The sequence below is a fragment of the Eptatretus burgeri genome, chromosome 8, assembly GCF_056783735.1.
Source record: "Eptatretus burgeri isolate ZD-2024b chromosome 8, Ebu_testis_v1, whole genome shotgun sequence".
Taxonomy (NCBI): domain Eukaryota; kingdom Metazoa; phylum Chordata; class Myxini; order Myxiniformes; family Myxinidae; genus Eptatretus; species Eptatretus burgeri.
This window is the reverse complement of record NC_140968.1, coordinates 75,057,339-75,201,517: the sequence shown is the minus strand read 5'-3', so window position 1 is coordinate 75,201,517 and position 144,179 is coordinate 75,057,339. Positions and strand designations below refer to the sequence as shown.

The 144,179-nt window shown below is 44.2% G+C and overlaps 3 protein-coding genes across 8 annotated transcripts; 2 read left to right on the top strand and 1 right to left on the bottom strand.

The window, feature by feature from the left end:
• Nucleotides 1–39,637: 39,637 nt before the first annotated feature.
• LOC147022072 (melanocortin receptor 5-like) lies at nt 39,638–51,955 on the top strand. 2 transcript variants are annotated; one of them, XM_085892650.1, is made up of 2 exons: nt 39,638–39,976; nt 40,242–51,955. In XM_085892650.1, the coding sequence occupies exon 2, from the start codon at nt 45,191–45,193 to the stop codon at nt 46,193–46,195; it is 1,005 nt and encodes a 334-aa protein (XP_085748776.1). In that variant the 5' UTR covers nt 39,638–39,976; nt 40,242–45,190; the 3' UTR covers nt 46,196–51,955. The 2 variants fall into 2 exon arrangements, with proteins under 2 accessions (XP_085748776.1, XP_085748775.1); XM_085892649.1 differs by having other exon boundaries at nt 39,638–40,478; nt 44,796–51,955.
• An 8,974-nt stretch (nt 51,956–60,929) lies between these two features.
• LOC147022071 (PRELI domain containing protein 3B-like) lies at nt 60,930–71,840 on the bottom strand. Its single transcript, XM_085892647.1, has 6 exons — nt 71,597–71,840; nt 66,682–66,850; nt 65,773–65,862; nt 65,245–65,315; nt 64,819–64,921; nt 60,930–63,680 (listed from the first exon to the last, which is right to left on the bottom strand). Exons 1-6 carry the CDS (start codon nt 71,626–71,628, stop codon nt 63,543–63,545), a joined length of 603 nt encoding a protein of 200 aa, XP_085748773.1. The 5' UTR covers nt 71,629–71,840; the 3' UTR covers nt 60,930–63,542.
• On the top strand, nt 71,156–138,843 carry AFG3L2 (AFG3 like matrix AAA peptidase subunit 2). 5 transcript variants are annotated; one of them, XM_085892643.1, is made up of 19 exons: nt 85,518–85,538; nt 94,623–94,736; nt 94,961–95,054; nt 99,038–99,091; nt 104,835–105,046; nt 111,967–112,119; nt 117,886–117,960; nt 119,478–119,602; nt 119,724–119,997; nt 120,122–120,259; nt 124,348–124,501; nt 124,640–124,747; nt 124,964–125,089; nt 135,131–135,241; nt 135,382–135,497; nt 135,658–135,858; nt 137,648–137,842; nt 137,972–138,209; nt 138,507–138,843. In XM_085892643.1, exons 1-18 carry the CDS (start codon nt 85,536–85,538, stop codon nt 138,200–138,202), a joined length of 2,484 nt encoding a protein of 827 aa, XP_085748769.1. In that variant the 5' UTR covers nt 85,518–85,535; the 3' UTR covers nt 138,203–138,209; nt 138,507–138,843. The 5 variants fall into 5 exon arrangements, with proteins under 5 accessions (XP_085748772.1, XP_085748769.1, XP_085748768.1 ...); XM_085892646.1 differs by lacking the exon at nt 85,518–85,538 and adding an exon at nt 71,156–71,174 and having other exon boundaries at nt 137,972–138,843; XM_085892642.1 differs by having other exon boundaries at nt 137,972–138,843.
• Nucleotides 138,844–144,179: the final 5,336 nt, after the last annotated feature.

The window sequence follows — 144,179 nt, the reverse complement described above, 5'->3', positions numbered from 1 at the left end:
TGCAAGCTCTGAAACAGCTGGGAAAAGACTGCAGCTTCCGGGCCGTAAGCGCCGAGGAACACCGAAAGGAAGCCACACGGGAGGCATTCATCCAAGGACTCAGATCAGCCCACATACGGCAATGCTTACTAGAGAAAGCGCAACCCACTCTTGACAAGGTAGTCGATCAGGCTCGAGCGATGGATATGGCTCAGCAGCAATCTGAGTCATTTGGGACACCGATGCTGCTAATGAACGCTGCTACGATGGGAACCCAAGGAACCCCACTGGCACAGACACAGCCAGACATGAGGGATGGAGAAACACCCGAGGAGCCGGATACCCAGACCACGTCAAACTCCTCAGCTGCTACTCCGGTTGGTAAATGCTTCTTTTGTGGGTTCGTGGTGGTCTCCTCACGAACGTTGTGCTCGTGGTGCTCCGTGATTTGTGCGCAGACGTAATTCTGGGTCATAATGTCCTCAAGCAGCACACGAGCGTCGAAATACCCTTTGGAGGAAGCAAACCTCGTCTAATTTTAAATGCTTTGACCACCGCCGAGGTAACGTCCCCCCAGCTGTTCGCTAACTTGTCGCCGGTCTGCAAACCGATAGCGATCAAATCGCGGCGATATACCACTGCTGACATGAATTTCATCACTTCAGAAACCAAGCGATTACTGGAAGAAGGAATTATAGAACCGAGCGATTCGCCATGGCGCGCACAGGTGTTAGTAACCAGCAGTCTGAACCATAAGAAACGAATGGTTGTCGATTATTCCCAAACGGTCAATCGCTTTACCCAACTCGATGCCTACCCCCTGCCGCGCATAGACGAGATGGTCGAACGCGTGGCCAATTATAAGGTATTCAGCACCATCGACTTGCGAAGCGCCTATCATCAAATTCCCATCCGAGAGGAAGACAAACCTTACACCGCATTCCAGGCAGGTAGGCGCCTCTTCCAATTCAGGAGGATTCCATTCGGTGTCATGAATGGAGTAGCTTGCTTCCAACGGGTTATGGACGACATCATCTCAGATGAAAACCTCAAAGACACTTTTGTTTACGTGGACAATGTCACAGTGTGCGGTAGGGATCAGGGGGAACATGATATGAATCTGGACAGATTCTTGAGCATTGCTAGAAAATATAATCTGACTCTCAACTACGAGAAATGCGTATTCTCGGCAAGGTCAATTGACCTTCTCGGCTACACGATAGCCGACGGCACGATTAAGCCTGACCCTGAACGATTGCGCCCACTTCGTGAGCTACCCCCACCTCAGGACCTGCAGACAATGCGCCGGGTGATCGGCATGTTCGCTTACTACGCAAGATGGATTTCGCAATACTCCCAGAAAATACATCCCCTAGTGCATTGCAAAAATTTCCCACCAGATGCCGCTGTTGTAAAAGCTTTCCACAACCTCAAAGACGATATCAGTAATTCCGTGGTATTATCGATCGATAGCTCGGTGCCCTTTGTGGTGGAGACCGACGCTTCAGATCACGCGATAGCTGCTACGCTTAATCAGTCTGGGCGACCCGTCGCGTTCTTCTCGAGAACTCTCTCTGGAAGCGAGCAGAGACACTCGGCAATAGAGAAGGAAGCGTACGCCATCGTCGAAGCGCTGCGTAAATGGAGACATTATTTACTGGGAAACCACTTCACGCTCGTTACGGACCAACGATCCGTGGCATTCATGTTTGATGGGAAAAATAACGGGAAAATTAAGAATGAAAAAATTATGAGATGGCGGATAGACCTAGCCTGCTACAGTTACGACATTGTTTACCGGCCCGGGAGGGAAAACCCTGCTGCAGACACCTTCTCGCGGGTCTACTGCTCGGCCGCTATCGGTCGGGCTTTGCAAGACCTCCATGTGTCTCTGTGCCACCCGGGGGTAACCAGAATGGCACATTTCGTACGCAGACAGAACCTGCCCTATTCTATTGAAGATATTAAACAAATGAATGCTTCATGCCCTGTTTGTGCTGAACTAAAACCCAGATTCTATGGTTCGGCTTCTGGCAGACTGATCAAGGCCACTTCTCCCTTCGAGAGACTAAACATTGACTTCAAAGGGCCCCTGCCGACCGAGACAGACAACAGATACATATTCACTGTTGTTGATGAGTATTCAAGGTTCCCTTTCGCGTTTCCGTGCTCGGATATGACCTCGGGCACTGTCGTGAAATGTCTGACTGACCTCTTCGCTATGTTTGGGAAACCTTCGTACATACATTCAGACAGAGGGCTGTGTTTCATGTCGGCCGGGCTAAAACAGTTCCTATTAGAGCACGGCATAGCAACTAGTCGAACGACGGGTTACAACCCACAGGGTAATGGGCAGGTGGAACGGTATCACGGGGTTATTTGGAAAGCCGTAACTCTGGCGTTGAAATCGAGAGGACTGGGCCCCGAGCGGTGGGAGGTTACCCTTCTCGACGCTCTGAATTCCATACGCTCTTTGCTCTGCACGTCCACCAATTCAACTCCTCACGAACGAATGTTTACTCACCAGCGGCGTTATGTTGACGGCCAATCGGTGCCCAACTGGCTAACCCATCCCGGAACAGTGTTCATGAAACGCCCGGTACGACAAAGCAAGTATGAACCCATGGTGGAAGAGGTCGAACTCATCGATACTAATCCAGAGTATGCTCATGTCAGACTCCCGGATGGCAGGGAGACCACTGTGTCGGTTCGTCATTTGGCTCCCTCAGGTACTCCTCCCGCCGATACACCACAATCTGGCACACCTCCCTCTGACATCCCCTCCCCAGGTGTTCCCCCCCCCCCAGGGACTCCACCCGAGAAGGGTGACGACGGAGCTGCCGCGTTCCACCCGAGAGCGATCGGGGAGTCATCCCCGGCACGAGTCGAGGCTCACCAAGAGGATCGGAAGCCTCCCTCAAGTGAAACCGCCATCTACTCCCGGAGAGGTCGACGGATAATACCCCCTCGCCAACTCGATCTGTAAAGGGGATTATCGGCATCCTCGATGCTCATGCTCCTATATGCTCATTATATCATATATCGATGCTCATTACCATGCTCCTACAACTCAAAATAACCCTCACTGCTTGGCATGTATGCTTCTGTAGTTTAGATAGTTCGCATTGCTTGAAATGTATACTCCTGTAGCGCTGAAGTAATCATGGTGCGTAAGATGGGCCTCGAGTTACATTTTAAAGACGGGGAGAATGTGGTGAACTGAAGGTCGTGACGTGTGATCACGTGATGCCCGGCTCGAGCACAGAAGAGATAAAGCTGAGGCTCGGCTCGGTCGGGGGGTTTTGTCCCAGGGGCATTGCCATTGTATGTCGCCGGCTCACTTGGTGCTCATTGAATGGTGAGAACACTGATTGATATATAATACTGATTTATTTTGCGGTGATTAGTTGCGCGTGTATACCTTACTGCTTATGTACTCCATGCTGCGTCTGTATTTCCTGGTGTGCCCGTCGAAGCGGCTCCAATCAAATGGAATAAAGCCTACACTCTGAAGGTTCTGCTCTCGTCTTCATTACAGACATGGTGTATATTTCCTCCACTGATTTTAATAAAGATATCTCCCGCATCATCAAAAAATAATTTTTAATTGTGATTTACGTTATTTGATCGCTAATTCCGAAGTAACCGGAAATCGCGTATACAGTTGGGAACAAGTTGTAGGTAAAGTCAGAAGCGAATGTAAGAAGAATACGACGTTCGCTTCTAGTATTTATTTTTTTAGATGAGATCCTGTTCTAGGCGGTGTAGTTGTTGTGAAGGTCATGTTGAGGAAATTTTTTTTTCAGATGCGATCCTGTTCTTGGCGGTGTAGTTGTTGTGAAGGTAATGTCGAGGTAATATTATTTTTTTTAGATGAGATCCTGTTCTAGGCGGTGTAGTTGTCGTTGTGAAGGTAATGTTGAGGAAATTTTTTTTTTCAGATGTCGTCGTTGTGACGGTAATGTTGAGGTAATATTATTTTTTTAGATGAAATCCTGTTCTAGGCGGTGTAGTTGTTGTGAAGGTAATGTTGAGGAAATTTTTTTTTTCAGATGAGATCCTGTTCTTGGCGGTGTAGTTGTTGTGAAGGTAATGTCGAGGTTATATTATTTTTTTTAGATGAGATCCTGTTCTAGGCGGTGTAATTGTTGTGAAGGTAATGTCGAGGTAATATTATTTTTTTTAGATGAAATCCTGTTCTAGGCGGTGTAGTTGTCGTTGTGAAGGTAATGTTGAGGAATTTTTTTTTCAGATGAGATCCTGTTCTCGGCGGTGTAATTGTTATTGTGAAGGTAATGTTAAGGTAATATTTATTTTTTCATAGCAAAAAGACAGTTTAATTTGATATATTTAAGAAGCGAATGCAAGAAGAATTCTACGTTCGCTTCTAGGCTTTGCCTATTCCATATTACTGTAGACGCTCAATGCTCGCCTCCCAGCTTGCTTGGCGCGGGTTGAACTCGTCAATACGGCCGAGGGACATGGGACATGGTGAGGGACATGGGACATGGTGATCGAGTAGCGTGTGCAGGGAAATAACGAGTTGGTAGGCCAATAGCTAACTTTAATAACTCAGCTTACTTTCCATGCGCTCACCACAATCCAATCCTCGTCGCCATGTCATGTATCAAGCAGGGAAAGCAGTTTGAATGCACAAATCTTTTATTGTGCTCCACACACACACACAAACCTCAGGACCATCCGTGAGTGCAGCTTCGTCGTGCGGTGCCATGTTCCCACCTCCTGATGACCGCACTTCCGGTTGATCTGAAACATGAATACATGACAAGTGGGTAAACCACGGACTTCTTTATAATAACCTGGACCAGCAATGCCATCGACTCGCAGCAGTGAGAACTGAAGTCACCGAAATGGCTCAGCGGCCATGTTGCGTTGCCACTCGCTAGTCACGCGCAATTCAAAAAACCTGGAGATGCATTAAGAGTTTGAACTATTTTGCCAGTATTTTGAACCGGTAAACGTAAAAATGCCACTGTGCGTGGCGTTCGGATGCAATAATAAGTCTGTGAAGAGCTCCACATGCACCTTTCATCGGTAAAAAATGCGATATTGATGGTTTTTTTTTTCTATTTCAATTGTCAATCTATTTTTTGAGTATTATTTTAAGAAGTTACAATTTAAACACTAAACGCCAGTATAACAATCTTATATATTAATTCCGAATTTGTGGTTTCGTGTCGCGCTATCTTCGACTTTGTTCTGCGCTCGAGTAACGTGATATTCGGCTTACATTATCTCAAAGACCATATGAGATGCATGGTACCAAAAAAAGAAAATAAAATGGTTCTGAAACAGTGAAATCGTATTCCACTTACTGCATGAAAGTAAAATTACTACTGATACTCTCCATCAGTTCCTTTCTCAAACACACCCACCCAACATGTCGCGCAGAGCGTGGGTTATGCTCGTCTGAATGATGGCAAAGTACAGTCGATAATTTGAAAGAAAATGTAAAAAAAAACCCGATATTTTCCAGGAATACGCCGGAAATGAGTTTTCCAGGCATCTAGAATTCAATTTTTCCCGGACATTCATTCCCCCCATCGACCGCCGTGGCTGCGTAAATAGTTGGGCGGGTAGCTCACAATATTTGTCCATTTGGGGGCACAGGCCCTCCCGATTCCGAGGGTCCTGGCTCCACAGTCCACCTAACCCGATGTTACCCCCAAAATCATTTTGCTTCCGACGCGCCTTGGGGTTAGTGGGTCGTATCTATCTTGATATCAATGATCACATGTTTGAGAACGGAGGCAGACTGTAATCATGTATTTTCTCTCATACAGCACATCTGTGAGTGCTATACAAAGATTCGTTCTCCACCATGTTGTTCGAACCATGAACACTGGATTGAAAGATAAACCCATCAGGAAAAAATTCAGCAAACTGATCCTATTTGCACATCAATAGGTTACGAAACATTTGCATTGAAGTGTTTCTGCTGAGTTTCGACATATTTTATGTTTCAACCAACTGCGATTATAATAATTGATCGTCATCTTCTATAGGTCAATGCATATTAAACCAGTCTCATTGGTGTGTAGATTATAGATCATGTTTATTAAGGTTGTCCAATGTCTGATCAATGTTTTCATGATTGATCAATATATTGTTACGAATTTCGCCCGCCCGGCGTGCGATCGGCCATGTAACTCGAATCGCGACGAGTCGCCCACCGGAATGGACAATTCAGTCGTGACCCTCTTGGAACTATCGCCAAGGAGCTAGTCACGGGTGTGGGTTTAACCTCACCACAACCCAGTCCGCATTCTACCCGTGCGAAAGAGGGTGAATCGCCGAAAGTCGATATAGCTAAGTACTCACATGGGTAACCTACCGAGGGGTTGTACCACGCCACAGGTCGACTCCAGACACGAACCGCTTAAGCGGCTCGTTCCATGCTACAGGGATAACGAGCGGAGTTATCGTCGACCTTGACGGTTCAGATTGGTTACCGGGTGTTTTAAACCCACTATCAATCCCTTACGTGATGCAAGATGGAGATTCAACAAAGGAAAGGACGAAGCGAAATGGGGGAACAGTTCAACAAGCAAGCACTTTATTTCACACACGTAAGCAGGCAAATAGGAACAAAAGCAGGCAAATAGGAACAAAGGAAAGCACTACGACCGAATAAAAGGCAATTATTTACAGCACAGTCACTTATACAGGTTTTACTTTGCAAGACTGGCGCCACAAACACACATACAAAAGCCCGAAAAGAAAAGAAAAGAAGTGACTTCCCTCATGGACCGTCGAGTCCTCCTCTCCTACTACCGTCAACGCGGTCGCGCCTGGTTCCGGCCTCCCACGCGGCCGGCGAACCCTTTCCAGCACCCCTCGTCCGGACGCGCAGGTCCACCACAGGCCGCACTATGGCGCCTCCCGTCCACGTCTCCACCAACAGGCCACGCCGGGCCACAAGCGCGGGAACGAGAGAGGAGGGAGGGAGCGCTTTGGAGAGCGAGACCCAAGGAGAGAGACCGAGCCTTTTTGGAGAGAGAGCGAGAGAGATTGAGCCTTTTTGTAGAGAGAGCGAGAGAGATCGAGCCTTTTTGGAGAGAGAGCTGGTGCCTTTTTCGGAGAGAGCGACAGCCAACATGAGCCACGATCAGAGAGAGTGAGCCTCGCATCCGTTTGCCTTTTGTAAGGCGGGGCTCTGCCCTTCACCGCCCGGGGCTCCACCTCCCTTCGAGGCATTTCCAGAAGGCTATCGAAGGGGCGTGTGCCCCCACTCCGACCGCCTCACGCCAGGCCTCCACCAATGGGGAGGGAGCTGCCCACCCCTCCTTCCCGTGCCAGCATTGACATCGCAGAGGGGTGCGCAAACCCGCGCACTCGCACAGGTTTCTTTTTTGCCGTTGTCGTTGGTTGGTTTGAGGTTGTTGGATCCAAAATAACGATAGAGAAAGAAAAATGGCTAACTCAAAGCGTCGCAGCCCGGATGAATCACACATACTCCCCCTAAACAACGGGTGTGGGCTCACTCCACATGAACTTATCGATATATTTAACCTGAGGACCCTTTATGGTGTATTGCGAATTTCCACAGCCGTAACAATATTATAAGCCATACAGGGTAGCTTTAAGCTACTCACATAGGGGGTAGCTTGAAGCTACCCACTATGGGCTATAACATATTGATCAATCATGAAAACATTTATGAGACTGGTACTGGTTCAATATGCTTCGACCTACTACAGAAAGCTACTCTATAATATACACATATTAATAGGAGGCCATAGGTTAGTCTGGAGATTATAGATCATATTTATTAAGGTTGTCCGATGTCTGCTCAATGTTTTGATGATTGGTCAATATATTATTAATTATAGGCCATAAGGCCTATTATTATCGGGGGTAGCTGAAAACTACTGCCTTATGGCCTATAATAATATAAATATTATTGGCCATAGGGGGTTAGGTATACACATTACACTGATTATCATCAGATCATATGACATATGATATGATATGATATGATATGATAATCATTCATGAGAATTGTGACACCTCGTACTCACTCACCGTATTGATTCGTGCTGCAGAGCTTATATTAGCTTGGTAGTGATAATGGGCGGTGGAGACTGTTGTTAGTGAAATGAAAATCCTGTTCTTCTTATTGAGCTGTACAAAAATGTTGTTTCCAGCGAGAAATTCGGCACAGATTAATATATTCAATCTGTGAATTCGGATTGGCAACGCAAAGTGGCGACTTCAGTCGACCTCTGACTTCAGTCGACAGAGGCCGTTGCTGGTCCAGGTTATTATAAGAAGTCCGTGGGGTAAACATGGTCACCAACTCAGGTTACGTCATGGGGAACCAGCTGTTGAACCGGCTCAAGTGCCTTTGTTACCACTCCTGTATTAGCGAACACAGTGACCTTCATACTTAATGCGTGCACGTGAGAGAATAGGAAACAACAACAACAACAACAACAACAACAACACAATACCCCTGACGATTTGGAATCCGTGTCGTTAGCTATGACCTTTTGCTTACGGTTGTTTTTAAACGCTGTGCGGTGTATAAACACGATTGGGTTTTATTTCTATCTTGTGAATAATATGGAATAGGCAAAGCCTAGAAGCGAACGTAGAATTCTTCTTACATTCGCTTCTGACTTTACCTCCAACTTGTTCACAACTGTATATGCAATTTCCGGTTACTTCGGCCTGGAATCGGAATCAGCGATCAAATAACGTAAATCACAATTAAAAATTATTTTTTGATGATGCGGGAGATATCTTTATTGAAATCAGTGGAGGAAATATACACCATGTGTGATATTATTTGGGTCTTTGATGTCTCCGACGATGCCTTTATCTCCCGGCATGCATCATTCCCCATGACAAAAACCGGAAGCAAAAAAAAAAAAAAACGGAAGCAAAATGGTCATAGCCAACGACACGGATTGACAATTGCCAGGGTATTGTTGAAATGAAGTGTAGGCTTTATTCCATTTGATTGGAGCCGCTTCTACGGGCACACCAGGAAATACAGACGCAGCATGGAGTACATAAGCAGTAAGGTACACACGCGCAACTAATCACCGCAAAATAAATCAGTATTATATATCAATCAGTATTCTCACCATTCAATGAGCACCAAGTGAGCCGCCGACATAAAACGACAATGCCCCTGGGACAATCCCCCCGACCGAGCCGAGCCTCAGCTTTATCTCTTCTGTGCTTGAGCCGTGCAACATGTGATCACACGTCACGACCTTCAATTCACCACATTTTCCCCGTCTTTAAAATGTAACTAGAGGCCCAACTAACGCACCATGATTACTTCAGCGCTACAGGAGTATACATTTCAAGCAATGCGAACTATCTAAACTACAGAAGCATACATGCCAAGCAGTGAGGGTTATTTTGAGTTGTAGGAGCATGGTAATGAGCATCGATATATAATGTAACGAGCATATAGGAGCATGAGCATCGAGGATGCCGATAATCCCCTTTACAGATTGAGTCGGCGAGGGGGTTTTATCCGTCGACCTCTCCGGGAGTAGATGGCGGTTTCACTTGAGGGAGGCTTCCGATCCTCTTGGTGAGCCTCGACTCGTGCCGGAGATGACTCCCCGATCGCTCTCGGGTGGAACGCGGTAGCTCCGTCGTCACCCTTCTCGGGTGGAGTCCCTGGGGGGGAACACCTGGGGAGGGGATGTCAGAGGGAGGTGTGCCAGATGGTGGTGTACCTGAGGGAGGAGTACCTGAGGGAGCCAAATGGCGAACCGACACAGTGGTCTCCCTGCCATCCGGGAGCCTGACATGAGCATACGCTGGATTAGTATCGATGAGTTCGACCTCTTCCACCATGGGTTCATACTTGCTTTGTCGTACCGGGCGTTTCATGAACACTGTTCCGGGATGGGTTAGCCAGTTGGGCACCGATTGGCCGTCAACATAACGTCGTTGGTGAGTAAACATTCATTCGTGAGGAGTTGCATTGGTGGACGTGCAGAGCAAAGAGCGTATGGAATTCAGAGCGTCGGGAAGGGTAACCTCCCACCGCTCGGGCCCCAGTCCTCTTGATTTCAACGCCAGAGTTACGGCTTTCCAAATGACTCCGTTATACCGCTCCACCTGCCCATTACCCTGTGGGTTGTAACCCGTCGTTCGACTAGTTGCCATGCCATGCTCTAATAGGAATTGTTTTAGCCCGGCCGACATGAAACACAGCCCTCTGTCTGAATGTATGTACGAAGGTTTCCCAAACATAGCGAAGAGGTCAGAGAGACATTTCACGACAGTGCCCGAGGTCATATCCGAGCACGGAAATGCGAAAGGGAACCTTGAATACTCATCAACAACAGTGAATATGTATCTGTTGTCTGTCTCGGTCGGCAGGGGCCCTTTGAAGTCGATATTTAGTCTCTCGAAGGGAGAAGTGGCCTTGATCAATCTGCCAGGAGCCGCACCATAGAATCTGGGTTTTAGTTCAGCACAAACAGGGCATGAAGCATTCATTTGTTTAATATCTTCAATAGAATAGGGAAGGTTCTGTCTGCGCACGAAATGTGCCATTCTGGTTACCCCCGGGTGGCACAGAGACACATGGAGGTCTTGCAAAGCCCGACTGATTGTCGCCGAGCAGTAGACCAGAGAGAAGGTGTCTGCAGCAGGGTTTTCCCTCCCGGGCCGGTAGACTATGTCGTAACTATAGCAAGCTAGGTCTATCCGCCATCTCATAATTTTTTCATTCTTAATTTTCCCGTTATTTTTCCCATCAAACATGAATGCCACGGATCGTTGGTCCGTAACGAGCGTGAAGTGGTTTCCCAGTAAATAATGTCTCCATTTACGCAGCGCTTCGACGATGGCGTATGCCTCCTTCTCTATTGCCGAGTGTCTCTGCTCGCTTCCAGAGAGAGTTCTCGAGAAGAACGCGACGGGTTGCCCAGACTGATTAAGCGTAGCAGCTATCGCGTGATCTGAAGCATCTGTCTCCACCACGAAGGGCACCGAGCTTTCGATCGATAATACCATGGAATTACTGATATCGTCTTTGAGGTTGTGGAAAGCTGTTACAACAGCGGCATCTGGTGGAAAGTTTTTGCAATGCACTAGGGGATGTATTTTCTCGGAGTATTGCGAAATCCATCTTGCGTAGTAAGCGAACATGCCGATCACCCGGCGCATTGTCTGCAGGTCCTGAGGTGGGGGTAGCTCACGAAGTGGGCACAATCGTTCAGGATCAGGCTTAATCGTGCCGTCGGCTATCGTGTAGCCGAGAAGGTCAATTGACCTTGCCGAGAATACGCATTTCTCGTAGTTGAGAGTCAGATTATATTTTCTAGCAATGCTCAAGAATCTGTCCAGATTCATGTCATATTCCCCCTGATCCCTACCACACACTGTGGCATTGTCCACGTAAACAAAAGTGTCTTTGAGGTTTTCATCTGAGATGATGTCGTCCATAACCCATTGGAAGCAAGCTACTCCATTCGTGACACCGAATGGAATCCTCCTGAATTGGAAGAGGCGCCTACCTGCCTGGAATGCGGTGTAAGGTTTGTCTTCCTCTCGGATGGGAATTTGATGATAGGCGCTTCGCAAATCGATGGTGCTGAATATCTTATAATTGGCCACGCGTTCGACCATCTCGTCTATGCGCGGCAGGGGGTAGGCATCGAGATGGGTGAAGCGATTGACCGTTTGGGAATAATCGACAACCATTCGTTTCTTATGGTTCTGGCTGCTGGTCACCAACACCTGTGCGCGCCATGGCGAGTCGCTCGGTTCTATAATTCCTTCTTCCAGTAATCGCTTGGTTTCTGAAGTGATGAAATTCATGTCAGCAGTGGTATATCGCCGCGATTTGATCGCTATCGGTTTGCAGACCGGCGACAAGTTAGCAAACAGCTGGGGGGACGTTACCTCGGCGGTGGTCAAAGCATTTAAAATTAGGCAAGGTTTGCTTCCTCCAAAGGGTATTTCGACGCTCGTGTGCTGCTTGAGGACATTATGACCCAGAATTACGTCTGCGCATAAATCACGAAGCACCAGTACCGTTACATCCCGATGCGTGTACCCTTTTACGTCCAATTCAACATTGCAGTACCCTCGTACGCGGGACTGTAGTGATGTGGCGGCCATGCATACCGTATTGTCTGTCGGGTGGATTTTCCATTTCCTGCCCTTCACTAGCGAGCTGTTGACGAAACTTTCAGAGCTACCGGTATCAATCAGTGCCTCAGCCTTATGCCCGTTAATTCGTACGTTGATGATAGCCTTGGATAGATTCCCCGGGGAGGCTGCAGTTAGTTTCTTTTGCGAGTAGAGAGCTGCAGAAGTGGGTTTATTTCTCCTTTGAGTAGATTTACATACCCTGGCATAATGCCCTTTCTTGTCGCAATTCATGCATGTGGCATCTCTGGCGGGGCATTTGTGGCGGGGGTGTCTTTTGTACCCACAAAAGAAGCATTTACCAACCGGAGCAGTTGCTGAGGAGTTTGACGTGGTCTGGGTATCCGGCTCCTCGGGTGTCTCTCCATCCCCTATGTCTGGCTGTGTCTGTGTCAGTGGGGTTCCTTGAGTTCCCACCGTAGCAGCGTTCATTAGCAGCATCGGTGTCCCAAATGACTCGGATTGCTGCTGAGCCGTATCCATCGCTCGAGCCTGATCGACTACCTTTTCAAGAGTGGGTTGTGCTTTCTCTAGTAAGCATTGCCTTATGTGGGCTGATCTGAGTCCTTGGATAAATGCCTCCCGGGTCGCTTCATTTCGGTGTTCCTCGGCGTTTACGGCCCGGAAGCTGCAGTCTTTTCCCAGCTGTTTCAGAGCTTGCAGGAACTGATCGATTGTCTCCCCGGCTGCTTGCTTGCGTGTGTTGAGAAGATGTCGTATGTATACCTCGTTCTTGCGCTTCACGTAGAGCGCCTGCAGCACGTCGATCGCTGCATCGTAGGTGTCACACTCCGAGAAGAGCCTGTATTCGCCGGGCAAGACATGATTCACGAGGGCGGCAAATTTGTCAGCTCCCTCTTCGATGATGGTCAGATAGTGTGAGAAGGAACGGAACCAATGCGACCATTTCATTTCTGCGTCAGTCGCGTTTGGGTCTGCGTCGAACCTCTCTGGTTTGTAGATCTTGTCCATCGTTGGTTGAGAGAGCCGAGAAAACCAAATGGAATAAATTGAAATGAAGACGAGAGAAGAACCTTCAGAGTTTAGGCTTTATTCCATTTGATTGGAGCCGCTTCTACGGGCACACCAGGAAATACAGACGCAGCATGGAGTACAAGCAGTAAGGTATGTTATGATGATGATATGCTAGGTGGTCATATTTTGGACCATTAGTTGTGTGTTAATCAGCTGTCGGGATTCTAACCTTGCTTGTAATTGTGTATTATTCAAACCTTGCTTTAAATGTATCATGCTGTTTTCACTATGTCTTTGATAACCCTTTATGGCTCTGCAGCTGCACAACAGCATGTCCTTGGGAAAACTGTGTATGCTGATATCCCACACATTCCTGTTCTTAGTCATCACCAGAGTTTCGCTTTTGCTATCAGCAGGTGCCAGTGTAGGGGTGTAGGAGTCTTAGAAAGTTATTAGTTTGCAAGATGAACTGTTGGGTTGCGAATCTGAGGATTGACTGATTCAACTTCCCTGAGGGCCCCTAGGGAGGGGGGAAAGAAGCCCACTGCCGCATTTATTTCTTTATTTCTTTATCCCTTAGCACACACTTATAGTCCACACCCAGTTCTGCTTTTGTGTGATTATATATACAACTGTTTTGAAGTAAGAATCTCAATGTGGTCCGGGGGCACCTGACTGAAGGGCCTTTGGGCTGCATTCCGCATGCGTAGTGCCATCTTCTGAAATAAATCGTATCATTCGAGAACCCTCATTCGACTCTGTCATTACTCGGCCGGGTGAAGAGTCATAACAATTGGCGACGAGGATGGGATGCGACTGATGTTGGCGGTGTGGACGGCGGGACTCTACTTGGTGTACAGCGATCGCAAGGGTTCAGCTAAAGGTACGTGGAAATTGCATGTATAGGGCACCTAAGACAGGGAGCCCTAGTTAGGTGAAAACTGTACCATACGGCTGGCAGGCCGTATGTTAGAACCGGTAAGGGTCGAGGATAAAGGTATCCGTGTGAAATAAGGAGGAAACAGGTTGGAATCCTGTACCATGGAGAGGGAAGGTTAGAGGCCTTCATTGGGTTTGAGGCTATTAGGCGGCGGGTCGAAAGGGATCTCGGTCCTGGTGTAAAAGGAGAAACGATTTACAGCTATTAGGCGGTTGGTAAGATAAGAACAAAAGATGGGGAATAACTCTGCAAAGAACATAGAGTTACCCAAAGGAACAACACTTAAAGTTATTGGTGAAAGTGGAAAACACTGGAGAGCGTTTGCAGCGTGGCTAACGGAGTCACAAAGTGAGACAGGACGTAAGCGATTCGATTCAGAGGGAATCTTGAACCAACGGGGAAAAACACAAAGTTAATGAGCCAGGAGAAGGGCTGTTTGTAGAGTTACCTATTTGGATGTATTTGTGAATACAATGTGGTGGGGAAGGTTGAGTTTTGTGTTAGACGTAAGTTGAGTGTTCCAACCTGGAACTTGTATGTGTGGAACAACTTGTATGTTTGTATGGAGATAATGATTGGTCGTCATCGTTAATGTGAAGACTTTGGACGAGGTGAATTGCGCACACCAAATCCGGAGGAAGGACGATGATGACCGATTCTGCACGTGTTGTTAATTCAGTGATGGGAAAATGTCATTTTGAGAGAGAGAGTGTGTGTGTGTGTGTGTGTGTGTGTGTGTGTGTGTGTGTGTGTGTGTGTGTGTGTGTGTGTGTGTGTGTGTGTGTGTGTGTGTGTGTGTGTGTGTGTGTACTCGATGGGGAATTGAATAATTAAAACCACTTCAGCAGACAGTTTGTCAAATGGGATGTCAAATGGACTAACGTTCGGGTTTTCTCATGGTCCGATAAACTCTGTATGCTGTTTTGGCTTTGAACACTGTACGTGATACGTGATAAATGGATGGTCTCCACGGAGCATCATTTTGATTTAAAATTCAAATTCAGTTCTGTTTCCACTTTGCATGTTTCGTAAGGCTGATCGACGTTACGGGTTCGTTTTAACGTCAGTTTCAATTCTGGTTTCATTGTTGGGGTCATTAAGCATGTTTTATACTTGATTTTCGTAAATCTGGGAAAAAAAACTTATTTTATGGGGTTTTGCGAGTCACGTGACGTGCCGTCGGATTTAACAGGCGCGCCGAAAGCACGAAATCGTCCCGTCGAAGGACAGCTTATCGTGAGGGTTTACGAGATGGATTAGCACATTTTACAAGATGGGGACGCCCTTCTTAAGATTCTGTAAAATTCCGATTTAAAACGAACGTATTTGAGATGTCGTCAAATATTTGTTATGTGAGTTTGATCGTAAAAACCAACGCGCTGATAAGACGCATTGCTCATGTGAGTGCGTGATGACGTAATCACGCATGGGCCCAGCGCGCTTTGTCAAACTTGAAAGTGCAATTAACACCCTGCTGTGAACGTGCCTGCTTGTCGGAGCAATGTACGAGAATTTCTCGAGGCGGCTGATTTTGAATATGGTGGACAAACTAGATTTTAAAGAGATAGCTTTGTGGTAAAATTAATTAATAAGGACATTGACGTTTCAAAGGATCGCTCGATTTTGTGTTTCGAGGCGAGTGCACGCGCTATCGGTACGTAGAAGCGACAATACTTTGAAACAAGGCTGTGATATATGTTTGTTCCGGTTGTTGTTGTTGTTGATTGGGCTTCGTGACCGGAAGAGGAAAAGAGAAAAAAAAAAGACGCGGAAGAGGCGCAGGACCGAGGGATTTAGAATGGCTGGAAAGGGGATTTAAATGCTTTGAACAAGGAACGGATTTTATTTAAAGTGGGTTTATCTTTTAGCCGCGTCTCGCGTAGTAAACGCCGGCTCTAAGAGAGCTCCGCGTTGTTCTTATTATTATTATTATTCTGGTAAAGACAAAACCTTTAGGACGTGGCTCTTGGACACATTTGTCCTTGTTTACATGTCAGACATCCAAGAACAAGGACGTTTGGTAGGCTACGCACTGATGAGGATAGCGGTGTTTTGGGAAAAATTACGGGCGGAGCTCGTGCTGTTTGAACACGCAGCCATCGTGGGCCTTGACGAGGGAGCGTTTCGATTCTCTGCCTGTCGGGGTCGAGCTGTTTGTCTGGAAGCGGACAGAAAAGCATGTCTGTTGTCTTTATATGAGCCTCTATCTGTCAGGATAAATTCATTGGATTTGGGAAGCATAAGCGGAATTAAAGGGATGTAGAGGAATGGTTGCTTAGCAACGACATCGATCTGGAAGGAATGGAATTGGCTTTGCACTGCACTCACTGTCGACTACGATGAAACAGGGCAGGATTATGAATACGTGGCCAAAGCACAGAGAGATTACACCGTCAAACGCTCTCTGATGACAACCAACCGATGGATCGGGAAGGAAGGAGCGGCAGTGGAGGTGAAACAAGCCGCCAGAGAGCGCGAACTAATGAAGCACAGAGAAGGACTAACACCGCACATCTCAATGGCAGTTAGTAACGGACATAGTGCAGGGGAGTTAGGAAGAATGGTGAACAGATTGAGATGCGCCCCAGAACCACAAGATGGGGCAACGAACACCAGAACACTTTACAGGCCGTCAGACAAGGAGATGGATGGAAGGTATGCTTGCCTGATCAAAATCTACAGTAGTGTACAGTAAGGTCTCTGGCCTTCACATCCACTCACCACGCACCCAGAGCAACTTCCAGTCCTGCAAGCTCTAGTCATGGTGGGAGCCTCGTACGGAGGTATCATTTAAAAATAATCTTTTACACAAATACTTGTCATTATGTTGCAGTTGACTGCAGTGTTCAGTGCAGTGGCATGCTGTAAACCTTGTAGTAACGGAGACAGTGACAGAACCTTTGACGACACAATATGCAACTCCTGGTACTGACACTACTCCTTTGTGGGGGGGACCTATCACTAGGCAACACACTAACACACTCAAGCCAAAGAAACCGTATACACCTCCGTGGCAAAGGGGGACACGGAAATGAACCAGTACTAACCCCACAGCGACATAGGAGGGGAGCGGCTGGAGAAAGAATGGAAGCAGGTGAATACGCAAGGTTGGGGAAAACATACAACCAAGAACTAGATAAGGTAAAGATATTTTCAAAGGAACCTGGCAAGACCGCACCACTCATTTCCAGAGGGCTGACAACCATCCAGCCACAGCAGTTCATAGAACTGTCTTGCGTCCAAGCCGAGGAAACTTATGATTTGATAGAACGAAACGAGGAAATAAAATCGATTCGATGGTCTTATGCTATGACAAAACCTGTTGGGAGGGGGGGACGTCAGAAAATGCAGAAAAGACAGAAGTGGCTTGGCAGAACAAAATGCAAGACAAAACCCAGCGGGGGCACTTTGCACAAATAGGATTCATATGGGGTCAACACGCATCTCTAATTATCCAAGTTCCATGGGCCCCTAAAGAACCCTTTTGGAGTATAGTTGTGAAATCTTGTGAAAATACAGTAACCTCCCGGAGAAGAACACATTTCACTTATGGATGTTTTCACCTATAAGGCTTGAAGCTCTCACGGGCGATCGAGTGGAACGCAAGGAGGGTTACGCAGGGTGGAGATCTATATTTCATGACTGGGGAGACTGGTTACTGCGCCTGGTAGGGGCAGCAATCCTAATCATCATGGGAATCATTTTTGGAGTATTTCTGATCAAACGTCTCATTTCCATTTGTCTAAAGAAATGCTGTGAAGCCTCACCCCTCACCCAGGCCATCATAATAATTAACAGTGAACTCATGGAGGAAGACCCCGAGGACCTCTGTATGGGGCCACAACCAGACCCGACCCCCACCAGCTGAGGAGCCAACAAGGTGTTCTGGCGGAGGAGCGCCCTGGGAAAGACTCTTCCAGGTATTACTGATTACTCAACGAACCTTCAAGTGAAAAGGTAAGCCAAACATGGACTCACACATCTCACTACACACGAAGATACAGGAAGTTGTAACAAGAAAGAAAGGAAATCTACAAGTAAAATGCTGATGGAGGTTTATGATAGATGTGGCAGTGTTTTGACTAGCATATGCATAATCGTGGAAAATGGACAATACCAGGTAGTGAAGGCATGTATGGAAAATACTTGTATGACCCTTATATGTAAATATGCATCTCATGAGACTCTTTTGTCTTCTAGCGCAAGTTGAGAAAGGAGCTTACACCATGCCTTGAGCGCTCACAGTGCTGCTCACCCATTATTACATTTGCATATTGTAAATATTATTGTTGTAATTAGTGTCGAGTATAATTGCCTAAATAATAATGTTGCTGTTAATATTGTATAGACTTGTAGTGCCTTTAATATTGTGTGGACTTAACATCAAATTTGTATATGACAACTTAATGGGAGACTTGTGGCAGTGGGCAAGACAAAAGGCAACAGAAGCTAACCTGAACCACCGGCAGTTGGGGACTTCTCATTTGGGGAATGTTGATGGCTATCCACGGCATTTGCAAATCCCGTTTGGCAGGCACGGGGGCCTAGGGGTAGCTGCTACAGGAACCAAATAGGGATCCACTCGGTTGGTGAGTATCAGGTGTGGCTGGGTATGGTCAAAATATGACCAAGGAGGGAAACTGTTATGATGATGATATGCAAGGTGGTCATATTTTGGACCATTAGTTGTGTGTTAATCAGCTGTCGGGATTCTAACCTTGCTTGTAATTGTGTATTATTCAAACCTTGCTTTAAATGTATCATGCTGTTTTCACTATGTCTTTGATAACCCTTTATGGCTCTGCAGCTGCACAACAGCATGTCCTTGGGAAAACTGTGTATGCTGATATCCCACACATTCCTGTTCTTAGTCATCACCAGAGTTTCGCTTTTGCTATCAGCAGGTGCCAGTGTAGGGGTGTAGGAGTCTTAGAAAGTTATTAGTTTGCAAGATGAACTGTTGGGTTGCGAATCTGAGGATTGACTGATTCAACTTCCCTGAGGGCCCCTAGGGAGGGGGGAAAGAAGCCCACTGCCGCATTTATTTCTTTATTTCTTTATCCCTTAGCACACACTTATAGTCCACACCCAGTTCTGCTTTTGTGTGATTATATATACAACTGTTTTGAAGTAAGAATCTCAATGTGGTCCGGGGGCACCTGACTGAAGGGCCTTTGGGCTGCATTCCGCATGCGTAGTGCCATCTTCTGAAATAAATCGTATCATTCGAGAACCCTCATTCGACTCTGTCATTACTCGGCCGGGTGAAGAGTCATAACAAGGTACACACGCGCAACTAATCACCGCAAAATAAATCAGTATTATCTATCAATCAGTATTCTCACCATTCAATGAGCACCAAGTGAGCCGCCGACATAAAACGACAATGCCCCAGGGACAATCCGCGCGGCCGAGCCGAACCTCAGCTTTATCTCTTCTGTGCTCGAGCCGGGCAACATGTGATCACACGTCACGACCTTCAATTCACCACAATTGTGTTGTTTTTGTTGTTTCCTATTCTCTCATGTGCACGCGTTAAGTAATATTCACAAGATAGAAATAAAACCCAATCGTGTTTATACACCGCACAGCGTTTAAGAACAACCGGAAGCAAAAGGTCATAGCAAACGACACGGATTCCAAATAGGCAGGGATATTGTGTTGTTGTTGTCGTTTCCTATTCTCTCACGTGCCCGCGTTAAGTATTAAGCTCACTGCATTCGCTATTATTACACATTCGTCACTGAAAGGAAGCACATGCATTTTCAGTGTTAGCCCTATTCGCCATTTTGTTTCCATTGAGGAAAGGAGAATTCATGCCGACCAAAAGTTTTACGACACCCATCTGAATTGCAGTTGATGGCATGACCATTCCGGTTGTTTTCATAACTATAACGCTGAAAGGGAGACATTAGTCATTTTTATTTGCAGGAAAAATATATACAGGTAAGTAATTTAACTCGGTCAATTTTTACTTTTCCTGTTTTGAAAAATATTCAACAGTTTCTTTGTACACATGGGGAGAGGTACCAACTATGGATGAGTGCACAGCGGAGAGAGAAAGGAAATTATCGCGTGAGCAGAATCGGAGCCAAAGACAGAGACAGGATGAGGAGCATGCGGCGGCGAGGTGACAATCACAAGGAGAATACAGCTCGGAGAGTGTGGTGCGAGAATGAAAGCCAAGAAGATGCTGAGAGAATAAGAATAACTGCGAAGGCAAGGTGCGACAAGAACGGGGTGAGATGACGATACTTCGGAGTCCAGAAGTAATGTCATGAGTGAGAGGCTACAGAGGAGCCGTGAAAGCAGATGATGACTCGACTTTTCTTCATGAAACAAAAGTAAATCCACAAGCCTGTGAGTTATATTATTCAACAACTGTGCTGCAATGGTGATTGGGGGGGGGGGGATCATGCTCTTGGCCCAGTCATTTTTGATGAGTTTTATTTTGTATTTTTTTTTTTGTATACCTTGTCGAGGCTCGTATGAGAGCAAACACACAACGCACATCAAGGGGGGGCGGGGCATGAGACGAGGGGAGGGAGTGGGAAGGATAAAACAGTGGGGAACAGAGACATTAGGAGATCTGTGGAAGGGAGAGGGATGGGACGGGGAACATGGGGAATAGAAGATGGACATTACAGGGACTTTCAGGAAGGAAAGCAGGGAATTTGAACATAGGTGGGCTTGGGTGGATTATCGGGGGTAGAAAAGATCGAGGATTTGGATGGGGGATGATAAGAGGTGGTGGTGAACAGCTGTTTTGAAGGCCTGGAGGGAAGAATGTGAATGAATTGAGTGATGGAGTTTATTCCAAAGGCGGGAAAAAAAGAGGAATGAAAGAGTGAAGGTGAGCAGTGATTCGTGATTTTGGTAGTTTTACCAGAAGGGGGTTGTTGGTGGACCTTGAGCACCCTGCGGAAATGTGGTGGGAACAAATCACAGAGAGAGCAGGGGGGCGAGGCTGGAGAGGAGACGTTAGAAGACAGAAAGACCACCGACCAACCTGCGGTGATTGAGTGACAGGCCCAAAGACTCAGCCTCATTGCGGGAGACGCCAACGATCCGAAATGCCTTGGTTTCTACAGCGTGAAGCCGAGAAAGGGGGGAGGCAGGAGCACCAGCCCAGAAGGGAGAGCAGTACTCCATCAGGCTGCAGACAAAAGGTTTGTAAGTGGTCAGGAGCTCAGGTGGGCCGAGAACGGACTTTGCACGACGGAGGATTCCGAGTCAGCATCTGGGTCCGAGTGAGACCCAGAAGCTTGAAAGAAAGCACTTCTTCCAGAGGATTGTTGAGAAAGTGGATGGGGGGGGTTTTCTAAATGGTCCTTTCGAAGAGACAAAGTGAGAGTGTGAGATTTGTCCGGATTGAAACACATGTTCCATGTGTTGGAGCAGTTTGTGATTTTATCCAGATCAGCAGTGAGCGAAGAAGCTGCTGCTTGCCAGTCTGAGGGATGACCGATGGTACAGCAGAGGGTGGAGTCATCAGCAAAGAGATATCGAGGATTTTCCAGAGTCGGAGAGATCGTTGAGGAAAACCAGAAAAAGAACAGGGCCCAGAACGCTACCTTTCGGAACTCCAGCCTGGACAGGAAGAGGGGATGAAAGAACTTCTTTTAGGGCCACATGTTGACTGTGACAGGAGAGGAAGTCTGCAAGCCAGGAGTGGAGATGGCCTTTGCTACCATGGGAAGAGAGTTTGGTGAGCAGGGCAGAGTGCCAGACTGTGTCAAAAGCACGTGATATGTCCAGGGATATGGCTCGGCTTTCTTGTCTGGGATTGAGGATTGAGAGCAGAAGCAGCATATCCAGGGTGGAGTGACCTGGTCTGAAACCAAATTGATGATCAGAAATCAAGCCATTGGAGAAGATTAAGGATTTGATGTCTGAAGCGATGATGGATTCCATAACCTTGCTGATGATTGGGAGAGGGCTGATTGGTCTGTTGTTACAGGGATCTGTTTTTGCACCTTTTTTGTGCAGTGCAGTGATGTTTGCTGATTTCCAAGCAGAGGGCAGATGACCTTCAGCAAATGAGAGGGTGAACAGAACAGAGAGAGGTGAGCAAGAGCAGAAGAGCAAGCTTTGAGGACACGTGGGCTGATGCCGTCTCGACCGGTTGCAGCATCTGAGTCGAGGTTTGACAGCAAACTCTCCACCTTGTTAGGAGAAAAGGACACAGAGTCCAGGGACAGTTGGGTGCGACTGGGTAAGTTGGGTATAGAAAGTGATGGGTTTTGGACACAAGATTTAGCTGCAAACACCGAGTTTAGGCATTCAGCTTTTTCACATGCGGTATCAGCAGTGCGGCCATTTGAGGTAAGGGAGGGGATGGAGGGGGAAGATACATCAGAAACAGATTTGATTCGACGCCACAAGGATTTTGAGGTGGGAGAGAGGTTTGAGAGTTCAGACTTGAGATGAGAAAGATGTTTTCTGGCTCTCCTGAGGGTAGATACACACTTGTTCCGAGCTTTCTGGAAGGAACTGAGATTACCTTCAGTTGGGTTTGCTCTCCATGAGGCAAAGGCAAGTTGTTTCAGGATAACTGCCTCACCACAAGCTTCAGTGAACCAAGGTGCGGGAGGAAGGGAAGGACAACTGAAGACGAGAGGGGATAAATCTGTGCATGAGGGAGAGCAAGTTTATTTGAAAGAATTCCCAGGATGAGTTGATGTTGGAGAAAGTAGTGATAGGAGACCAGTCTATAAGTTTGAGGACTGCTTGGAGACCCTGCCAGTTGGCTTGAGTGAAATGCCAGACTCGACAGCGGTGAGGTGGTTCTCTGATAATAGCCAGAGAGATGTCCACTTTGACAAGGACATTGTCAGAGGAACCGATTGGAGCGGAGGGAGAGCAGCAGATATTGTCAGGGAAGTTTGTCAAATTCAGATCCAGAAGAGATGGAGTACCATTGGTTGAGATCCGCATAGGGAAGTTGACCGATTGAGTCAGTCCCAATGAATCGCAGAAAGCTTTTGCTGAGGTGCCATGACAGGTGAGAGAGGTACCCATACCTGGACAACTGGCATGATGACAATTGAAGTCGCCACATATGAGGAAGAGAGAGAGTTTGGATGAGAAGATAGAAGTTGGTCCATGTTTTCAGATAGTGAGGTGTAGATGGAGTCATCACTGTTAGGTGGACGGTACAGTACACATATAAACATGAGGTGGGAGTGGAGGGGAAGCCATAGCCAGAGGTATTCCTGGGGGTTTGGGGGAGTGAGGGCAGTGCATGGAGAGTGAGGAATAGAGTCATTGATGAAGAGAGCAACTCCTCCACCAGGGCGAGGCTCAGGTCTGTCAAACCGGAGGAGGGAGTAACCAGGGAGAGTTACTTGGGAGTCAGACACGTCTTGGGGGAGGAAAGTTTCTGTTAGGCAGATTATGTCTGGTTTGTCAGTGGCAGCCTGTATGGAAAGATCTGAAATGTTTGAGAGAAGGACCCGGATGTTTGAGGTCCATACATTTAATAAAGAGTTCGGGGAGGAGGCTGTGGGGGGAGGGGGAGGGTAGGACGAGGGATGAAGGGGGGGTAAGGAGGGTTTTTGAAAGAGTGTGGGGTTTTGCAGAATAGCTCGGGGAGGGGGCTGAATGAGGAAGAGAAAAGGCTCTGTGGTGCTGGGGGAGAGGGGGGACAAGAGACGGCGACGAAGGCAGTTGAGGATTTGAGGACGTGGAGTGAAGAGATGGAGGTGAGAGGGCAGTGGAAGGAGGCAGCTTTGTGGATGGGAGGGGGGGGGAAACTTTTGGGAAGGATGAGTTAGGGGGATGAATGGTGGGAGAAAGGTGAGGGGGGAGTTTTTGAGAGAGGTGAGAGGGAGGCTTGGAGGGAGAAGAGTGGGATAGTTGCTTTGAGAGTGAGGGGTGAGAGGAGTGAGTTGGCACTGAAGTTGGAAAAAATGAATGGTTGATGGAAAGCGAACATTCATAGTAAACTGGGGCATTATATTCATGAAGTAAATTCATGAAGCATTATAAAAAAAAAAAAATCGCTTTTGTTATTATTATGAATGTTTGAGAGAGTTTTCAACAGATTAGGTCATGGAAGTGTTGCAGAACGAAAAGTTGAGTCAGACAATGCTTTTGTTTGGTTTAAAAAGCTTGTTTTCGGCCAATTTGAGCATTTTTGCATTTACAAGTTTTTTTTCTGTGAAATGCAGCGTTTTGTGAATTTGAAGCTAAAATACTCACTATTTAAATAAAATCACGCGTGTTCGCTTCAGAATAGTGAGGCAGAACACAAAGTTGAGTCAGACAATGCTTTTGTTTGGTGAAAAAAAAGCTTGTTTTAGGTCAATTTCAGCATTTTTGCATTTACAGGTTTTTTTCTGTGAAATGCAGCACTTTGCGAATTTGAAGCTAAAATACTCACTATTTCAATAAAATCACACGTTTTCGCTTCAGAACAGTGATGCAGAACAAAAAGTTGAGTCAGACAATGCTTTTGTTTGGTGAAAAAAGCTTGTTTTAGGTCAATGTCAGCATTTTTGCATTTACAGGTTTTTTTCTGTGAAATGCAGCACTTTGCGAATTTGAAGCTAAAATACTCACTATTTCAATAAAATCACATGCTTTCGCTTCAGAATAGTGATGCAGAACAAAAGGTTGAGTCAGACAATGCTTTTGTTTTGTTTTAAAAGCTTGTTTTAGGGTAATTTGAGCACTTTTGCGAATTTGAAGCTAAAATACTCACTCTTTCAATAAAATCACACGCTTTCGCTTCAGAATAGTGATGTAGAACAAAAAGTTGAATCAGACAATGCTTATGTTTGGTTTAAAAACTTGTTTTAGGCCAATTTGAGCATTTTTGCGTTTACAAGGTTTTTCTGTGAAATGCAGCGTTTTGCGAATGTGAAGCTAAAATACTCACTATTTCAATAAAATCATGCGTTTTCGCTTCAGAATAGTGATGCAGCACAAAAAGTTGAGTCAGACAATGCTTTTGTTTGGTTTAAAACGCTTGTTTTTGGCCAATTTGAGCATTTTTCTGCGCGAATTTGAAGCTAGAATACTCACTATTTCAATGAAATCATACGTTTTCGCTTCAGAATAATGATGCAGAACAAAAAGTTGAGCCAGACAATGCTTTTTTGTGGTTTAAAAAGCTTGTTTTAGCTTTTTTTAAACCCGGGGGGGGAGGGGTTTGGAGCAGTTCAACCCCGGGGGAAAAGGGGTTTGGAGTAGTTCAATCCCGGGGGCTAAAAGGGGTTTGGAGCAGTTCAGCCCCGGGGGGAAAAAGGGGTTTGGAGCAGTTCAACCCTGGGAGGAAAAGGGGGTTTGGGGCAGTTCAACCCCAGGAGGAAAAGCGGGTTTGGAGCAGTTCAGCCCCGGGGGGAAAAAGGGGTTTGGAGCAGTTCAACCCTGGGAGGAAAAGGGGGTTCGGAGCAGTTCAACCCAGAGGGAAAAGGGGTTTGGAGCAGTTCAACCCTGGGGGGAAAAAGGGTGTACGATGTGCGGTGGGACGCAAGAAGCACGCGGGCCACCATCTGCTCCGCTTTATTGCACGACCAGAAGCACACTCTTCCCACCCCTAGCGGGCGAGGCATGATATACGAAAACCCAATCACGTGACACAGCACACTCCTCCCCTCGTAAAATGACCCGTCACATAATGAACGGATAATCACAACATGACCATCGGAAACCCATCAACACTCATAATCCTCCAAGTACCGCGGCCGCACCCTGACCCTCCTCGGACGGGCAGCGCCGCCAGACAGCCCAGGCTCAGACGCCTCCCGGCTCGGTCGAGGTGACACCCTTGCCGGACTCGCACTTTCCGCAACACCAGCTACCCCCGACTGCCCAGCCTGCTCGACGTCCCCGGGTAGGACGGCATCAGGCGAAGCCCCCCTTGGCGCCGGCCCAGCCAGCCCCGGCGATACAACGTCAGGTGCCGGTGATACTACTGGTGGGGGTCCCGCATCGTCCGGCTCGGGAAGGTGTGGGGGGGGGGTGACGCTGAACAGCGATCATGCATCTGGTCCACGTGCCGCTTCCACACATCCCCACCATCAGTCCGCACCATGCAATTCGCCGGTCCCAGCACCACAGAGACCACCGCCGGCACCCATTTGGAACCGTGGAAATAATCGCGCACCATTACCCGCTGCCCCACCTCGAAGCTGCGCAGCTGCGTCGGACGCGACATCGCCCCACTCCCCGACCCTCCAAGTCGTAGCAAATCCAGCCTGAACCGCAAAGCCCGTCTATAGAGACGAATGGCCGGCGAATCACCCGTGACAGGATGAACTGCGTTCCTGTAATGGAGCAAAAAGACATCGACCACCATCTGCACAGGTGCAACACCCCCCCTGCGCAAAGCCCGCTTCAACATCTTGACAAACGACTCAGCTTGGCCATTCGTCTCAGGGTGATACGGTGTGGACCTTAGATGTCAAATACCATTCTGGCGCATAAACTCATCAAATACACCCGCGATGAACTGCGGACCATTATCAGAGACCAGGATCTCCGGCAACCCTTCATTAGCAAAGATCGTCCGCAGCTTCTCTACTGTAATGTTTGCTGAAGTATGCTGCATTACTACAACCTCCGGCCATTTAGAGAATGCATCAATCACAATCAAAAACATCTTGCCATTAACCGGTCCCGCAAAATCTACATGGACCCTCTGCCAAGCTCGGTCTGGCACAGGCCAGAGACCCGAAGCTCGACGCGGGTTATCAGCATCTGTCTGGCACGTGGCGCAACGCTTAACCAACTGCTCAATGTCTTTGTCCAACCCCGGCCACCACAACAGGCTACGAGCAAGACTATTGGTCTTCACGATGCCAAGGTGACTGACATGCAGTTCTTCCAAACACCGCTGCCTGAACCTCGATGGAATCACCGTCCTCATTCCCCACATTACGCACCGTTGGACCAACGACAGCTCCGCTGCGCGTGACGTGAAAGGTTGAAATGCCGGTGTCGAAGGCAGATCGTTCCAATTCCCCGTAGAAATCGCCTGGACGACACGGGCAAGCACCGGATCACGAGCCGATTCCACCGCGACCTGCCTGGCCGTGACCGGCCCGCTTTGGACCTGGTCCAGCGCGAACACGTCGACCCGGTCACCCAACTCAGACGCAGCTGGACCCTCCGCACACGGCAAGCGTGAGAGCCCGTCGCAGTTAGCATGCTTCTCGGTGCTTCGGAACTGAATATCATAATCGTAAGCACCCAGAAACAGACACCACCGCTGTATTCGCGCGGCTGCTACCACCGGCACCCCGCGTTCGGGTCTCAGGATGAATTGAAGCGGTTTGTGATCCGTCTGCAAAGTGAAATGCCGCCCCAGCAGATATTGATGAAACCTCCGTACACCCCAGACGAGGCTGAGAGCCTCACGCTCAATCTGGGCATATCCGCGCTCTGCTGTGGACAGGGTCCGGGATGCAAAACAAACAGGCCGCTCGGAACCATCGTCCATCCTGTGGGAGAGCACTGCCCCGATGCCATATGCAGAGCTGTCGCATGCCAACAGGAGCGGACGCGCAGGCTCGTAGTGCACGAGGACCCTATCCTCTGTGAGCAGCCGCTTGACACGGTCGAACGACGCCTGGTGTGCAGGCCCCCAAGCCCAGCGCTCGTCCTTCTTGAGCAACCGCGTTAACGGCGCAAGTTGTGAGCTGAGCCCGTGCACGAACCTTTGGTAATACTGGGCCATGCCAATGAACGAGCGCAGCTGCGTCTTGTCGCGAGGCGGTGGCATGCGCTGAATCGCCTCCACCTTCCGAGGACCTTTCAACAACCCCTCCGGCGTGATGATGTGCCCGAGGTATTCCAAGCGCTGCTTGAAGAACGCGCACTTGTCCCTGTTTAAGCGCAGGCCGCACGCTTCTAGCTTTGTCAGCACTCGGGCAATGTTCGCAAGATGCTCGTCCGCCGTTTTCCCCGCAATGAGTACATCGTCCAGGTAGGTCTGAGCGGGCAGGCCAATGCAAACCTGATCCATGGCTTTCTGCCACAAAGCTGGGGCCGAAGCAATCCCAAAACAGAGTCGGGTATATCGATAGAGCCCTTGACACGTGTTGATTGTTAAAAGCTCGCTACTCCCGGGATCCATCGGCAGGTGAAAATATGCATCACGCAGGTCTAGCTTCGTGAAGTATTGACTCCCCGCCAATCGCGCATATATTTCATCGATTGACGGCAGTGGATACTGCTCCACACTGAGCCCCGGGTTAACCGTGGATTTGAAGTCCCCGCACAATCGGACGTCTCCATTCCGTTTCAGCACCGTGACAACCGGGGTGGCCCAATCCGAGTACGACACCCGTTCGATCACTCCACAGGCCTCCAGCCTATCCAGTTCACCCTTGACCTTGTCCCGCAGGGCATACGGCACCGGACGCGGTTTACAAAACCGAGGAACCACCCCCTCCTTCAAGAAGAGTTTCGCCTCCATGCCCTTGAGTTTTCCAAGGTCGTCGCTAAACAACCCTTGATGTCTTTGAAGAATCTCCTCCAACTGATCCTCCCACTGGCTCGGCACGGGTTGCACAAGGTGAATTGCGGCCCAGTCTAGCCTGATGCGGGTCATCCAATCTCGGCCGAGGAGAGACGGCCCCCTCCCCCGTACGACGTACACCCGAAGCGTGGTGACCTGGCCTTGGTACCGCACAGACACGTCTGCCATCCCGACTGGCGTTATCTTCTCGCGGGTGTACGTGAACAGCGAGAGGTTTGACCTGATAAGCTTCAAGCCGTTGAGTCTACGCGCGGTCTGTTCGCCGATGAGCGACACCGCTGCTCCCGTATCGACCTGGAACGTGATCGGCGTTTCGTTCACTTCGACTTCCACCGTCATCGGGCGCGCTGTCGCCGGGCCAATTGAAAACAGGTTCAACAACGGCCGCTGGTTCCGCCCCGAGTCGCCTCGCACATCGCCGTCCACGACTTTAACGGTGGCCGGCGCCCCACGGCACACACGCGCCAAATGACCCACCTTGTGACAATTCAAACACACGTTGCCTTTATACGGGCACGCACGGTGCAGGTGTCGACCTCCACATCCCAAGCATGTCCGTGGGGTCACCCCGCTGCACGCGCGGCCGCGTGGCGACGTCCGACCCGCATCGAAGGTCGTGCGCGCGTCCCGGGGTGCTCGCGACCCCGCGTGGCCGGTGATGGCTCGAACATCCCCGCGAGTCTGCTCGACCGCTGTAGCCGTGCTGACCGCCGAGTCGAATGTAATGGCTTCATCCTTCAGCCGTAAAACCGCTGAAACCATTTTCGCATCTCGTAAACCAGCAATAAAACGATCTCTGAGCCGAGCTGGCCGCTCCCCCGCCGTGAACTTGCAGGCCACGGAAGAACGCTTAATCCGCGCCACAAACTCAGCGACGCGTTCCTCTGCCCCTTTCGAGAGGCGATCGAACTGGAATCGAGCGAGCAGCAATGACTTCTCCGGCGCCATGTGTGCTTTCATTTTCTCCACAATGTCCCGAAACGCCAGCCCGTCATCCCGGGGCCTGTTCGGCGCCACTAAATCACCCAGCAGGCGATAATGCTCCGGCGAAAGCGAAGCGAGCAAGATCGACTTCTGTTTGCTCTCGTCGACCACATCGTTCGCGTGGAAATAGCATTCCAATTGCTCCGAAAACAATTCGAAGTCGTCCCCGTCGAAAACGGGCATAAGTCCATACTCAACCATCCTCGTCAGCCAACTCGAGTGTACGAGGTGCGGTCGGACGCAAGAAGCACGCGGGCCACCATCTGCTCCGCTTTATTGCGCGACCAGAAGCACACTCTTCCCACCCCTAGCGGGCGAGGCATGATATACGAAAACCCAATCACGTGACACAGCACAGTTTTCGCTTCAGAATAATGATGCAGAACAAAAAGTTGAGCCAGACAATGCTTTTTTGTGGTTTAAAAAGCTTGTTTTAGCTTTTTTTTTTTAAACCCGGGGGGTGGGGGGGGGAAGGGGTTTGGAGCAGTTCAATCCCGGGGGCTAAAAGGGGTTTGGAGCAGTTCAGCCCTGGGGGGAAAAAGGGGTTTGGAGCAGTTCAACCCTGGGAGGAAAAGGGGGTTTGGGGCAGTTCAACCCCGGGAGGAAAAGCGGGTTTGGAGCAGTTCAACCCCGTGGGGGAAAAGGGGTTTGGAGCAGTTTAACCCCGGGGGGAGGGGGTTTGGAGCAGTTCAACCCCGGCGGGGAAAGGGGTTCGGAGCAGTTCAACCCAGAGGGAAAAGGGGTTTGGAGCAGTTCAACCCTGGGGGGAAAAAGGGGTTTGGAGCAGTTCAACCCTGGGGGGAAAAAGGGGTTTGGAGCAGTTCAACCCTGGGGGGAAAAAGGGGTTTGGAGCAGTTCAACCCTGGGGGTGAAAAGGGGTTTGGAGCAGTTCAACCCCGGGTGGTGGGGAAGGGGTTTGTCGCAGTTCAACACCGGGGGGGTGAGGGGTTTGGAGCAGTTCAACCCCGGGGGGAAGAAGGGGTTTGGAGCAGTTCAATCCTGGGGGGAAAAAGGGGTTTGGCGCAGTTCAATCCCGGGGGGGATAAAGGGGTTTGGAGCAGTTCAATCCTGGGGGAAAGGGGTTTGGAGCAGTTCAACCCCGGGGGGGGGAGGGGTTTGGAGCAGTTCAACCCTGGGGGAAAAGGGGTTTGGAGCAGTTCAACCCCAGGGGGAAAAGGGGTTTGGAGCAGTTCAACCCTGGGGGGAAAAAGGGGTTTGGAGCAGTTCAACCCTTGGTGCTAAAAAAGAACAGGTCACTCCACCCTGCATATGCTGCTTTTGCTCTCCCAACAATGGATGGACTTACTCAACGCCGGACATGAAATCAGAGCCATATCTCAAGACATATCGTGTACTTTTGACACAGTCTGGCACCCTGCCCTGCTCACCAAACTCTCTTCCTATGGTATCCAAGGCCATCTCCACTCATGGCTCGCAGACTTCCTCTCCTGTCAAAGCCAACGTGTGGCCCCTAATGGAGTTCTCTCATCCCCTCTTCCTGTCCAGGCTGGAGTTCCCCAAGGTAGCGTTCTGGGCCCTGTTCTTTTTCTGGTTTTCATCAATGATCTCTCCGACCCTCTGGAAAATCCTCTATATCTCTTTGCTAATGACTCCACCCTCTGCCGTACCATCTGTCATCCCTCAGACCGGCAAGCAGTAGCTTCTTCGCTCTCTGCAGATCTGGGTAAAATCACAAACTGGGCCAACATGTGGAAGACGTCTTTCAATCCTGACAAATCTCATACTCACTTTGTCTCTCTCAAAGGACCGTCTGGAACCCCCCCCCCCCCACATCTACTTTCTCAACAATCCTCTGGATGAAGTCCTTTCCTTCAAGTTTCTGGGTCTCACTATCTGCCATAACCTTTCCTGGGAAAGCCACATTTCCAACCTGGCCTCCAAAGCCAGTCTCCGACTGGGAATCCTCTGTCGTGCAAAGTCCGTCCTCGGCCCACCTGAACTCCTGACCACAAATAAAGCTTTTGTCCTCAGCCTGATGGAGTACTGCTAACCCCCTCTGGGCTGGTGCTGCTGCCTCCCACCTTTCTCGGCTTCACGCTGTGGAAACCAAGGCATTTATGATCATTGGTATCTCCCACGATGAGGCTGAGTCTTTGGACCTCTCACCTTCTCTCACCACAGGCAGGTCGGTGGTCTTTCTGTCTTCTACCGTCTCCTGTCCGGTCCCCCCCCCTGCTGTGTCTGCGATATGTCTCCCCCCCCCCCCATATTTACACAGGACGCTCAAGGTCCGCCAGCAACCCCCTTCTTGTAAAGCTACCAAAATCACAAATCACTGCTCACCTTCACTCTTTCATTCCTCTTTTTTTCCCGCCTTTGCAATAAACTCCCACACTCTTTTCAATACCATTCTTCCCTCCAGGCCTTCAAAACAGCCATTCACCACCACCTCTTATCTTCCCCCATCCAAAACCTGGATCTTTTCTACCCCCGTTAATCCACCCCAAACCCACCTCCTTCAAATTCTCTGCTTTCCATCCTGAAAGTCCTTGTGATGTCCATCTTTTATTCCCCGTGTTCCCCGTCCCATCCCTCTCCCTTCCACAGATCTCCTAATGTCTCTGTTCCCCACTGTTTTGTCCTTCCCTCTCCCACCCTCTTATCTCATGCTTCATGCCCCCCTTCCTGTGCGTTTTGTGTTAGTCTCATATGAGACTCGACAATGTATACAAAAATAAATAAGTGAAAGGTCAACAGTGGCCGAATTTCTGAAATTGACAATTTTCATCCGATTGACTTTATTTGAAGAGAAGTTGCATATTTGTTCATTGAATTCAACCACCAAACCACCAAATTTAACCACCAAATTCAAAGTAAACCACGTTTACTTTCAGTTCAACACAGGCCAAAAGGTCAACATAGGCCAAAGGTCAACAACTTGATTGAGATTTCTAAAATTCTCAATTTTCATCTAATTAACTTAAAATTGGAAGAGAATTTATATTTCAGGTCACTGAATTCAACCAAACAATTATTTTTGAGGTCAACATGGACCAAAAGGTTAACAAAGGCCAAAGGTCAACAACTTAAGTGGACTTTCTAAAATCCTCAATTTTCATTCTATTGACTTGAAATGTGAAGAGGATTTGCATATTTGGTCATTTAATTCAACAACCAATTATTTTTAAGGTCAATTTTTTTTTTGGGGGGGGGGGGGTTTGCAAGTATTGAAATATGCGTGACATCTTGTTACTTACGAAATCAAAAGATTTCGTAAGTATATTGATCACTTCCGGACTCTGTTTATGTGTTTGTGTGTTTGTAGGCACGATAACTCGAGAATGGAAGAAGCTACAAATGCCAAATTACACCACGTGATTCAGGAGGGTAATGGCTAGTGCTGATTAGATTTTGGTCAAAATCGGTCAAAGGTTAAGGTCACAGTGAGGTAAAATATTAGATTTTTGATGGTTTTGTACAGATAACTCGAGAACGGAAGAAGCTATCAATTTCAAATTACACCACGTGATTCAGGAGGGTCATGGCTAGTGCTGATTAGATTTTGGTCAAAATCAGTCAAAGGGCAAGGTCACAGTGAGGTCAAACATTCAAAACATTCGATTTTTGATGGTTTGGTAGAGAATCATCGTAGAAACTTCTGGTTTGCATTGCTACCTTCTCTAGAGACAGCTTTTATTAGACAAAGTCAGAGGTCAAGTTGACGATTTCGTAAGTACCAGTCTATGACTGCTTGTTACTTACAAAATCTAAAGATTTCGTAAGTATATTGATGACTTCCGTCCTCTGTTTGTGTGTTTGTGTGTTTGTTTGTAGGCACGATAACTCGAGAACGGACGAAGCTACCAATGTCAAATTACAATACGTGATTCAGAAGGGTGATGGCTAGCGCTGATTCGATTTTGGTCAACATCGGTCAAAGGTCAAGGTCACAGTGAGGTCAAACATCTACAACCGGATAACTCGAGAAAAGTTACCACAGGTATTGTTGACGGAGCGTGAATTTGGAAGATCGAGGTAAGTTCGGCGGAATTTGTGTGTCAATTTGTCAAGTTACGGCTGTTTTAAAAATTTCAGTGTTATAAAATAATATTAAATAATTCCGTAAATTCCTGTGGAGAATGGAGTATTTTTGCTTCGGTCGATGTTACGAGTTCGTTTTCACTTCAATTTTAATTTTGTCTTCAGTTTTTGCGATCACTAAGGATGCTTAACACTCGGTTGTCGAAATTCTGGTAAAAATTGGATGTTTTGGAGACGTTTTAAGATTGTATAAAAAATATTTCACCTGCTGTGTCACGGCTCGTCACGTGATGAAGCGCTCTGGAGCAGACGCGTCGTTGAGTCACGTAAAGGTTTTGCGTGTGCGCGCTGACGTCATCGTGCTCGCCCCGGCGTCCTTTCGAGTTGGGGAGGGTGGGCGTTGAGTGTGACCTTTACGTTACGTTAATCCACGGTAACTCGAGAACGGGAGACGCTCCCAATGTCAAATTACACCACGTGATTCAGGAGGGTGATGACTAGCACTGATTAGATTTTGGTCAAAATTGGTCAAAGGTCAAGGTCACAGTGAGGTCAAACATTCGATTTTTGATGGTTTGCTACAGAATCGTCATGGAAACTTCTGGTTTGCGTCGCTACCTTCTCTCGAGACAGCTTTCATTAGACAAGGTCAGAGGTCAAGTTGAAGATTTCGTAAGTACCAGTCTATAATTGCTTGTTACTTCCGAAATCTAAAGATTTCGTTAGTATATTGATGACTTCCGTCCTCTGTTTGTGTGTTTGTGTGTTTGTTTGTAGGCACGATAACTCGAGAACGGACGAAGCTACCAATGTCAAATTACAATACGTGATTCAGAAGGGTGATGGCCAGTGCTGATTAGATTTTGGTCAACATCAGTCAAAGGTCAAGGTCACAGTGAGGTCAAACATCTACAACCGGATAACTCGAGAAAAGTTACCACAGGTATTGTTGACGGAGCGTCAATTTGGAAGATCGAGGTAAGTTCGGCGGAATTTGTGTGTCACTTCATCGAGTTACGGCTGTTTTAAAAATTTCAGTGATATAAAATAATATTAAATAATTCCGTAAATTCCTGTGGAGAATGGAGTATTTTTGCTTCACTCGACGTTACGAGTTTGTTTTCACTTCAATTTTAATTTTGTCTTCGGTTTTTGCAATCGCTTCGGACGCTTAACACTCGGTTGTCGAAATTCTGGGAAAAATCGGATGTTTTGGAGACGTTTTAAGATTGTATAAAAAATATTTCACCTGCTGTGTCACGGCTCGTCACGTGATGAAGCGCTCTGGAGCAGACGCGTCGTTGAGTCACGTAAAGGTTTTGCGTGTGCGCGCTGACGTCATCGTGATCGCCCGGCGTCCTTTCGAGTTGGGGAGGGGGGGGGGCGTTGAGTGTGACCTTTACGTTACGTTAATCCACGGTAACTCGAGAACGGAAGAAGCTCCCAATGTCAAATTACACCACGTGATTCAGGAGGGTGATGGCTAGCACTGATTAGATTTTGGTCAAAATTGGTCAAAGGTCAAGGTCACAGTGAGGTCAAACATTCGATTTTTGATGGTTTGCTACAGAATCGTCATGGAAACTTCTGGTTTGCGTCGCTACCTTCTCTCGAGACAGTTTTCATTAGACAAGGTCAGAGGTCAAGTTGAAGATTTCGTAAGTACCAGTCTATGATTGCTTGTTACTTCCGAAATCTAAAGATTTCGTTAGTATATTGATGACCTCCGTCCTCTGTTTGTGTGTTTGTGTGTTTGTTTGTAGGCACGATAACTCGAGAACGGAAGAAGCTACCGATGTCAAATTACACTACGTGATTCAGAAGGGTGATGGCTACCGCTGATTAGGCCAAAAAAAAAATGTTGCATTGGCGTAACCCGCCCGACCCTAAAAATTCCGCCGACCCTACGTTTTTTTTGTGTTTTTTTGCTATCGAAAAATTTTGCCGACCCTATTTTATTGCTATTTTTGTTGTTTTGCTATCGTTTTCAAGTATCTTGTTGATTGCGATCGCGATCGCAAAAACCCGGAAGTGTTTCGGACAGAACCCGCCGACAAAAAGGGTGGTACTCGAGCCGGGGGAGATTTTGGGAGGGATTTATTAGGAAAAATAAATAAATAAAAAAGATCCCGACCGACCTACCCTATTTTTCAGTGACCCGTTACGCCAATGCAACATTTTTTTTTTTGGCCTTAGATTTTGGTCATCAGTCAAAGGTCAAGGTCACAGTGAGATCAAACATCTACAACCAGATAACTCGAGAAAAGTTACCACAGGTATTGTTGACGGAGGGTGAATTTGGAAGATCGAGGTAAGTTCGGCGGAATTTGTGTGTCAATTTGTCGAGTTACGGCTGTTTTAAAAATTTCAGTGATCTTCTTCTTCTTCTTTTGGCTGGTCCCGTTAGGGGTCGCCACAGCGGATCATCCGTATGATCCGCATAGTGATTTGGCACATGTTTTACGCCGGATGCCCTTCCTGACGCAACCCTGGTCGCCTCTTACGACACAGGGATATGGTACACCTATTTTAACCGGGGTATACACCGGCCCAGTATACTGGTACTCACTTCGCCGACCTCGGAAGGATGACAGGCTGAGTCAACCCCCTGGTGTATTAATTCAGTGGCCCAACAGGGATTGAACTCAGGACCTTTTGGATCCCAAGCCGCTGCCCTAACCACTGCACCAACACCAGGCTTAAAAATTTCAGTGATATAAAATAATATTAAATAATTCCGTAAATTCCTGTGGAGAATGGAGTATTTTTGCTTCCGTCGACGTTACGAGTTCGTTTTCACTTCAATTTTAATTTTGTCTTCGGTTTTTGCGATCGCTTCGGACGCTTAATACTTGGTTGTCGAAATTCTGGGAAAAATCGGATGTTTTGGAGACGTTTTAAGATTGTCTAAAAAATATTTCACCTGCTGCGTCATGGCTCGTCACGTGATGAAGCGCTCTCGAGCAGACGCGTCGTTGAGTCACGTAAAGGTTTTGCGTGTGCGCGCTGACGTCATCGTGCTCGCCCCGGCGTCCTTTCGAGTTGGGGGGGGGGGCATTGAGTGTGACCTTTACCTTACGGTAACTCGAGAACGGAAGAAGCTCCCAATGTCAAATTACACCACGTGATTCAGGAGGGTGATGGCTAGCGCTGATTCGATTTTGGTCAAAATTGGTCAAAGGTCAAGGTCACAGTGAGGTCAAACATTCGATTTTTGATGGTTTGCTACAGAATCATCATAGAAACTTCTGGTTTGTGTCGCTACCTTCTCTCGAAACAGCTTTCATTCGACAAGGTCAGAGGTCAAGTTGACGATTTCGTAAGTACTAGTCTATGACTGCTTGTTACTTACGAAATCTAAAAATTTCGTTAGTATATTGATGACTTCTTTCCTCTGTTTGTGTGTTTGTTTGTTTGTGTGTGTGTTTGTGTGTTTGTTTGTTGGCACGATTACTCGAGAACAGAAGAAGCTACCAATGTCAAATTACACCACTTCATTCAGGAGGGTAATGGCTCGCGCCGATTAGATTTTCGTCAAAGGTCAAGGTCACAATGAGGTCAAATATTCGATTTTTGATGGTTTGGTACAGATAACTCAAGAACGGAAGAAGCTACCAACGTCAAATTACACCACCTGATTCAGGAGGGTGATCGCTTGCTCTGCTTAGATTTTGGTCGAAATCGGTCAAAGGTCACGGTCAGAGTGAGGTCAAACATCCAAAAAATGATAACTCAAGAACAGAAGAAGCTTCCAATGTCAAATTATACCACGTGATTCAGGAGGGTGATGGCTCGCGCTGATTAGATTTTGGTCAATATCGGTCAAAGGGCAAGGACACAGTGAGGTCAAACATCCAAAACATTCGATTTTTGATGGTTTGGTACAGAATCATCGTAGAAACTTCTGGTTTGCATTGCTACCTTCTCTCGAGACAGCTTTTATTGGACAAGGTCAGAGGTCAAGTGAGAAGGTCAGACAAGGTCAGAGGTCAGTGGAGAAATTTTGAAGTGATTTTTCAACATTGAGTTCAGGTCAGAATCCAGATCCAGCCTATCAGTGGGATAGAAAACGTAAACTAATTAGTCTGGCAGAGGTATGCGCTCCACCTAGTGCCTTTCTAGATTATTCTGAAATAGGGAGAGGGGTAAGTGTGGGAAACAAATCTATTCAACCAACCTGCGTGGGTGTAAAAAGATGTCTGCACATTGGAAATATGAAGATTCCACGTTTGAATTATTCCTGAAACTTCGAAAGGATCTCTGAGTCCCATTGGATGGTACACATGTAATGCATTGCCTTTGAGCTGTCTAGTCTGGGTTCGATTCCCGACCGAATATAAAATGTCAGATTGGTGCTTCCCAAACAGGGCTTTGGCATCACAAAGTGCACTGTCCCATGGATCGACATTAAGCCGGGTATCTGCCAGTATTAGCCTGTGGACGTTAAAAATCCTATGGTGTGTTTTGCCAAGAGTCGGTGAGTTGTCGCCGGCACCCTGAACAAATTAAAAATTCCTGCCGAAATCATCTTCAGTCGAATGTCAGGCCTGGCCAGCCGGTTCATGAATGACTAGTACCCAAAACTGTGGTAGTCGTAGTAGAAGTAGTAGTAGCTGTCGTTTCATGTGAACGAAAGTAAACCACACATCATTCACCGCATCTGGCAATGAGAATGGCGAGACGTATAAATGGCATATCGGAAACACGGAGCTTGGTTCAAGTTCAAACAAATGTTGATGGATAAAAGGTTGATATGAACCGATAGCTCATGGTGCTCGCAACTCGACAGGTTCGAATCCCATTTGATGTCTGTCCCCCATACCGATGCCTTTGTACTGCACATGCACGGTTCACATACGATACATGCCACATCAAGGGCTCTGACAATATGACCTATTAGATCAGACAACCGGCTTTTTATCATTCATTCGAGCAGCCTTACGAGGTTGGATCAATAAGTCCGTGGCCTGAGATTTACAAAAAAAAAAAAAAAAAAAATTCAACGACCTCCAACAATAAAACTCTGCTAATTGTTCGACACATTCGCTTTACTTATTTATTCACTTATTTACTTACTTACAAACAACACATGTGACTACATTTTTATCTCAACATTAATGGGATTTTCAAAAATTATTCATCTTTTCATGATGTCATAATTACAGGCAGCTCTCGATGCTTTCACACCATCCCCATCGACCCTCTCGCTAATGCATCCCTGTTGCAATACTCTTCCGTTGTCTCGACTCGAGTGTGTCTGGTGTCGGGTGTAGGTATGGAGATAAATATCGTGACTCGCTGCCACTTGTTTGTGACGTAATTCGGGAAGCCGAAATGGGCGTGGCCTGCAAGATTCACCAGACGTCGACTGATTGCCCTTTACAAATTTCCGATTGCTGCACTCCTTGTTTTGAGAGTTGGGATAAAAGGGAATAAATGATCACAAGCGTTTCATCCACGTAATTCCCCCCATTATGGACCCTGCAAGGAGGGGGGGGGGGACAAATGGCTGGGAGGAAGGAGGGATAAACATATATAGAGATAGAGAGAGAGAGAGATAGAGAGAGAGCGAGAGAGAGAGATAGAGAGAGAGCGAGAGAGAGATAGAGAGAGAGCGAGAGAGAGATAGAGGGAGAGCGAGAGAGAGAGAGAGAGAGAGAGAGAGAGAGAGAGAGAGAGAGAGAGAGAGAGAGAGAGAGAGAGAGAGAGAGAGAGAGAGAGAGAGAGAGAGAGAGAGAGAGAGAGAGAGAGAGAGAGAGAGAGAGAGAGAGAGAGAGAGAGAGAGAGAGAGAGAGAGAGAGAGAGAGAGAGAGAGAGAGAGAGAGAGAGAGAGATAGAGGGAGAGCGAGAGAGAGAGAGAGAGAGGGAGAGCGAGAAGAGAGAGAGAGAGAGAGAGAGAGAGAGAGAGAGAGAGAGAGAGAGAGAGAGAGAGAGAGAGAGAGAGAGAGAGAGAGAGAGAGAGAGAGAGAGAGAGAGAGAGAGAGAGAGAGAGAGAGAGAGAGAGAGAGAGCGAGAGAGAGATAGAGGGAGAGCGAGAGCGAGAGAGAGATAGAGGGAGAGCGAGAAGAGAGAGAGAGAGAGGGAGAGCGAGAAGAGAGAGAGAGAGAGAGAGAGAGAGAGAGAGAGAGAGAGAGAGAGAGAGAGAGAGAGAGAGAGAGAGAGAGAGAGAGAGAGAGAGAGAGAGAGAGAGAGAGAGAGAGAGAGAGAGAGAGAGAGAGAGAGAGAGAGAGAGAGAGAGAGAGAGAGAGAGAGAGAGATAGAGATAGAGAGAGAGAGAGAGAGCGAGAGAGAGAGAGAACGAGAACGAGAGAGAGAACGAGAACACCATGCATGATGTGGTTTATAAGAGAAATCACAAATGGTGAGTAGGCGTACATACACGTGCATGAGATGTGTGCAGTTGGCAGATCGCTGTACGGATGGTTCGACGGGTGTCTTGAGCCACTGATGTCAAGGTAGGTGATACCTCGGACTGATGAATGTTTGAATTGAGAAAAAAAAAACATGATTGAATGAACCGATGAAGCCGAGCTAATTGTGATTAACGAAGCAGTGATTTGGTTTTCCGGGTGTTTGTGTGCGTGCTGCATATCAATGTCAATGTTCATGAATTGGTGAGTGTAGATGTGAGTGCAGGTTTGCTGGTGTGATTTGTTGGAACTCACAGGGAGATGAAGTGTGATTGATGAAATCAGCTTATTTTAAAAACAACTCTTTTAGGTAATCCTTATCAATGGCACACCAGACTTGATGGTGAGTCTGGGAGGTCGGTGGTTTTAAGCCTGACTGTGTCATATCAAAGACTTGAGAGTGGTACGTGCTGCTGGCTTCCAATTGCTTGATACTCAGCATTTTAAAAGGAGAGAGCAACGCTGGGAAGGCAATGGCAAACCACCCGGTGTAACCCTTGCCAAGAAACTGCTTCGGCACTTCAGCAGTAAGGAGAGTATCGTCCAGGTTTGTATCTTTTTTTTTAACATCAGCTCACTGTATGCAAAGAAATATTTTGCATCATCTGGGAGGTGTCTTACGAAATAGCAAAGCTGGAGGGTTTACTAGCTTAAGATCTTGTCATGCCTGGCAGCATCTGCAGCATCTTAAGGAACTCATGCCACTTTCGTCTGTTCCTTGGCCCACTGACCGATCGCCATATGAGTGCTTTGTAGCTTCCTTAGCTCCTTTTCCACCATACGTTGCCAGGTCTCTCTCAGTCCTTGTCATGCCTGTTAGCATCTGCAGGCTCTTATAGAACTCGCATCACTTTCGTCTGTTCCTTGGCCCACTGACCGATCGCCATCTAGGTGCTTTCTAGCTCCCTCAGCTCCTTTTCCACCATATTCTGCTGGTGTCTCTCGGTCATTATCATGCCTGGCAGCACCTTAAGGAACTCGCATCACTTTTGAACTGATGTAGCCGATCGCCATCTAAGTGCTTTGTCGCTCCCTTAGCTCCTTTTCCACCATACGTTGCCAGGTCTCTCTAAGTCCTTGTCATGCCTGGTAGCATTTTCAGCTTCTTAAGGAACTCGCACCACATTTGTTTCCTTGACACACTGACCGATCACCATCTTGGTGCTTTCTAGCTCCATCAGCTCCTTTTCCACCATATGCTGCTGGTCTGTCTCGGTCGCCCAAACTCTCCTTCGACCTTCAGGCTTCCAACATAATCGCTCTTTCTGTGATGTTTAATTTCCCAGCACAGTTCATGCTCAATCCATCTCCACATCCTCATTTTAATTTCCTCCCTGCTGTATTCCCTTCCAGTCCTTAAGTCTCCATCCTTCTTACTCGTATATAAGCCTGGTGTTGGCTTAGTGGTTAGGGTGGTGGCTTGGGATCCTAGGGTCCTGAGTTCAAACCCCCTTGGCTGCTGACTTAACACCAGGGGGTTGACTCAGCCTGTCATCCTTCCGAGGTCGGTGAAATGAATACCAGTGTACTGGTCCCGGTGTATGCCCCGGTTAGAATAGGTGTACCATATCCCTGTGTGTCGTAAGAGGCGACCAGGGTTGGCGTCAGGAAGGGCATCCGGCCATAAAACATTGCCTCAAGAAAAAGCCAACCCCTGCACAGCAGGGAAAAATGGCTGTAAAAACGGGTCATTTTTTATTTTTCTTCTTACTCGTATGTTGCCGGAAGACTTTCAAAAAAAAATGCAAACAGGTATAAAGGACTAAACCGGGTGTAGCTTAATTTAGTAGAGGGGCCAATATACAAAAGGAGTCTTAATTAAGGAGTTTGACGACTTTGTTTGCTCGAAAATTTTCATTTTTATCACGTTAGGTACATAGAGTTTATGAGGCACATCGTCAGGGTGGATGTAGATGCAGGAAGTGGTGCAACTTTTTTATTGGCTTTGAAAGATGAAAAAGGCCTTTAAGATTATTGGAATCTCCCGGGATGAAGCTGAATCTATGGGTCTATCACTTCGCCATCGCAGAGAGGTCGGTAGTCTCTGTCTTCTACCACCTCCTTTCTGGTCTTGCACCCTTTGCTTTTCCCATTCTCCCCCCTGAGGTTTCTGCAGGGTTCACATGATCCACCATCAACCCCCTTCTAGTGAAACTACCTAAATGCAGGATCACTGCTCACCTGCACTCGTTTTGTTCCTTTTTTTCCCCCCCACCTGTAAAATCAACTTCCACATTCTCTTCAATCTTATTCTTCACTCCAGGTCATCAAGACACCTGTGCACCACCATCTCAGATCGTCCCCAATCCAAAACCATGATGTTCTCCACCCACATTAAACCCACCCAAATCTTCTCCAGTTTTTCCTCCTTCGAGTTTCCTTCTGTATCCGTCTTGTCCACCCCATGCATGCGTGTTTAGCGTCCTGTCTTTGTCCTGATCCGTTCACTGTACTAGCTCTTCCATGAGCCTCAACTATGTATACAAATAATGTATGGCAACTACAATACAACACAGCCTGGTTTCTGTGCATTTCTATCAAATTTAGGGTTTCACCTTGAGGCTTCAAGCGGATTTCTGTAACACAAATGTAAAAGTGAATTCATATTGTGAGATTTTAGAAATTTCAAACAGAAGCTTTGTGTTTTAAAGTCATTGAATTATCCAACATGCTCAAGATTTCTACAGCTGATTAAATTTCGAAACAAATATTTTGCAAAACATCGAAATTTCTCTTGTCTGAATGATTTTAACAATTCAAATAGTTTAAAATACGTTCTTTTTAATGACTTACATATACAAGTGACTGCATAGCCCCGTGTAATGTGACAATCTGCTCACAACAATCCTTATGATTATCGCTTACATTAACCAAGGAAGTCAGTACCTTAATGTAAAGTACTGTGATCTAAATAACAAAGGAGAACAAGAAGGTGAACAATAAAAAAAAAATTTCAAAGGAACTCCCATATGGGATCATATGATATAAATACAAGAACAACATTATTTCCTCTTACCTTAATTAGCTCGCCTGATGTTGGCTTCACAGATAAGGGGGCTGTCTTACGATCTCAGGGTCTTAAGTTCGAGCTCCTGTCCCCCTGTTAAACAACACCAGGTGGGTTGACTCAGCCTGTCATTTTCCCGAGGTTGGCAAAATGAGTACCAGCTTACTGGAAATGGAGGGCTCTGCATCAGTGGCACAGCTGTGCTTCCCAGCAATGATGCATCCAGCAGCCATAGGCTGCATTTGAAATGATGATAACCTTAATTAGCTCCTGTAGGACTTATTACAAGTGGTATCTCTATTAATATTGCAAACCGTGGTTTCTGCCTGTACGTTTGTCTGTCTCCCATTTACGGCGACCACTTCCCATGCTGCATTTGAAAAGATACACAGGCGAAGCTCAACATTTACTTTTTTTTGTTTGTTTGTTTGTTTACATAGTTGAGGTTCGTAGAACAACTAACGCATTGAATGTATCAGGACAAAAGGAACAGTAGAGAGAGAAAGTGAGGGAGGTGGGGGGGGGGACATGCCAACAACAGAGTTGAAGACCAAGATAGACGCCTGAAATGATGGGAGAACAGGCGTGAATAATGTTGATGCCAAATTTGATTTCGCAAAGACAAATCCAACCTCCACCACTCGATGTTGCACCACCATTTTGAGGTGGGTGAAATAAGTAATGAAGTAAGACCAGGACACACCTGTCATCTGAAATCAACGTCTCAATACAAGCAACAATAGCTGACACTGAAGCATCAGATGGTCTTCAACTTTTTCCACACCCACAAACACCAATTTGTAAACGTCACTATAATAAACACACATGCCATCAGGTAGTAGCTTCATTATTCAATAAAATTACATTGAGCTTAACACCTTCAGATAGCATAATACTGATCACAGCCCGTCACTCTTCAGACGTGCATGTGAGCAAGGGTGTCACCACCTTGGATCACGTGGTCTTCCATCAACCGCAAATTCAGAAGGAAAAGCATCCACATGAATATAAGCGTCGAGACGCATTGTTAAACACAATTTTTAATTTTCTTATTTAAATTGCACCTGGCCCTAGGTGATGCGGAAAGATTAGAAGTACACCTGTACCTGATAAGTACATTAAGCTCATTTTAACCGGTGCATTTTGATCCACAACATTAATTTTAAATAGAATTTGAATTTTTACCTCTACCACCGAAGGTGAAGGAGGTTTATGTTTTCACCCTTTTCTGTCTGTTTGTCTGTGTTCAGGATATCTCATAAGGTTGTGGACGGAGCCGGATGAGATTTTGTGGACAGGCTCGGTGTGTGACAAGGACGAACTGATTCGATTTTTGTGAAGATCCAGATCCGGATCCGGATCCGACTACTTTAATTTTTTTAAGTGATTCTTCACCATTGAGAGATATGGCCAAACATGATATATAGCACGATATCTTAAAAAGTTGCGGACGGATTCGGATGAAACTTGGTGGACGTGTTGGGTGTGTGACAAGGAAGAACTGGATTTAGGTGAAGATCTGAATCCAGATCTGGATATGATAATTATTTAATTTTTTAAGTGATTCTTCACCATTGAGAGATGGGGCCAAAAAACGATATTGTACTGTATAGCATGATATTTCAAAAATGTATTGGGCCTGATATGTTCTCCTGAATCAGGCATTATGTGGCAGAGGTATGCGCTCTACCAAGTGGCCTTCTAGTTTAATATAGCTTTCTTATCACCACTGCTCTTGAGAACAGGTTGAAGAACAGGTAAGACTTTAATAAAAACAGCAGGTTTTTGTTTTTTAAGAGCATCCAAAGGATGTAATGAATATGTCTATATATGATTTTTATTTTTTATTTTTTACAGAGATTAAAGACTGGATCAACTGAAGACTTTCAAAGAGAACGGGGTGAAGTGGCTGTGAACACGGGGTCAACTGAAGACTTAAAAAAAAGTTAGTGGGGATGAGGAGGGGGCATGGAGGGTAGGTGGTTGTGATAACCATTACTATCTCTGCACTTACCGAAAAATTGCAGCACTACTGGAGCTCTCTCACTGCCTCTCACATTTACAATCCTCTTTCTGACATAATTTGCAATTTTTGGTTCAATTACTCTCCCACGTAGGCCTTCTCTCAGTACTCCTTATACAAGTGTCTGAAGCTTCACCCTGAGTTAATCTTCTGTCTCTTTTTATTTTTAATTTTTAAGTTGTTCATATTCTCTTTTCATCAAACAACATCCCTCCTCAAGTCACGAACAATGGAAAGTGTAACGAAAATGAATGGCACGAAGCCATTTGGCACTAAGGCCATGTTGAAAAACATCAGTTCTGTGCCAAATTTCAACCTGGAGTCAGTCGTCTGTGAGCAACTGCACATTGCTATTGAAATGTTTCTAGTTCTCGGCATCACTGGACTAATGGAGAATCTCCTCGTCATCACCGCCATCTTGCGAAACAGAAACCTGCACTCACCGATGTACATTTTCCTGTGCAGCCTGGCTGTTGCGGATCTCTTGGTCAGCCTTTCCAACACCTGTGAGACTATTGTTCTCGCAATGGTGGAAAGAGGGAGTCTGGACATCAGCGACAGCACACTAGAGCAGATGGACAATATCCTTGATACACTCATCTGCACTTCGGTCATTGCCTCCATGTGCAGCTTGCTCGCTATTGCTGTTGAGCGTTACGTGACTATTTTCTATGCATTGCGTTACCACCAGATAGTGACGGTTTGCCGTGCTGGATTCCTCGTGGGCATCACGTGGTTCACCTGTTTTTCTTGTGGTATTGTCTTCATCGTCTTCTCGGATAGTCGTGCTGTTCTCGTTTGTCTCATTGCTGTGTTCAGTATCATGCTTCTATTTATGGCATCACTGTATACACGCTTGTTCTTGTTAGCACGGAAGCACACTCGCCAAATTTCTGCATCAATGGGTCATGCTTCAGTTTCAACACCCCCAGGTTCTTTGCGGAAGACCAGCATGCGAGGAGTCATCACATTGACGTTGCTGCTGGGAGTGTTTGTAACCTGCTGGTCACCATTTTTTCTGCACCTTTTGCTAATTATAATTTGTCCTCGCAGCCCATACTGCAGGTGTTACATGTCGCATTTCAACATATACCTTTTACTTATCATGTGTAACGCTACGGCCGATCCGGTCATTTACGCTTTTCGGAGCTGCGAATTGAGAAGAACAATCCGTAATTTACTTTGTTCACCATTGGGATTGGATTGTTGCCGAAACAGTAAGGCAAGGTTGTGAGAAAGAGATTCCTCCAAAAAAAGAAGAAGATGTCGTGCCAAGCACGACACTTGCAAAGTCCATAAAACATATTTGATCTCAAAAATAATTGTAGGCTGAATTAAATGACCAAATATGCAACTCCTCTTCAAATTTCAAGTCAATTCGGATAAAAATTGAGGATTTTAGAAATACCACCTTCGTTGTTGACCTTGGGCCTATGTTGACCTCCAAAATGATTCGCTGGTTGAATTCAGTGACCTGAAATATAAATCCTCTTCAAATTTCAAGTCAATCGGATGAAAATTGAGGATTTTTAAAATCTCACCGAAGTTGTTCACTTTGGTCCTATGTTGACTTTTTGGTCGATGTTTGACCTCAAAAACAATAGGCTTCTTCCTTATGACAAACTCTACCATGTGGTGAAGTTTCGTTAAGATCGGTTTAAAATTGTGACCTGTAGATGATAAACAGACAGTATAACAAAATCAACTGACTAATATACTTGAAAAATCTTTGATTTTGCAAGTAATAATAAGGATAACAGCTCTCTATGGATCAATGCGCAAGTCAGCATTTAGGCTTTAGTAAGACTGACACTGTTCTCCAATTTAAAACACCTTTGTATACAAAAAAGAGAGAAATTAGAGAAAGGTAAACACATGTACTTTAGTTTAAAAACTAACCATGAAAGGCTTATCAAGACAACATGCACATGCATCGTAGCCCAAAGACCAAAATGAATGGTGATGTCAGGCCCATTTGCTTTCACAACCTCAGCAGCAAAACAAAATATGCTTCAAAGTATAAGGCTTTTGGTTCAGCCTTATACTGTTTGACCTCACATTGCATGAGGGGTACTTTTAGCAAATGTTTGTTATATGATAGATATTCAGAAGGATATTTGCAGTGTGTGTGTGTGTGTGTGTGTGTGTGTGTGTGTGTGTGTGTGTGTGTGTGTGTGTGTGTGTGTGTGTGTGTGTGTTTTACGCTACACAAGTAATGTGGGGTAGCATATGTATGGTTACATCATGGAATTTACTCATGGGATTATTAATCCTACTATTAACCCTTTGAACCCTGGTGGCCGTTTTACCAGCCGCTATTCAAACCTCCATATACCCAAGCGGCTGGATTTTTCTCCAGGGAGCCCAGAGTGGGAGAGCCGAAAGTCCAAGGAGCTCAGGGTTCAAAGGGTTAATATGCAATTGGTCACTGGCTTTGACACCAATACAAATTTTTATTACAGACCCCTAGGCATCAAAAAGTCTTATTTTCATGACCAGGCTATGCAAGATACGTACAGTATATCAAGCAAACAGTTTCAGATGGAGCAGATCGCCAAATTACTGAAGTTTTGCCAAATTACTGAAGTTTTGCCTTGTTTTGCCCAATTACTGAAGTTTTGCCAAATTACTGAAGTTTTGCCGAGTTTTGCCAAGTTGCTGAAGTTTTGCCTAGTTTTTCCAGATTAATGAAGTTTTGCCAAATTACTGAAGTTTTGCCTTGAGACAGACAGCTATTTTAAGGTTTGCTATTAAAATAAATTAAAGTCGAGGGTGTTGTAGCATTAATATCATTTCTAAAATCCTTTAAATGTCAATGTTGTACATTAGGAATAGCCGTTACTGTTGAATAAATGATTTTAGCTGTAAGGAACGGTTTATGAAAATAAAAACTAATAAAAAGCCAAATTGCATGTTTGTTTACATGCGCGCACAAATTGTTGGGAAAAAGCAAGAGTGCGTTTGAAAAATCATTCATATTTGGTAAATCCAAACACACATATTTTATGTAATTGTAAGTCTTTTCACATTATACTTTTGTTTGTTTTAATCATATTAAATCCTCCAAACAAGACAAGCTGGCAAAAGCATTAACGGGTATGCACTGTCTGGGGTTCTCAGATTTAGAACTTGCGCTGAAAGTAGTCTCGACAAGCTCAATAAATCACTGCATCCCAAAAGACTGATGACATTTAAAAACAGTGCACACCAACAACCTGGGGGTGTAGCTCAATGTATTAAGAATGGTGCGCACACACACACACACACACACACACACACACACACACACACACACACACACACACACACACACACACACACACACACACACACACACACACTAGCTGGAAAATGAATTCACATCAGTTTATTCTAATTGTGGTGAATTACATTTACCGCGTTATTAATTTAATTCATTGTGAACACGAACAACGATGTTTGCCAGTATTTTTATATTGCATAACGTACATTTCCTTCAAAAAGAGGTCATTGTGCGCAAGTACCACAAGGACAAATTCTGCCATAAATACTATTGGGAAAAGCACACAAGCCATACAGGGTATTTATTTCCAAAAAAGCTGCTTTGGGGTGGCAGGATGTCCAAGAGGTATGTCTAACCTGGGTTCGAATCGCGGTCCAGCTATAAACTGTGTATCACAGGAGGAGGAGATTGGGACCATACTCTGTGCAGAGCGTTAGTGTTGCTTAAGCAGTCTCCTTGGCTATTGGACACAATCCTGGACAGGTCGCCACTCCAACACACTATACCAGCATGCTGGCACGCATTTTCCCGACCTTGGAAGGATGACAGGCTGAGTTAACCTCACCTGGTATTAATTCAACAGCAGAGCAGGATTTGAACTCAGGACCCAAGGAGCCAAAGCCCGCCACCCTTACCATTAAGCCAACACCAGACATAGTGTATCACAGGCAGAGTGATTAATCAATGTATGTGTCAGCCTTCCAATGGATATTAAACTTGGTGTCCCGTCTGCCGACATTCGTTGGTGGATGTTAAAGATTCCATGGTGTCCATCATATAGAGTTGGCGAACTATTTCACGATGTCCTTGAACGGCACGCTGAACAAATTCCTGCCTTGACTTTTTGTGTGGTAGTAGCGACCTATCCAAGATTGTCACCCCAGTTAGGAAACTCCTTCAGCAGAACCGATGCTCTGTATATAACATGTTAAATGATTATGAGGTTCCTTCACTAACACCCCCATTCTTGTAGTTCGCCAAAAGGCAGATTAGCTCCTTATGACGATGACTACGTATTTAATTCTTTTTTCAAGGCACCAAAAAAATGTTTTTTTTTTAAGTCCTGTTTAACGTTGGCATCGTTGGCTCATGATGCTCAGAATTCAGATTCAAATCCCATAATGTATGCATTTGTCTTTTATTTATTAACTAATATAAAAACCCATCAAAAATGACGGACGGTACAGCCTCATGAGCATGCCAAAGTCTGAAGCCTCGGCCTAGCGTCAGGTGTGCTTATATCTCCTTTATTAGACATCCTACAGATGTAAATGAACACTCGTTTTACTCTGCATGCATTACACATCACGTGCAGTGAATTTCACCTCCCTGCACCTTGTATTTATAGTTATTTTTAAATGCTTCTGTACACCGCCCTTGAGGCTCAGTTTGCAAGTCACAATTCCAAGAGAAGAGACGTAATTACTCTTTTACAATAAATGTTTTTCAAGTTTTTTTTATCCTCAAAAAAATAGACCAAAGTGAACACACAGTTAAAAGATTGACCTTTAAAACCCGACCCAAATCGTCCTTATGAAGGGTACACAAATACACAAATTCTGTTTCATGTAAGGGTAGATGAGAATGTAATTCACATGAAAGTTTGCTGATGTCAATGTGACACTCACACCTTTTCTGACTTCAATCCCACCATGCAAAAGGTAGATTTAACACCTCTTATGAAGGTTGCAGGCTCATTTGTTAATCAACCTGTAACCAACATGCAGATATTGAAGAATGTTCAGCCAATACAACAAGAGCCATGCTTTTGCTGCTGAACAATCTTTGTTTATCATCATTTGAATAAATATTGCTCTCTAACCTGCCTTCTTTTAGAATCACAGTCAATTTCCCACGTCGTCTCACTTCCATGTGAAGTCCCTTCACTCCTGGGTATGTAAAAAGTGGTTTTCCATTTATACCCAATTTGAGTGCCCTCTTTAATTGCACTCAGACTCTCTGCCAATTTCTTCATGCCTGCTCCTACCAGAGAAAATGAAGGATTAGAGAAGAGGAGGGTTAGTGTGCCATGATATGCTGTGATTGATGAGCTGGGAATAGTTTTCCCATTGTACACTCGCAGATGTCCTCCAATATTCACACCGAGTTATCACTGCTGAAGATTCCTTTATCATTACTTTATCTTCTCTTCTGTACAAAATTTATATTTATCTTATCATTTGGTTTGTTTTCCATTGCATCCACGGCATTGAGTTTGGTGCAAGTTCATGAAAGCAACCATTGTGTTTGGTCCTATTTTATGTGTCCGTTTTGTGTACTAAAATCAATATATTGAATGAGGGATTTATTTCTGCAAGTAAAACATGCATTTATGAAACTTCATTATTTATACTTATGAAGGGTTGGCCTGTTAATGACCCCTTCTGAAATCCTGCCTAATAATATTGGAAACCCAAGTTCATATGCCATATATGTTTGTGCATTGTCTACTACCGTAGTTCTACTACCACTACTTACGAGTACAATTACTTTTTGAATGGCCTCAATTAATCCTCCCACCTTCTTTTGAGGGGGAAGGGGTGGCCGAGGCAGAAGTCTTTCTCAAACTGGCTGGCTAGGCCTTACTTCGACCGAAGGTGGCTCTGTCAGGAACATGCACTTTGCTGTGTTCCAGCGATAACTCGCTTCCTCTTCGTGAAAGACACTTGGATCTTTTTAAATATTCCCTGAGAATGGTACGTTTGATCGGTATTGTTTGAATCACCTGAGGAAAGTTCTGGAGGGAAATGAAGAGGAACAACGAGGAGCCAGAGGAGTACTTAAAGAGGAGATAAGGAAAGCATGGAAATAAGGGAGTGCAGACGCAACGCAAAGAGAGGGCTCCTCTTGGTGACAGGGTCGGAGTGCAGACCCGATACACAAAGGCCACGGAGGCTGCGAAGGAAGGAAATTAAGAGGCTGTTAGGTACATTCCCATTGTGAGATTGCCCGGGGGCCAGAGGCGTGCAAGCGATATATCAAACAGCGTGATGCTGAGACTGAGTTCCGACCCAGGTAAACGGGCAAGGAGAATGGTTAAATGGGAAATAGATAAGTGTTATGAATGTTTGTTGAGTTACCTGTTTGGATTTCTGTTTGTTCATTGTACTCACTGGAAGTTTGCTTGCTGTGAAATTGTTGCATTGTATTGTGTGGAGGTGTTGCGGATTCGTAAGGAGTTACCTCTTTGGATGGATTTCTATGCATACTGATTTGCATTGATCTGCATGTGGTGCTGAGTGAGTGTAGGAATGGAACGTGTGCGAGTCTAATGGATTTCACTGGAGTAAAACGTGCTCGATTGTGTATTGTGACCTGTGAAGCTTATGGGAATGCATGAGTATGGAAAATGGAGATAGAGATTGGTCGTCACCGTAGATTGTGAAGACTCTGGACAAGGTGAAGTGCGCACGCCGATTCCAGAGGAAAACTAGAGGGGGAGCACTCGGTAGAGTGCAAAACCTCCGCCGCCAATACTGCTCGGTCACTCAAGTGAACCTGATATCCTATTCATTCAATTTGACGTCAACAGTGCTCACAGAGTTATAGTTTGCAACTTTCCCTTTTACTTTTAACTTTTACATACTCAATTCATTCGTCATAACTAGATACCTTGAGACAGAAATTGATTTTATGTGGGTATATCCACCTGAAGTTCCAAAATCAGCTGCAATTATAATTTTGGCATGTTTTTTTGTTGGAAATCACTTAAAACTTGTAGAAATGCAAAAAAAAAAAAAAATCAATTTTGTTGAAAAAAAATTTTCAATTTTTTTTTCTCTTTTTTTGGGGGGGGGGGGGGGTGGGTGGTTGGAAATCACTCAAAACATGTAGAAATGCAAATATATATATATATATATATATATATATATATATTTTGAAAATGGCCGCCATAGCGGCCATATTGGATTTTGGACTAAAGTCCAAAATTTAATGGCATGATCCTTGGACCATACCTAACCCCCCCCCCCCACCAACTTTCGTCAAAATCCGTCGAGGAGTTTTTCCGTAATACTGTTCACAAACAAACAAACAAACAAACAAACAAACAGAAAGGGGTGAAAACAGTAACCTCCATCCATCTTCGGTGGCGGAGGTTAAAAACGATGATGATTGATCTGCATGTGTTGCTGATTCATTGTGCGGGGCGGATGTTGTTGAGAGTATTTTGGGACCAGATCGAGAGGTGTGTGTGTGAATTCACTCTTGGTGAAAATCTGAATCGGAAGCGATTGTGACCTCGATAAGGAACTGAAGATTACTGGACGATGTCCTATATTAATGTCTTGTTAGAAATGATATTGTAACAACTAAAGAAACTTCAGGCAGGGAGTGAAAGCAGCCTGGCTGTTCGTGGTTTGGTGCTGATAAAAACCAAGGTCATGAATCTCCCTGAACGGGCTTTCTCACTGTTTGATAACTTTGTATGATATTTTGGCTTTGAACATTGTACGTTGCATACATAATAAATGGATGGTCTCCTCAGAGCATCATTTGAATACCTGTTATAATAATAATAAAAATGATGATGCATGCAATGATAGTCTTGGGGTAACATGTTAAGTCTGAAGGACATTTTGGCTTTGTGCTGATAACGCGAAGGTCACGAGATCTCTCCCTGTATGGGCCAACACTCTCCACTGAGTCTGTGTTTGAAGCTCAGCTCAGCTATAGAGGCTCGCTATTGCCGGCATTATGAGGATTTATAATTACTCAGCCTGGTAAGCTTTGTGAAAGCAGCTGTTCATACTGCTGGAAGAGATTTATGGGTACTGAACCCTCCATTCAATTAATATGCAGATTCAAAGGGGGGGGGGGGCTATTGTGTCGAAGTGCGCATGCCGTTGGCAAGAAAAAAAAAGAGAAATGTTTCCAAAATTCGATTTTATTCGTACTTAAGGCATGATGTAATTGTAGAAATGTGATTTGGAATGATTTTAAAGTGATTTGTAAAGTAGTTGCGTATGATTTGGTACCTTGGGATGAATGAGGATTTATAACCTCCCATCACCATTCCGGTGGAGAGTGATCAATCAATTATCCCTCGGATGGACGTTAAACTCGGCGTGCTGTCTTCATTGGTCTGTGAATGTTAACGTTAATAAATGACATTGGTTTATGGATGTTAAAGACAAATTCCTGCCAAAACTACTGCTGGGAAGGCAATGGCAAACAACCCAGTGTAACCCTTTGATTGATTCAGGCAGGCAAAAATTCATTGCATATATGAATGAAATCATGTTACCTCTTACAATGATTGATCTGTTAACCTAGTGTACAGTGTACAGACTGGCTGTCTGGTGCTCCTTAAGCAACATTCCAAATTTGCCTGCCAAGGTCAAGCTTTCTGTACAGGAACCAGACAGAAAAACATGTCTGTTGTCTTTATATGGGCCTTTATCTGTCAGGGTAAATTCATTAGATTTAATTGGACAATTTTATTTATTGTCACAATGATAGACCATAAAGCTGTTTAAGCGAGATTGGATGAATAATGTAGACTGGATTTGAGAAGCACCAGCTGAGTGAGGTGCAGGGCACAGCAACACCAAACAAACTGGAGAAACTATCGCAAGACATGCGAGCCAACCGAGTCGCTATAAAGGGAAAACTGAATGCTCCGATGTAGGTCAAAGGGGAGTTGAATTCGTATGAGATGGAACTGCGGTGTCAGATGGATTTTTTGCGAATGTGGTTCGCTGTGAGTCTCTGCTTGGCAGTGCAACACATCACCCCAAGTTGGACTTGGTAGTCATCAGGGAGCAGACAGAGGGAGAGTACAGCTCACTTCAGCATGAGGCTGCAGAGGTACCGGTGGAGTTTTACCAGTTGGGAGTTAAATGCAATTCGCCTAATGACTCAACTTTGACAAATGATTTGCACAATTTTTGTACACCTGTTTAAAAACAGAGGTTTAAACTATATTTATTTGTTTTGATAAAGGAATGGATTTGTATTTAAAAGGACAGAGGACGTGATTAGATGGCTAGGGTATGTGAGGTGGTTATATTGCAGCATGTCGCTGTTTTGGTGATGAGAGAAATGGATAAGATGGACAATGTCAGAGATTTAAAATGTTGATGGAATTCCTGCAAGATTCAAAGAATTAATTAACTATGAGACATTACATCCAAAAACCAGGACAAAGATGTTTAGCAAGCTACGCACTTAGCAAAATAGAAATGCTTTTGGGGGGGGGGGGGGAATTACAGGCGGATCTGGTTCTACTGGGGCTGGTGCCTCTTTTGCTCTAAGCCAAGCCAAGATCGGCTTACTCGCGCAGAAAACAAAAACATCTTTATTTTATGTATTTTGTTATGTGACCCTATATTTGTCAGGAATCAAGTTCAATATTGTTTAAACTGTTTGGAGAGATTTTGTAACCATGTTGTCAAGCTTTTTATCCCAAATGGACGCTCTGCAGCCAAAGTGTGGTCTGCAGCTCGGCAACTCGAATGACGCTATGCCGACAACAACGGCGTGGAACTCTCACCATGGGGGGGGGGGTTGCAGAGCTGAGAGCCCGAGAAACACTTCTAAAAGAATCACCCTGTGACGACAATTGTAGCCATGCTACTCTGTTTAATTACTCCTGTGAATTAATGTAAGAATGTGCAACCTAGCTTTGAATTATATTGAGAATCTATTTTGTGAATTATAATAACCCAGAACACCAGTGTGTTTTGCACACTGTTTTGCACACACCTAGCAACAGTACACCAATGTGCTTTGACCTGTGTTGTCATGACCAACAAGTGACACTTGTGGTAATGTCTACATGTAAACATGGGAAACAGTTGGTAACTAGTGGAGGTTGTGTGTTAATTACTTTCAGACTAAGCTCATTTAAAAAAAAAGAGAAAAGGAACTCATTGAGAATGAACCATCATGTTTATTTTGGATATAATTAATATAAACTTTTGTTTTGAGATTACAAATTGAGAAACCTTTTATCATACAAGTCTCATAATCCTAATTTAAATGTATTGGGGTCTTCAAGTGACAGAGTAATGATTGGTTATATCACAGTAAGGTTATTAATAACTTGTAGTGATTGATTAATATATTGTCAATCACTGTACCTATGGACCTTGTTAATCTGTTAATTGAGGATAGGGAAAAGTTACTGAGAATTGAATCAAGATAATATATTAAGTTAAGGTACTTACATGATATTGAAGGAGAGTCTGCGTTATTAAATTGATCGAAAGATTGGTCAACATTATATATTAGGAATCATAAGTTAACTGCAAGGCAAAATCAAGTTATGAGGGATAGCAGCATGGTATTTACATAACCATAATGCAGAATGACTGGAAAAGTGGCAAGACCAACAGCAATTATGAAATCAATTAAATGAAATTAGGAATTGTAACTGTATTTCTCTCACTGATTAGGAGCTGGTACTGACCTGACTGTAATGTAAATAAAATGCCTCTACAATTTGTAGAAAGACAAACAAAAGGATGAACAAGAATTATGCGGAGTACAGAAGACATGACCATGTGAAATGAATGTTAAATGGGTCCGAATAAAAGAATTATATTGTTATGGTTGTGGAAATTCACAGAACAACATACAGGTTTCCCAGATATCAGTTATGTCGATAAGTCTGTGTTCAGATAGATTTCCCCACCGAGGTCTAAAGGGGTTTATTCGTGTAACCGGGCTGTGATCTTTGAGGTAGTGTTTTTCTTTTGCTATCGTTATTTTGGACCAACCGCTTCACAACAACCACCTTCTCCACAACCACCTTCACCACAATGACATCTCCTCACCATCTCCTAAACCACATATCCTCACAACATAACCAACAACGAACAGCATCGCCTCACCTTCATCTCCATTGTGCCGCCATCTTTGCGCCAGCCACGGCGAGTTCCCCACGGACGACATCGCCGCCAACAGACGCAAGGGTTCCCTGTTAGGACGGGGGCCGGTGATTTTCACAACGTCCGCGTGGGCTGGTGATCTCTGCAACGTCCGCTTTCTTCGCATGACTTGCGATCGGATCAAAAGATCCAAAAGAACGGAGCCAGCGGGGGGGGGGGGGGTCAGAGGTCGGAGGGGAGAGATCAAAACCTCGCCTCACAGACTCCATATAAATGCGCGCAGAGACGCCAAGTGAGCAGTTGAAGTCTGGAGTCTGGAGTCGGTGGGGAGCTGAAGAAGTCTGGGTTCGCCGTGGAGCTCGCTTGAAGAGAGTCGGTGGAGAGTCGGTCTGCGGCCTGTCGCGTGGTGAGCAGGCAGTCGGGATCGTCACAGCAGACCCTGGAACACAGCCTGCCGTGCCGTGCCGAACTGTGGGTCACTGGAGTGCAGCCAGAGAGGAGTTGCCAACCAGCGGCAAACGGTCTGAAGTGATCGGGCCCCGGGACAGTCCGAACGACGCTGAGGAACGGGCGGGCTCTTAAGAGAGCATCAACTCTAAAAGAGCAAAGGCCCGTTCGTTCCTCTGAGGCGTTGTCGACTTGGCCCGATCGACCGGGCCGCACGACGAGGCCTGGGCCGAGCCGCGGTCACACCAGCTGCCATGTGGACAGGACATCGAGGAGCACCCAGCGAGTCACCACGAAGGTGACAGATAACCAGCCCAGTCTCTCGGAGTTCCTGCGGTCTCCACAGCTCCGTGAATTATAAAGACCCACGAGGTCCAGTTCTGCCCTTGCCTTTCCTGGGGTTTTCTTTGAATGAATGTTGTGGCGCCGAGTCCGTTAAGTAGTAAACTGCTAAGTGATTGTGTAGAACGGTTGTAGTTCTTCTTGTCGTGCTTTTGTTGATTGCATTGCTTTTGTTTGCCTTGAATAATTGCATGCGTGTTTGCCTCGCCTAATTGTATACGTGCATGCTTGCATACGTGCTATAATAAATGTCCTTGTGTGAATGTTGACCCGTTCGTTGCGTGCTTTCCCTCGATTGAACTGCCATTATTAAGTTCGGAATATAGTTGGTTCTTAATAAACCGATAAGAGAATCGGGTCCGACGGGCTTGGCGATAATCCGCTCGGCAATCGTAAATGGAGCGAGTTGCTTAAGCGGCTTGTTTCCGTACGAGTTCCGTCGAGGTACAATCTCTTGGTAGTCTGCTCGCGCGATTAATTAGGTAAATCGACCATTCAGCGATCGGACCCTGTAGCGCGGGTGGAGTATTGACAGGGCTGTGGTGTGCTTAAAACACACCCGTAGCTGGATTTCGGCGTTGTTCCAAAAGCTGCGACTAGGTTTGCCCGTTCAGTGGGCGAGAGTGGCCGCCATTGGCTAAAAGCGGTCACCCGCACGCCGACGGGCGGGAAACCACAACAATATTATTGAAAAGAGTGCAATGATGCTCCAAGCCAATTTAAATATTACCTGTGTTATCTGTCTTCTGTTTCATTAGACAGGTGCGTGATTTTGATTAAGTGGTACTTCTTGTACGTTTACTTAAGTAAGTTGAGGTATTTCTAACACTGACTTGACCTTCTTTCATCAGTACGGAAGTGCTAAGTTAGCTGGAAATAAATAAATAAATAATGGCAGTTGCTCTGGAACTACTTGTGAATGAAACTGTGAATTGCTTAGCAGATATAAATGTTAAAATGGTAACTGTGCAAAATCGAATCGCTTTGGATTCGGTACTTGAAAAAAGTAGCTAACTTTCATAATTATTGTACAGATGATGGAATATTTTTGGTGAAAAGAATTATTGATTGCAAATTGGAACCCTGATAAAGACTGTTTCCCTTTCTTCATGGAAATAGCAAATGAGATGAATGTTTTGAGTGTACATACAACTGAGATTTCTGTATATTTTAGCATGTCGTTTAGATGCGAAAAAAACAACGAAAGGGATAAAATATTGATATAACATATAATGCAAGTTGAATGCTTCTGTAAGAACCTTTGTCAGTCTTATTGAAATGCATGAGCCCATGACATTTATTGATTTGTGTTTAAATCGATGCTTAACCTTGATTTTGTTTATTTCGGAGTGTTGAGAGCAGTTGAACTATGCAGTGTACAATTTCATCTGATGAAGCTTTGGAAGAACTTCCAATGAAAGATTGGACAATGAGGGAACCCAGATTTGGGTGATTGCGCATTCAACACATGATCATGAAACTACCCCCTTCCTGAGGAGATAAGAAGAGCATGTCAGAGAAAAAAAAAGAGAAAACCCACTGAAGAGAAGGTTGGACAAGTCAAACCACAGCAAGGCAAAGACTTAACGTCGCTGTTGCAAATACATCATGAACTTGCCGTGATTGTTTCAATGCACATCGAAGGCCCTGAAGGTCCAGACGGTGAGTCATCTGCAACATGTGTTCAATGGTGTGGGTGGGGCTCGTGCAGCCATTGCGGCTGCATCCAATGTGCATAGCTCACTTGATGAATCAAACCTGATTGCACAAACTGCTGCTACGAGGCCCCACACTCTGCTGGATCTCTGGGTCACCTCTCGAGTCCTTTTCGTCTCCAACCCAGTGTCGGGCCCAAGCTCGTACCTGCCAAGATCTACCTTCTCTGCAGCTCAAGGAGTGCCTCGACTGTGTTTCCCATTGGGTGCTGCTCTATCTACACCCTGACCTGCTTATCTTCTGACTTCGGGTAGCATGTCTTTTCGATTTGTGACACATGCTGATGAACAGGCCATTAATTAAATGGAAGCACACTCACTGGCCTGGCTGGAACACTATTGAAATGGTCGTCATCCAGCATTCTTCTGATATGAGCACTCGCTGCCATTGTTGATTGAACTCGTGTAACGGATATCTTTTCTCCTCCAGGAACGGGGTATGGTGATCATGTGTAATATAATTATTCAAATTTTCCTGATAAGGAAAAGGGGGGCAATTGTGGAAGAAAATAATTATATTAATGTACTCTCAATTATAATGGTTGCTGGTGCTTTTATAAATTTAATTTTTATGCTATAAGTCTAATTGGCTGTCAGTTATGCTTTCCTTTACCCAAAGGTCTTTTGACCTAAATTTTTATAAAAGGAACGTCTTGCTATGGAACAAAGTGACTTGGTTTATAACGCTGCAACTTTTGCCATGATTACTTCATTCGCTTTTCACCTAGTAGACACGTATGGAGTTTGAGTTCTTTTGCCTAATGCTTATCAGCCCCCTCCACTCCCACAAAAGCATATAAATGCCAGGAATTGTAATCTTAGCTTAGTGCAAATCATTGTGGATGTATACCATCTCAGTGGTTTGGACTCCATGCTACCATGTTAATAAAAATTATCTGATGTAATGTACTTTAACGTTGTGGACAGTGAATTAATTGTTTCAAACAGATTGAGTAACAGGATTTACATAGAGTCGGTTAACAACAAAATTCTACAACAGTACTCACTAGTATCCAAACAAACACACAATGGTACTCACTACCATCAAATCAAACACACAATGGTACTCACTACCATCAAATCAAACACACAATGGTAATCACTATCATCAAATCATACACACAATGGTAATCACTACCATCAAATCATACACACAATGGTAATCACTACCATCAAATCAAACACAATGGTAATCACTACTTTAAAATCAAACACACAATGGTACTCACTACCTTTTGAGCATTCAAGCACTTCCAGTTGTTGATTTGGTTTGGAAAGCACTGTGCTTGTTCTTTACATCCCGCTATCTCAATCTTGCCTGCATTTTGGAGGGTTTCTATTTGTAAACTTCGTTTTCGCATGCTTTCATTGTTTGTGCTCACAAGTGCTTTTTTCTTGCAGAATGTAGTGGGCTTTCAAAAAATAAAATAAAAACCATGCTTTGATTAAATTACTTCCCCATCAAGTAAGATGACCAGAAAGATGCTCACAATGATATTAGCAGAAAGTGCCATTTGTACAAATTGTCCCAACGTTAAACCTTCGGAAGCCAGCCGCTCGAAAACTTCCACACGAATCATGACAAACGCCAAGAAAAATGAGTCAATTGCTATTTCCACAGAGCCCGAGTCGTCACACTCTATATGATTCATTGAAGAGCATGTCGCATCAATGGTATTTTGAAATGTGCTGCTTTTATCAGAACAATTTGCTCAGATCTTGAGGTACTGCTAGGTTTTCTCAGTAAGAGGATCACTCCAGTCAAAATGGGATATGGACAGTCTTACTTATCTAACCGGTATATATGGTATTAGATTGGATGTGGCGAGTACCGAGTACTGAAGGGAGATTTTTTTTGTATACATATTTGAGGCTCGTGAGATTCTTCATCATTGAGAGATGGGGCCAAAAATGATATATAGCACAATATTTCAAACAGTTGTGGATGGATTATGACAAAACTTGGTGGATGATTTTGGTAGGTGACAAGAACAAGCCAATCACAATTTGGTTAAAGTACAGATGCAGATCTGGCCTATCAGTGGGATACAAAACGTAAACTGTTCAGCCTGGTGAAGGTATGCGCACTACCGAGGGCTGTTTTAGTTTCTCTCAGTGAATGCACATCAGCAATATTTATTCACACAAACAGAGTATCCACCCTATGGGTGATCTTGCTCCAAGCGTGCAACACTTCTAATAAAAATCCCTTTATTTTGGGTGGTGCATATGCAACAGACCACCGCCTTGAGAGCTCCTAAAAATAAAAATAACCCAGGTTACATACATGAATCAAAAACATGGGTACTGCTTACGTCATGGTTCGCACAGCCATGGAAGACCAAATTTCCAGTTTTCAAGGACAAAAAATTTGTTTTCCAGGACTTTTAATATAAATGTTCTGTGTAACAAGTGACATTGCAAAAAAAACCACAAGAATAAGAATGAAACCTTGTTTGCTTTCTGTTATTCCACATTCCATTGAATATTTCAGTAACTAGAAACAACTGCTCCCACAAGGAACAGCCTGGGGGTGGGGGACTGTGGGGGGGGGGAGGTAGGATAAACATATATTGTGCCATGGCCAATAAAAGCCCCTGCCTGCAGCAAGTGTCAGTAAACCACCTGCATGTGGCATGTGTACAGGCAAAAATCACAAGTCATCTGAGGGATGGGGGGGAGGGAGGGATAGGGTTGTGCCCATGACGTGACCCTGGGTCGATGTACCAACACATTTGCAAAACTTAGTGGAGATCGGCCCAGCCCTGTATTTTTCTATGATTTTCAGATGTACACACACACACACACACACACACACACGCACATAGATAATTGACATTTAATATTGTAAGAGATATGTATACCTCCAAATAAAATATATTAGCAGAGCATGTTATACCACAGAACGATTCCAAGTTGTACCTTTTTCAGCATTAATCACCAGCTTCTGTCACATGGATTGCTTACAAGGAATAAACTACAATTTTTAGTCCATCTGGGTCCAAATGAGAAACCATTTCGGTGCGGCATTAATGGTAAATCCCTGTGGGAGGTTAAAATTGGTAACGGTCTCTTGAAGAGACCGGTGGAGACCATGGCCTTGCAGATTATTTATATTTGTGCAATTTTCCAGACGTTTCAAGGACTTGGACAAGTTTTTCAGAACTTTCCAGCACTGGAAAATGCTTTTTTCATTTTTTTTTTCCAAGAGTTTCAAGGGTTGTAATCAAAATTCATTCCCTGTACTGTGCATATATAATACATTGTAGGTATATATCTCTCAGATAATTCCAAATGTATTGGCCCATAGGCTGACACCAGAGGCCTAAACGTACTGTCGCCTCCACAAGGCCCGTGATGCCTATTGGCTCCAACCTTTTGATATTTAATGATCCATGTAACAGTCACTTTGGTTGTTTCACAATGAACGGAAACCTTTTTGGGAGGGCATGGCAATTGTGAATATGACCCTTCCGAAGATGTCTTAGGCTTACAATAACGGGGAACGTGTTTTTTTTTTCAAGTTAAATTTGTGGGTGACATTAGCCACCTGTCCAAACAATGGTGAAGAGTGAATATGCAGACATACAAACACTTTGTCCATTATAAATAGATTTTGCACTATTATGAGCTCTAAAAATCGAGAACAAAACAGCAGGCAAATCATCTGCCATTTGTAAGCATCAAATAATGATGTTTAGCTTCTGTCCTGCGTACAAAAGCTAAGTCGTGCAGTTTGTGAGGGAGATGCGGACAGAAGAGTCTGGTTGTTTGGTCTGGTTGTTTGGCATTGGCATTGCCCAGAACAGTTATACCCCCCTGATATGGTACCGCATCGCAGTGGGAACAAGCCATTAGCTTTGCACAAGCCAAACAGTCCACACATAGACACAAAGAACCAGAAATGGAAGTCTGTTTGCATCATAGTTTCTTTTTACGATAGCCAGATTTTTAAAGTTTCAATCTTAAACAGGTACGTTGTTCCAAAAGGGGCTGTGGCTGTTTCAAACCTATTTGTGGAATGGGGGTGGGGGGGAAATTGTCAGTTAGTTGGAGAGAATTAACCTTTGAAAAAAAGAATAATGGTAAAAAGCAATATCTGTATGTTGTTCCATTCCATTTCTCTTTCTTATAGCCTACGTATGAATGAACCACAGCCTTTTGGGAGCACAACATTCAGACACCTGTGATTCACACTCAATATCAGCAGATACACAGAAGTACTTCTTTTAAACTCTGATGTTTTTCAGAACATTGTTTGCACGATTTCACCCAGACCAGAGAGACTGCATGTGGGCTGAACAATGGCAATTGCATCGACAAACATTAACAAAATGCCACGACAGAGCACACAGCATTGTTTACAGCCAACATCTCCAAAATGTCTTTTTTTTTCTCTCTCTCTCTCACATCAACTTTACCAGGACTGCAACATACACTGCAATTTCATTAAAACATAAATGGGATGCATTTTATAAAATAGGGTTCTGAGAGTGGCCGGTTTAAATCGACAGCATTGGCAATTTTGAAACCAATGATCAATGTGATAATTTGGGTGCCTTCTAAATGCAAATGAAGACTCGCAGTGTATTGACATGTTGGAAGAAGAAAATTTACTCTCTCACCTTTGTGGGGAAATGGTACGGAAGCAACATGTCAATATGAAACAAATATTTTACAATGGTGCTACATTGTTTTGGGGAGGCGTTACAAAGCCCACCCACACCACCTTCGCTCCCCCCCAAAAAATTTAACAGTGAACATGCAGTGTAGGATGGAGTATAAACAATGTGGCTAAAAGGAAGAAAATAAAAAGGAAACAATGTTCAAAAAGGTCATGTGGCACATCTTTGTGAGTCGTTGCAATGCTGTCACACAGGCCTGTTGGGAGGTAAAGTTGGGAATTCATAAAATTCACAACAAGGAGAACACATCTGAGGAAAAGGAGAAGTTGAGTAACGAGGTTCGTTGGTGCTATCGCAATTAGAGGGGTGGTCCACGAGATGCTGCAACACCAGAGAAAGCGCTTGCGATTTCCGCCACACTGCCTCGAGCAGATGCTGCGAGGCCTCCGATCTCTGTGTCGATGCGGCCGATGACCCACTCCATCGCCTCCCGGCCCTGTCATGCCACGTCACGTCACGACACCACACCACCAAGCTTGCGAGTCACATGGTACTATATAACACTCTTCTTCACAATTCAGCTTATCATTACGCTTCAAAATAACACATACTTCTGAGCAAGACAGCCTTTGATTCAAATCCCTGAGCATTTGACATTTGGTTTTTGACCTAAGCAAGAAGGCACTCCCTCTTCAACGCACCAGAAATGCAAGGACAAGACAAATTTTATGCTTCTCAAACCCTAGAAAATGACATCACAGTTGACCAATGAGTCGTTTCCATGCTGGAGAAATGAAAAATGTTTTCCCTCCAACCATAAAGGAATAGTTCTGTGCCAGTAAATCTTGGCAAAAAATGTCTGTCCTTTTCGATGTAGTTTCCAGTTACTGTCACTTTTTCTCCAATGTTGGGTATCAACACATCAATGGAATGCAAGTCATGGTTTTGGCAGCTGAAAATATTTTTTAAAGGGGGGGAAAAAAAAAACTTTGACAACCTTGAAAATTTTCAACAGGATTTAAGCTAGAAAGAAGAGGGCCAAGATTGAACCTTTGTTGCGAGCAGGCAAATTATGTGTTCGGAGGCAAGTCCAGTTAGCTAAAACAAGGTTCCAAATTTGAGATTTTCCATTCAATAGCCATCCATCCCTTCATAAAAAAGAAGTGCAAGATGAAAGTACGAAGTACAGGTGTAAAAAAGTCAATGGTGAGCAGAGAGGAGCGATTTGATTGAGAGAGGAATCGAGGTGAGTTTGATATGGGAGAAAGAAAGCCATAGACGGTGATGAAAGATGAAAGGTGAAAACAAGGATGAGGATTGAAGTGAAATTTTGATCATTGGAATAAATAAAAAAAAAGAAAGCGAAAGAAAAAGAAAAGACAAAGCATCAAAGATTCGTAAAGAAGAAGCATGCGGGGACAATGATTATGATAGTGAGGGGGGTTAGTGAGCACCAGGCAAGCAGGGGAAGGAAAACAAAGGAGGAGGAGAGTTAATTAGAAGCATGTAGTGCTATGCACTCGCACAGCGGGAAGACAGACGAGTCTGTACACAACGCGACTCACACACCCCTCAGTCCACAAAGCTCTTCAAAACAATTCATAATTACAACAGAATTGCTGTGTATGGCATACCTTCTTAGCATTGGCTGAGATGGTGCTTGCCATCATGGCCTCCAAGTAGCTACTTAAACTGACGCCCTTCACAGAGATGATTGCTTCCTGTGTCAGGAGTGTCCTGTGGACAATGCAAATTGGGAATCACCGTGAGGATGCACATATTGCATTACTTTGGTAAAGACAACTTCCCAGTACTTATTAATACCACAAAAGGAGCAAAGGCTGCAGGTTTTCTCAAAAAAAAAAATTAGGTTTACATTGCATAAGAGACTCCATTTCACCGACAAGGAAGGTTTTTGTAACCAGCACATCATACGACTTCCTAACATGATGGCATCAGACATCAATGTACTCAAGCCAATCCCAAAGCATTGGCCAATGGCTTGCAGAAATGCCAAGAAAACTTAGCTTTGAGTCCTGCATAAAATGATTTCCATTTACCTTTGGCAATCATCTGGGTGGGGTCGGTACACAAGCCTCTCATCCACAGAAACCAAGTTGGTAAGTGTTATCTGCAATGGAAGCGTGAAAGCTCACACAAGTATACTATATAGCTGTCAACCTTCCAATAGAGTGGTTTCAGTAGCTACACCCATGCACCCTCCCCCCCCACCCGACCCCTTTTCCCCCAACAAACTCCTTCCCCAGATAAAAATAAAAACAATTGTAATTACTAGATGCAGTGCCATTTTCTGCATCTGCAAATGGTTCTTAGGGGTTTCGGAGATGTCTTATCCTTTCCCAGTGTTCTATTTCAGTGACACTAGCCATGCCTATCTGTTGCTTTGTTGTTGTTGTTACCGGATGGAACATCAGAAACAGTCAAGTTAGGATTGGTATGGATGCACAATAAAGGCACACAGCCTGATGTGAAAAAGTGTTTAAAGTTGCTGGTGCATGGAAGGATGACAGAGACAAAGCTTGAGGAACAATTCAGTGGACAGAAAGTCAAAGTAGAGAGACACTTACATTTGCAGACTGCAGCTCCATAGTGCGCTTGTTCGGGTCAACAACTGAATGTTCTGTTACGTAAGTTCTTGTCCTACAATTGCCAATAATCTGTGAAGATAAAAGTTAGGGGATCATAAGCAGAGTTAAGCAGGAAAATGTGTGTGTGTGTGTGTGTGTGTGTGTGTGTGTGTGTGTGTGTGTGTGTGTGTGTGTGTGTGTGTGTGTGTGTGTGTGTGTGTGTGTGTGTGTGTGTGTGTGTGTGTGTGTGTGTGTGTGTGTGTGTGTGTCCGTCCAGGCCACAACTTTTTTCTAACCATTGCAACTTCTGTCATCAAATTTTCAACAAACCTATATTATGAGAATATGGAGAAAATAATAAAAAAAATTGGGTTAAAATATGAAAAGGGCAAAGTCATAGTTACTATAAATAGCACTTATTCGCCCAGCCAGGGCATCAAGCGCGAGAAGGCCCGGTGATTTTAAATCGCTTCCATGTTTCTTTATTTATTTACCCTTGAGCTCCAGTCTGTCTGTCCAGGTAATAACATTTTTATCAATTGAACTTTTGTCATCAAATCTTCAACAAACGTCCCATGGGGTGATTATGAAAATACGGAGACCACAAATGAATAAAGTGTCCAATTTTTTTTTTTTTTTGAATTGTCGTTTTCATCAAGTTTAGTTTGAGTACAAAGCATTGCATTTTGAGATGCTTTCTCCCACTATGCTGAATCAGATGCAACTAAAATGCTTAGAACCGAGGTGCTCATGATGTCAGGGTGATCCACAGTTGTGCAACTACGAATGTTTGCTTTATCACATCGTTTTGATGAATGCTGTCATGAAAGTGTGAAGAGGCATCAAGAGGGCAGATGGGGATGCGAAGACATCTACGGACGGGTTATTGACGGGAGGGGGTTCCCTCACCGATTTGACGAGGCTGGGTAGTCCCCACTCTGTACTGAGCAACCTATGGCTGTGTAACCGCCCAACTGTGTCCACATGCCGATCCAGGACATCCACTCCCACCACGCTGGGGCTTAATGGGTTTGGATACTTTTGCATCGCTGCCATGGTGACCGTCTCCCATGGATGACTGTTCACAACAAATAGCAATTTTAAGTATCAAATATTTTTTTAAAATTCACTCAAAGGTCAATGCATAATTGATTTCCACAAACCAACCATTCCAAGAGCAATTAACGTAACTTTAGCAAAAAAAAAAAAAAAAAACTTTTTTTACACTCAACCAAAAAGATGTTTTGAACACGACTGTAAAGCCCATGGAACAACCTCATGCATCAATAAATCTTCACTTGCATCAATGAAGCATACATGGTAGTGGATGGAACAAATTACAGAAATGTTCAGGGAATATCAATGAGCTCATGATTGCTCCACATGTACAATATGTTTGGTCATCCAATGGACGAACCTTCAATGGAATCACTCAGTGTTTCTGTTCGTAAAAAACTGCAATGCAGACTTACATTTTTGGTAAAACATAATATCCTATGAATTATTTAATTCAATTGAGGATCCCATTATCATGACACGATAATAGCCATATTGTTTTCACAAGTACTAATATTTGAAAGTGGGCAGGATTGACCATCATCGTCATAAACATCATTAATAACAGCAGCAGCAGCAGTGAGCGGAAGAAGTGAGGCAGCTAAATCACGTACATCTTTTTGTAGTTTTCATTCACAACCACTTGTACAAATCATCCAGATGGTTGTCGGCAATCATCAAACTCAACAAGGTGAAATAACATGATCGAAACTCTCCTTTAAAACAAGTCGAACATCCACCGTATTGAAATAATCTCACTATCTCTCTGCCTTCGCTCCAGGTCTTCAAGACAGAAACGACTGCTGGCAATTACCACCAACACCCCCCCTCCCCAATCTACTTTCTCAACAATCTTCATAAAGGAGGTTTCGTCATTCAAACTCCTGGATCTCACTATCAGCCATGATCTTTCTTGGAGAAATCACATTTCAACGCTGGCCTCCAAAGCCAGCCTCCATCATACAAAGTCCTTCTTTGACACACCTGAACTCCTATGCACCGACAAGGTCTTCATCCACATATTGATGGGGTTGTGCTCTCCCCTCTAAGCAGCTCCCATGCCTCACATCTTGCTCAGCTTGACGCTGTGGAAATCAAGGCTTTAGGATTATTGGAATCCCCCACGATAAAGCTGAGTCACTTCGCCATCGCAGATAGTTGGTGGTCTCTCTGTCTTCTACCACCTCCTTTTGGTCTTGCACCCTCTGCTCAGGATGTCAGGCCAAGCCAGGTTAGATCTGTGGCTTGCTACAGGTACCATGTAAACCTGTACGAACCTGTTTCATGTTCGGGTTGACGGGTAATAAACCTTCTCCCCCATGAGGTTTCCTGGTGAGGAGGATGCATGGATATGGATACCCAGCAGGACTAAAAACAAAACCTGTCAAAGGGCGGAGGAGCTCCATGTGGTGGAGCGGAGGAGCTCCATGTGGTGGAGCGGAGGAGCTCCATGTGGTGGAGCGGAGGAGTTCAAAGGGCATCCATATCTAGTGCCCAACTGTGTCTGCGGATGTCCTCCTGCAGTTAGGTTACTCTTCTTAAGAGGTTGATAGCAAGACTTGCACTCCGGCCACCGTAAAACACTTCACTCCGCAAAACCCACAAATGCAACAAAAACTGAAAACCCACTCTACCTCCTGTGCTGCTGCACTTTGCAGGGCAGCTCACCAGATGATGGGATTTGGTAAAGCCTTCAGAACCCCTATTCATTGATGATAGAAGGAAAAGCACAGGGTAAACTTCTCCCACAGATTACGGTGGTGTGTGGCAGAGTGGTGCTGAGGTGTCGTCCACCAGACGGCGGTCTCCTTGGGTTAACCTGAGGCAGTCCCTTCGGGTGGGTGCCTGGAATGTCCCATCCCTAAGAGAGGATGAGCATATCATCTGTCTCTGTTAATATCTGAGCTCAAGTGTTTGAACATCGGTATTGCAGCACTCTCTGAGGTTTGGAGACTGGATAGTGGTGAGATCATGGCGGGTGGTTACACCTACTATTGGTCTGGTCACTTTGATGGTTACCATGGCCAAGGAGTTGCTGTAGCTCTGCCCAATAAGCTGACTCCAACGGTAATTGAGGTAACACCGGTCAACGAGCGTATTATGAGACTAAGGATTCGTCACTCCTTAGGTGTCATTTCCCTGGTCTCTGTATATGCTCCGACTGAAGTGAGTGATCTCACCGTGAAGGACGCATTCTTTGCCACACTCGAGTCTGTGGTTGATCAGTGTCCCAGGCAACATATTCTTCTCGTCTTGGGGGATTTCAATGCATCGACTGGAACTGATAGGGATGGTTATGAGACGTGTGTTTGCCCCCATGGGTCTGGAACTGTGAACCAGAACAGCACTAAGCTCCTTGACTTTGCAAGAAGTCATGGACAGGGTGGCCGGTTCATGGTCTCAGTGCCCACAGGCTCATCAGTGCACTTGGTATTCCAATGAAGGTGGTGTGGCAAAGGAGATTGACCATGAACTCATTGATGGTCGCTGGATGATCCAGAACTGCAAGGTCTACCAGTGTGCTCAGTTCCTCAATATTGACCACAGGCTTGTTAGAGCAACTTTGAAGTTTCAGCTTAAATGTGGGAGAATGGTAAGATCCCAGCCAAGGCTGGATGTTGACAAGCTTAAGGATGAGAGGGTAGCTGAGGAGTTTGCGAACAGGCTGAGTGGGGACTTTGGGGGGGGGGTAGGTCTTGGTGCTTTGGGGAATCCTGAAGAGTAGTGGAGTACCTTCAGAAACACCATCCTTGATGTTGCCGATAGATGTCATGGAACTCAACATAGGGTGAAGAAGAATTTTCTCTCTCAAGGGACACTGGATGTCATTGACCAGTTCTAGGGCCAGGCTGAAGGGCAGAGCTGAACTCTTCAGGAAGTTGAGGCGTAAAACTGCACGTGCGCTGAGGGTGGACAAGGAGGCCTATGTGCGAGGAATCTGTGAGGGAGTAGAGCATCACCTGTGGTCAAGTGATTCCCCTCCTGCTTACAGGGGAATTTGCGCATTACGTTCCTCCAAGCCCATCTCTCGGTGTACTGCAGTTAGAGTGGAGGGCGGTGGGTTCTTGACAGAGGAATCCGAAGTGAAGGCCTGCTGGGCCGGTTACTTTGAGCGGCTGCGCCAGGCTGATCCACCAGCTGTTGAGTTGGTTGTCATGGGTGTTACAATCCCTATTGCTGACCTTCCAATCAACTGTGATCCGCCTTCATTTGTGGAAACACAGGCTGCAGTGAACCAGTTGGAATGGGGTAAAGTTCCTGGGATCTGTGACATCCATGCTGAACTTCTCAAGGCTGGTGGAAATGTTGCACTCGTGTCGTTGCATGCAGTTCTGTGCTCTGCCTGGAACACAGGCATCATCCCAACTGACTGGAAGAGGGGCCTTGTTGTCCCTCTCTGGAAAGAGCAGGATGATCGGCAGAACTGCAACAACTACCGAGGGGTGAAGCTGCTCTCAGTGCCGGGCAAGGTCTTTGCTCAAATAATTATTGATAGGGTTCGCCACCATCTGCTTGAGCAGCAGCGTCCAGAGCAGTCAGGATTTACACCAAAGAGGTCAACGATTGACTGTATCCTTGCACTTCGGGTCCTCACCAAACACAGCCGAGAATTTCGGCAGGGGCTGCTTGCAGCTTATGTTGATCTCTGCAAAACGTTCGATTCAGTAAATCGAGATGCTTTCTGGAAAGGTAACGTCCCGCCTCCTCCCACTGGGCGGAAAAGGTAACGTCCCGCCTCCTCCCACTGGGTGGAAAAGGTAATGTCCCGCCTCCTCCCACTGGGCAGAAAAGGTAACGTCCCGTCTCCTCCCACTGGGCAGAAAAGGTAACGTCCCACCTCCTCCGACTGGGCGGAAAAGGTAACGTCCCACCTCCTCCCACTGGGCGGAAAAGGTAACGTCCCACCTCCTCCAACTGGGCGGAAAAGGTAACGTCCCGCCTCCTCCCACTGGGCAGAAAAGGTAACGTCCCGCCTCCTCCCACTGGGCGGAAAAGGTAACGTCCCGCCTCCTCCCACTGGGCGGAAAAGGTAACGTCCCGCCTCCTCCCACTGGGCGGAAAAGGTAATGTCCCGCCTCCTCCCACTGGGCAGAAAAGGTAACGTCCCGCCTCCTCCCACTGGGCGGAAAAGGTAACGTCCCGCCTCCTCCCACTGGGCGGAAAATGTAACGTCCCACCTCCTCCGACTGGGCGGAAAAGGTAACGTCCCACCTCCTCCGACTGGGCGGAAAAGGTAACATCCCACCTCTACATACTGTGTGACAGGGTGTGGTGGGAACAGTCCCTGGTGGAGTTCTGGATGACAAGTGTTAAAACGTCTGACATCTCCCCACGGAGTGACAAAGGTTACGTGTAACCCTTTCCCACTTGGTTAACAGTTATAAATTCTAACTTTGTAAAACAAGATCCTCTACCATATGATTTTTAAAAGAATACAATCAAAGTCCGAAACGGCAAAAAATTAATTCAATGTACACACACACACACACACACACACACACACACACACACACACACACACACACACACACACACACACACACACACACACACACACACACACACACACACACACACACACACACACACACACACGTTCCTGCGTCCTTGAGACAGACATCCATCCTCGACATCACAGAAGGACGACGAACGGTTCGTTACCCCGATGAACCGGCCAACTCTGCCGACAGTCGTATTTTACAAACATTGACCAACTCAAGCTCGTCTCTCAAGTCTTAATCCGTGTATCTCGGTTTTTCACTCTTACTTAAAGATGTGTTCCGATGTCCAGATTTTCATTTCGCTGAAACAGAGGGTATGGATTGAACAAGGGCTTCTGGAACAAGGAAAGCAAATGAAATTATAAATAACAGAGGACAAATACCGAGAGAGGGTTATGGAGGTAAAATGGAAACGTCAGAGAGAGGGAGAGCCGGTATCACGTACAGTAAGTACAGTGTGACAACGAACGCGAGGAAGAAGAAGAAAAAAAAAAAAAAAGAAGAAAAAATTAAAATAAAAAAACGTTAAAAGAACACACGTGACCGAACACCTTATGTTTGAGACGTATTCTCATTTCCTCTTCATGAATTATATGTGAACTAACAAATTGCGTTTCGTGCACGTCGATACTGAGGAGAAATCATTACGTTTTGTATAAAATGCATTCAGCTCATAAGTAGTACACTACAGCTAACGCTACCGTCATGACGCACACAGCGTGCACAGATACGTACAAAAACGTGGGTTTGGCCCTTTCTTCCCTCCGACGAAAACTTCGATCAACGTTCTGCTCATTACATCCGTTGATCTGTAGTGCTCTCGTCCTGAATAAATCATTCATATTTCATAACGACTTATCTAATCTAATATATAAAGCTCATTCTGACCACTGATTCACTGACCGACTGTTATTAAAGTTCAGGACATTTCGGGGGGCATATGTAAAGCTGAAATTTCGCGTGCCGATGGACATCGAAGCCGATACACCAGGAAAAATTACTGTGTATATATATACATATATATATATATATATATATATTGTTAAGGATTTCAGAATCTGGTCTGATGAATGCATCCACACATCCAGGTCCTCAGACAGTTATTTCCTGAAATGCATGTTCAGATTAGCCCCATCCCCATGTCTAATGGGATCTTAAATGTGATGCGTTGAGAAGGGTAAAGGATAGATCCCCTCTCTTATGGGAAGCTTTTTTCTTTATGACAGACACGTTGACACACATTTCTTTCACGAGCTCTGAAGCCCGCCCCCATCTTCCTCAGCGGCAATCTTTCATGAGCTCCGACGCCCGCCTTTTTTGAGAGAGCACGGGTCATCATGGTAACTGTGTCCCAGTTGGGCGGGGTGAGCTTTGGGCGGACGGCACCCCGCGGAGACTGCCCGGGGATATAAAAAACGAGCGAGAGGTACGTTCTGAGAGAAAAAGTCTGAAGAGAAAAAGTCTGAAGAGAATAGCGTGAGGAGAAAATCATGAAGAGAAAAAGTCCGAGGAGAAAAAGTGAGGAGAGAAAGGAGGGGAAAAAAGCGTTCTGAAGAGAAAAGCGTGAGGAGAGGAAAAGCGAAAGGAGAGAGGAAAAAGCAAAGGGCGAGAGAAGCTACCAAGAAGCGGGTGTCTGACCAGCACCGACGAGACAATTCGCCCTTCCCAGTGCTTCGGGAAGCGAGCGTGTGTGGGTGTGAGCAGCTCCGTCAACAAGTGAGGCACGGGTCGATGACCAACAACACGAGTGTATAAACCCGCGACGGATGATTTCGGTGCCCTCCAGACTTCGACTGGCATTCAAGGCTGCCCCGCGAGAGGGTGCACGGCAAAGCTGGGTGCTGGTGATGGACGTGACACGCAAGCATGCATTTTCAGAACGTTTTCACTTCACGGACCACTCTCTGGTGAGAGAGTTCTCCCTCCCCCTCCCTGGAATTCTCCCTCTCCCCTCCCCCTGAATGATTTGCTGGGTACCCTTGTCTGTGTTTAGCTGTAAGTAAGTCAACCCCCGATAAGCATCTGCTCTTTGTCTCTCTCCTGGCATTTTGATTGATTTTGCTTTGAAATTCATTCTTTATTTACCTCAGCAAATAAAAAGTTCTTTTTATTTATTTATTTATTAATAAATTATTCGTCGATTTCCAACCTGTCCGTGTTTGTCCTTTCCCTCCATTGCTCTGGCATTGTCCGAACTGAGATAAACTGGGAGGTAATTACCACAGAATTGACCAAAAAATCGTCAGCACGCACCAGCGGTTAAAACGCTCGGCCACCCGAATTAAAATCAAATAAGATAGCATTGGTGCTTTGCCGAGGGCGTGCTAACCGCTCAGGTAACCACGTGACCTCCAGTTAAACGGAATAATTAGATGGCGGACACTGGAACTCGTGGTTGACTGGGTAGCGTTCGTGGTTTTAAAACAACCCACCGTACCACAACGTTAATTGTGAGCGGTGGCCCCAGGTCCGGCTCTACCGAGAACAACCGGGGATTTATCCCCTGAGTGACAAGCTGGTGTCTCGGTACCCGTGGCCACAACAATATATATATATATATATATATATATATATATATATATATATATATATATATATATATATATATATATATCTCTTCCTCTTCTTCTTTCGACTGCTCCCATGAGGAGTCGCCATAGCGGATCATCCGTCTGATCCGCATAGTGATTTGGCACATGTTTTACGCCGGATGCCCTTCCTGACGCAACCCTGGTCGCCTCTTACGACACAGGGATAATATATATATATATATATATATATATATATATATATATATATATATATATATATATAATTATTACGAATCTGCGCCCGCTGGCATGCGGAAAGCCGCTTTTAGCCAAATCGCGGCCGTACGCCCACCGGACGAACAATTCAGTCGCGACTTTCCGGAACAACGCCGGAAACCAGTCATGGGTGTGCTCCAAGCGCACACCACGGCCTAGTCAACACTCTAACCACGCGCGACAGGGTGAATCGCCGAATTGTCGATATACCTAAGTATTCGTGTGGGCAGACGACCGAGAGACCATACCTCAGCGAGGACTGCTTGGACACGAACCGCTGAAGCGGTTCGTTCCGTTCTGGGATAACCGAGCGGGGTATTATCGCGAGACCTCGCTGGACCCGATTCTTTTATCGGCTATAAAAATCCCGCTACCATTCCGAAATGCAATACGGCGGTTCAATGGGGAAAGAGGACACAACGAACGGGTTAACATTTAAACACGCATATTTATTCACACACGTATGCAGTCAGGAATGCAAAACACCAACATACACGTATACAGAAAAGCAATGGAATTGGTGGGAAGGGACAAGACGCGAGCAAGACAAAGCAATACAACCGTCTATTATTTATTATTCACAAGCACTTAACAACAGTTCTACTTGCGGACATGGCGCCACAACATTCACACAAATAAAAGCAAGGAAAAGACCCCCTCAAAGACAAGGGGGTCAGACTGGACCCGAAGGCCTTTATAACGTAGAGCTTGGCAGACCGAAGGAGTTCCACGACACCTTTGCAGGTTACATCCACCCTCGTAGTGCCTCGATGGGGCGACCCGCGACGTCCCGTCCCCATGGCAGTTAGCTTAGCCGCGGTTGAGCCCAGGCCTTGCCAAGCGGCCGGGTGATTCGGGCCTCAGCTGGCGACACATTGAGAGGAACGAATGGGTCTTGATGCTCTTCCAAAGTTGATCCTCTTTGTAAGAACCGTACGTTCCTCAGCGATGCCCGGACTGTCCCGAAGCCGATCACCTTAGACCCTTTGGCGCTGGCTGGCGAGCTCTCTCCGGCTCTCTCCACATGAATGCGCAGGTCTGCGCGGCACAGCAGGGTTGGCCACGCTCTCAGCTCGCATGTCCTCTGCTCTCCTGGACTTCTCCCCCGACTGTGTTCTCCAGACTCCAGACTTCAGACTTCACCGACTGACTCCACCGACTCACGACTGACAACTGGCGCTCCGCTCGGCCTTTTATAGGGCTCGAGAAACGAGATCTGATCTCCGCTCTTCGACCTTTGACCCCACAGGCGCGCCCCTTTTTCTCTTTTGATCCAAATTCCGAGGCGAAGCTTCCACAGAGCGGACGTGCGCAAGATCACCAGACTTGCTCGGTGAGCGGACGTGCGCCAGATCACCAGACTTGCTCGGTGAGCGAACCCCTGCATGTGCCTGCAGCGATGTTGTTCGCTGGGAACTCGCCGCGGCTGGTGCAAAGATGGCGTCGCTTCGGGGATGAAGGTGAGGCGATGTTATTTGCGTTGGTCTATTGGGGGAGATGCGGTTTAGGAGATGGTGGGGAGATGTCGCCGTTATGAAGGCGGTTTGGAGAGGGTGGTTGGTGGTTGACGCCATGGTTGGTGGGTGGCGTGGAGAAGGTGGTTGGTGGTTGGCGTTGTGGTTGGTCCAAAATAACGATAGTAAAGAAAAACGGCAAACTCAAAAATCACAGCCCGGGTGACACGAATAATACCCATTAAATAACGGTGAGGAAATCTAACTGAACACGGACTTCTCAGCATAACTGAACTAAGGACTTATATGGTGTTCTGCGAATTTCCACAGCCGTAACACTATATATATATGTGTATATATATATATATATATATATATATATATATATATATATATATGTATATATATATATATATGTATATATATATATATATATATATATATATATATATATTTTGGTGTATTAGACACTAAGTCAACGGTAAACTTCCAAAAAAAAAAAAATTCTACAAGCTTTAAAATCTTTCTTTTATTTAAATTGAATTATATACTTGAACATTGCAGAACACAAATCGCCTTTGTAGCACTTTCAAAACCCTTCCTTTTAGCATTACTTGGCCAAAATATTACAGCATTTTATGTCATCACCACCAATCAAATTTGTGGCTTGGAGACCCTGAACCATGACCTTGTTACTCAATACAGCGGGGGCTTTTACGAACTTGCAGTCTCATATGGTTCACGAAGCCTCAAGGCTCTTCCAGGCACAATTCCTGAAATATTTAGCAGTTAATCAAGATTTTGCCGAAATCGTCCACTTTGGGTTAAAACATGAAACTTGGCACACCATTACTTTGATCCAGACTGAACATATTTAGATATGGACCCAAATCAACAGGGACCCCTGGTGGCCATGGAAGCAGCAAATGTAGGTCTATATTTGTATTAGAATGCTTTGAAGATGCAGTATTACACAAATAAATGCAGTGAAATATAATTTATTGACATAAAATAATTGATATGATAGCTTTATGAAAATGATAGATTTTTACCGCTCATATGATTTGAAGATTACTGTAATATTTTCATTTTATACAATTTGAATTGCAAAAGTATTGTGACGTCCACGGGACTTGAACAGTCCCGCCAACGTAGAATGAGCCAAAACGATGGAGGCGGTTTATTTATTTATAACCCAAACATGGCGGTTCTAATCGCTCTACCGCAAACGGGACGAGGAAGGTGGCACAAGTCACTTTTCACTGAGTTTATGATGTTTATTTGTTTTTACTATTGACCAGAAATAACAAGACTCGGCAAGAAGAGGGATCCGGGGCGATTCGACGGGATGGTGTGGGATCAGGCGTGGGGAAAAACACAGACAATTCCAATGAATATACAGATCTCAAACCCTCTAAGGCGCCAAGCACACACACACACACACACACACACACACACACACACACACACACACACGCACACAAAACGTAGCTATTTCTGGTGGTCAGGCTGGACCGTGGTGTGGACGCAACTGTCCCTGGATCGGCGTCGGACGAGCTGGCCTTGCTCTCGTCAGGGGAGGCAGGAGAAACCGTGGTGCTGTCGACCTCCTGGTCTTGGCCCAAGTCCGCTCACAGCCGCCAGGGAACCAGTTCTGGCGCCAAGTTGCGAGCAGGAGAGGGAGGCGGGTCCGCCTGCCGTTCGACCCCGTACTCCGAGTCAGCAGAACCCCAGAGCCAACCAAGGTGAGGCACGAGGCTCAGCAAGGCTCCAAGACACGATGAAGAACACGATCGAATCAGCACAACAACAAGGACGCTCTCCGCGCAACAGCCTCCACACCAAAAAAACACGATCTTTTTGTCCAGATCTTCTTCCTCTTCCTTTTCGACCCTGAACAGAACCTTTTTATCCTCCTGTCCTCGTCACTTCCAATCGAGCCGTTTATTGGCCCACCGCCGTCGCCTTCTGCCAATCGTGATCACGGGGCGGAGCCATCCGCTGCACTGTCCTGTGACGTCACGGCCAGTCTCCAGAGAATACCAAAAGGGGTTTACGCAGACACACTTACCCTATCCCGTGTCCCTATCTAATTACGTGACAATTATCATTTCCCCCTTGAAGAAATGAACATTTACTAGACAACTTATCACCACTGAATTGCTACTTATTACATCGAGATCCTGGTAAACTCGAACAGCATGGCATACCTAATTAAACATCCTAATTACCCTTTGAATGCATACCCCCCCCCCTCAAACGTAACAGTATTATTCCAAATTCTCTGTATACTTGGAATTGCAATTCAGATATGAGATGCTAGATGTTAACAATCAATTGGTATCTCAAATCAAAAGATAAGCTCTTACAAATTTCAGCTATATTTGTTTAATTAACACCACTGTATATTTCTAATTGTACAGAGGAGAGTTCATGTCTGTTTGCTTGTTTATATATGCTTCAAAAACCCCAAAACTACTGAACCAAATCCAACCAAATTTTGCCTGTTACCTAAGGGTAACCTAAGTATGGTTTCTGTTGGGGTAGCATGTCTTAGAGAGGAGGTTCAGGGTGGGGGAAAGACCCCAATTCTCTCTATGTAAATGTGTATCGTATAGTGCCACCCGGTGGAAGCCAATATTACAAATCATCTTCTTGTATAAATAAAGTTTAAACAACTTGATAATATGCATAACGGTGATGTTGAAATCTGAGTGAGAATAATTCAAAATTTTCAAAATGTTTAATTTCACGAATTTTAAGCAGAGGTTCAAACCAAAGCATCCAACACTGAGTTTCGCAGTGAAGTGGAAGTGATTTTTGCTCACACCATATATAAACAGCAAGGATGGTTCATGACAATATGTAATGCATAATATGTGTATAATATTGTTGCAGTTTTGGAAGACCCCAGGGAGACACATCCAACACATAAGGGTTCCTTAGTGTAGTTATATCTGTAGCAATTTTGTTTAGCTAAATTACCCCTCCCCCTCATCCTGGTGGAAGGGAAAGATGCATTGTGAATGTATGTAAAATTAAAACTACCCCCATTGGCCATTGTTCTCCTTCTCGTTCTCCATCTCAGTAATCAAACCTCATTCTCAAATACCAAGTCTCAAACCTTTATTCTCAAACTCCATCCTAAAATTCCATCCTCAAACACTTTACAGATTCCAAACACAAACCACATTCACTCCACAAAATCACACCACTAATCCATTCAGTAACACTTCAATAGCACACATCGATAATGGACTCTCATTTAGCACATCAGAGCCCAGCTGCCTGCACTACCAGCATTGCTTTTGCCACGCTATCGAGCCGCTAGTGCTTCCAACATTGTTCTCGTCAAACCGCTAGCACTGCCAGCATCGTTCCTGCAGCCCATCCATTGTAACCCTGGAACCAATCGCGATGATTGAATCGCAAAGTGCCAGCCATTCAGCATGGCTGGCTCATGGAAAGCGGACGTGAGAGGTGACAGGAACGTGGGTGATAAGAAGCCTGGCAAACCAGTTCGCATTGAGTCAGAGTTCTGGGGGGTTCATGTGAGATCTCAGTTCCAAAGTTCTCCAAGAGAGTTGAGTTCTGAAGAGTTCCAAGTGTCAGTTTAGTGCTGGAGAGCTCAGTGGAGAATCTCAGCAAAGCAGTCCTCAGAGTTCGGAATTGGTTGGTGATCAAGTGGAGAGTCCGAAGTGGGCCATGCCAAGTGCCGAGAGCAGAGGACAAAGCGGAACAGGCATTGAGAAGCAAGCTGCCAGGCGTAGTTACCATCTTGCAGACAGTACCTCCTATGTGCCTTGTCGAACCAATCACAAACTCTCGAGCATTACAGTTTTTCTCAATCATTTCCTGAAACAATATCCTACGTTACCAAAACAGTTAGCACACGAATCAAAACGGTCTTGTGGTTTGCTAAACTTCAAAAATCCTTCTCAAAATGCAATAATGCTGTCAAATCTCAAAATACACGTCTCAAAATCGAATATTCACATCAAAATGATATATTTGTTATCAAATGAAAAGCTCACATTGTCAACCATTTCACAAAGGTGCAATACATTCAAAATGTAAAAGCATCAAAATGTTTCAACCTTTTAATTTTTTTTTTCTTCATACCATTTCTACCTGTTTACTCTTCTTACTTTGTTGGACATTGTGTCATTTGACCATTCATGTTACCTACAAGTGAATATCTTTTTTTTCAGTCAACTTAGCCCCAGACGACCCACACATTACTGCAAAAATTGTATATAGAATCATAGTTTGCGATAATTACACCAGAAAACAAACTTTTTGAACAAAAATGCATTTTACAGATATTCAACAAATAGCCTCTGATTTTTGTCAGGTCACATGTTCTCATCAACATCACCCAGGTCAAAAAACCAGTAAAGACCAGTAGCTTACTGGTCAACTGGTACCAGTTGAAAACCAGTAGCCAATTGGTACCAGTAAAGCCAGTTGGTTTCTTACTGGTTTTAATATGGAAATTGGAATAGAGTGATATATTACCAGTTGAAATACAATTGTATTTAACTAACTGGTATCAACTGGGACCAGTACATTGTAACTGGTATCAACTGGGAGACCAGTACATTGCAACTGGTATCAACTGGGACCAGTACATTGCAACCGGTATCAACTGGAACCAGTAAGACTTTAACTGGTACAAATATGAGCTACTGGTTTTTTTCAACTGGGAAATTGGAATTCTGACTGAATTTAACTGGGACCAGTTGAAACCAATAGAGACCAGTTAAAGACCAATTAGAACTAATAGAGACCAGTTGAAAATGTGTACTGGTTTTAACTGGTTTTTCGACCTGGGCACAGAGAATGTTTTCTCTGGCTACACATTTTGGAAAAAAAGTTCCTTGCCTGGTGAAGCCACCCTTACGGATAACATGCATATGCAGTGATGTCTTGACATGCCTCCTCCATGGCCGGGAGAAGTGTCGCCTGCTCATGGGGATTATAGTCATACACTACCCAGTGCCAGGTAGAAAAAAACAACTCTATGGGGTTCAGGAAGGGTGAGTAGGGTGGGAGGAACACCACTGAGAAGCGTGGACGAACTTCAAACCACCCTTGGACAAACGTAGAGTGGTGGAAACTATCATTGTCCCATACAATGACAAAGTTCGTCAGCTCCGGCTTTTGCATCACTTGCTCTTCTGGGGGGATAAGACTTTCATACATGGAATCTAGGAACACCAGCAGGCATGCTGTGTTACATGGGCCGATGATGGCATTATGGGAGATTACACCATTTCTAGAAATGGCAGCACACATGGTTATATTTCTTCCATGCTGACATGGGACATCAACACTCCTTTTTTCTTTTTAGCTCAAACTGAAACCCGCCTCATCCATAAATACGTATTCATGTGGAGCAACACTGGCATCAAGCTCAAGCATTCTCTGGAAGAAAAAAAATGTATCAGAGATAATACAATATCAAGATTACAGTAAACTCGCTCTTGTTAGTCTAACCATTAGAGTTGTGTATGTGTGTGTATATACATATATTTACATGTGTATATATATACATATATATATATATATATATATATATATATATATATATATATATATATATATATATTGTTAAGGCTGTGGAAATTCGAAGAACACCATAAAGGTTCTGAGTTCAGTTAGATCGAGAAGTCTGTGTTCAGTTAGATTTCCCCACCGTTGTTGAAGGGGATTTATTTGTGTCACAGGGCTGTGATCTTTGAGATGGCCGTTTTTCTTTACTATCGTTATTTTGGACCAACCACCACAACCACCTTCACAACGCCAACATCACAACAACCACGATCTCCTCAACCACCAACCACAACCAAACCACCACCACCAACGTCGGTCTCAAACAACCGCTTCAGATCCACCGTCCTCCCACCACAACAACTACATGCGCCTCTCAACAAACCACGCCATCCTCATCACCTCAACCACAATGCCAACCACAATTACGCCAATCACCTGACCACCTTCCCCACTATGCCAACTACCGATCCCCTTCTCCACAAACCAAATCGCAACCCTCTCTGCTCATGAAGGCCGTCTCTGCGGAGGAAAAGGAACAAGGGTTTTCGATAACGCGAGGGAAAAACAAGATGGAACATCGGTGGCGCACGTATTTTCCTGCCTGCTTTTCCCGCGCTTTGGTGTGGGGAAGTGCGATTAGAGCCAGAGGTCAAAGGTCATGTGAAGGAGGGCCTCATTTTGGGGGAATGAATCTCCCTTGGCCTGGGCCATGTAACGATTCCCTTGCCCCCCCTCCCCCCGCGCGCCACGAGAGGGGAGCGAGAGGGTTGGACATGGGCAATGCCCCTTTTCTCGAAGCTTCCCACAGGAACTTGAAGGAGGGCGGAGCAAGAAACCAGGAGGAATATAAGGGCACGCAGGAGCCAAGTCGGGTGTGTGTGGTTTATTTTGGTGGCTTCTTCCTGGTCGGGATCTTCGGCTCGTGGTGGCCTGTCTGTGGAGAAGTAGTCCGTGGAACGACCCGTTCGTCGGAGCTCATGGTCGGTGGGGAGTCCAGGCGTGGCACCAGGGACACAGACTGGAGGTGCTGCTCTGCCAGCTCTGTGGCGCAAACCTGCGCGTCTGAGTGTAGAGCGCCGGAGAGAGCTCGCCGGCCCCGTGGAAGGCCTGAGTCAGCCGCGGCTATCCTATTTGCCATGGGGACAGACGTCGTGACTCGCCCATCAAGGCACCACGAGGGTGCAGGTAACTTGCAACGGTCTCGTGGGACCCGTTCGGTCACCAAGGCTCCACGGTATAAAGGTCTACGGACCCTGTCTGAATCCCTTGTCTTTGAGGGTAGTCTTTTCTTTTCTTTTGAATGAATGTTGGTGGCGCCGTCTATAAGTAGAACTGTGTAAGTGCTGTACATTGACAATTGCTTATAGTCGGTTGTAGTGCTTTCGTTGCCTGAAAACATGTTTGCATTGCTTACTGCATGTGTGTTTAGTATTCCCTGTATACGTGTGTTGTAGTAAATAAATGTGCTTGGTTAAATGTACCCCGTTCGTTGCGTCCTCTTTCCCCTATTGGAATACCATTTTGCACTGCGGAATAGTAGTTGGGTTTTAAACACCCGGTAAATAGAATCGGATCCGGCGAGGTCGGGCAATAATACCCGCTCGGTTATCACTGAAGAACGAAACGGACCGCTTGAGCGGTTCGTGTCCAAGCCGACCTGCGTCGAGGTACGGTCTCCCGGTAGGCTACCCGCGCGAGTACTTAGGTATATCGATATTCGGCGATTGACCCTATTTTGCCTGGGTAGAAAATTGGCTAGGCCATGGTGGGATTAAGAACCCACCCGTGACAGGGTTCCGGCGTTGTTCCGGAAATTCACGACTGAATTGTCCATCCGGTGGGCGACGCGGCTGTGATTAGAAAAACGCGGTGGATCGCACACCCGTGGGCACGAATTCGTAACTATATATATATATATATATATATATATATATATATATATATATATATATATATATATATATATATATATATATATATATATATATATATATATATATATATATATATATATATATATATATATATATATATATATATATATATATATATATATATATATAATCTGCAATATATTGTTACGGATTTCAGAATCTGATCCGATGAATGCATACAAACATCTAGGTCTTCAAACAGTTATATCCCTAAATGCATGTCCAGGATAGACCCATCCCCATGTCTGGTGGGATTCTAACTGTGATGCGTTGAGAAAGGTAAAGAATAAATTCCATCTCTTATGGAAAGCTCCTTTTTCTCTTTACGACAGACACATTCATACATGTAAGATAGCCGTTAGCCCAACGGAGGCTTGACACCCACCTCTTTCACCGACGTTGACACCCGCATTTTCCATCGACGCTTGACACCCTGTTCAGCAGCTCTATGGATGCTACCTGGATCTTTTTCGTCTCAGGCTGAACATTGAGGTGATAATTGTTGTTGTTGATTTATGCACGCTTCACGTTATCGCTCGGTAATTCTGGCAAATGGTTGCTTTCTGCCGTTCATCCAGCACCACAAACATGGCATCGTAGGCCAGGAATGATCACGAGACTGGCAGTTTGTCACGTGCAACGATGTGCCAATAGGCAAGGAGGATTTGGTTGGTCTGCTTGAGGATCCACCCAGACTGGCTGCCTATAAAAAGGACGAGAGGACCGTTATTTCCAGGGAGTGAGTTGGAGTCAGTCAGTTGGCGTCAGTGAGTTGGCGATAGCTGGACGAGATTCTGACAGCTTTGAGAGTCTCCACCCTCTGCCGTACCATCTGTCATCCCTCAGACCGGCAAGCAGCAGCTTCTTCGCTCACTGCAGATCTGGATAAAATCACAAACTGGTCCAACACGTGGAACATGTCTTTCAATCCAGACAAATCTCACACTCTCACTATGTCTCTTCGAAAGGACCGTTTAGAAACCCCCCCCATCCACTTTCTCAACAATCCTCTGGAAGAAGTCTTTTCTTTCAAGCTTCTAGGTCTCACTATCTGCCATGACCTTTCCTGGGAAAGTCACATTTCCAACCTCGCCTCAAAAGCCAGTCGCCGACTGGGAATCCTCCGTCGTGCTAAGTCCTTCCTCGGCCCTCTTGAGCTCCTGACCACTTACAAAGCTTTTGTCCGTAGCCTGATGGAATACTGCTCTCTCCTCTGGGCTGGTGCTCCTGCCTCCCACCTTTCTCGGCTTCACGCTGTCGAAACCAGGGCATTTAAGATCATCGGCATCTCCCGCAATGAAGCTGAGTCTTTGGGCCTCTCACTCAATCACCGCAGGTTGGTCGGTGGTCTTTCTGTCTTCTACCGACTCCTCTCCAGCCTTGCCCCCCCTGCTCTCTCTGCGATTTGTCCCCACCACATTTCCACAGGGCGCTCAAGGTCCGCCAACAACTCCCTTCTGGTAAAACTACCAAAATCACGAATCACTGCTCATCTTCGCTCTTTCATTCCTCTTTTTTCCGCCTTTGGAATAAACTTCCTCACTCTATTCTTTCCCATTCTTCCCTCCAGGCTTTCAAAACAGCTGTTCACCACCACCTCTTATCTTCCCCCATCCAAATCCTCGATCTTTTCTACCCCCAATAATCCACCCAAGCCCACTTCCTTCATTTCTCCTGCTTTCCTTCCTGAAAGTCCCTGTAATGTCCATCTTCTCTTCGCCATGTTCCCCGTCCCATCCCCATCCCTCTCCCTTCCACAGTTCACCTAATGTGTCTGTTCTCCATTGTTTTGTCCCTTCCACTCCCGCCCCTCTTGTCTCATGCCCCCTTGCTGTGAGTTGTGTGTTAGCTCTCATACGAGCCTCGACCAAGGTATACAAAAAAAAAAAAAAAATTGGTGGTGGCTGGTTATAGTTCTGGCAGCTTTGGGAGATGGTCGTATCGTCATTTCCAGTCAGACGGCTGTTTCGTCATTTCCAGTCAGACGGCTGTTTCGTCATTTCCAGTCAGACGGCTGTTTCGTCGGTTCCAGTCAGATGACTGTTTCGTTGGTTCCAGTCAGACAGTCGTTTCGTCGGTTCTAGTCAGACAGTCATATCGTCACTTCCAGTCAGACGGATGTTTTATCTGTTCCAGTCAGACGGTTGGCGAGCTGGCGACAGTTGGTGATGGCCTTGCAGCCTTACAGTTTCCCACAGTGCCTCATCTTCTCACAGCTCCTAACAGCTGTCCGTCGGTTGTGTCTCCTGGTGGCTCCTGACGGTGGTTGACGCTCGAACTGTTAATACTGGTTCTGCTCGAGACCTGCTCTTGGCGTACCTGATTCTTGGGGGTGACGTCGACCGGCGTTCAAGCCTGTTTGCGAGTGGGTGCACGGCAAGGCTGGGCGCTGGCAACGGACAAGGCACGCTCACACATTTCAGGCCGTTTTATTTGACGCACGACGACTTCTATATGGTGAGCGAGACTGGATTTCTCTCCCCCCCTTGAATGATCTGCCGGGTACCCTTGTCTCGTGTTTAATTGTCAAGTCGGGCATACTGATAAGTATCTGCTCTTTGTCTCTTTTTTTCTTTCATTGCCTGATTAATTCTTTATTTGCTTGCAATTCTTTTCATTGATTTGGAATTTATTTATTTTTGCCATACGGAAATAAAAAGTTATTTTTATTTATTTTTTCCTTATTAATAAATTCCTTTGTTGATGTTCAAACCTGTCAGTGCTTGTCCTTTCCTTCCATTGATCCAGCATTGTCCGAACCTAGATAGACAGGAAGGTAATTACCACACAAATTGACCTGTAATCGTCGGCACGCATCAGCGGTTAAGCACTCGGCCGCCCTAATTAAGATTTAATCAAGATAAGATTGGTGCTTTGCCGAGGGTGCATTTCCTGTTCAGGAAACCACGTGACCTCCAGTTTAATGGCAAAATAAGATGGTGGACACTGGAACTCGTGGTTAACTGATTGACGTTTGTGGCTCTGAATTAACTGACCGTACGACAAAGTTAATTGCAAGCGGTGGCCCCAAGTCCGGCTCTTTCGGGGACAAACGGGGATGAAACCCCCTCATAATACACTCGGTACTGATGTTGACCTTGTAATCTTTGTCTGTTTGACAGTCGGCGGGCTGTGGCCTCTGAATTGGAGGTGACCGCTTTGGTTCAGGTCTTTATGTCCATTGGAGATTGGGGGAGTGCTCATCACGCTCCATGTATTTTGAAAAAAACAAACATAAATATATTTATTTATATATTATGAGTTCATCCTCTTCCTCTTTGAGCTCCAGCTTGGCTTCCCTCTCACCCTCTCATACCTGCTCCATTTCTTTCCCACAACTGAGAGTTTACTTGTGGCCCCTTTTATCCATGATCCAGGTCTGCTAGATGATTGAAAAATTGAGCAATTTGCATTTCCACATGTGAGGTATACCATTGGAATTTGTTGCTTTCAGTTCCAAACATGAATTTAATGACAAAACATGGATTCTCCTCAAAAATGACTCCTCTCTCTACACGTCTTACACACACATCCTACACCTTACGCTGCATACACATCATTGACTCACCCTGTTGTGGAGTCCACAACCGGGTACACAACAGTTATTTTCAGATCTCACATTACACACACCCAGATACACCGCTCCTCCCACCTGCACTTCTCAATCGCCTGCACTAAACCTGGTTAGTTACCATGTGAGCCGTCCGGTTTATGTACAGGTGAGCCTGGGGACGACACCATACTCCACCTACTTCACTTCTCTGTCTATCAACCTTTCTTCTTTCCTTCTTATGAAATGATTGAGGGTGCCTGTGTGTGTAGATTTGTGATAAGATGATTCACTGAGGAGCTTAGATGTTAAGGGCAAGATCTTTCTGACACTTTTCACTTTGTAAATCCGTGTCCTTTGTCAAATCTTTTAGGAACTGTTTCCACCTGCCCAATCGTCCTTTCCTCCATTGGTTAGACAGAGTGTGTGAATTGTGGATGGGAGTTCCGGCCACAGTTTCATCATGGTTCGTACCTGCCAGCGTTCCACGAATGGTATGGCTCGGTCATTTTGATTGGTAATAGTGGAGCACTGGCAGGTTTTTGGGAATGAGGAGACTTCGCTCAATAATCTCACATTCTGTACATATTCGAGGTTTTTGGGAATGAGGAGCCATCGCTCAACAATCTCACATTCTGTACATATTCGAGGTTTTGGGGAATGAGGAGACATCGCTCAATAATCTCATATTCTGTACATATTCGAGGTTTTGGGGAATGAGGAGACATCGCTCAATAATCTCACATTCTGTACATATTCGAGGTTTTGGGGAATGAGGAGACATCGCTCAATAATCTCATATTCTGTACATATTCGAGGTTTTGGGGAATGCGGAGCCATTACTCAATAATCTCACATTCTGTACATATTCGAGGTTTTGGGGAATGAGGAGACATCGCTCAATAATCTCACATTCTGTACATATTCGAGGTTTTGGGGAATGAGGAGACATCGCTCAACAATCTCACATTCTGTACATATTCGAGGTTTTGGGGAATGAGGAGACATCGCTCAACAATCTCACATTCTGTACATATTCGAGGTTTTGGGGAATGCGGAGCCATTACTCAATAATCTCACATTCTGTACATATTCGAGGTTTTGGGGAATGAGGAGACATCGCTCAATAATCTCATATTCTGTACATATTCGAGGTTTTGGGGAATGAGGTGCCATCGCTCAACAATCTCACATTCTGTACATATTCGAGGTTTTGGGGAATGAGGAGACATCGCTCAACAATCTCATATTCTGTACATATTCGAGGTTTTGGGGAATGAGGAGACATCACTCAATAATCTCACATTCTGTACATATTCGAGGTTTTGGGGAATGAGGAGACATCGCTCAATAATCTCACATTCTGTACATATTCGAGGTTTTGGGGAATGAGGAGACATCGCTCAATAATCTCACATTCTGTACATATTCGAGGTTTTGGGGAATGAGGAGCCATTACTCAACAATCTCACATTCTGTACATATTCGAGGTTTTTGGGGAATGAGGGGACATTACTCAATAATCTCATATTCTGTACATATTCGAGGTTTTGGGGAATGAGGAGACATCGCTCAACAATCTCACATTCTGTACATATTCGAGGTTTTGGGGAATGAGGAGCCATTACTCAACAATCTCACATTCTGTACATATTCGAGGTTTTGGGGAATGCGGAGCCATTACTCAATAATCTCACATTCTGTACATATTCGAGGTTTTTGGGGAATGAGGGGACATTACTCAATAATCTCATATTCTGTACATATTCGAGGTTTTGGGGAATGAGGAGACATCGCTCAACAATCTCACATTCTGTACATATTCGAGGTTTTGGGGAATGAGGAGACTTCGCTCAATAATCTCACATTCTGTACATATTCGAGGTTTTGGGGAATGCGGAGCCATTACTCAATAATCTCACATTCTGTACATATTCGAGGTTTTGGGGAATGAGGAGACATCGCTCAACAATCTCACATTCTGTACATATTCGAGGTTTTGGGGAATGAGGAGACATCGCTCAATAATCTCACATTCTGTACATATTCGAGGTTTTGGGGAATGCGGAGCCATTACTCAATAATCTCACATTCTGTACATATTCGAGGTTTTGGGGAATGAGGAGACATCGCTCAATAATCTCACATTCTGTACATATTCGAGGTTTTGGGGAATGAGGAGACATCGCTCAACAATCTCACATTCTGTACATATTCGAGGTTTTGGGGAATGAGGAGACATCGCTCAACAATCTCACATTCTGTACATATTCGAGGTTTTGGGGAATGCGGAGCCATTACTCAATAATCTCACATTCTGTACATATTCGAGGTTTTGGGGAATGAGGTGCCATTGCTCAATAATCTCACATTCTGTACATATTCGAGGTTTTGGGGAATGAGGTGCCATTGCTCAATAATCTCATATTCTGTACATATTCGAGGTTTTGGGGAATGAGGTGCCATTGCTCAATAATCTCATATTCTGTACATATTCGAGGTTTTGGGGAATGAGGAGACATCGCTCAATAATCTCATATTCTGTACATATTCGAGGTTTTGGGGAATGAGGTGCCATTGCTCAATAATCTCATATTCTGTACATATTCGAGGTTTTTGGGGAATGAGGTGCCATTGCTCAATAATCTCATATTCTGTACATATTCGAGGTTTTGGGGAATGAGGAGACATCGCTCAATAATCTCATATTCTGTACATATTCGAGGTTTTGGGGAATGAGGTGCCATTGCTCAATAATCTCATATTCTGTACATATTCGAGGTTTTTGGGGAATGAGGTGCCATTGCTCAATAATCTCACATAAACGTCGGAGCGAAACAAGAGATAAAACTTGATCATCTGGACATCACGTGGCATTTATCAGTTATTAATCAATGACATTCTCTGCTTGTCAATTATGATTGGTAGTCTGGACGAGTCTATTGTATTATTTCAGGAAAATATAATTTTGTTTACATTTCCTTGCCTACTATCAGTAGGTTTAAAAGCTTGGTGTTGGCTTAATGGTTCAGGTGGCTGACTTGAGATCTCATGGTCTTGAGTTCGAGGGCTTGGTTTTTTGTTGAAATAACATCAGGTGGGTTGACCCAGCCTGTCATCCTTCCGAGGTCGACAAAATAATCATCAGCTTACCCACTGGTAAGAGGGGCACTGCATCAGCTTCAAAGCTGTAACCCTGGCAATTTGTACTTTGTTATTTTGAAGAGGTTTGACCACCATTTGCAACGAACACAATGAATTAAACATAGTTGGGGTGGCGCATCTGGCAGCATGACGAGTTAAAATCGCCTTTTGATTTTTGAAGGGTGAGGAACATGACGGGCGGTGTACAACGACATTTTGTGCAGCTAAGCTGGTGTACCTCTTTTTGTCTTGACGTACATATACAGTATTGTGCAGCTCGGCTGGTGCACCCGTTTTTTTTTTTTAGTGTTGAGGTACATAATTATATACTCGCAAGATTTTATAAGTTAAAATATGTAATATTCGTCGAACAAGAAGATCGAAAGCTTTTCTTTTCTGGATTACAAAGTTCAACAAACCAGTCATCCTTGCAGCCGATGTTCCGGTTGATGTTGTTTTAAAAGGCGTAGATACGGTTTGTGGTGTGATTTTGTTTGGGAGCTGCATTTCCCGCTAGTGCTGAAGGAAAATGTGAGTTTATACTTCAGGAACCTGTTTCCTTTTGTTATTTAAGTGTTGCTTTCTGGGGACACTTTCAAGCGAAGTCGTTTCATTGAATGTTTTATTTAATGCACCATCACGACATGTCATGTGAAACATTTGATGATTATATTCGGACAAAGTCGAAGTTGGGTCCTCGTTTGTTTTCCCACCAAAACGTCACCGTTGAACTTGTACATCCTTGTAATTCGATTCGTTAACATCTTGGGATCGATTTCGTCATCGAACCTGATGGTAAGCCTGAGGTGATGCATGTAGATGTCACAAGTTGCCTCATATTTGACATGGACGAACCCTCAACACCCTGCTTGGAGTGACTACGACGACGACGATGACTCCTCGAGGATCGCGAAGATGCAAGAAGTCATTTTGGCTCCTCCCCCCCTGGGGCGGGGTCAAAAGGTCAAATATTTAAATATTGTTTAAAATGAAACTGGACATGCAATGAACCTTCGGGGGATGCATGAAATATGTAACCATTTATTTGGATTTGACCCCCGGTTTATACCCCAGGGGTCAAAACGGGAAAATTGGGTCAGTCCTGGTGGAATGTTATCCCAGATTTCAACTTTCCTTTCGGTGGGAAGCATGGGGATTTATGATTGTCTCTTAACCATCATCCTCCATGCCTGGTGTTGGCTTAATGGTTAGGGTGGTGGGCTTCGGATCCTCGGATCTTGAGCTCAAATCCTGCTCGGCTGTTGAATTAATACCAGGTGGGGTTGACTCTGTCTGTCATCCTTCTGAGGTCGGTAAAATGAGTGCCAGCTTGCTGGTATCCTGTGTCGGAGTGGCGACCCGTCCAGGATTGTACCCAATAGCCAAGGAGGCAGCACCAACGCTCTGCACAGAGTATGGTCCCAGTGGATGGATGGATAATCCTCTGCCATTTATCCATTAAAATAAATATTTTTAAAGCTTCAATTCTGGATTGTGAAACTTGTGCATTTCACCTGATCTTTGCTTCTACGGTTTCAGATCTCGTCGTGAAGAACAATATATCCTCCATATTTCTAAGCTCTTTAATTTTCTTCCTGAAGATCATTGGAATCTCCCATGATGAAGCTGAGTCTTCTACTTATTGCAAATGGCAGCTTGGCTGCCGGGTAGCTATCATTTTGTTGAGGGCGTGACTATGCCGCTGATGCTGTGCCCCTATACCAGTGCATTGGTACTCATTCCGCCGACCTCGGAAGGATGACAGGCTGAGTGAACCCCACCTGGTATTAATTGAGTGGCCAACGGGGCTCGAACTCGGGACCCGAAAATCCCAAGCCAGCCACCCTAATCACAAAGCCAACACCAGGCTTAAGCTGAGTCTATGGACCTATCAGTTTCAGATCACAGGTTGGTGGTCTCTGTCTTCTACCCCCTCCTTTCTGGTTTTGCACCCTCTGCTCTTTCTGTGCTCTATCCCCTCACCCCATCCCAGGTTCTTGCAGGGCACCCATGGAGCAGTGATCCTGGATTTAGGTAAAACTACATAAATCCAGGATCACTGCTCACCTCCTCTCATTTGTTCCTCTCTTTTTTTATTATTTTTATTTTTATTTTCTCTCCAATCTCATTCTTCCCTCCAGGTCTTCAAGATGGCTGTTCCCAACCATTCTCAGATCATCCCCTATCCACAACCATGATTTTATTTTTCTACCCCTGTTAAGCCCTCCACAAGCTGCCCTCTTTCCATTTCTCCAGTTTTATTTTCTGACAGTTTGTTTCTGCAATCATCTTATCCATCCCATGAGTCCTCTACCCCTCATTCCTCCCCACACACATTATTTGTCCAAGTCTCCCTCTACTTTTCCCTCATCCCTGATGTTAGTGTGCCCCCCCTCTCTCTTTGTCCTGCTCCTTTTGTTTTGTTACGTCCTGATTCGTTCTATGTTCTAGCTCCTCCATGATCATCGACTTCATATACAAATAAATATCGCCCAAATCTGCTCATGTTTAAACTGGCGGAAAACTGAAACTTTAGTTCATGCTATCTTATCCTCATGCTTGGATTAGTGTGAATCGCTGTCTGCAGGCTTGCCTGCTTCTTCTCTCAATCCTTTACAACTTGTTTAGTATACCACTGCCAGGCTTGGAGTTAACCTCGCAAATTTATTCATATCACTGCATTGCTCAACCACTTCACTGTTTCCAAGTATACCAACGTAGATATTTTGGAACCTTCCTCATAGTAACTAGAAAGACACTCGGGAGAGCACATATATCCACCAGGCTGAACCTTTTACGTCTTGTATCCCACTGATAGACCGGATCTGCATCTGGACCATTCATCCTTGTCATGCACCAAAATCGAAACAGCTTCTTCTTGTCACCAAACCAACTCATCCACCTAGTTGGCTCACTTGGAAAATAGTTCTGGTGAGCTTATGGGGTGGCGCGTCGTCCGTCCATCCACAAATACTTTCAACTTCTTCTCTGAAACTACACATGGGATTTTGATGAAACTTTACCACAATGTTCATCACCGTGTATGTACCAAAGGTTGTTCGTGACATAAAAAAAGCGGGGTCTCAGGGGGGTCTACGGAGGGAGTTTACGTGGGGGCTGCCCCCCTCCCCAAAGAAATATTTGCCTTCTCTGAAACGACACACAATTCCAATGAAACTTGGTTACAACGTTTATCACCCATGGTGTACCAAAGTTTGTTCATGACCTCAGATAAATCAGGGTCTAAGGAGGGGGGTTTGCCCCCCAAAATATGTATTCGCTTTTTTTCTCCGAAACTACACATGCAATTTCAATGAAACTTGACCATAACCTTCATCACTCGTGATGTACGAAAGATTGTTCAGACCATTAAAAAATTGGGTTTATAAGGGATTCTATATGGGAGTTGCCCCCCAGAAGAGGTATTTGCTTTCTCCTCAGAAACTACACACACAATTTCGATGAAATTCGACCACAACCTTCATCACCCGTGATGTACCAAAGTTTGTTCATGGCATAAAAATGAAAATCTATAGTTATTTACTTTCTTCTCCGTTGCATATTTTTGGGATCATCCATGCCCACCAGTTGTTCGCTGGTTATCTTATCTAGCCGCTTCCAGGTGAGCGCCCAGGGGTATTGCCCCAATGTTCTTGTCATAACTTTTCCACAACTTTTCGAAATATCATTTATGGCTCAATCTCTCAATAGTGAAGAATCACTTGCAAATTAAAAATTCTCGTCTCTTCACCAAGATCGAATAATTTCGTCCTTGTCACACACCCAACCTGTCCAGCAAATTCCCTCCGAACCTGTCCGTAACTTTTGAGATATCCTGCTCAAAGAGCGACAAACAGACAGGGGTGAAAACATAACTGCCATCCACCTTTGGTGGCAGAGGTAATGATCGTTGTTCTTGAAATTCAAATGTGAATTGCTTCCTGCCTACAACGGGAATCTCCTGTTAGTTCCTCCCACAAGGATGAAGACTTTTGTCGATCGAACATTCTCCAGATGTTACTCCATTGTGGAAGCTTTCAAACCTTGCATGAGCATTCACTGTAACCTGAATTGTGCTTCGCTTAAAGGAACTTGACAAAAAATTAATACTTCAAGAATTTATCAATTTGTGCTTTTGTTTGGAAGACAAATGTTTACAAAAAAAAGAAAAAATATTGCACACCATTAAGGGATGTTGGCACACGGGGCTGCCGTTTCACAATTCTGGACGTTAAAGAGTTGGTACGTTAAAGTTGGTGGACGCTAAAAATCCCACTGTGTCCTTCACAAAGGGTCGGCAAGCTATCGCCGTTACCATCAACAAATTACAAATTCCTGCACTCCCATCAATGACCAGCAGCCAGAGCCACAACTTTTTGAGATATCATGCAATGTTTTATATGTCGTTTTTGGCCCAATCACGCAACGGTGAAGAATCACTTCAAACATTCTCAGATCCAAATCTGGATTCAGATCTTCACCAATGTCTCGTCATTTCGTCCTTGTTACATACCCAAGCTCTCCACAAAATTTAGTCCAAATCCGTCTGCAACTTTTTGAGATCTTTTGTTCACCAGCAAACAAACAGGCACGGGGTGAAAACGGTGGATAACGGTGAAGAAAAATAATTAATTATTTATTCCACGATAGAAATGTATAGCTATTTGATTGTTTTGTGGTTACCCAACACTATAAATACAAATTCCTTCAAGAACTTGTAAACCTAAACATTGTTCTGCCTTTTATTAACCAAAGTGAAGGTAAAATATAAACCGCCCTCATTCTTGAAGTTTATCCATTGCTCTTTGCTTCCGTTGTGCGTACAAACCTTCCCTTCCCTCCAACAGGCGTATTTGAGGGTACTTCCAGGGAATCTTTTGGCGATGGCTGCTCGCTATGCAGGCCTAGCACGTAACCTAAACGGCTTTCTGCACAGATTGAGACTGGCTGGTCGGCCTGCGGTGAGTTTTTGCAAAGCTTGGGAGCCGATGAGTCAAGTAGGGATAAAGGCATGATAATTATGGTAGTGTTGGACTGATTGTAAGCATTGCATCATTGGCTTTGCATTGATTTTCATTTGTGCTCTTCCCCAACTTCATTCTTTCTCCTGATTCCTGTTTTATTTTCGTCCCCTTTTTATTGTAATTATTATTATTATTTTTTCCTATCATGCTTTGTATGGCAGGTTTATACATGGCAAGGAACACCTTTGTCAGGCCATAATTCCTCTTATGCCACCTCTTCTTGTCTTCACCTTCGTTTTTCACAGCTACCAAAAGGTACTGATGTTTTGCCTGGAACCTGTGTGCATAATCGTGTTTGGTTTTGCAAACCTTATTGTTATTTTGCAATAGTTTGGTGTTGCAAATCATTTTTATGCCTCTGCAGCCAAAGGCCAGAAACATGATGTTTTCCGTCTGGCTGTCCGCCCGTCTGTCCGTTCTCGGTTTATTTGTTACCACGGTAAGCTATGAACCAATGAAGGGCTTTCAACCAAACTTGGCGAAAGTATGGACTTCAATACAAGGATGAACTGATGCAATTCTGGGTTCAACAGGTCAAAGGTCAAAGGCCGCCGTCACAGGTCACACCCTTTGAAAAATAATTTTGCAGACCATAAACCCGAGTTAGAAGCTTCCGATGTCTCACTTCTACTTCCCTCTCTTCCCTCTCAAGGGATCTTTCATTTTTCATGTGACCTTTTAATTGAGATGTAACTTAACTGGGTTACATGTATTGCGGGCAGAGGCATATCCATCAACACATTCATGTCAAATTCTATTTTATTTTGAAAGCAAATACACCCATCATGAGTGTTAAATATATCTATGCCTTTTCTCCATTAACTGCTCTGTCTCCGGACCTCATCCACTGCTCTCCAGCCATTGTTAACCGTTTGAGTTTTTTTTTTTTTTAATTACACTTGTCGACCTCAGGGCACTGCAGTAAGTACACCGGTAACCCGGAGGCTGTCATGACAGAAAATAAATAGACACTGATATGCCCTTAGTGTTGTTTTTAGGGTGAAACCAAGACACGACAGGAGACAGAATGGTAACGTTATAATAAATATCGAATAATCCCCAATGTCTACCCTAAGCACAATAATACGAATCAAATTTATCAATAAATGACCTTCCAAAGAATCCCCAAATTAAATAGGTAAGAATGCTACATACAGCAATTCAGCTATACGTTAACTCACGACTCTCGACCTGGCAACTGAGTTTAATCAAGCAGTTCGCACATTGTTCCCAGAGGGTCAGAAATGGGTGTAAAGTCGATGGTGAGCCCCGTTGGAATGGTCAAAATCTAGAAGGTGCGGACAAATGTTGAAGCTGATGCAGACAGTCGAGTCGCGTTCAATGTCCTCAGAATGTGGATCCTTGAATCGCGGAAGCATCGAGGAGAATCCCGATTCAGCCATTATAGCTTTGACATCGATAATGAAGACGGGAACTCCGAGCTGAAAAGTATGATTTGGTTGAAGAACAGGAGAGGTTTGAGGGACGAATAATCCCCAAAAGTAAGCATCAGACAACATGCCGATCGTCTTCTCAAAATGGTGTGTAAACCACCAAAATGGCACCAATGAGGTAACATAAGGAGCTGCGATGAAATTATCACCGAGAAGTATAATGTATGACAAGTCTGAAGACGACGATAGTTCACGAGCAGTATTTGACGATGCAGATTGTTTCAGAAGTGAAGGATGAGACAATGTGATAATGTTTGACCAAGTTATAAAAATGATCAACATGATGTGGTACGAGTGACAGGTTATTAGCTGCAAAATGTCAAAAACACGGTTTCGTTCAACAACTTTAAAAATTTGACCTTTGCATGACCTTCAAAGGTCACAAAACAATGTTTTGGACATTAAAATAAGGAAACATGATACGTGCTATAGCTTAATGGAGTTAGTTCGTCGAAGAAGGTCGAAAACCCGGTTCGATTCCCACAACTTTGAAAATTTGACCTTTGTGAACTTTAAAGGTCAAGGATTATGACCTTTGGTGCAAAACTTCCTCTGGAACATTCCAGGAACAATATATCGTCATATAGGCTATATGGCACTTCGCACATTGATGAAATCAGCGTAAAAACAAACTTGAAGGGAAACAAAATGATTTCAAGACTTTAGGTGGGGAATGACCTCAAGATTATGCATAAAAAATATTGTCATCCCTGCTCTCAAAGTTTGGACGGTCGTCTGATTTTTATGTCAAAATTCGAAATTTTCTAAGTTCATGACCTTGTCACCTTGACTTTGTGACCTTGACCTTGGGACGAAAATGAAAAATCGAGCTCCGTGGGGCTATGCAGGTGCCATTGTGCGAACCAAATACCGAAACCCCTGCCAGATTCGACAAACCCCCTAGGAGAAGATGCAAATTGAAATCGGCTACCCCCTAAAAACACAATTCGCAATTTTCTAAGTTCGTGGCCTTGACCTTGGGACGAAAATGAAAAATTGAGCTCTGTGGGCGATGCAGGTGCCATTGTGCTAACCAAATACTGAAACCCCTGCCAGATTCGACCATCCCCTCGGAGAAGAAATTTTTTGATGTCAAAATTGCAATTTTCTAAGTTCGTGACCTTGTGACCTTGACCTTGGGATGAAAATGAAAAATTGAGCTCCGTGGGGCTATGCAGGTGCCATTGGGCGAACCAAATACCGAAACGCCTGTCAGATTCGACAAAACCCCTCGGAGAAGATGCAAATTGAAATCGGCTATCCCCTAAAAGCACGTTGTTTGGGCGTGGCTCCGCCCATAATGGACGGACCACGCCCATTTTCAGGAAAACACAACTCGATCATGATATAAACCTCCCACCAAAATTTCATCAGGATCGGATCAAAACTCACGAAGCTATGCTCAGGCAAGACAGACAGACAGACAGGCAAGACAGACAGGCAAGACAGGCAAGACAGACAGGCAAGACAGGCAAGACAGACAGACAGACAGACAGGCAAGACAGACAGACAGACAGACAGGCAAGACAGACAGACAGACAGACAGGCAAGACAGACAGACAGACAGACAGGCAAGACAGACAGGCAAGACAGGCAAGACAGACAGGCAAGACAGGCAAGACAGACAGGCAAGACAGGCAAGACAGACAGGCAAGACAGGCAAGACAGACAGGCAAGACAGGCAAGACAGGCAAGACAGACAGACAGACAGGCAAGACAGACAGACAGACAGACAGACAGACAGACAGACAGACAGACAGACAGGCAAGACAGGCAAGACAGGCAAGACAGGCAAGACAGGCAAGACAGGCAAGACAGGCAAGACAGGCAGACAGACACACAACAATAACAATAACGAATATTGTGGTCACATATTTTTTTCGTGAAAATATTTTCTTGTGAGCCAATATCCGAAATTATAACAGAAATACAATGTCCGACAGACAGGTTCAACACAGTTTGGGGAGTTCAGCGGAGAACACCTCAAAGGGTAGATATAAGAAGATGAGCTGAATCTCCTCCCCGAACCAGCACATAGTGGGTTAAAGGTGAGCCGTTGAGTCATTAAACCTTCACAGGTTCACATATAGAACATTCCAGATGTCTTCCTTCGCTGTGGATGTTTGTTTTAATATGATATGCACCACTCCATTGACTGGAAACTGGAGTGTGGCAGGTCAAGAGAAGTCCCAACGCCTGGTTTCTCCTTCGTCATTCCCTCTCACTCGCTTCCGTTCCCCCAATGCAGTTGCCTTTCCACTTCTCCTTCTTGGTGGTGGTGTTCCTTTATCTGGAGTCCAGACACTTAGCAACAAATGTAACCTTTCCCAAGCACAATTAAATGAATATACTGGCCCGCAAGAATAAAAAAAGTTCTAATTTTCTTTCCCTTCCAATATAATGAAACTATATCTTGTTGAGATAACCATAAGTGGTTACTTACAAGTTAAAAATCATCAAGTTCATTGGCCATCACTTTGCTGTTACAAGGAAACTTGTTTTGAAGATCTGTATTTTACCTCTGCCACTGAAGGTGGACAGAGGTATTGTTTTCACCCCTGTCTGTCTGTCTGTCTGTCTGTGAACAGGATATCTAAAACGTTATGGACTGATTCATAACTCATTCATTCATTCATTCTGATTCATTCATTTACCGAGTGCCGTTCTCGTTTATATGTTTGCATTTCGATTAGAACAACGTCATGACTGCCACGTACCAAATCCTCAGTGTCCTTGCTGACGTATATGCATTTCTTTCTTCCCATATTATTTTGTCCTTCCCAGGATTTGAAAAATTTTTCCCTGGTGACAAAACTGCAGATTCAGGACAAGCAAAAGGTTATATTTTGCTTTTACGTTATTGATACCCCGCATGCACAAAGTGAAAATGGGGTTAAGTAATTGGTTCATGTCTGTCCGTCCATCTGTCTGTCTTGTCTCTTATCATTTTATGATCGAGGAACAGCTTATTTGAATTGAATGCTATATTTTGAACATGGATAAGAAGACAAGGCTTTTATTTTACTGTACCTTGTCTCTGAATTCGTCCTAATCGCACATGTATAGAGAGAATTGAGATAATATTTTACTCTGTCTGCCAGACAATTGAACATCATTCCAAACAGGAATCTTACTGCTTTTAAGGACATCATAAAGGACACAGACAGCAGGCATGAAGAACTCATGTAACGTGTTCGATAGGGTGATTTAATAGACACTGTGGAAATGCCAGTAAAAGCTGGATTTTTTTTTATTTACATACCTTTAAACCTTTATTTCAATTGCATTATATATTTGAACCCTGGATAACACATCACCTTCATAATACTCCCAGAACTCTGCAATATCTCGATTCTATATACCATTTGAGGGCATGCCATGTGAGGTAGTACAGTGTGGGGTTGAAGAAGAAGCTGCCAGATGTCCATGTACATATGAGGCGCCGTGAGGAGGAGTGATGTAAGGGACTCATCGGCCATTTTGGAGTTAATGCCATATAGCACTATTTTAACTCTTACCCTTTCATCCAAGCCTATCATCATCATATCATTAAAAAATGTCGCTTGCATCACTCATCCTCGCCGGGCCTCATATATGGTGATCAATAATGCCTCCATCTCCTAAACTGCGACTCAACGTCGTCTTATTGCGGTATATAAGATTGCTTCAGTAGCCCTAAACTTCCAGATTTTTTTTTTTAATTTTATAACGCTCTTTAACACGTTGACTACCAACTCTTATAGTACACACCACATACATATGCTTTATTTGTAAATTTTATCCTTCTCTGAGCAAATCTAAATTCATTCCCTATCCATTGCTGAGAAAACCCCGTGTTATGAGAGAACTCGTAGCAGGCAGTGGGACAAGGTTTTCAATTCCGTATGCCAGGTGAGTTATACGGTCGGACTATTTTTAGCATTGAATTGATGTTGGTATTACGTTATTGCTTATGAAAAATTGTGTTGAGTACCATGTGTTGTTTTTTTTTTATGCCTCCACTGACAAAAAGTTGTTGTGGACAAATTCGGACAAAATTTTGTGGAGAGGTTGGGTCTGTGACCAGGACGAATCTATTCAATTTTGGTGGAGATCCGAACCCGGATCCGGATACGAGAATTTTTAATTTGTCAGTGATTCTTCAGCATTGAGAGGTGGGGCCAAAAACTATGTATCGCATGATATTTCAAAACTTCGCGGACGGGTTATAACAAAACTAGGTGGATGAGCTGGTTAGGTGACAAGAACAAGCCGATTCGATTTTGGTTCAGTTCCAGATCCGACCAATCGGTGGCATAAAAAATGTAAACTGTTCAGCCTGGCGGAGATATGTGCCGTTCCTTTTCTTTTTTTTTGCTGCTTGTCATTACCCTTCCAAATGGCATGTATGAATGCAGATGAAGTGGCAAAACTCATGGAGACTGATAATGATTATGATGGTGGTTATTACGCCGATCTATGTTCACCAAATTACCACCAGATCGTTTGTTGCGTTGTCTGGCACAGCAGCATATTCTGTTTCCAATACAATCGCGTAATTTGTTCAATGAGAATACTCGTAGTCGGCAGTCAACGTGTTAAAATCATTCGGCCTATTTCATTGAAATTGAAGTACAGTACTGTGTATACATGCTTGAGCACCCTGCAGGATATCGTGTTCTATGATCTCTCCATTTCAAACTGGAATGAGCTCGGAGCAGCCGGCTTTGTATTAATAACAAAATTACTCTCCACAGACATTTCTTTTGAACTCTCAAATCACCTTGTTAATTGCGGCTTGGAGCCCTTGTACGTATTGCATGTACAATGTAGTGGAATATTTGCATCCCTTTACTAACTGCTCACACCACTCAAACCTTGCTTTCTCCCCTCTTTTACATTGCCTTCCTTATCTCGAATTCACATTCATCATTTGTTCCCTCCTTCCACTGTTTTTACATAATCTTAATTTTGCTTTAATTTTCAGTTCTCCCTGTTGTGACATCACTTGTGAATAAACAGTTTTTGCAGGAGCATTTCTCATTAATGGTTGGGATTTGACTCTTGTCTCTATTCTTTCATGGGCTGTAAATTGCATTGGTTCCACAAGTTTATCCCAATGTCTGGAATTTCAAGATCCAAATCTGTAACGCTTTCCCAACACGTTCCAGTTTTAATTTTCATTTACAAGCTTACTTAAGCCTGGTGTTGGCTTCACGGTTAGGGTGGTGGCTTGGGATCCTCGGGTCCTGAGTTCGAGCCTCGTTATCCACTGAATTAACACTAGGGGGTTGACTCAGCCTGTCATCCTTCCGAGGTTGGCGAAATGAGCACCAGTATACTGGTAATAGGGGTACTGCATCAGCGGCATAGCCGCGCCTCCAACCGATGATGCAACCAAAAGTCAGCACACTATCGGCACAAGCTTACTTTATTGTCGCACTCATGTTTGAGCTGCTGGTCTGTGTTGGATTCTAAGTCTGACTATAAACTGCCAGATTGGTGCTTCATTTGATCATTAAAAGTGCTGTCCCACCGATGGACGTTTATGCTGGGTAACCAATCGAGCATTAGTTAGTGGACAATAAAGCTTCCATGTTGTCTTTAGTGACCAGTCGGCTAGTTATCGCAGTCATCCTGAACAAATCCTAAATTTCTCTACGACTTCCAGTCAAACATCAGGCTTGGCCAACTGGCTCGTGAAAGACTACCCCCACAGCTGACTCAACCAGAAAGTGTGATTAATTGTGGTGATAGTAATCACCTCTTGATAATGGAGTGGATATCATTGAGGAATTGCCAAGGTTTGGATAGCCTTTGCCTTCCTTGATGATGTGTGATCAGCTGACAGTCGGTTGGTTTGGTTCATCAATGACTTGTGAAAAAGCACTTCTCATTCTGAGTGAATGAGAACTTGAGACTTTTGAAGTGCAATGAGCAACATTTTTGTAAAAACCCACCAAACCATATTTTGAAACTTGTCAACAAAAGATAAAAATATCTTGTTGAAATGAAAGTAAGACGTTCGTGTGTACAGTATATAATAATAATAATAATAATAATAATGTAAAGTTTCCTTGCAAGGAATTTTGATGCAGTTGGAGGCCATAAGGCCCATCAAGTCTGCGCTTTTATTACCAACTCCTGGTTGTTTGTCCGTGCTCTATCTTTAAATGCTGAGTGTCAAGCAAGGAAGTAGCACGTACCATGTTAAATGTCTTCGGGATGACTCGGCCGGGGTTCAAACCGCCGACCTCCCAGTTTTAAGCATTACGCCACCGAGGCTTGTTAATGTTATTTGAACATATTGTTACGAATCTGCTGCCCGCCCAGCGTGCGAACAGCCACTTTAGCCAATGGCGGCCGTCTCGCCCACCGAACGGACAATTCAGTCTCGACTTTCCGGAAAAACGCCGAAAACCAGTCACGGGTGTGCTCCAAGCGCACACCACGGCCAAGTCAACACTCTACCCGCGCGCGACAGGGTCAATCACCGAATTATCGATATACCTAAGTATTCATGTGGGCAGACTACCGAGAGACCGTACCTCAATGAAGGCCTGCTTGGACACGAACCGCTTAAGCGGTTCGTTCCGTTCTGGGATAACCGAGCGGTGTATTATCGCCAGGCCTCGTTGGACCCGATTCTATTATCGGCTATTTAAAAGCCCGCTAAATTCCGAGAGCAATACGGCAGTTCAATGGGGAAAGAGGACACAACGAACGGGTTAACATTTAAACACTTACATTTATTATTTACACGTACACAGTAATGCAATGGAAAAGGTGAAACGCGCATGCAGTTGATTTATGATGAATGCGGGGCGGGTACAAAACACGAACAAGGCAAAGCACTACAACCGTCTATTATTATTATTATTATTATTATTCACAAGCACTTGCACAGTTATACTTGCGGGACACGGCACCGCAACATTCACACAAATAAAAGCAAGGAAAAGACCCCCTTAAAGACAAGGGGGTCAGACTGGGCCCGTAGGCCTTTATTACGTGGAGCTTGGCGGGCCGAAGGAGTTCCACGAGACAGTTTCCAGTTACCTCCACCCTCGTGGTGCCTCGATGGGGCGACCCGTGACGTTCCTTCCCCATGGCAGCTAGCGTAACCGCGGTTGCGCCCAGGCCTTAGCAAGCGGCCGGGTTATTCGGGCCTCAGCCGGCGACGCATTGAGAGGAACGAACGGATTTTGATGCTCTTCCAAAGTTGATGCTCTTTGTAAGAACCCGTCCGTTCCTCAGCGACGCTCGGACTGTCCCGAAGCCCGATCACCTCAGACCGTTTGGCGCTGGCTGGCGAGCTCTCTCCACACGAACGCGCAGGTCTGCGCGGCACAGCAGGCTCAGCCACGCTCTCCGTCTCGCGTGTCCTCTGCTCTCCTGGACTTCGCCCCCGCCTGTGTTCCCCCGACTCCAGACTTCACCGACTCCTCCTGACTGACTGCAAACTGGCGCTCTGCGTGCCGTTTTATAGGGTTTGTGAGGCGAGATCTGACCTCCGCCCTCCGACCTCTGACCCCCACAGGCCCCGCCCCTTTTTCTCATGTGATCCGAATTCCGAGGCGAAGCTTCCACTGAGCGGACGTGCGCGAAATCACCCAAACTTGCTCGGAGAGCAGACATGCGCGAGATCACAGTCGCTGGCGCCAACAAAGAAACCCCCGCGTCTGTTTGCAGCGACGCTGTTCGCTGGGAACTCGCTGTAGGTGGCGTTTGTGGAGATGAAGGTGAGGCGATGTTATTCGGGTGGGGGAGATGCGGTTTAGGAGATGGTGGGGAGATGTCGTTGTTATGAAGGCAGTATGGAGAGGGTGGTTGACGTGGTGGCTGGTGGGTGGCATGGAGAAGGTGGTTGGCGTTGTGGCGTGGTGGAGAAGGTGGTTGGTGGCTGGCGTTGCGGTTGGTCCAAAATAACGATAGTAAAGAAAAACGGCGAACTCAAAGATCACAGCCCTGTCCACATGAATAAATTCCAATTAGACAACGGTGGGGAAATCTAACTGAACACGGACTTGTCGCCATAACTGAACTAAGGATCTATATGGTGTTCTGCGAATTTCCACAGCCGTAACAATATCAACCAGACTTTCACCATTGGTGAATATCTAATTGAGTGAAAGACCAAATACAGTAATGGAGCCATCATTGGAGCAATAAAAATTGGTTCATAGTTAATTGAAATAAATGCTCTTCCCCTTGCTGAAGTAATGACGGTCAGCAAGGCTATTACGAGGTTGTTTATGTATTGATCAAATGTTAATTTTCTTTCCATTAATAAACAACGATTATTGAATGTTTTATATGTTCATGCAAGTGGAGAATTGAAATGTTCTCGCTGGGATTCTAAGCAGGATGGATGAATTATTCAGATATCCCAGGGTTGATTTGTGTGTCTTCTTTATAGCTCTTTTGGTTTTAACATCGAATCCCATTATAACGTATTTAGGGACTGTTAACTATTTAATTTGGGTTCATCAATAATGCCTTGTTTATGCTTCGGATGCTGTACAAGTGTCATCGGTTTAAGATGATGGCATATGCCGACAAAATCTGTGTGAAGTTTGAGTCCCTATGCTTTCCTCTACAGAGGCCAAAGCTGCTGATTCTCGGCAGTGTGAACCAGGGAATGGTGGTGGTGCCAACAAAGGAGCAAGAGGTGATGGTGAAGGACGGGGGGCGTCTAGGGACGTGGGAGGTGGACAGGGCGATCGGGGTGAAGACAGAGGGAAAGGAGGCCAAAGGGAAGGTCGCCGGAGTGGCAAGAAAGAGCAGATGAACTGGTGGAAACGCATTCAAAAGGTTCATTTGTTGGACTCGAATGGTAGATGTTGTTTCTTCAAGGAGAACATGTAATTGTTATGAACATCTAAAGAATTTTAATTGCAAGTTTCCTGCATTTTATAAACTGGTAGATGAGGAATGGTAATGAATTGCACTTAACGCAAATGTCATTAACCCCTACCACCGAAAGTGGACGGAGGTTGTTTTCACCCCTGTCTCTGTCTGTCTCTTTGTTACTTACGAAATCTAAAGATTTCGTAAGTATATTGATCACTTCCGTTTCTGTTTGTTTGTTTGTTTGTTTGTAGGCACAATAACTCGAACGGAAGAAGCTACCAATGTCAAATTACACCACGTGATTCAGGAGGGTGATGGCTAGCGCTGATTAGATTTTGGTCAAAATCTGTCAAAGGTCAAGGTCACAGTGAGGTCAAACATAATTCCGTAAATTCATGTGGCGAAATGGAGTATTTTTGCTTCGCTCGACGTTACGAGTTCGTTTTAACTTCGATTTTAATTTTGGCTTCGGTTTTTGCGATCGCTTAGGATGCTTAAAACTCGGTTGTCGAAATTCTGGTAAAAATCGGATATTTTGGAGACGTTTTAAGATTGTATAAAAAATATTTCACTCGACGCGTCACGGGTCATCACATGATGCAGTGCGCTCGAGCAGACGCGTCGTTGAGTCTCGTTAAGGTTTTCCGTGTGCGCGCTGACGGTGTTTTCGATAAAGATGGTGTTTAAAAGTCATTTTTTATCCCATTAAAGGTTATCGTCGCATGCCTGACTCGCTGAGCCGTCGGATTATGTAAAGGTTGTTGGTGGATGGCCGAATATTATGGTTTTGTGACTTTGATAAATATTATATTAAATTAATATTAAATAATTGCGTGGAGAAATGGAGATTTTTGCTTCGCTCGACGTTACGATTTTTGATGGTTTGGTCCAGAATCATCGTAGAAACTTCTGGTTTGCATCGCTACCTTCTCTAGAGACAGCTTTTATTAGACAAGGTCAGAGGTCAAGTTGACGATTTCGTAGGTACCAGTCTATGACTGCTTGTTATGTTGCCAAAACGAAGTTTTGCAAGATGTTAGTCAGCTTGTATTTTTTTTTATTTTTTTTTTTATTATTTTATTTTATTTTTGTTTGTCTGTAATCACGTATAAAAAATTCTGCAGAGCACAGTTATCATCGGGAATTTTTGTAACTTCGCATATCAGAGGCCTATAGAGGTCCCTTTCAGTGCACAAAATTTTGAAGGTCAAGGTCAAAGGTCAAGGTCACTTTGGCGCAAATCAGGGGAGTCGACGAAACCCTTATTTTTTGAGTAATTTTGATCGGATTGTCTTCAAACTTCATGGGAATATAGTTCATGGCCTTGCGCTCAGCTGATTAATTTTTGGTGGCGATTGGCCTTGACCTTCATATGTTTTTTTTGTTTTTTTTTGGTCTGTAATCACGTATAAATCACTCTGCAGAGCACAGTTATCATTGGAAATTTTTGTAACTTCGCATATCAGAGGCCTATAGAGGTCCCTTTCAGTGCACAAAATTTTGAAGGTCAAGGTCACTTTGTCGCAAATCAGGGGAGTCGACGAAACCCTTATATTATTTTTTGAGTAATTTTGATCGGATCGTCTTCAAACCTCATGGGAATATAGTTCATGGTCTGGCACTCAGCTGATTAATATTTGGTGGCGATTGGCCTTGACCTTCATGGTTAGCGCCTCAGGTCAAACATATTTGACCCCAAGGTCAAATTTTCAAGTTTTAGGAACCATATCGTGTAGTACCTCAAATTGAACACCTCGATGAGTGCTTTTTAGATATGTCAAGCTTGAGACATTATGACGTCATTTGGTGACGTTATGAGGCAAAAGCACATTTTTCATGGTTACTCTGTAGAACGATTCTCATCGGAATCTCTCGTAGGCAGATATTCCTCAAGGAGTCGCTCCTGGTGGATAGCAGCTCTGTTCACCTCAGTGTGACCTTAAAGAAGTCACTTGTGGTCACCTTTTGGCAAGATACGGGTCACCCTGCGGGTGACATTGGTTTATTAGTTTGTTCGTCTGAATCAATCCACAACTATTTGAGATTTCCCACTCACAGACAAAGTAGGGTGTGTGATGAGGACAAATTCATTCAATGTGGGTGAAGATCTGGATCCGGATACCAGAATTTTTAAAGTGATTCTTCACCGTTGAAAGGTAGGGCCAAAACTATATATAGCATGATATGCCAAAAAGTTAAGGATGGATTTGGATGAAACTTGGACATTTTAGGTGTGTGACAAGGAAGAATTGATTAGTTTTTGGTGAAGATTCAGATGTAAGAATCTTAATTTTAATTAAACGATTCTTCACTATTGAGAGATAGGGCCACAAATAATGTCGCATGATATTTCAAAAAGTTGTGGATGAGTTATGACAAAACTAGGTGGACGAGTTGGTTACGTGACGAGAACAAGCCGATTGGATTTTGGTTCAGGTCCGGATCCAAATCCAGTCTATCAGTGGGATACAAAACGTAAACTGTTCAACCTGTTTGGAGGTATGTACTCAACCGAGTGCCATTCGAGTTTAATGTTAAAAAATAGGACCGCCTGTCCTGAAGCGCACCTGGATCAGGAGCAACAGTCACTCTTACCGCCTTGGACCCTATTTTTTTTTTTTTTGTTGCCGTGAACAAACTTTGGTACATCACGGTTGATGACGGTTGTGGTCAAGTTTCATCGAAATTGTGTGTGTAGTTTTGGAGAAGAGAGAAATACCTATTTTGGGGGAGGTAACACCCCCGCCCCATAGACCCCCTTATTGAACACAGATTTTGATGCAGTTTCGTACATCATGAGTGATGAAGGTTGTGGTTGAGTTTCATCATTATCATGTATGTAGGTTTGGAGAATGGAGCCCAATTACCCATTTTGGGGGGTAACCCCCCTCCCCTTCATAGACCCCTTATTGAGCACAGATTTTGATGCAGTTATTACACCTTTGTTGGCCACAAACTTCATATCTGAGGCCTAAGTTTCATCAAAAGCGTGTGGTCCAAGCAATAATGACGGAAGTGTTTACTGACTGACTGACTGACTGACTGACTCACTCACCTATGGACACTGCTCAATCGTATAGGCTCACCTGACTAAAGTCTAGGTGAGCTAATAATAGTAATCATCACAATGAAACTTAGAACTGAGAGCTTTGCCAATCATGTTGTGCTGCGTAATAATAATAATAATAATAATAATAGTAATATTTGTTCAATCTGCTAAATGATACTGGAAAAACATTTGCTCCAAATTACTCAGGAAAGCACATTGCAGACCCAAGTAAAATATAGTTTAACAATGATGCCATCAGCATGTGGTATGGCAGCCATATTGGATCATAAGAAAACCTTAAAATGCTCTTCTATGAAACCGCTGAACTGATCGATGCGAAACTTTACATGTGTTATCGACTACATGTAGGAAATGTCATTGTTAACAATGTAGTCATGGGTCGCGTGATCTGGCAGTCATATTGGATCATAAAAACACTCCTCTCTGAAAGTACTTAACTGATTGATGTGAAATTTTTTAATTTGTGATCGACTTCGAATGGGAAACATTATTTGTTAACAATGACATCATCATTCTTGTGGTATGGCAGCTATATTGAATGAAAAGGTAACATTTAAAATTTGAAGGGCACCTGGTGGAGTGCATACTTCCGTCTGGATCCGGATTCGGATCTTCACCAAAAATCGAATTGCTTCGTCCTTCTCATACACCCAACCTGTCCACCAAGTTTCGTCCGAATCTGTCCTCAACTTTTTGAGATATCGTGCTATATTGCATGTCATTTTTGGTCCTTCCTATCTCTCAATGGTGAATAATCACTTCAAAAATTCTAGTATCCAGATTTGTAGCCAAATCTTCACCAAAATGTAACCAATTTGTTGTTGTCACACACCCAACCTGTCCACCAAATTTCATCCAAATCCATCCACAAGTTTTTGAGATATCCTGCACACAAACAAACAGTCGGCTGAAAACATAACCTCTGTCCACCTTTGGTGGGCAGAGTTAATTAATCTTCTCTGAAGCTGCTTAACCAATCAATGTGAAACTTGCAATATATGATTGATTACCGATGGGAACGTTTGATTGAAAGAAGTTGATGTGAAACACAATATGGTTGCCAGTGACATCAAAACACAAAGTGGGCAACATCTCAAAAAAATATGAATTCTCGGCACCTTGGAGTTGCACATTATTAAATGGGGCTAATTTTGACACAAGAGGAAGTCACATCATCACAATGGAAATGTGCAATATCTTGAAAAACTAAGGCTCAGAGACAGCAAGGAGTTGCATTACTGTGAACATCATGCCAATACGACCTGACTTTAAATGTGTATTCTAAATCCAGCTCTTATTTTAACCCTGATCCATTTGTCACTCCACTTTTTGACAACCAGCCAGGTGAGCCACAGGACCATTGGTCCTCTAGTTTTCTATTGCTTGCTGATTCTTGTTATCCATTACCATTAGCATTTGTGTGACCATGCTTTAGGCTGGATATTGTATCTGGAGCTCATATTGGTTCTGCTCGTATTGGATGACGTGTAATTTGGCAAGGATAGTGGAAATGTCTTTCAGTTTGTTTTTAGCCCCTCAACTGGGCATGAGCTCGTTTGGGGACTTGTATTTTGGTTGAGTACTGTCTTTCTATCCGGAGCTTCTGCTGGAAAGTTGTGAGGCACATTTCTTTCATATTCGGCACATGTGGGCAATAATATCTGGACGTGAGGTACGTCAAATGATGTTCGGAAAGGAGCCAAAAGCCATGGTCACACTTTACCATCACTGCTACCAATATACAATCTTTAATTATTTAATTGTAAAACATTTTACCATCTGCACAACCAACACACAACTTTGAATTATTTTTTTATATTTCTTTACACCTTACCATCCTCCAACCTGAGCCTGGTGTTGGCTTAACTGTTAAGGTGACTGGCTTAAGTTCTTAGGGTCTTGAGTTCAAGCCCCTGTCGGGCTGTCGAAATAACACCAGGTGAGGTTGACTCAGCCTGTCATCCTTCTGCGGTCGGAAAAACGAGTAACAGCTTACTGGAAATGGGGGCATTGCATCAGTGGCACAGCCACGCCCACAGAAAATGATACAGCCAAGCAACCACAGACTACATATGAATACATGAATAAAATCCTCCAACCTGCATGCAAACTTGAATCATTCAGTGATTTATGTACAGTTTAACATCACTGCGACCTCCATCTCACCTTGAATCATTTATTTATTTACATACCCTTTACTACTCCGCTGCCTACATTCCAACTTGAATTATTTATTTATCGACGACTTTACCATCTACACTGCCTTCAACACAAGTTTTTAATTATTTATGTACATTTTACCATCTCCACTACCTACATATTTATTCATTTATTTATTTATTTTTGTCATGGGGTGCTTGTGTTGAAAACATTTAAGTAGTCCTGGTGCCAGGTGTGTGTTGAAGGGATTTTTATTCAGCAATTTTAGACCAAACAAATGAGTGGAAAAAGAACCCTGCAACACAAAGAGTATAAATACACTGTAAATACAATCATCAATTATCTTCACACATCAATGACAATCAAAATAACATCACCAGTATAACAAATCCACTCCCGCTCAGGTTGTGATTAGCCCCACCTCAACATGTATTCTCATCCCTCGAGGAATCTCATAAACTTCCTTTGTCTAACTTCTCTCCAACATCACTTTGAATTTGCTTTGTTCAAAATGAATCATCTCCACATCTCAAATTCAATAACTAACAACAATCTAATTAATTAGTCAAACAGATCAATTACTTAAGATGACAAACTCCAATCCAATGAGTAGTGATAACTACACAAACTCAAGCAAGTCCAAAGCCTTTACATTTCACCACCAGAATCAACTTCAACATAATTAATTAACACTTGTATTAATTCCTACCTGAAGTCAACCTTCAAAACGTTATTGCATGCACAGCGTCATCAATCAGTGATGGGGGATGAACAACCACTGCCTCAGCCTCCAGCAGATAATCGCTATGAGTGCACAATCTACCCAACGCTGATGTCCCAGTAAGCGTGGGAAGCACCGTCCTCGTTAGGCCAAGAGCATGCCGGACCCGGCAACTCCCTGCAACTCGTATCTGATGCTTACTCGTTTCAGTCACCGCCCCTTAGCCTTCTTCACACGTCCAACTGGTCCAGTCCTCCAAGGGTAACTCTCGAGAGTGGCTGATTGATCCACCAGTGTCCTTCACGCACTCTCGACCAGGCAGACCTCGTCCGGACTCTCACCAACTAACCCCATCACTTTCCTGCTCCCGCATCCTCTCCTTCAATCTTCCTCCCGGCAGTGACATCTTTCCACAAGCTTACAGCGAGATTTCTCAGCAACCGTTTCCTATTTTTAGTCTTATCAAATCCAAAGCTATTATGATCGCATAATGTTTTATTTAATTTCACATTCCTTAAATAAATTGCCTTGTGAACATTTCAATCCAAACGACTACTCTCTATTGAAACGAAAGAGTAAAAGGGAACACACGAGACTAAATTTCACTCTCCGACCTCCATGGTTCGATCGTAAAATCGACACGTCCCTTTTTTACCATTCTGTTGGTGGCTGTGTCCTCTGAGGACTTGCATCCTTCTTTTACCAGCACTGTATTTGTTTTTGTTTCTGTGTATTTTGTTGGTGTGATTTGGAAACTACAACTTTGGGGTATTCTACAGCTTGAGTCCATGTTCGTCTGATGAATGGCTTGTGATTATAATCACAATCACATAATGTGATTATAATTGTGATTATAATTAAATATAATTATTTATCATTTTCTGTTGTCTTCTCACCTCCCCCTGCCCTCCCACCAACCACACTATTTAGGGTGAATTCCCTTGGGATGATAAAGAGTTCCGGTTCCATGTTATGGCGAATATTGCACTCTGGACAGCGGTGACGTATTACTTCTTTTTCTACACACCAGGCCATGAGATCACGTGGAAGGAGTTTGTCAACAGCTTCCTGGCGAGTGGCAATGTAAGACCTTTTTAAAATCGATTTGTCCTCATACAAGTTTTACAGACCCTGCAGTACAATGACTCCATATGTTTTGAGTGCTTTACAGGAAATTTGTATGACAGGATAGCACAGAGGGAGTGCACTTTCCTTTGAGCTGTCCAATTTGGGTTTGATTCAATGACCTGATGAGAAACTGTCAGACCTGGTGCTTCACAGGCAGGGTGTTGCAGTAACGAAGAGCCATCTGCTAGCATTTGCTCATGGATGTTAAAATATCCAATGGTGTCTATCAGTGAAGAATAGGGTAGTTATCGCTGACACTGGCCATATTCCAAATTTTCACCCAAATTTGCAGGGTACTGCATCAGTGGCACCAGCGTGCCCCTGACTAATAATGCAACCAGCCTGCCAAATTCGCAATTGAATCTCGGTCTAATATGCATTCACCCACGATGACAAGATATATTTGCTCTCATCTGCAAACTTGTTCAGCTTCTGTAAGATCCCTGTAACCCTGTAACATCCTTCTGTAACATTTTGAGTTAGAAGGAAAAGAATTCACCCCCACCCAACCCCCTCAAAGCTTCATATGCCCCCTTTCTGCATCTCTCTTCACCCCACCCTCTCAATGCTTTCCCCTCACCCCACCCTCTCAATGCTTTCCCCTCACCCCGCCCTCTCAATGCTACCCTCACCCCGCCCTCTCAATGCTTTCCCCTCACCCCACCCTCTCAATGCTTTCCCCTCACCCCACCCTCTCAATGCTGTCCCCTCACCGCACCCCATTCATGCTTTGCCCTCACCCCACCCCATTCATGCTTTCCCCTCACCCCACCCCATTCATGCTTTCCCCTCACCCCACCCCATTCATGCTTTCCCCTCACCCCACCCCATTCATGCTTTCCCCTCACCCCACCCCATTCATGCTTTCCCCTCACCCCACCCCATTCATGCTTTCCCTCACCCCACCCCATTCATGCTTTCCCCTCACCCCACCCCATTCATGCTTTCCCCTCACCCCACCCCATTCATGCTTTCCCCTCACCCCACCCCATAAATGCTTTCCCCTCACCCCACCCCATAAATGCTTTCCCCTCACCCCACCTCACCCTCTAAAACATTCCCCCATACCCCACACATTCAAACCTTCTCCCTCACTCCACATACACAATCTTTCCCCCCTGTATGCCCACACACACACACCTTTCCCCATACTCCCACACTAAAACCAAGCCTGGTGTTGGCTTAACAGTTAAAGTGGTTGGCCCATTGAAATAACATCAGGTGGGTTGATTCAGCCTGTCATCCTTCTGATATCAGTAAAATGAGTACCAGTTTATTGGTAATTGTGCCGCTGATGCAGCGCCCCTGTCGCGCTTCCAGAAAATGATGCAGCCAGTAGCCATAGGCTGCATACAAAACAGCAACACTGAAACCTTCCCCCTCACCCCAGGCATTCAAACCTTCCCCCACACACGCCAACCTTCCCCTTCACCTAACCCACCCCACCCTCCCCGCCTCATCTTGCTCCCGTAAAACCTACCACCTATCCTGCATCCAACGCCTCCTCCCCCCTATCTCTAACTGTGTAGACCTAAAAACATCCGAGATCTCCGTTCTAACCTGACAGATCTCTCAATCAAGGCTGCAATCGATAAACCAGACATCATCTGTGTAACAGAATCCTTCCTCTCACAGGATGTCCCCAACTCCTTTGTGTCTCTCCTCAGTTACTGTCTTCTCCAATTTGATAGGTCTGAACCACGCCCCGGTGGCAGAGTTGCTCTTCTTATCAAGAACTCCATTTCCCACTGCTCTTGTACTGACCTTGTGCCTTCCAACTCTCAGGAGTACCTCTGCCTGTGATTTCTCCCCCACTCCCACCTCTTGTTCAACTGTGTGTTGTACCGTCCTCCTAAAGGTGACAACTCCATTTACATTTCTCTCTCAGATAACATGGCCAAACCTTTAACCACTCATCCCAACTCTCTCTTCCTCATATGTGGCAATTTCAATTGTCACCACGCAACTTGGCTGGTTGTTGGTACCTCTCTCACTAGCCATGGTACTTCAACAAAGGACTTTTGTGACTCCATGGGACTGACTCGATCTGTAAACTTTCCAACCTGGATTTCTCCAAATGGCAAATCTTCCCTTCTGGACTTGGTGATGACCAAGTTTTCTGCAAATGTCTCCTGCTCTTCCTCTGTTCCAATTGGTTCATCTGATCATATGCTTGTGAAAGTCAACATCTCTCTGACTATTCTCAGAGCTGCCTCAATCCAAGCATGTCTGGCATTTCACTCGAGCAGATTGTCAGGAAATGCAAGCAGCCATCTCTCTTAAGGACTGGTCTCCCATATGTACTGCCCCTGATGTTAACTCGGCCTGGGAATTCTTCCACAGAAACCTGCTTTCTCTCATGCACAGATTCATCCCATCTTGTCTTCAATTATCCTACCCTTCTTCCCACCCATGGTACACTGAATCATGTGGTGGGGCAGTTGCCCTGAAACAACTTGCCTTCTGTTCCTGGAAGGCAAATCCAACCGAAGGCAATCTCGGTGCATTACAAAAAGTCTGCAACAAGTGTGTGTCCACTCTCAGGAGAGCCAGAAAACATCTGTCTAACCTCAAGAATGAACTTTCAAACTTGTCTCCCTCCTCTAAAACCTGGTTGCACCTTGTTAAGGCTGTCTCTGGAGCATGCTCCCCTTCCATCCCTTCCCTCTCTTCAAATATGCCTGGTGTTTGCTCAATGGTTAGGGTGGCGGGCTTTGGATCCTCGGGTCCTGACTTCAAATCCCACTCATCTGTTGAATTAATACCAGGTGGGGTTAATTCTGCCTGTCGTCCTTCCGAGGTCGGCAAAATGAGTGCCAGCATGCTGGTATACTGTGTCGGAGTGGCGACCCATCCAGGATTGTGTCCAATAGCCAAGGAGATTGCTTAAGCAGCACCAACGCTCTGCACAGAGTGTGGTCCCAATTTCCTCCTCTTCCTCCTCCTGTCTTCAAATGGTACCATAGCCAACTCTGCTCATCAAAAATATGAATGCCTCAATTCTGTGTTGGCTTCAAAATCTTGTCTCCTCCACCCTCCCTCTCTGTACTCACCCTTCCCAGTCATGCTGAAATGCTCCTGGACTCTGCTTTTACACCTGAGAATGTAGAAAAGGTTATTTCAACCCTTGACTCTGACTCCACCACTGTACCTGACGGCATCAGATCACACATCCTAAAAACCTGCTCTGCTGCTCTTGCACATCTTCTCTGCTATTTTCACCTTATCATTTGCTATCGGTCATATTCCATCTGCTTGGAAATCCGCCAACATCACTGCACTACATTAAAAAAGGAGCAAAAATTGATCCCCTCAACTACAGACCTATCAGCTTGCTACCGATCATCAGCAAGGTCATGGAATCCCTCATCGCAGTTGAGATGAAATCCTTCCTGTTCTCCACCAACCTCATCTCAGATCACCAATTTGGTTTCAGACCAGGTTGCCCCCCCCACCCTCCCCTTTGACATGCTGCTTCAACTTGATGGAGGCCTTCAATGTCAGACATGAGTTCAGGGCTGTCTCTCTGGACATGTGTCGTGCTTTTGATACAAACAGGCATCCTGCGTTACTCTCCAAACTCTCGACCTATGGCATCCAAGGCTAACTCTACACATGGCTTACTGACTCTAGTAGGTAATGTGTGACACTCGATGGAATCCTTAAATGTCCCCTCCCTGTCAAGGCTGGGAGTTCCCCAAGGCAGTGTTCTGGGCCCAGTCCTATTCATAATCTTCATAAATGATCTCTCTGCCTCTCTTCTCTTTCTTCAGACCTTAAATATCACAAACAGGTCGAACACTTGGAATATTTCTTTCAATCCTGACAATGTCACACTCTCATTATCTTTCTCCGAAAGGACCGTCTGGCAAACCCTCCTATCTACTTTCTTAGCAATACTCTTAAGGAGGTTCAGTTATGCAAACTCCTGGGTCTCACAATCTCCATGATCTTTCTTGTGAAAACCACATATCAACGTTGACCTCCAAAACCAGCCGCCAACTGGGCATCCTCCATTGTATAAAGTCCTCCTTTGGCACACATCAACTCCGATAAACTTACAAAGCTTTCATCCATAGTTTGATGGAGTACTACTTTCCCCTCGAGGCTGCTCCCCTGCCTCACATCTTGTTCAGCTTGACACAGTGGAAACCAAGTCCTTTAAGCTTATTAGAATCGACCGTGCTGAAGCTGAGTCATTGGGTCGATCACTTCGCCATCACAGACAGGTCGGTGGTCTCTGATTTCTACTGCCTCCTTTCTGGTCTTGAACCCTCCACTCTTTCTGTGCTTCCCCCACTCCCCACAGGTGTCTCCATAACACGCATGGTCCACCATCAACCCCTTCTGGTGAAACTACCTAAATCCAGGATCACTGCTCACTTCCACTCATTCGTTCCTTCTGCCCCCGCCCCCACCCCACCATCTGTGGAACCAACTTCCACATTTTCTTCACTTCCCTCCAGGTTTTCAATACAGCTGTTCACCACCATCTCATATCATCCTCAATCCAAAACCATGATCTTTTCTACCCTTGTTACCCTCTCCCCCACCCCCCTCCCCCTTATCTCACCCCACACCAATCTCTCTTTCTAAATTTCCAGTTTTCCTTCTGTATCAATCTTGTCCACTGCATGAATCCTCTCCTGCCCCCCCCCCCCATTCCTCCCCACACCCATTCTTTGTTCAGGTCTGCCTCTATTTTGGCCTTCAACTCTGCTGGTGTTTTCCCCCTCTCTCAACTGTTCCTTTTGCTCTGTTGCGTCCTGATCCATTCAGTGTACCAGTACTAGCTCTTCCACGAGCCTTGACTATGTGCGAGCCTCGATTAAGTATCCAAAAAAAAAAGACAATATGTATTTCACAAGCATTCTGCTCTATTCACTCTATAATTTGCCTGAGGTCCTCTTTCATGTTTTTGGAAGTGAGTTAACATCACCTTCGTCATTCATCCTTGCTGCTTATTTGTGGTTTGAGCAAAAGTCACTTGCGCTTCGTTGCGAAGCTCTGCTTAAAAAGAGTGCAATGAAACGTTTTGAAAATTTCAAGTTATTCTCACTCAGATTTAAACATTACCATTATGCATCTTATCAACTTGTTTAAACTTTCTTTAAATATGAAGAAGATGATTTGTAATACCACCGGGTGGTGGTATACGATAACATTTACATGGAGGGAATTGGAGTCTCCCCACCCTGAACCCACTGCCCCAGATATGCTATCCAGACAGAAACACTTCTTGGGGTACCCCAAGGCAACTTGCAAAATTTGGTTGGATTGGGTTCAGTTGTTTTAAAAAAAAAAATCATATATACACAAACAAACAAACACAAATGGAGCTTTATATCGTAGATATCTGATTTCACACCTTGTACTTTTAACTTTGAGTCTTACAATAACCTGTAAGATTGCTACCCATTTGCCACCTCATTGTGTCTGCGATACCTGCTTCAAAGCTTTTCTCGACTCATTGATTCCCTACCCCTTTATGTGCCTGCAAATTATTTTTACATCCTGGGTGAGTCTGTGCAGGGTTTTTTTGTCCTCAATTCAACTGTCAATCTGTTGATTTGCTACTTTGTGTTGTTTTATGTTTACTTCTGCACCAACACCTAGCGAACAAACAGAGGTGACAGCCTTGACTTGCATAGAAAACAAGAAAAAGTTATTTTGTCATCAACTAAAGTGTAACTGACTTGTATTTTTTGACCCCAACCTTAGGTGGACCGGCTGGAAGTTGTCAACAAGCACTACGTTCGAGTGGTTACATTACCTGGTCGTTCTCTCCCCCAGGGGGTAAGTAAGACATCAGTAATCAGCAGAGCAAAAGCTCATTGGTCTGATCTGCACCATGCTTAATGATACTTCGAATTAGATTTTCACATTTAATCAAAACCAATATTCTGAATAAGATGTTGACTTGCTTATGCTGCTGGAGGTCAAGGTCAGAACCCCATTTTCTTAAGTATGATATATATATATATATATATATTGTTACGAATTCGCACCCACCGGCGTGCAATCGACCGTGTTTTTTTAATAGCAGCCGCGTCGCCCACCGGACGGACAATTCAGTCGTGACCTTCCGGAACAACGCCAGAACCCTGTCACGGGTGGGTTCTTAATCCCACCACGGCCTAGCCAATTTTCTATCCGCGCAAAATAGGGTCAATCGCCGAATATCGATATACCTAAGTACTCGTGCAGGTAGCCCACTGGGAGACCGTACCTCGACACAGGTCGGCTTGGACACGAACCGCTCAAGCGGTCCGTTCCGTTCTTCAGTGATAACCGAGCGGGTATTATCGCCCAACCTCGCTGGATCCGATTCTATTTACCGGCTGTTTAAAGCCCAATTACTATTCCGCAGTGCAAGATGGTATTCCAATAGGGGAAAGAGGACACAACGAATGGGGTACATTTAACCAAGCACATTTATTTACTATGACGCACGTATACAGGGAATACTAAACGCGCATGCAGTAAGCAATGCGAACACGTATACAGACAACGAAAGCACTACAACCGACTATAAGCAATTATCAATGTACAGCACTTACACAGTTCTACTTGTAGATGGTGCCACCAGCATTCATTCAAAAGAAAAGAAAAGACTACCCTCAAAGACAAGGGAGTCAGACAGGATCCGTAGACCTTTTATACCGTGGAGCCTTAGTGACCGAACGGGCCCCACGAGACCGTTGCAGGTTACCTACACCCCCGTGGTGCCTTGATGGGCGAGTCGCGACGTTTACAAGTGGAGTGGGTTGCGATTTGGTTTGTGGAGAAGGGGATTGGTAGTTGGCGTAGCGGGGAAGGTGGTTAGGTGATTGGCGTAATTGTGGTTGGCATTGTGGTTGAGGTGATGAGGATGGCGTGGTTTGTTGAGAGGCGCGTGTGGTTGTTGTGGTGGGAGGACGGTGGATCTGAAGCGGTTGTTTGAGAGCGACGTTGGTGGTGGTGGTTTGGCTGTGGTTGGTGGTTGAGGCAATCGTGGTTGTTGTGAAGTTGGTTGTGGTGTTTGAAATGTCGTTGGTCCAAAATAACGATAGTGAAAGAAAAACGGCTATCTCAAAGATCACAGCCCTGTGACACGAATAAACCCCATTAAACAACGGTGGGGAAATCTAACTGAACACAGACTTATCGATCTAACTGAACTCAGGACCTTTATGGTGTTCTGCGAATTTCCACAGCCGTAACTATATATATATATATATATATATATATATATATATATATATATATATATATATATATATATATATATAGTTTATAACGAGATTGCTATTATGTTCCTGTGGGGTGTGCAGGGCTATGTGTGGTTCAACATTGGCAGCGTTGACTCATTTGAGAGAAACCTGGAAGCTATCCAGCAGGAACTAGATATTAATCCCGAGAATCGCGTGTCTGTCGTCTATACAACGGAGAGTGATGGGTGAGTTTGGAGCCATCACCGGTCTACAACTTCACCCGCTTTTACATCGATTCATATTTCCTCCTCTTTTCTTCCAAATCATTCTGTCGCTGTTTTGCCCTATCCACCAACCCCTCCCTAGCTCCTCTTTACTAAGTATACTTCCAACGGTGTTACTTGTAGCATTTATGCTTTACGCCTTGCGACGTTCAGCCAGTGGTGGTGGCCGTGGTGGCCGTGGAATTCGTGGCCTGTTCAGCGTTGGAGAGACTACAGCCAAGGTTCTGCGTGATGAGATAGATGTGAAGTTCTCTGATGTAGCAGGCTGTGAGGAGGCCAAATTGGAAATAATGGAGTTTGTGAATTTTCTCAAGCATCCAAAGCAATACCAGGACCTGGGGGCCAAGATTCCAAAGGTGAGAACAACTAGGCACTGGATCTCTTTCCTTCTCTCACTCCCATCTCCCCAGTGCAAATGTTACATTTTGGTGTCAATTTATGAAGTATGACTTGTGAGCTCAAAATGCATCTAAATTTCAGGGAGCAATACTGACTGGACCACCAGGCACAGGAAAGACTTTGCTGGCAAAGGCAACAGCGGGCGAAGCAAATGTCCCTTTTATCACGGTCAATGGATCAGAATTCCTGGAGATGTTTGTTGGTGTTGGCCCAGCACGGGTAGGTATAACTTTGAAAGTGCACTCTTTCTGGCAAAGTCTTTGTTTGTATCATGGTTTTGGAGAAGGGGAAGGGGCAATGAATTGACATTTTACCCCACCCACGTACTGGATCCGGATACTATAATTTTTCAAGTGATTCTTTACCATTTGAGGGATATCGCCAAAAACAATATAGAGCACAATATCTCAAAACGTTATGGACAGATTATGGCAAAACTTGGTGGATGAGTTTGGTAGGTGACAAGAACCAGCAGATTCGATTTTGGTTCAGGTCCAGATGCAGATCTGGCCTATCAGTGGGATACAAAATGTAAACTGTTCAGTGTGGTGGAGGTATGCGCTCCACCGAGTGCCCTTGTAGTTTTCTTCTGTCATTATCTGTTCCTGTTTTTATTATCTGCATTTATAATAATTTATACACAGTCATTATGGTTATTGAATATGACGACAGGATTTGTAAGTTGTGCCATTCATGCAAATCATTTACAATCAGCTTCCATCATCAACTGCATGGAATTGTTTCAAATGCATTTGTTCAAATTCATTGCTTTAAGGATAATATAAGAAATGTAACACATAAAATTGCGTGCATACAACTTTAATGGATGACGTTGATGTAGATGTGATTCATCTTTTGGGCCAACAAGGTCTCTGCCTTTGTCTGTCCTTTTTTAGGTCATCTCTACCGAGATGATCTAATAAAGCCGGACCAAATGTCTGTCCGTCAATTTTTCTTTCCGATCTTGATGAAACTTAGTATGTGGGTAGAGGTCGATGAGTGTTGCACAATGATACAACTTTTGTCCAGGTTCAAGGTCAGGGACGAGGTCACGTAAGTTATAAAAATCGCCATTTTCAAAACCTATCTAATCTGCCATTCTACAAGATATTCGACAACTTTTTATTGATTATGATAGTAAAAAATATTATCTTGTATCTAACCAGACAGATTTTTGAATTTCCTTCCCGTTTGATCATCACGTGATCTGGAAGATGACCAAAAACGCCGATGCGATTCGCAAGGAAGGAAGGAGGAATGAAATATAAATATAAAACACATTTTTAGCCTTTTATATTTATACATTTTCCGCCGAAGGTGCAAAAGTTTCAAAACCCGAAATGTAAACGTTGGCATTTATTTTCAAAATATAATTTCGTGCGCGCGCCAAAATGCCGAGTCACCTTTAACCAAACTGCACAGTCGAGCTGCGCAGTAGAACTGCGCACTAGTCTTTGGCTATAACTGAACATTGAGAACTTGTGGTATTATAGAGATGACCTCACTTCCACACAGGGGTAATTTTTTTTTTTTGCATTGCAAGTTAACCCTTGCCATGCCACATTAAATCTTGCTTTGCATGGAAGGAGATTCCTAAGATTATTGATGTTGGGATGTTTCTTAATCACGTTTGACCTGGCCGAAAGACGAGAGATTTTGATGCCACCGCTGATGAAGTCGCCGGAGGCATTATGTTTTTGGGTTGTACGTTCGTCCGTCAGTCCATCCGTGATAGTTTTCTCTGCAACCACTTATCTGATTGCCACAAAATTTTCACCATAGGTGAGACTACTTATGTAGATTGTTTTAATTATAATTATGATGTCATCGGTCACATGGTGTGGCAGCCATGTTGGGGAAAAATGGAAAAACATTGGACCTTTGTATCTCTGAAACCGCTCCATGGAAAAAAAAATGTAAACTTGGCACATGTCAAGTACTCCCCATGGGAAATGTGACTTCTTTTTTATTATTAATGATGGTGTCATCGGTGGCTTCGTTCTGATCAGTATGAAAATTTTTGAGGGTTATCTCGGGCTAAATTGTATGAAGGGAAAAAATTGATGACATCATCGGTCATGTGGTTCGGCAGCCATATAATATTTTGTTTTGTTTCACATAAAAGCCTTCAAAAATCATTCTGTCTGAAAAGGCTGAACAGATCGAGGCGAAACTTTACAGGTTTGATCGCCTATCCCTGAGGAACAAAAAAGTTCTCCACCTATGATGTCATTGGCCACATGGTTTGGCAGCTATGATGTGTGTGAAGAATAAACCTTTAAAAATCATCACCAGAACGACTTGACAGATCGAGAAGAAACTTCACCCACATGTTCCCAAAGCCTTGAGTACACCAGGGTGTTCATGAATAATTAATAGTTCGCATGGTCTGGCAGCCAGAATTATTTAATATTTTGAATCTTGGTTCAGGGATTTAAATCATACTTGGCACAATGTGGTTTCCAAGCAGGCAGATCCACTGTGAACATGATCTTCTCCCTTCTTCAGCTTCAAGAGAAGTGTAGGGAACAGAACACACCACTCTACCTTGCTTTCGTGGATATCACAAAAGCTTTTGCCACTGTCGGCAGAATGGGGTTATACAAGGTGTTAGAACGAATTGTCTGTCTCCTCGAGCTTCTCGGTCTCATCCATTCTTTTCACGAAAACATGCACGGCAAAATACAGTTTGATGGATTCACCTCAGAAAGTTTTGAGATTCAAAATGGAGTGAAGCAGGGCTGTGTCCTGGCTCCAACTCTGTGTGGTATTTTCTTCTCGTTACTTCTGAGGTACTCCTTCCCTGTAGACACGGAAGGAATCTACCTTACACCAGGACAGATGGCAAGGTGTATGACCTATCAAGATTAAGAACAAAGACAAAAGTGTGGCATGTCCTGATCAGAGAACTTCTCTATGCCGATGATGCTGCACCAGTGACCCACACAGAACACCAGCTTCAGAAACAAAATGATTGTCTCTGTCATGTGTGCATGATGTTCTCTCTCACCATCAGTGTCAAGAAAACTGTGGTGATGGAGACAAGGTATCACAACCCATCCCCAGATTACACTAAACAATACTCTGCTCGAAGTGGTGAGCAAATTCAGTTATCTCGGGTCTATAGTGACTAACAAACAACCTGTCTCTTGACAATGAACTGAACGTACGCATTGGGAAGGCAGCCACCACCTTTGATTGTCTAACAAAAAGAGCATGGAAGAACAGCAAGCTGACCCTCAGAACCAAGATGCTGATCGATAAAGCATGCATGATTAGCACCCTACTTTATGGCTGTGAAACATGGACGGCTTACAGCTGTCAAGAACGGAGACTTAACAATTTCCATCTTCGCTGTCTATGAAGCATCCTTGGCATCAAGTGGAAGGACAGATGCACAAATGCAGAAGTCCTCTCGCCGGCAAATCTGCCAAGCATCCTTTCACTCATAAGCAAGGACAACTTTGATGGCTTGGGAATGTGCACAGGATGGAAGATGGACGTATCCCAAAGGATACCCTATATGGGGAGATGGCTGGAACCAAACAACCAAAATGGCACCTGAAGCTGAGGTATATGGATGTCTTTAAGCGGGATATGAAAGCCCTGCACATCATTTTTGACATGTGGGAAACTGTAGCTAACTCCAGAGGCAAATGGCAAAATCAATTATGGGCTGGGTTTAAGCCATCATGATGACCAGTGGCTGGAGCAGCTGCACAAAAGATGTTGTTGCCACAAACAACAACATCCCACAACTGCAGGAGACGACAACCACGCCAACTACTTCAAACGCGGCACCTGTGGTAGACTCTATCGCTCCCAAATCGGTCTATGTACAGTCACCAACGGAAGTGCAACACAACACAACACATGACTGACCTCACCAAGAAGTGCTGCTTATCCTCCATCTTGCGTAGATGAACGGATGCCATCGATGATCGTAAAAGTATGTAGAATGATGTAATGATGTGGGCAGAGGTAGATCTGGCGACGTCGCAGAGTGCCTTTCTAGTTATTGATAATTTGATTGATCGGCTTTGGAGAAATTTTGAGCTGAGGGGAAAAATGATATTTTCATAATCATTAAATATGATTGACTGAATGATGATGATGATGATAAATTTTTCGCTGTTGGTCGAACTACATAAGTGCACTTACCTTATTGAATCGAGCCTGAATCTTGTGAAAATGGAAAGGTGCTGAGGTGTTTGGTAATGATAATGATCCAATTGATCTTCACTTATTGCTTCTGTTTGTGGGTTCTTGCTTGAGTGCATCTACATGTGCTTGCGTATGTATGTCAGGTGCGTGACATGTTCGTGTTGGCGAGGAAGAACGCTCCATGCATCTTGTTCATCGACGAGATCGACGCTGTTGGCAGGAAGCGGGGGAGGGGAAACTTTGGCGGTCAGAGCGAACAGGAGAATACGCTGAACCAACTGCTTGTGGAAATGGATGGCAAGCCCAACCAACCCTTTTTCCTCCCTTGCATTAATTTCTCAATCCTATTCTTTCAATCATTCATTTTGGGCCCAGGAAAATATTAACATCCCGGTGGATATCGGGCCTTCTTGTAACATATATTGTGCTGCATAGGTTTTAACACAACAACCAACGTGGTGATCCTGGCTGGGACGAACAGACCAGACATCCTGGATCCCGCACTCTTGCGGCCTGGTCGCTTTGACAGGCAAATCTATATTGGTGAGGATTTTGTCATTGGTTCAATCTGAGGAATCACAGTGTGATCTGGAGTTAACAGGAAGGCCTCTACATACTGACATGGTTATCAGTTAATGATTGCTTGTTGAGATAATACCATTGTTGGTAATCTTGTAGAAGCTGTTTTGACCGTAACATATTTGTTTGGAAACAGCTTGACGGTCATCATCTGTCGTGAAAGGGTAATTTCCTGTGCAGGTGCGCCGGACATCAAGGGTCGTGCTTCCATTTTCCGTGTCCATTTGAAGCCCTTGAAGCTTTTAAGGGAACTTGATCGTGATGGACTTGCTCGTAAACTTGCCGCTCATACCCCTGGTTTCACAGGTATGTCTCACTTTACTTTTACATCCTTTATGGTCACCTAAATCATCCCGAAGATCTCGTATTCCTGTTTCTTCTAAATTTGAAGTAATTGCAAAAATATTTTTTCCACATTAAACAGGCTTGATGTCAATGCTGTGGTCATTTGAGGATTCGCACACATGTTAGGAATGGATCTAGCCATTTTGAGTGCAAAATATTTGTCAGCCAAAAATGAAGTGACAAACATTTCATATCTAGGAATGTGACCTGGACAGGTCACTACTCGATCACAGGGGTGTTACTGAAGCAGTCCTCAACCCGGTCAGGGTACCAGTGCACAATGGTCGCCTGTTTTTAAAATTTTTTTTTTAAATATTTTATTTTTTCAAAAGCACTGTAAAGACTTTTACAATGTTGCTTACAATCCCACCTGATCTAAGGTAGGTTTGTAGGAAAGAAGCAGAGAAAGAAAGGCAGAATGATGATGTGAGATTGGATGAAAGATGAAGACAGATTCAAAAATCTGAAAATGTGATTCACAAACAGAGAAAGGTGGCTCCTATGAAAACCATGAACCTGCCAAAAGAAGCAGCACTTCAAGAAGAGGGATGTCCCGTACTCAAATGTAATACTCTGCTTGTGAAGCACCAGTGTGACAGTCTGAAGTACTGAATCCAAATTGGACAGCTCAAAGGAGTGTAATGAAATGTATATATTTTAAATTGGCATGGTCTGTGCTGACTATGAAGCTTATCGGATATGCTGTAGGTAGTTAGTGTCCACATCTTTCCACCAAACTTTTGCAATGTGGGACTTTCTACAACCATCTCCATACACGTCCCACAGATTTCACACCACTTATGCACACGAGCTATCCCGCCGTGTTTCGCACACCACTCATTCACACGATCCACTCCACGTTTTTTTTTTTTCTCCTTTTCTTTTTTTATACCATGCAGTTTTCTCACTCTCACTCTTTCCATGCACACAAGCCGTTCGATGGTTTCGCAGCTCCTTAGGGTGTCCCACGAGCACCATGTGCATCTCGCAGTATGTCAGGCCTTTGTCATTGCCTCCCGTGGGGAAAAATTTTTTCCTGGGTCCCGCGAGCACTCCTCGCATCTTGCAGCATGATGGGCCTTTGTTATCAGCTCCTGAAGGAAAATTTTATAATTGAAAGCACGATTTTCCTTCCTCTGAATAACATGAGAATTCACTTACCGATATTGGGCGGTGTATATTTATATTAAGCTTTCATGACCAAGCCGATGTTAATGTTTACTCACTTCACATTAAACTTGCATTATGTATCTATTAATTTGTTTATAAGCTTTTAAAAGTCGGACGAAAACAAAGTCTTTTTAATGAAAAGCTACGATTTTCGTTCCTCTGCGAAAATTAACGTACCTTCATTGGGCGGTGTATATTAGACCGCTGCCACGATCGTTGCACACAAAACATGCATTACCTCGTTTGAGTTGAAATCAAATCGTACGTTTCTTTCCTCGAAAGAGTAGGTTTATTTTATGATAGAAGACGCAGTGTTCAGTCTTCAAATGTGCATGAGTCCTCGAAACGTATTTGTGTGAAGAGAAAAATACAGCCACGATTTCTGTGTGGCTGGAGGGAACGGCGTGGCCACATTGGTTTCACGGAAAACAAATAAAAAAAATTATATTTCGGAAACCGCTTTTTCTCTCGATTTGAAGCTTTGCAGTTATGATCCACTCCCCTTGCTCTATGCAATGCGATGAAATTCATATTGATTTGCTAAGCAGTTGCGGAGAAAACGGGTTTTATAGTTTCGGTTTTCAAACGAACATGACTACCACACTACTTGACCTATGGCATTGAAAATTTGCAGTCTGCCCACGATTGGGTAGAGCATCACATGTGTGAAGTTTCGTCTTGATCGGATAAGGTTTGTTTTTCTATCCAAAATGGCTGCCACACCGCATGACCTATGACATCATCATTTCCACAGTGTATATAGCAATGATGGTAGATGATATTTGCCAAATTTCACTTTGATTGGATAAGCGGTTCCAGAGAAAACATTATTGACCTATCAGTTAATTTTTATCACCCAAGTATCCCCAAGTCATGAGGAACACGTCTGTGAAGTTTCCCCTCAATCTGTTCAGACGTTCTGGAGAAGATTTTTGAAGGTTTTAAGGTAAATCCAAGATGACTGTGTGGTGGAAAATAACTCGGTTTCCACAAGTTCGATCAGCATACCAAAGGAGAATCTTTAATTTCGTATATACGGAGGAAGAACATTGAATGATTGATTCACTGAAACATTCGAATGGACTTCACTGAAACATAAGCCCGAAGCAATTCTTCTTATACACAACTTGACATTCCAAAGAATGGGAGGGGAGAACTACAGGGTTAGCTGATAAGCATTAGGCAAAATAACTTAAACTGCAATACGTGTCCACTGGGTGAAAGAGAATGACATAATCATGGCAAAAGTTGCAGTGATGTCAACCATGTCACCTTGTTTCATAGTAAGACATTCCTTTTATCAATATTTAGGTCAAAAGACTCTTGGGTAAAGGGTAACATAACTGACAGCCAATTCGACTATAGCATAAAAATTAGATTTATAAAGCACCAGCAACAATTATAATTGAGAGGACATGAATATAATTATTTTTCTTCCACATTCCCCCCTTTTTTTCCATATCAGGAAAATTTGAATAATTATATTACACATGATCACCATACCCCATTCCTGGAGGAGAAAAGATATCTGTTACACAAGTTCAATCAAAAATGGCAGCAAGTGCTCATAGGACAAGAATGCTGGATGACGATCATTTCAATAGTGTCCCCGCCAGGTTAGTGAGTGTGTTTCCATTTAATTAATGGCCTGTTCGTCAGCAGGTGTCACAAATCGAAAAGACATGCTACACGAGGCCAGAAGATAAGCAGGTCAGGGTGTAGATAGAGCAGCACCCAATGGGAAACAGTCGAGGCACTCCTTGAGCTGCAGAGAAGGTAGATCTTGGCAGGTACGAGCTTGGGCCCAACACTGGGTTGAAGGAGACGAAAAGGACTCGAGAGGTGACCCAGAGATCCAGCCCCAGCAGAGTTTGTGGCCTCGTAGCAGCAGTTTGTGCAATCAGGTTTGATTCACCAAGCGAGCTGTGCACGTTGGAGGCAGCTGTGATAGCTGCAGAGCCCCACCCCCACCATTGAACACATGTTGCAGATGACTTGCCGTGTGGACCTTCAGGGCCTTCGTTGTGCATTGTGCGACCACAGCGATTTCACGATGTATCTGCAGAGCAGCAATTTGCGAGTGTGGTTGAAGCCATTCATCCAGGCAGGCACCATGCAACGGTTACGTCAAGTCTTTGCCTTGCTGTGGTTTGACTTGTCCAACCCTCTCTTCAGTGGGTTTTTCTTTTCTTTCCCCTTTTCTCTAACATGCTCATCTTATCTCCTCAGGAAGGGGGTAGTGTCATGATCACGTGTTGAATGCCCAATCACCCAAATCTGGGTTCTCCCCATAATCCAATCTTTCGGTGGAAGTTCTTCCAAAGCTTCATGAGATGATATTGTACACTGCATAGTTCAACTGCTCTCAACACTCCGTAACAAACAAAATCAAAGTCAAGCATCGATCAAACACAAATCCATAAACATCATGGGCTCATGTATTTCAATAAGACTGACAAAGGTTCTTATAGAAGCATTTAACTTGCATTATATGTTGTATAAAAATTTTATCCCTTTCCTTTCCTTGTTTTTCGCACCAAAACGACATGCTAAAATATACAGAAATCTCAGTTGTATGTACACTCAAAAACATTAATCTCATTTGCTATTTCCATGAAGAAAGGGCAACAGTCTTTATCAGGGTTCCAATTTGCAATCGACAATTATCTTCACCATCCTTAAAAAAAAAAAAAATCCCTTCTAGTCAAGAAAAATATTCCATCATCTGTACAATAATTATGAAAGTTAGCTACTTCTTCTTCAATGTATTTTAATTTGTCTGAGCGATAAGTACAACACTCAAACCCAACAAGAGGACGGGCTCCCCTTTCTTTTTTGAGCAAGTACCGAATTCAAAGCGATTCGATTTTGCACAGTTACCATTTTAACATTTGCAATCATTATCTGCTAAACAATCCACAGTTTCATTCACAAGCAGTTCCAGAGCAACTGCCATTATTTATTTTCCCAGCTAACTTTGCACTTCCATGCTGATGAAAGATGGTCAAGTCAGTGTTAGAAATACCTCAACTTACTTAAGTAAACGTACAAGAAGTACCACTTAATAAAAATCATGCACTTGCCCAATTATTCAGAAAATGAATAAAACAGGTAATATTTAAATTGGCTTGTGGCGTCATCGCACTATTTTCAATAATATAATTCTTACACTGACCAATTTAACATTCATTTCACATGGTAATGCCTTCTGTACTCCACATAATTCTTGTTTATCCTTTTTGGGTTTTTCCCCACAATATACGGAAGCATTTACAGTACATGGTACAATTCCTAATTCAATTAATTGATTTCATAATTGCTGTTGGTCTAGCCATTCTTCCAGCCATTCTGCATTATGGTTATGTAAATACCATGCTGCTTTTCTTCATATCTTGATTTTTCCCTTGCAGTTAACTTATGATTCCTAATATGTAATGTTGACCAATCTGTCGATCAATTAAATAACAGAGACCCTCTTTCAATATTTTGTAAGTACCTCAACTTAATATACTATCTCGATTCAATTCTCAGTAACTTTTCCCTCCCCTCAATTAACAGATCAACAAGGTCCATAGCTACAGTGATTGACAATATATCAATCAATTACTACAAGTTATCAATAACCTTACTGTGATATAACCAATCATTCACATGTGTCCCAAGTTACTGGTTTAAAGATACGGACTCAAATTACTCCGCAAATTTCGATCCATTCAAGGAGAAGTTAGAAAATCAAATTTGGAGAATACTGTCACTTGAAGACCTCAATACATTTAAATTAGGATTACGAGACTTGTATGATAAAAGGTTTCTCAATTTGTAATCTCAAACCAAAAGTTGATATTAATTATAACCAAAATAAACTTGATGGTTCGAATACCATGATGAATTATCATGGAGGAAAAGACACAATGAACACAAAAATCATGTGCCTCCAGTGTTCTCAATGAGTCCCCTTTTCTTTTCTTTTTTAATGAGCTGAGTTTGAAAGTAATTAACTAAGTTACCGCACACAACTCCCATTAGTTGCTTACTGTTCCCCATGTTAATGCATGTGACAACAAACCCGGTGCATGTAAACATTATCATGAGTATCACTTGTTGGTCCCATTGACCATAAGAGTATACCATCATTACCATACAGGTCAAAGCACACTGGTAATTCAAAACTAGGTTGTTATAATTACACTAATTAACTAGTAGTATGACTATCATTGTCATCACAGGGTGATTCTTTTGGAAGTCTTTCTCGGGCTATCAGCTCTGTGAACTACCCCATAGTAAGAGTTCCACGCCGCTCGGCCTTGACATCGAGTTGCCGAGCTGCAGACCAGACTTTGGCTGCAGAGCGTCCGTTTGGAAACATTTGGGAACAAAACTTGCCAATATGGTTAAGAAATACAAAATTTCTCCAAACAGTTTATTTATACCAAATGCTAATATTGTTTCATAAATCTGATGAGCATCCATTTCTTTCATGGTCAATGGAGCTGAAATATCTTGGAAAAATAATGTGTAACCAACCTCTCTCATCACTATACAGAATTCCATCAACATTTTAAATCTCTGACATTGTCCATCTTATCCACTTCTCTCTCACCAAAACAGCAACATGCTGCAATATAACCAGCACACATACACTAGCCATTTAATCACGTCCTCTGACCTTTTAAATAGAAATCCATTTCTTTATCAAAACAAATAAATACAGTTTAAACCTCTGTTTTTAAACAGGTGTGCAAAAATTGTCAAAGTTTCGTCATCAGGCGAATAGCATTTAAATTGCAGCTCAAAACACTCTATCCATACATGTAGCTATCTCGGTAGAACCTTCCCCATCTTTTCCCCAAATAATGTTTATGACTGTTGTGGGGGATGCATGGGAGATTTGAACTGTTGTTAGCGTCCGAGTCATGATACCCACTGTTAGCTCCCAACTGGTCCCTCTTTCTCCTGATTAGCTACTCCTGATGGCCATTAGGTTAAAACTCCACCTTTTGAGTGCAATATTTATCCAATTTCACTTAAACAGCTTTATGGTCTATCATTGTCACAATAAATAAAATTGTCCAATTAAATCTAACGAATTTACCCTGACAGATAGAGGCCTATATAAAGACAACAGATATGTTTTTCTGTCCGCTTCCCGTACAGAAAGCTCGGCCTTGGCAGGCAAAGGATTGGAATGTTCTGATAAGGCCTGCAACAGCTGTGTGTTTAAGGAGCACCAGACAGCCAGTCTGTACACTAGCCATCTCAGGAGCACTAGCTTTGTCTCGATTTTAACCCAATTTTCTTCACCAGTTGATGTACTTGGTTAACAGATCAATCATTGTAAGGGGTAACATTGCTTCATATATGCAATTAATTTTGCCTGCCTGAATCGATCAAAGGGTTTCACTGGGCTCTCATTGCCTTCTCAGCAGTCGTTTTGGCAGGAATTTGTCTTTGACATCCATCAACCAATGTCATTCATTAACTTTAACATTCACAAGACCGCACGCCTAGTTTAACGTCCATCCGAGGGATCATGCATCATCTGTGAATCTCCCTATGTGCTAAACATCATCAAATCACTTTAAAATCATTCCAAAACAATCATTTCTATATTTCGATCACATTTTAAGTACAATGGTTACGATTCAAATCAAAATTTTGGAAACATTTTCTCACACGCATGTGCATTTCAACACAGTAGCCCCCACCCTTTCAACTGTGTTGTGGGTGAAAAAAACACACACACACACACACACACACACACACACACACACACACACACACACACACACACACACACACACACACACACACACACACACACTTGAGAGCCGCGAGTTTTTTTAATGACAACGGCACTCGCATTTTGGGGACTTCTTTTTCCCTCTCTGGGGTATTATTCCCCCCCCCCTTTGAATCCGCATATAAATTGAATGTGAGGGGTTCCAGTACCCATAAATCTTGTCTATCAGTATGAACTGCTTTTGAGACCTCAGCTTGCCGGGCTGAGTAATTGGAGGCAAATTCCCACTTTTCATCAATTTATTTTTGTCTCATAATGCTGGCGATAGCGAGTCTCCTAAATGGACTTCACGTTCAAAATATATTCCACATTCACAATTGTTATTTCACAATTTATCCAAAATCCCTATGGCTTTTAAATAAAACTTCAACACTTGCTTCAGCATCTATCCAAGGCAGGGAACACACATTTATCCTTCCAGTTTAGTGTTGGCCCGTTCAGGGAGATTCGTGACCTTGGTTTTTATCAGCAACAAGCAAGTGGCCCCAAGCCAAAGTGGTCTCATCATGAGCCAGTAACCAAACCACAAACAGCCAGGCTGCTTTAACTCTGCCTGAAGTTCCACATTCAATTAATTCATTATTTAGTTGTTGCAATATCATTTTTAACAAGACATTCATGTATGAAGTCGTACAGTAATCTTCAGTTCCTTATCAAGCTCACAATCGCTTTGAATTCAGATTTTCACCAAGATTGAATACACACACACACACACACACACACACACACACACACACACACACACACACACACACACACACACACACACACACACACACACACACACACACACACACACACACACACACACACACACACACACACCGCCTCTCAATCTAGTCTTAAAACACTTTCAACGACATCCGCCCTGCACTCTAAATAGATCGCAGCACAATGCTAGGGCTCTGTCTTTCAATACAATCTTGCATATACCAACTTATTTGTGTCCACGCCAAAGATGCAACAGCGTGTGAAGAGTCAGTTGTCATCGTTTTTCCTCTGGAATCGGCGTGTGCACTTCGCCTCATCCAGAGTCTTCACAGTGTACGGTGACGACCAATCCTTATCTCCACTTTCCGTACTCATGCATTCCCATAAGCTTGACAGGTCACAATACACAATAGAGCACGTTTTATTCCAGTGAAATCTACTGGACTCGCATACACTCCATTTCAACATTCACTTAGTACCACATGCAGATCAATGCAAATGTGTGCGCATACAAATCAGATATAAATACAAACATACAAGAGTTCCAGGTAGGGACACTCAACTTGCGTCCTTAACACAAAACTCCACATTTCCAATCGCATTGCATTCACAAATCCGTCCAGAGGTAACTCCTTAATACAAAACTATAGGATTTACGAATCCGTAACACCTCCACACAATACAATGCAACAGTTTCACAGCAAGCAAACTTCCAGTGAGTACAATGAACAAACAGAAATCCAAACAGGTAACTCAACAAACATTCATAACACTTATTCGTTCTCCCCCTTGGGGACTTGAACCTTTTTAGCGAGCAGGGGCATTAACCCTCTCTTTGCGGAGGTGAGACTCCAACCACCCTCCTTTTGGCCAGAGGGGATGGCCTTTCCCCTCTGCCTCTACTGTACCGAGTACAGCACAGTGAGCCGAGTACCGAACTCGCTCAAAGTACGGCGGAGACTCGAACTCCCCGTAAAGAGATCCCTGATCTCTGTTCAGCCCCGTAGGCTGAAGCGGTCTCGAACCGCAGCATCCTCTCAGGCCGATCACTAAAGGTTCTCTGTATACCTCTCCTTTCAATGAAGTACCACATTACCCGTTTGGCTGAGAGATGCAGCATCCGATCTGAAGTAAGAGCAAACATCTCAAGTGGCTGCTTGCTTGCTGTTATGCCTGATGATGCTGTTCCCAGTCCTGCCGGGGTTCAGGTCCCATCTGGAGTGCCAAAATTGTCGTGGAAAATAACTCAATTTCCACAAGTTGGATCAGAATACCAAAGGAGACTCTTTAATTTCGTATATACGAAGGAAGAACTTTGAATGATTCACTGAAACATTCGAATGGACTTCACTGAAACATAAGCCTGAAGCAATTCTTCTTATACACAACTTGACATTTCAAAGAATGGGAGGGGAGAACTACAGGGTTAGCTGATAAGCATTAGGCAAAATAACTCAAACTGCAATATGTGTCCACTGGGTGAAAGAGAATGACATAATCATGGTAAAAGTTGCATTGATATCAACCAGAACCCCCTGTTTCATAGTAAGACATTCCTTTTATCAATATCTAGGTCAAAAGACTCTTGGGTAATGGGAAACATAACTGACAGCCAATTTGACTATAGCATAAAAATTAGATTTGTAAAGCACCAGCAACAATTATAATTGAGAGTGCATGAATATAATTATTTTTCTTCCACAACTGCCAGACCATGTGAGCTATGATGTAATTTTTTTACAGTGAGCAGTTCCAGAGAAGAAGACATCAAATTATTTTCCCAATATGGCTGCCACCCCACATGATCTATGACATAATTATAATTGAAAAATTCTAAATTGCAGGTTCGTGTTTCAATTCGTGTTCTACAGTGTTCAAAATATATAATTAATTTTAAATTAAGTGCTTCCTCGATCATAGACTTGAACACACACACACACACACACACACACACACACACACACACACACACACACACACACACACACACACACACACACACCAAATTGCTTAACCCTGCTTTGCGCTTCATGCGTGGTGTAAATATATTGAAAGGACTGGGATTTGTTCATATGCGACATTACACCCTCCTTCCCCCGAACCACCCCAGTTGATGCATAATAAATAGATAGCTGCATAGGATGGTAGCCTATTATCTTGCACCATCATAATAAGGCCCATTCTCTGGTGAATGAATGAATATATATATATATATATATATATATATATATATATATATATATATATATATATATATATATATATATATATATTAGCTCTTTTCTTGAGAATGTGACCATTGCTCTTTGCCTGTACATCAGGAGCTGACATCGCCAATGCTTGCAATGAAGCGGCTCTTATAGCAGCTCGTCATCTTCAGGATTCTGTCGGGCAGCAGCACTTCGAGCAGGCGATTGAGAGGGTCATTGCCGGTATGATGGGGTTGGGGGAGGGGGTTAAAAATGATCGCCGTTGTTGAATATTTGCTTGGGAGGGAGTGTAAAGCCCATGCATTCTAGCGAGCATTAACATTTCTTCTGATTTCGACAGTGTTAAAAATATTATGTTGTAGGTCTTGAGAAGAAGACCCAGGTGTTGCAGCCAGAGGAAAAGCGTACAGTGGCTTACCACGAGGCTGGGCATGCTGTTGCTGGCTGGTTTTTGGAGCATGCAGATCCATTGCTGAAGGTGATCCCTCATATTAGCCAGCAGCAGTATTATCTTTGCTTATTTGACCCGTTGGACATTCTGATCTGCACATCCTAGTTGTCCTTGTTCCCTGCGTTACTGCCAGCTGCATCTCTTGCTTTGTTGTTTACTCATATTTCTTCCTGTTCTCTGTACCTAGGTATCTATTATTCCTCGAGGGAAAGGCCTGGGCTATGCACAGTATCTACCCAGGGAACAGTTTTTGTACTCTCAGGAGCAACTCTTTGACCGTATGTGCATGACATTAGGCGGGCGAGTCTCGGAGCAGATGTTCTTCAAGAGGATCACGACAGGAGCCCAAGACGACCTCAGGAAGATCACGCAGAGTGCCTATTCACAGGTGCCCCATTGTTATGATTGAAGTTTTATTCTATTTTCATTTATTTCTTGTGAACTAAGGCTCTTAGTCGAGCTTGTACATAGATTGAATGCTCGTCAAATATATTGGTGGGTGTCAGTGTAGCTTTACATGAATTATATGGACATTTATAGACAATGGACAAATACTGTAATTGGGCATGGCAGGCAAAAGATGAGTCTCTTCCAGATTGTATTTGATAAACTTCTTCCATCTTCACCCCTCCCTCTCATCCCTTAGTTCCTAAGGCATTCCAATGAGCTTGTACTCTTGATTGCACGCACGGTAAAAATTTGTACTCTTCACCTAATTAATAAAACATTGAGATAAACAGTAACGTCGATGTCATTTGATAATAGCAACCGAGCTTTGAAATAGCTGTGAACCAGACGTTACTTATGAAGTGGGGTAGTGTTCGAGAGTTGCCAGAGTCAGACAAAACAGGTTTTAGGCATAAAATAGCCTTTATTAGCCCCCAACTGGGTGTCTGCCCCTTTGGGGACTTATACTTTGGGTACTATCAGTCCATCAGGAGCCTCTACAAAAATGACTGGACACACTTTCATATTTGACACATGTATGTAATAATATCTGGGCGTGACGTACGTCAAATGATTTTGCGATCGGCACCAAAAGTCATGGGACACATGATTTTATTTCTGAATTTTGGTAGTTTTAAAATAAAATTTACAGGAAAGAAGAGTACAGGATTGTACATGTTTTTGGGATCGATTATTTGTGTGTGTGTGTGTGTGTGTGTGTGTGTGTGTGTGTGTGTGTGTGTGTGTGTGTGTGTGTGTGTGTGTGTGTGTGTGTGTGTGTGTGTGTGTGTGTGTGTGTGTGTGTGTGTGTGTGTGTGTGTGTGTGTGTGTGTGTGTATATATATATATATATATATATATATATATATATATATATATATATATATATATATATATATATATATATATATATATATATATACATACACACACTTTACCAATCTGCACTACCTACATGTTGATCAATTAATTAATTGTATTAGTTGATTGTGAAATCTACACGTGCCATTTTATCAGTGCATTTGGGGGTTATGTCCAATGAGGACTTGCATCATTGTTTTTGATTGTCATGTTAAACTAAGTCGATCGATGAGGCCACATGGTACGTTTTATGAATGCAAGATTAAAAGTCGTACAACTGACAAAAATGTCGTGAAGGTCCTCACATGTTGCTTGAAATCCGTTACCCTTGTCTGCTTTAACAAAAAAAAAAAATTCAATTTACATCAGTTTTTCACTGAATAATACACATTTTGTGTTCCACATTTTATAGTGTCATTTCTTTGACATTTCAGGAACTGTGCAGACACCAGACAAGATTGATGAATAGATTATATTGGGCAGCGAGCTGCTCTCACTCAAGGGAACAAAAGGAACTCGCTCACGGAAAGCTCACTCAGACCATCAAAACAAAGCATGGGACCTTGTGATGTGGGAGTCACAGAATCACAAACTTTGTTTGGTTGTTGAGTGACGTTTGTTTGTGACCAAGTAGGAAAGAGGAAACAATTGGTAAAAACAAAAATGTTGGTCGGTGGCAGTTGCTATTATCAGGGATGTTATTAGGTGATGTTGACTGCATATAGTATTCACACACAGGCTCACAGCACCTTGACGCAGGTGCGGGTAGTCGGCATAAATGCAGAACTCGCTGTGCTAAATAATATTCGGGCTCTTTTCCTGTCTCCTCTCCACCTCATTCCCTCCATTTATTTTCCTCTTGTCCTCAGGTGGCACAGTTTGGCATGAGCGCTCGAGTCGGACAGATTTCATTTGAGCCACCACGGCAAGGTGAAATCGTGCTAGAAAAACCGTACAGCGAAGAAACGGCCAGGATAATCGATGAGGAGGTGCGAGTTCTCATAAACAAAGCCTACTGTCATACAGAAGAACTACTCGCCCAGCATCGGGATGATGTAGAGAAGGTGAGACTGGAAGCAGGTTGAGCACAATAGAATGAGGGGTAATCGAGTGGTTAATGATGATTCTGAATTGAGGGTACGAAAGAGAAATGATGATGTCCAGGAAGTTGATAGGATTTGTTGGCTTTTCAGGTGGCTCTTCGTCTTCTTGAAAAGGAAGTGCTGGCGAAGGAGGATATGGTTGAACTACTTGGTCAAAGACCATTTGCAGAGAAGTCAACGTATGAAGAGTTTGTGGAGGGGACCGGATCCATGGACGAGGATACGACACTGCCTGAGGGCATGCGAGAGTGGAATCGGACACGGCCGGAGGTTTTGGAAGGAGAGGAGGAAAAGCCCCAGCCTGTAGGCGGAGCGGCCTAATTTTGATGTAAAATATGTGGAAGACGAATCACAAACAATCAAATTTTGTCCTTGCTGTTGGCAGTTTTGTTTTTGTAATCAGTGTTGTCCATCTCCTTTTGAGTATTTTGTGCATGACTCTTGCTCGAAATCGATACCAAAATGGCAGAGGGGCAAGATTTTTAATGTTTCGTGTTCAACTTTGAATTGCATCAAGCTCGGGGTCCAGGAATAGCTTGGTAAGCAAAGCATGGTAACTGTCAAGATTGGGCTTGTGCTTTGTTTACCAAATTGTGGAGATGGTGTTTGTCGGCTTGTTGTCTAGAGTACCGGATGCTGAAACACAGTACAATGCACTTGAGGTGGAACGCCTTTACACTTAGTTTTTCTTGTCTCGAGCTGCCAAGTTACCTTGAACATTAAAATCGAGCCTTGCTGCACCCATCGAGTGGCTACGAGTGAAAGGTGAGGGGCATCGGTGTTGTCCAATGTAACGAGAAGTGTTGGTGGATGATGTGTATTTGCGGCGTCACGGCGGCCGTGCAATAAGGCACCGTGTTCCCTATTTTTATTGGCATCTTTCTGCAAAAATACCTTTTTCCAAGAAATTGCTTTGTCATTTGAAGGTCTTGAAGAAGGTGAATAAATGTAAAAAGATTTTAGTTTTGCACTTTTGCTTTGTTGCTGTCGGGGTTTAAAAGGAGAAAATACATGGCAAAGTACTTGGGGGGGGGGGGTTGCATGAGGGGGGGGCTGTATAAGACAGGGCGATTAGCCTAATTGATAATAGGAGGGTTGTGGACATTGTAATTGCTTTGGAGTCGTCACATCTGTTATACTTGTTTCAGGAGTATGGGTTTGTTTTCATTTTGTTGAATTGGCTCATCTACCATGCTCTGCACAAAGCATCGGTGCTACCCAAGCAGTTTCTTGGCTTGGGTTACGATCCTCGACAGGTCAACACTCCAACAACACAGGAAGTCAGGGCAGGAATTTGTTCAGTGTGGTGGCAATAGCTCGTCTACTCTTCACAAAGGACACCCTGGGATCGTTAACGTCCAGCAATACCAGCAGACGGGACGCCCAGGCACACGTTGATGAATCACCCTGCTTGTGAAACACCGCAATGACAGTTTATAGCTCCATCTGGATTCTAATCTAGGATAGACAGCTTGGAGGAGAGTGTGCGTACCTCAAGGCCATCCTGTCAGCCCAAGGTACGACACACAAATTATTTTTGTAGCAGAATTATTTCACAACTTTGGATCCATTTCTTGATTCAATCCCGAACGTTTAACTGTTCTATTACCTGACCACACGTACACACATCTGGCCACAGTGTGGGAGTAGAGAGATTAGCTTCAAAACAAACTGAAGGTGAGGAGGAAATGTATACTTGTTTTAGTTGAAGACGTGTAATCACCATCCTGCATACAATTACTAATTGAAAACACTAAAATGGCCTCGTTATTATCTGTGCACCTAAAGGACTTGCACAAACTGCAAGAATAGTTATTATTCCTGGTTGAAACTGTTATTGGTTTGTTGTTATTTTTAGTTTCACCATTTCTCTAAATTAATTGGGGTATAGTACAAGGAGTCGTGAACGCATCAGGTTTTCAGACCCAAGTTGCTTTTGAACTTGAGGGTACGTAGATGACAGAGTTACGAGTTCATGTTGTTGCAACATAAAAAAAAAAGTTTTTCATCTGCCCTGTATATTTGAGCTGTTTCTTTGAACGAGTTTGGAGGAGCTTGTGGTATATTTAAGGTGAAAGGTCCCATTCTTAATGATCTGTTTCTTTTCCATATCAACAGAAAGATATAGCAGCAGCAGTAGTAGTCTGTTACTGGGGTAAGAGACCGAGCACAGTTCAGGGTGACCTGAAAGTCCCTTTACCGCTGCTAAATTTTCGCACCTCCCCCTTCGGTGACAAATTCAGTGGTGCAAGGAGAATGATGGAGCGTGCACGCATGCGCGCACACACACACAATGACTGATTTAATTCTAATTCTTAGTACAGTAAGAGTTAAAGAATGAATGTTTTACTGGGGCTGGGTAGAGTGACTCACAGGTGACCGTGTCGAACTGTCTCCAATGGTACATTTTACCCCAGTATCCAGTGGGATACTCGAAGAAGGTGTGTTTTGATGCAAATAAGAAAAAATATTCCTCTTAAATGAGCAAGTTTATTCAACACTTTTGTTTTGTGCATGTATTTATTTACTAGTAAATACCACTCCACTTTGCTGATGGGAGTACAAAGGGGTGGGGAGCGAGGAGGGGTGGATGAAGGGAAGGCAGACGTGTGGTGGAGCGTTGATTATGATTCATACTGTCTTGTATGCCTGGCGTTGGCTTAATGGTTGGGGTGGTGGGCTTGGGATCTGAGGGTCTTGAGTTCAAATCCTGCTCAGCTGTTGAATTAATACCAGGTGAGGTTAACTTGGCCTGTCATCCTTCCGAGGTCGGCAAAATGAGTGCCAGCAAGCTGGTATACTGTGTCGGAGTGGTATCCCGTCCACGATTGTGCCCAATAGCTAAGGACACTGCTTAGGCAGCACCAACGCTCTGCACAGTGTATGGTCCTGATGGATGGATACTCTCTTGTCAAATTAATTCTGCATAGAACAACAGTGAAGTTGTTCGTCTTTCGGCTGCTCCCGTTAGGGGTCACCACAGCGGATCACCCGTTATGATTTGCATACTGATTTGGCATAGGTTTTCCGCCGGATGCCCTTCTTGATGCAACCCTGGTCGCCTCTTACGACACAGGGATAAGGATTGGGTTTCGCCATGATTCCAGGCTGCCCTACACCCTCTCATAGCGTGGCCCAGTGCGGAGCTCCCGTCCTCAAGTGATCCTCCACCCCAAGCCTCTGAGTAGCCGGATTACAGGCGCACGCCACTACGCCCGGTCCATAGAACAACAGTGAAGATGGAAACAAAATGATGTCTGAAATCCATTTTGTACCAGATATATGAAAAATAGCACATAGAGAGAGAGCTTGAGAGAGGGAGAGAGGGGTTTGGAAGGAGGGGTTAGCAGAGAAAAAATGGGGGAGAATTGGGTAGACCGAGGAAGTAGGGGAGTCAAAGATAATGTTATGTTGTGCTTTATGAAACACACACACATTTATTGTTATAGATTTCATTGGGCAACAAAAAAATATAACTTTTCACCTACTAAGGGAAATGCAGGTGTTCTTTGCTAAATCTGGGCTGCTGATTTGAAATCTGTAGTCAGAATTTATCCAGCACATCAGGTTTTCAAAATATGTACATGTATTAATGATACCCAACGTGTCATCCATCCATTCCATTGGAACCATACTCTGTACAGAGCGTCGGTGCTGCCGAAGCAGTTTCCTTGGCTATTTGGCACAATCCTGGACGGGTCGCCACTCCGACACAGGATACTCTAATGACTCTCATCCCAGCAAGCGGGTACTCGTTTTGCTGACTTCGGAAGGATGGCAGGCTGAGTCAACCCCCTGGTGAAGTAATTCAGCAGGCAACGAGGCTTGAACTCAGGACCCTTGGATCCCAAGCCACCACCCTAACCACTGAGCCAACACCAGACTTCAACATGTCATATTAGATACTATATTGTTGCAGATTGCCACATTGAACATCTAATATCAGTGCTGAGTAATTACTTTCACGTCATATTTAGAAAACAAAGATTTATCTCTGTATATAATGTGTAGTATACAAACCAAGAACATAAACAAGTTGTAGAAAAATAAGTTAATTGAACATGGTAATGTTAGGAATCTGCCCCATTGTGAGTGATTCAGAAATAACACTTGAAGTTTACACTATTCTTTTCACTACAGTCAGCGTTGGCACTGTTCAGAAGTGTGTGAGACACTTGCTCTTGTGCTTGTGTGTGGAATTGTTATCCCATTGGAGGAATCAGCAGTAATCACCTATTATGTTTGGGTTGAACCGGCCTTGATACCGAGTTTCCCTGACCGAAATGTCTTCGTGGAAACTTCAGCCACGCTCATTGCTTACCTCACCCAGATTAGGTGGGAAGAAATCAAGATGAGAATCCAAGAAGTGCATTTTAAGAGACATCCAACAGTCCATTTGCTGACAGACCTTTAGCATGTTGTCCACCATTTCCACTCCATGGTTCCCAAGAAAGTTCTGCACAACCAACACAAATGCTTCCCATGCTGCGAACTCGAGTGGGTTCAGTTTAGTTTTGAACTCAGGATCACACATCAGTTCTGGGATCTGGGGCCCAACAAAAACGCCTGCTTTGAGTAGCATCAGTTTTCTCTGTGCCAAACTTCTCTGAGAAATTGGAAGCCATTACCGTCGTGATCCGATGCCTTTACAAAGTTTTTCATAAGGGTTAGGGTTAGTTAAAAATTGTAATGCCGTGTGGAAAATTTTACTTAAAAATTCATAGCTTGGTCTGTTTTCATCCATTTTCAATAATTTAAAGTGAATTCTGAAGCTCTTTTTATGAGAAATAATATTCTCCAACAGTTATATTGCTATAATTGAAACCAAAAATACAAAAAAAAAAAATAATCATCACTCAAAATCACCAATCAGGACAAGCTACTGTAATTGGACTATTTGTATAACTAAAAATCCTGACGTGCTGAGAAAATTCTGACTTCAGATTCAGAATCGGCATATTCGATTTACTCGAACATATTTTTCCACCCCAGTAGCTAAATCTTTGTTGTCCAGTGTTTTCTTTATCGGAGCAAGGAACACGGAAGAACAAGGCAGAACTAACAGAGACAAAAGTCATGGGATTGAACGGACAGGAAGAGGAGAGGCAGGAAGGGAGGAAACACTGAATCTAAAGTAAGATGATTGGGTTAGGAAAGGTTAATGGGGGTAATAAAGATCATGGTACAGAATTGTGGATGGCAAGAGATGGCAGTGCACCGCTTGCTTGAAGCCCTGAGGGAAAAGCAAGACAGAATAACTGCTGGAAGATAGTTCCACAGAAAGGAGAAGCGAGGAACAAAAGTTGGGATGGAGACAGCCTGGTTTTGGATGAACAAAAAGGGGGTAACTGGAAGAACATATGCATCCTGGAGTAGACTAGGAGGACAGAGAGCAGAGGTAGCAATATGGGATAAGAGGTGGTCAAAAAACCCCAAAAACATAAGACCTGCTTGTGATGTGAAAGCAACAGACTTTGTGTTTTGTCCTTTTTGTGATAAATTTTTGTGATAAATGTGTTTGTGATAAATAAATGTTTTGTGACAAAATTTTCCAATAATTTTGAGAGTTTCAACTTCGACAGAAACCAGGACACTGATGTTAGTGAGCCAGCACATAGTGGTGAGAAGAATTCCATTAAGCTATGGACATAGACTTTGCAGATTGTATAGCTCTGATTTTCCAAGTAAAGACTTAGATCGATGGAGGATGCTCTGTCTATGGCTGGCTTTGGAAGCCAGCTTTCCTATATGGTTGGCCATGACAGATGGTGAGGCCTAAAAGTGATACTGAACCACTTCCAGTAGATGACCAAGGAAATAACTAGCTGGGTTATTTGACGATCCTTGCAGAGCGATATGGTGAGACTGAGATTTTCTCGGCTTGAAGGACATGTTACATTTATCAGATCTGAGTCATCGTTTTCAGGTCAGCATAGAAGATAGAAGCAGCTACTGTCTGCCAAGCAGAGGGATGGGAGTACCAGAACACAATGTGGTCATTTGCAAAATGGAAGAGGGTTTTCCAGAGCATAAGAGGTCAGTTGTTTTGAGGAACAAGACAGCCCAAAACACTGCCTTTGGGATCTCCAGCTTCTACTGGGAGAGAGGAGGAGAGGTACCATTGATGGCAACATGCCGACGACAAGAATGGAGAAAGTAAAAAAAAATTAAAAATCTCGGAATGAAGGTAGACTTTTATGCCACAGGTAAATAGTTTAGCAAGCAAAGCAGGATGCCAGACTGTCAAATGCCCAAGATATGTTCAGGGAGATGGTCCTAACTTCTCGTTTTGAGATTG

Bases quoted from the DNA above. Each gene is read 5' to 3' on its own strand.
- LOC147022072 (XM_085892650.1), top strand. From the start codon at position 45,191: ATGGAAAGTGTAACGAAAATGAATGGCACGAAGCCATTTGGCACTAAG.
- LOC147022071 (XM_085892647.1), bottom strand. From the start codon at position 71,628: ATGAAAATCTGGACATCGGAACACATCTTTAA. The intron at 65,863-66,681 runs GTGAGGGAACCC...TTATCTTCACAG, and splicing joins TACCCAGCCTCGTCAAATCG to ATTATTGGCAATTGTAGGAC. The intron at 63,681-64,818 runs GTATGCCATACA...GTGGCATGACAG, and splicing joins TCTCAGCCAATGCTAAGAAG to GGCCGGGAGGCGATGGAGTG.
- AFG3L2 (XM_085892643.1), top strand. The intron at 125,090-135,130 runs GTATGTCTCACT...CCTGTACATCAG, and splicing joins TCATACCCCTGGTTTCACAG to GAGCTGACATCGCCAATGCT. The intron at 137,843-137,971 runs GTGAGACTGGAA...TTGGCTTTTCAG, and splicing joins ATCGGGATGATGTAGAGAAG to GTGGCTCTTCGTCTTCTTGA.